The sequence below is a fragment of the Mytilus trossulus genome, chromosome 2 (assembly GCF_036588685.1).
Source record: "Mytilus trossulus isolate FHL-02 chromosome 2, PNRI_Mtr1.1.1.hap1, whole genome shotgun sequence".
Lineage (NCBI taxonomy): Eukaryota > Metazoa > Mollusca > Bivalvia > Mytilida > Mytilidae > Mytilus > Mytilus trossulus.
This window is the reverse complement of record NC_086374.1, coordinates 58,591,006-58,700,476: the sequence shown is the minus strand read 5'-3', so window position 1 is coordinate 58,700,476 and position 109,471 is coordinate 58,591,006. Positions and strand designations below refer to the sequence as shown.

General features: G+C 32.4%; 5 protein-coding genes across 5 annotated transcripts; 3 read left to right on the top strand and 2 right to left on the bottom strand.

Annotated features, from left to right (window-relative positions):
• Positions 1 to 1,679: 1,679 nt before the first annotated feature.
• On the bottom strand, positions 1,680 to 11,315 carry LOC134705897 (uncharacterized). Its single transcript, XM_063564612.1, has 7 exons — positions 11,252 to 11,315; positions 6,434 to 6,626; positions 5,795 to 5,898; positions 4,230 to 4,352; positions 3,281 to 3,484; positions 2,175 to 2,296; positions 1,680 to 1,829 (listed from the first exon to the last, which is right to left on the bottom strand). The coding sequence occupies exons 1-7, from the start codon at positions 11,298 to 11,300 to the stop codon at positions 1,680 to 1,682; spliced, it is 945 nt and encodes a 314-aa protein (XP_063420682.1). The 5' UTR covers positions 11,301 to 11,315.
• Positions 11,316 to 12,147: 832 nt separating this feature from the next.
• LOC134707642 (CCN family member 1-like) lies at positions 12,148 to 39,218 on the bottom strand. The gene is made up of 5 exons (XM_063567592.1): positions 38,741 to 39,218; positions 24,253 to 24,460; positions 20,519 to 20,824; positions 18,760 to 18,959; positions 12,148 to 13,184 (listed from the first exon to the last, which is right to left on the bottom strand). The coding sequence occupies exons 1-5, from the start codon at positions 38,876 to 38,878 to the stop codon at positions 12,942 to 12,944; spliced, it is 1,095 nt and encodes a 364-aa protein (XP_063423662.1). The 5' UTR covers positions 38,879 to 39,218; the 3' UTR covers positions 12,148 to 12,941.
• A 12,752-nt stretch (positions 39,219 to 51,970) lies between these two features.
• On the top strand, positions 51,971 to 74,649 carry LOC134707641 (sodium/glucose cotransporter 4-like). Its single transcript, XM_063567591.1, has 15 exons — positions 51,971 to 52,604; positions 53,634 to 53,705; positions 55,929 to 56,033; positions 56,776 to 56,835; positions 57,315 to 57,419; positions 58,158 to 58,263; positions 59,205 to 59,285; positions 59,842 to 60,047; positions 60,555 to 60,690; positions 61,549 to 61,656; positions 63,302 to 63,452; positions 67,145 to 67,313; positions 68,523 to 68,738; positions 72,012 to 72,141; positions 74,228 to 74,649. Exons 1-15 carry the CDS (start codon positions 52,521 to 52,523, stop codon positions 74,461 to 74,463), a joined length of 1,965 nt encoding a protein of 654 aa, XP_063423661.1. The 5' UTR covers positions 51,971 to 52,520; the 3' UTR covers positions 74,464 to 74,649.
• Positions 74,650 to 86,937: 12,288 nt separating this feature from the next.
• On the top strand, positions 86,938 to 93,450 carry LOC134707640 (peroxiredoxin-6-like). The gene is made up of 6 exons (XM_063567589.1): positions 86,938 to 87,108; positions 88,641 to 88,797; positions 90,516 to 90,656; positions 90,806 to 90,879; positions 91,144 to 91,216; positions 92,832 to 93,450. The coding sequence occupies exons 1-6, from the start codon at positions 87,020 to 87,022 to the stop codon at positions 92,955 to 92,957; spliced, it is 660 nt and encodes a 219-aa protein (XP_063423659.1). The 5' UTR covers positions 86,938 to 87,019; the 3' UTR covers positions 92,958 to 93,450.
• Positions 93,451 to 95,164: 1,714 nt separating this feature from the next.
• On the top strand, positions 95,165 to 96,310 carry LOC134705896 (uncharacterized). Its single transcript, XM_063564611.1, has one exon. The coding sequence runs from the start codon at positions 95,165 to 95,167 to the stop codon at positions 96,308 to 96,310; it is 1,146 nt and encodes a 381-aa protein (XP_063420681.1).
• Positions 96,311 to 109,471: the final 13,161 nt, after the last annotated feature.

Genomic DNA, 109,471 nt, shown 5'->3' with positions numbered 1-109,471 from the left:
ACTAAAGGTGTTGTTTTCAATTTTTGAAACAAGTTAATATTAAAATTCAAAAAAAAAAATGTATTTGTAAAACAATATACAGTGTCCATTTAAAGTAAGTAACTATTAACAATCAGATATATATAACATATGATAATGAAATGCAATTCATTTTTTTTACAGAAATATTTAAGTAAATCTTATACTTACGACAAGTTGCTATAAAAGAATTAAATCAAATGTACTAGATGTAATATTGCATATTTTTTCTATTGTATGAAAAATAGACAATTGAGTGTTTGTCCTTAATATTTTATTAACCGTGCATTTGCATTAAGATATCACAGATCAAATTTATTCGTTCATAGTGTGTTAATTTACGTTTTTTGATTGAGTTAAGCCTGCCTATTGATATTTTATCGTGTGTTTTTCTATGTTGTGATGTTATGCTATTGTTTCAAAAAAATGGAGAAGGTTTGGTACCATTAAAACGTTTAATCCCGCTCCAAATGTTTGCACCTGTCCTAAGTCAGGAATCTGATGTACAGTAGTTGTCGTTTGTTAATGTAATTTATACGTTTTCCTGGTTTCTCGTTTTTTTATATATATTAGACCGTTGGTTTTCCCGTTTGAATGGTTTTAAACTAGTAATTTTGGGGCCCTTTATAGCTTGTCGTTCGGTGTGAGCCAAGGCTCCGTGTTGAAGGCCGTACATTGACATATAATGGTTTACTTTTATAAATTGTTATTTGGATGGAGAGTTGTCTCATTGGCACTCACACCACATCTTCCTATATCTAATTAAAATTCTCAAATATTACTTTCTTGTTAATTTGACCCGTCGTTATATTTGTAATGCATTTTTTGTTACGTATTCAGGGTGATATCACATCTATATTCCAGATTTTTTGAGTGTTTGGTTTTAATATAATTTTTCACATATTCAATTGGTATATTATTGTGTCTTTCTGTGTTCTGATGGTACTATATTGTTTCAAATAAGGTGAAGGTTGGTACCTATTAAAACGTTTAAACCCGCTGCATTTGTTTTTGTTTATAGATATAGGAAGATAGTTTTAGTTTAATGCATTTGTTTGAACCTGTTCTAAGTCAGGAATCTGATGTTCAGTAGTTGTCGTTTGTTGATGTTTCTCATTTTTTATATAGATTAGACCGTTAGTTTTCAAGTTTGAATGGTTTTGCACGAGTCATTTGGGGGGCCTTTTTAAAGCTTGCTGTTCGATGTGAGCCAAGGCTTCGTGTTGAAGACAGTACTTTTTACTTCTACAAATTGCGACTTGGATGGGTAGTTGTCTCATTGACACTCATACCACATCTTCTTATATCCAATTGAAATGTTCAAAGCAAATATAGCACATTTATAATCTGCTATGCACCACACCAATTAACATGTTATGTTGAGCTGATAATATGTTTACCGACAAGGTAACAGTGCGGTGGATGACCCTATCTACATATACTTCTCTCAGAGCCGACCATTTAGACCTTTTAAACGTCTCATAAGTGTAGATATGCACATAATGTATGTATTTTAAAACCAATTATTGAACAATAATATGGATGAACCAAAACTAGACATATATATATGTTATTGTCTTCTTTAAACATGCAAGAAAGGATATCCTTCAAGGTAGATGAATTATATACGGGTTTAAAATATATACATTTCTGTATCCAACTCATGTAAAATCGTATATATAACTGCACTTACTTTTGGCAGTCATAACATATAATTCACCATCAGTTGGCCTTGTCATGGAACTTTGATCTTTTTCACATCGCCCAGGACTAGCTGTTAATCTCCTTTCTGTGCCAATAATACTCACAGCCTGGCCAAATATAATTGAAATACTCGATTTGGTTTTTTTCTGTGTTGTTTTCTATTTTTTCTTGCAGTTACTTAATTATTATTTTTTCCCTTCTATTTAAATATTTCACACTTTTTTGTATTTGCGAGTTTCAGAATAGTATTTTTGTATTATATCGGTTATTTTGACCGTTGATGCATTATGTGTACTTTCCAGGTTGATATCTGTACTTGACGATTCAATTATTGTTGCTTTTGTAGTTGAAATGTCTTATTTGTAAGCTTTAACAGATATATCATACGCATTAAGTTTGCTAAGCAGTGAAGATAATTGAAATGTTATACAAAATTAAAAAACACTACTTACGATGCATACAAAACGAAATGTTGTCAATTCATTTACAGAGCCTGGATTGTATAAGCCGGAATAATAAGTTCCATCAGTGGATTCTGGTGTAATTGCTGATACACAGAACAAATTACCTTCAGCTATAAAACAAATAGGAGGATTTGAATAGCAGGAATTAAGTAATACAATGTTTTTTTTTGGAGGAATAAGTGTGTACAAATAGTTCAGTTGTATAAGTGAAAAAGGTGAAAGATACAAAAGAACATTCAAACTTATAAGTCGAAAATTTAGGGACAAAGGAATGACAAAATAAAATGAAAAAGACAAAACAGTATACAAAACAGAACATAGAAATGTTAAGGTTTGAGAAAAGGCCAAATCCTACAAAAACCGGGAATATTACACTTGTATACTATATTAAGACATTCATACAGATTGTGCTTGATATTTATATGATGATGACATAATCGTTCAGTCAATTTAATTGAGGGCTGGAGCTGGCATGTCAGTAACTGCTAGTGGTCCTTTGTAAATTTATGTTTTGTTTAGTTTCTTTTGTTGCCTATTCTGATAAGGGACTCTGACTTCTTTTAAACTGAGTTTAACGTTGCGTATTGATGTGTGATTGGTTTTTTTCTACATTGGTTAGTAGTATAGTGGGAGGTTTGAGATGTCAAAAATCATGTTAAACCCAGCTGGATTTTTGCGCATGTCCCAAGTCATGAGTCTCGGACTTTTCTTCTATGATTTTTAATTTTATTTCATCTTTATATTTCTAAGTTTAGTATGACGTCTATTATCACTGAATTAGTACACATTTTTGTTTAAGAGCCAGCTAGAGACCGCCATCGGAAGCGGGATTTCCCCGCTGCATTGAAGACTTATTAGTGGCTTTCGGCTGTTTTCTGGTCTATGGTCGGGTTGTTGTCTCTTTGACATTCCCTATTTCCATCCTCAATTTTATTACTGTAACAATGTATGTTTATTGTACTTGCATATTCAGGACAAAAAATAGCAATGTATTCAATGTTAACAGATAGTTTTCTTACATATAATATGTGATTGATTGTTTAGTCTATTTAATAATGAATGTAAAAAAGTAGAACAACTTTAAATAGTCTTACCAGTAAACATGACCGACGATGTTGATGAAGTACATTGCTGATGTAGATTTAGATCAAATGTTAAGTTTTGTCTGTTTTCACAGACAGTCAAAAGACTATTTCCATCCCCGTTACAAACATCCGTAAATGTTGCCGACGTCAAGGAATAGTAAAAGTTGCCAAGGAGTGGATCCATACAGTAGGTCTTTGACGATGTTGAATAGCCTAGAATTATATCAAGAAATAAATGCAATCTTATTATTTAAATAACAGTTGTGTATCATTTCTGCATGCCTCCTTATGTAAGTTATTGTGTTAAATAAATGATCAGTTGATGTAAATATAAAATGAAAAAAAAGAAAACATTATTCGAATAAAGTTGTTAGATTTTGATGCTGACAATAATGGCAAAATGTAGGTGTGTTGGTTTTTTTGTTGCTTTTTTTTTTTTTTTTTTTACAGAAAACGATTAAGAAGGATTAACAATTCAAATATGTATTTGATATTTTGTCAAAACTAAAGCAACTTCTTTTCGCTGAATTGATATTAGAAGGAAATTCTTATTTTCTTTCTATATGTTCATACAAATGGGATATATATATATATATAGTTAATCAGCATGCAATTTGCAGATGCAATGTTTGCTTTTGAATGGTCCATATTGAGATTAATCAAAGAATTGCACATCGCTACAAACATCTTTTCAACATTATAAAACAATTTTGGAAAAATTCATTTTAATTGAATGATTATCAAAACAATTATCTCAGTTTTGATGGAAAAGAGGTATGTGCAGATTTTTGTTGTTGAATTTTCTTGAATATTCTATGGTTTGTTTGTTCTTAGATGCGTTTTAACACTGTGGTTTATAAATTTTTTGTTCTTCAAATTTGTTTGTTCTGTAGCATGAACACGTTTCTTTATCAAACATCTTCTTATACATTCATAATGCTATCTAGACTATATTTACCAACTTTGACCATACTGTTGAACTCTGCTGTTGTTGGGGTTACAGTACACTCAGTGGAAAAGTCTGGACTCACACCTGTTTCCCAAAAACTAACACGCTCATTAGCAAATCTGTTGTTTTCCGCTGAGAAAAAAGAAATTAAAGAAACAAAAATAAGTAGATGTTGTAATCATAATGATTTCATAAATTCAGTAACATCAGATTGTAATAAACTGTATGTTGTATCTCTATGTTTTCGTTTGATTGAAGATTTAATTAAATTTGACATTTCCTTAAAATCTAGTTCATATGTAATATCCTATCAATTTTGTAATTGACATTGTTTTTTTTCAATATTGAACCTTCATAAACAAAATGTAATTCTTTGCTTAGGGTTTCGTAGGACTTCAATAGATGATGAAATTATAGTGATCTAGTGACTTGGTGTAGCACTTCTTGAACAATATCAGTTTATAAATTTTGCTTTTACATATTATTACAAGGTTCATATATCCTCTTGAAAAGTTAATGACCTTAAACAGATTATATATAATTTGCTTTTAAATATTATTACAAGGTTCATATATCCTCTTGAAAAGTTAATGACCTTAAACAGATTATATATAAAAAAAGATGATGTTGTATTATTGCCAATGAGACAATTTTTCAAAACAGACCAAATGAGACAGAAATAAACAACTGTATGTCACCGTATGGCCTTCAATAATGATCAAAGCCGGAACCACACTATCACCTATAAAAGGCCCCGAAATGACAAATATAAAACAAACGTAAAACAATTCAAACGAGAAAACTAACATCTAATTTTTGTATAAAATGATAAGCGACAAACAATGATGTAACATATCAACAAACGGCGACCACTGAATTACAGGCTCCTTACTTGGGACAGGCACATTTACATACATACCAAAATGTGTCTGTCAAAGTAAGATTCGGTCTCAGTACTTAAAACATTTCCATTTTATTGGGTGCATTTAACATAGATAAAATAAATAGTATAATAAAAAAGCAATGGATGAGGTTGTGAAAATGGTATGACTTTTTGTACTACATTTGTTTGTTTTATAGTGACTAAGATGATTAAACTATGTTGACTGATGTACCCCTACTTTTGGCAGTTTTACCTATTGTGTTTGTTTGTTTTGTTCACACAATGTTGTCAATATAATGGAATGTTATGCGACTGTCATACAAGTGCGAGATTTTATAAACATGATTAAACCAGGTCCAATCCACAATTTTCTACAAAATAAGAAAAAAACCTGTACCAAGTCAGGAAAATGACAGTGATTATCCATTCGTTTGATGTGTTTCAGCTTTTGATTTTGCCATTTGATTAGGGACTTTTTTTGTGATTTTATTTTTTCTTACGAAGGTTAGTTCCGGGATGGTATTTGAACGCAACAAACACACTTATGTAGTTCTGTTTTAACATGCATGTTCACCCTTAACACTGTACATTCTTTAGAAAAACTAGTATAACTTTAATACTTTTTATTCGATATATCACATTTACAATTTGAAACTTATTATTATACAAAACAATACCAGTTTTTACTTACATGACCGCATATAAAAATAGTAAGAATTCTCATTAACTCTGGTGAATGATAAACATATATACAGATATCCCGTTATCCCAAGATCAGCGAACGGGTGATGGTTTCTAAATAAAAAGATATTTGTGATATAAGATAATGGCATGATTAACGCTGATTTTCTCTTGTTAACATTCTTCTGAAATCTAGAAAAAGGCTTCAGAAGCACGAATTTGATCAATTGTAGATTTTTATTTTACTAGAAGTGGGTCGATAAAGCTGCCGGTTAACTCTTAGTCATTTCCTTTTACACATTTATAGTGAACACAGCAAAATCTTATAGGATTTAAAATTGAAAGCGGGAGGTTCGGCTAGCTATATAACCAATTTCAACCCATATTGTTCTCTTAAAATGTCCTATATCAAGTCAGGAATTTCAATTGTTATCAAATAGTCCATTTCTATCTCTGTTGGTGTTTGTTTTTGTAGCAGTTTAGTGTTTCTGTTATTCAATTTTTTCCTCTAATATTTGATGTGTTTCCCTCGATTTTGGTTAGTGACCCTGGTCCCTTAATCGATTCGTGACAATTGAACAGCGGCATACTATTGTTGCCCTTATTTGCAAAAGACTACGTGCTATATAAAACCAACATTTCAGTCTACCTGATTAGATAATATTCTGGTGATGACTGACCAAGGAAGCAATCAAACGTAGTTGAGCTTGTGGAACCATCAATTCTGAACGAATGTTTCTCCAATGTTAGTGTACTGCTATTGATGAGAATTGTTCCATATTCACTACTATCCCAGTTTGCTTGTAATGCTTCAGGGAACGTACAGTGACATCGAGTGTGATCTAAAGCGGAAAGCGAATGCATCTTAGTGAAAGTTGGCAGTATTTTTTTTCATATCAACGAATAATCACTAACGATATTTGAAAATATTCATAATGATATCATCACTGGTGTATGTTTCCTATGAGAGGTTTTCGACATAAAAATCAATTATTCTAAAAGATTTTACTTGTTGGTGTATGTACCGTTCATGTGATCAATTTTAGAAAATATGTGAAAATATATACGTTTAGGTGTTATACCACCAAATCATGGTACGTCACATCCGGTTGCATACGAAAGTAGGTCTAAAAAATTATTCCCTTGAATTTGACCGTTGTAGGTAATTAATCCTACATTTTATTGCAGTAAAACTATTTCTGTGTCATAAACATATGTCTTGGGTATTTCAAAACACCATTATTTTTTATTTGTGTTTTCTATAGAAAATTTTGTAATATTGAGGTTACATGGTGACTAAACCTTGTACACAGATAGAATAAGGGGAGACATTTGATTGGTTAACTTCCAATGATGGTTATTTTCTTATATGCAATGAAATGTCATGTGAAACTTTTTCTATAGAACTGGACAGGATAAAACTTTACTCATGCCAAGTATTTCTTTATTTGAAACAAAGATAAATTCTGCACAATTTTTTGAAAAGTGCAATTTAACAAAGACTAATAGGGGAAAATCAATGGTGGTATTACACCTAATATATTATGGGAAGCTGTACATGCACCTATGGCCTTATGATTAATCTCATGTGTTAAATTTTTTTTCTATTCAAGTGAAATAATACCAAAAATGAAATATTCTGAGTGGATTGAGTCTCCAAAACACATTTTATGAGAAAATTGTCTTGAAATAGGACTGTACCATGAATATTCAGTTGACAGAACAAGCCATACTAAGTGCATATATTTATTTTTTTTAGAGGGGGAGGGCTTTTTCTCCTTATTTCTTATATTTTGCTATGATATAACATTTTCCTAGGTAATACTTAAATAAATATATAGTTATAAGTAGATGAAAATAATTTTAATGTTGTAACGACAAGTTATTCACTAAAAGAGAAGCCTTTTATGTCCCTCTTTGGAACGCAGCGTAAATTAAATTTTTACGTAAGGACTTATTGAAACCTCCTTGGAGACAGTAAACTTTTATATGGATTGGTCATTCTGCTAAAATGCTTCAATTACTCATTTCTTATAACATTTCTACCATAAATGAGTGAAAGTTACCTCAATATTTTTATTTATTTGCCCGAAAAATTGAAATTTTGAGGAAATGAGAGGTATAAATTGACCCAAAGAGACCTTATAAAGAAGACAAAGAGCTTTATAAGTGGTATTTTATCTTCCTAAAATCATCCTGTGTATCATTTGCAACTGTTTGTAGGCAGATAAGATAGATATTTGATCATTTATTGGTCCACACTCTATTCTATCTTGGTGCGGCTTGGTTTGGATTTGTCGAAGAAATTTTGCTCGAATCGCTGTAGATGTCGTCTTTCATTATACTAGAATTTTCCCAAACTATTGAACTGATTATGACAAAACTTGACAGAAATGCTTGAAATAACCAGTATTACAAAGGGAAAAAGTCACATTAAGTTTAGTGAACAAAAAGGTCTTCTTTAGGTGTAATACCACCAAATCATGGTACGTCACATCCGGTTGCATACGAAAGTAGGTCTAAAAAAATATTCCCTTGAATTTGACCGTTGTAGGTAATTAATCCTACATTTTATTGCAGTAAAACTATTTCTGTGTCATAAACATATGTCTTGGGTATTTCAAAACACCATTATTTTTTATTTGTGATTTCTATAGAAAATTTTGTAATCTTGAGGTTACATGGTGACTAAACCTTGTACACAGATAGAATAAGGGGAGAAATTTGATTGGTTAACTTCCAAAGATGGTTATTTTCTTATATGCAATGAAATGTTATGTGAAACTTTTTCTATAGAACTGGACAGGATAAAACTTTACTCATGCCAAGTATTTCTTTATTTGAAACAAAGATAAATTCTGCACAATTTTTTGAAAAGTGCAAATTTAACAAAGACTAATAGGGGAAAATCAATGGTGGTATTACACCTAATATATTATGGGAGGCTGTACATGCACCTATGGCCTTATGATTAATCTCATGTGTTAAAATTTCTTTCTATTCAAGTGAAATAATACCAAAAATGAAATATTCTGAGTGGATTGAGTCTCCAAAACACATTTTATGAGAAAATTGTCTTGAAATAGGACTGTACCATGAATATTCAGTTGACAGAACAAGCCATACTAAGTGCATATATTTATTTTTTTTAGAGGGGGAGGGCTTTTTCTCCTTATTTCTTATATTTTGCTATGATATAACATTTTCCTAGGTAATACTTAAATAAATATATAGTTATAAGTAGATGAAAATAATTTTAATGTTGTAACGACAAGTTATTCACTAAAAGAGAAGCCTTTTATGTCCCTCTTTGGAACGCAGCGTAAATTAAATTTTTACGTAAGGACTTATTGAAACCTCCTTGGAGACAGTAAACTTTTATATGGATTGGTCATTCTGCTAAAATGCTTCAATTACTCATTTCTTATAACATTTCTACCATAAATGAGTGAAAGTTACCTCAATATTTTTATTTATTTGCCCGAAAAATTGAAATTTTGAGGAAATGAGAGGTATAAATTGACCCAAAGAGACCTTATAAAGAAGACAAAGAGCTTTATAAGTGGTATTTTATCTTCCTAAAATCATCCTGTGTATCATTTGCAACTGTTTGTAGGCAGATAAGATAGATATTTGATCATTTATTGGTCCACACTCTATTCTATCTTGATGCGGCTTGGTTTGGATTTGTCGAAGAAATTTTGCTCGAATCGCTGTAGATGTCGTCTTTCATTATACTGTGGATTCATTAATATTCGTTGGATACCAATTTTCGTGGGTTTCGTTGATACAAGAGAACCACGAATTCAAATGTTCAACGAAAAACAAATTTTCTAAAAGAATGAGTGTAGACTTTGCCAAAACCACGAAATTAAATATCCACGAATATGTCAATGTTCCTCAAACCACGAAAATTGGTACCCACGAAAATAAATAAATCCACAGTACTAGAATTTTCTCAAACTATTGAACTGATTATGACAAAACTTGACAGAAATGCTTGAAATAACCAGTATTACAAAGGGAAAAAGTCACATTAAGTTTAGTGAACAAAAAGGTCTTCTTTAGGTGTAATACCACCAAATCATGGTACGTCACATCCGGTTGCATACGAAAGTAGGTCTAAAAAAATATTCCCTTGAATTTGACCGTTGTAGGTAATTAATCCTACATTTTATTGCAGTAAAACTATTTCTGTGTCATAAACATATGTCTTGGGTATTTCAAAACACCATTATTTTTTATTTGTGATTTCTATAGAAAATTTTGTAATCTTGAGGTTACATGGTGACTGAACCTTGTACACAGATAGAATAAGGGGAGAAATTTGATTGGTTAACTTCCAAAGATGGTTATTTTCTTATATGCAATGAAATGTTATGTGAAACTTTTTCTATAGAACTGGACAGGATAAAACTTTACTCATGCCAAGTATTTCTTTATTTGAAACAAAGATAAATTCTGCACAATTTTTTGAAAAGTGCAAATTTAACAAAGACTAATAGGGGAAAATCAATGGTGGTATTACACCTTTAGAACTACGTGGTAAAGAATTGATAAACAAATGCATAGCATGGAAAGCTTATCTAATCTGACACCATTTGAATTCATAGACCCCAGATATCTTTATCTCTAATTGCTCTGTTTATACTGGATTGTTATTTGTTAACAACTCCGCCTACCGTTGCTCAATTGTGAAAGCACCAGGTGATACTTCTCACTGCCACTAGTGGAATATAATCGGCTTATCGTTTCTTGGCGCTCACGATCATCCACATTTTTAACAGGGTTCTTATGAATCAAGAATGAAACACTGTCGCCTTTATCGTACCTCCATTAATCATCCAGAGTATCGGAACACGGGTATAAGATATTTAAAAAACGTATTAAAACAAATAACAAACTCAAAGGTTTGTTCAAAAAGAGGGAAGTCGATCCATAAATCTTGACAAAATAAGACGTAGGACTATATCAAACAACGGGTTGAATTGAAAACAACTGTGCATATTCCTCACTTTGTAAATGCATTTTTCGAAGAAAATGTTGGATAAAATGTCCAACAGTCCCGACAAGGTTCACACGTTTAAACTTATAACTGCAATGCTGCTAATTACAGAATGACTGCACATTTAATCAGCAGCATTGCAGTTACTGGAACGGACAAGGTATAAAAGAGTGTGAGTAGCATAGATTCCGCTTTGTATTGCACCAATTACACTGTTCCTGATTTTTTAGTCTTTAATTCAAGTTAAAGTCTCCATGAAGACATATATTATGATAAACTGACTATAACCCGATCAGTGTTTTCTCTGTCTACCAAGTGCAACCTGCTTGGCAGAGAAGCAGCAACTACCAATGTTTATGTTTTTAGTTTTGACTTCCACGCTCTCGAGCTTGCTCCTGCGAGGTCAACGAAGCAGTGTACATGATTAAAGATAGATAATAACCAAAGCTAAAACATACATACCTATATATTGAAGGGAACACAGCAATAGTAAAATTACTTCCGTTTTCATTAGTAAGGAATAGCAAAACAATCATTTTTTTGTCAGATACATGCTTATTTTTGCATACCGGTATTACTATAATAATAGAATGACTTAATTAATTCAATCATGCATTGATGAGTATATAATTGTTTTCTTTTGAAAATTGTTTAACAACTTTTTAATAGTTAAACATGAGAGCGTAAATTTGGTTTTGTTTCTATTAATTGGACCAGTAATTGTAATTATTGAACCGATCAGATTTAAATGTCTATAATTGCAATTAATTCATTAACAGGTGTGTGTGTTTCGTTGTCTTCAATAGAAAATCGTATAACCTTACATACTTTTATGTCTTTAACAATCTGTTCTGCACAATTTAACAAGGGTGGACAATACTAAATAGTCAAAATCTACGTACGAAACTTAATTGGAATATGCGTTAAAGGGCTATTCGCCTCGATTTGAAAAAAACACAATTAAAAAATAATGAAATGAAATATAGAAATAAAAATTGCTAAAAGCAGCCACTTTGGTACTTTAACTTTGTGCAGATAAGCTCTTAAAAAATTACTGATTTACTATTATCCTACAAGACCATAGTTCTTGCAAGTAAATAGTTCGAAATGCCTTAAATAAAAACATTGAAATTATTTCCATGACATATATTATCAGAATAATCAGCACCAATTTCAAATAACAAAATGACAAACATCAGATTGGTGTATTTTGTTTTTGATATTTTCAAGAATTCTTGCATTTACTTTACTCATGAACAAAATGCCGACAAAGGGGAATAACTGCAATAAAACGGGAGACAGTCAAACCATTCGTACAATGTAGCATTTACTTTTGTAAAGTGTACACAAAATACACAGAAAAATAATATCTTTTTATAATTAAATCAATAACAACACTGAATGGTATTTGCAATTATGAATATACACGTTGCATGTCAGATCATGTTTAAGTATTTTTTCGTTTCGTTTATTCAGATAAAACAAACAACACAAACATGCAACACATACCACAACCAATGTTGCCGAAGCATATAATACACAAATTTACAATACAACTTGATATGTTTATCATCAAGAGTTATAACTATAATAGTATAAAATATAATATATGTACATGATATGCAAGCTAATGACACATATATAAAAACAACATTTTTTTTAGTCTCGACGAATCTATATGTACATATCAATATTTCCTTTATCTTTTCTTATATAATACACGTTAAAAGATGAATAACAGTAAATTTGCAACTGCTTATCATTTGAAAGTCTATATAGCCTGATAATCTATAAGAATTTCAAATTGAAAATAGAATAAGGCTTGTAGTGTCCAGTTGAATGTAATTTCGAATTTCATGATCAAAATGTAAAAATAATAAAAGAAAATCGAACTAATTTACATTTTTATTTTCGACCGAAAAAGAATCCTTCAGTAATAATTTTCCATACTATAGAGAAAATCCTGTTACTTTGCTATATTTTTAAACCATCATTGTACATGTATATTGCACAAAAAAGGTGTTGTGATAATAATACATATTTTACTTTGAACACCACACTTCTTCTATGATCACATATATCAAACAACCAGGTAATACATAAAACTACTTAAATATCCATTTCAATACATTTCAGACGTCGAACGTGTTAGTTAAATTTTACATCTCTTACTACATTTACATCTTTTGATCCACGCATACTTAAAGTATTCATAACGTCCATCGTTACAGAGAAACTCAATTTCTCTGGTCTTTGTTCTTTTCGGATAACAACATTGTTTTTCTTTACAATTAGTACAAAACTTCAATCTGTACGCCCGTACACTGTGACAGTCTTTGTAAGAAATTCGTTCTTTCTTTGTTATCCGTGTTGTCGGAGTACACTTTTTCTTTCGCTGAAAAAGAAATGTTACTATATAATAGGCAGCGATCAATTTTACAAAAATAATCGTATAAATGAATCTTTTAGTATATTTTTATTTTTTTTATCGTGGTAAGATTTTTTTGTGAAATGTGCCACATATATGCAAAAACCAATTTTGATAAAATTCCATCAAAAACTGCCGTTAAAAACCCTTCATAGGGCTATCAGTACAGGAGTAAGTGACCACAATCAAAGCATATTCTGCACTTTTGTAAAATTCATTTTATTGCTATAGCAATAATAGTTATCAAAGGTACCAGGATTGTAATTTAATACGCCAGAAAGTTGTGCCAAATACGGCTTAGGTAATATATTCCTGGAATTAGAAAATCTTCGATAAGAACGATCTACTTTACACGCTATCAAAAACATTTTTTTTTAAATAGCACAGATTCTGCCGTGGTAGTGATCGCTGGTAATAAGGGAAAATTTTGCGTAAAACATTGCAAACAAATATGTTATGCCACTTTCACATTAAATTTTACATCTATATCGTATACTTCAAAAGTTGGATAATGTTTTTACAATAAGCAGCATACGTCAAAGTTGTAACCTTCCTGCACGAAGAATCGATTTAGTTTTTCGTCTTTCATTTTTTTCGCATGCAATTGCCCGTCATTATACCAATAAACTAAATACTCTACGTCGACATTAGATGCTTTTAGACGCAAATAACCAATTTCCGGTTCCGTTCAGATAAACCAAAGGAAGTAATCATAAACAACAGTTTTATCTAATACCTAATTTAAAGATTTTACAGAATAAATATTCAATCACTGATAAAGTTCATTCTGAAGCAATCATGACCATGAAAAGAAATGTCAAGTAAGGAATGAAAGCCACGAAAACTAATTACATTCATCAATGGGTTTAGTTTCAAACACAATTTATCAAATGAAATAAATATCAAGATAATATGCCTCCGCTTCTCGAATGTTCTTTAAGTTTTATTAGTTATACAAGCTAACTCAATCTTATAACCGTCTTAAAACCTTAATGTCAGTGACACAACCAGATGTTTAAGCAATGTATGTACATTGATCAATTCTTAGTCATCAGAGTTAACTGATATATAGAACTAATTGTCAAAGTCAATGATACTAATCCGAGATTGAGAAAAGACAAACAAAATACGGAATAGTATATGTATATTAACGTAGATTATAGGGCTACATCTATTTAAAAAGTAACCTAACTGGTTATTAAAACATCCCATCAATAAAAGAAGTTGATGTTCCATGCACATATTGGATATTGTTGACAACTTCAATGACATAATTCTTCTATCATAGATGAACGCAAAATAACTTGTGTTCATCATTTGATATAGGTGTATTCGCGCAGACCATTACTTTACTTTCATAGCCTATATAAAGTGATGTAACAGTATATACAAATGTACAAGGAACAATGGTGTTGACTGCGATACGCTATATTTAATTTTTTAATGCTGGTATGATGAGTTAATTTACAACCACTGGGTCGATGCCACTGTTGGTTGATGTTTTATTCCCCGCGGGGATCACCAGCCAAGTAGTCAGCACTTCTGTGTTGACATTATTTCTCATTGATATGGTCAAAATTAAAAATTAGCTGTAACAAATCTGAAGTATTGAAATACGAAGGCTTTTCTACCTCAGGAATGAATTACCTTAGCTGTATTTGGCAAAACATTTAGGAAATGTTGGTCCTCAATGCTCTTTTACCTCGTACTTTATTTGGACTTTAACAATGTTTTTATTCGAGCATCACCGATGAGTATTTTGTAGACGAAACGCGGGTCTGGCGGAAATATAAAATTTTAATCCTGTTATCTATGGAGAGTTTATTGAAAGAATGACTGTAATATTTTTTCTGTCTCTGAAGAAATAACATAAAAAATTTGGTGCACACTGAATAACGCGCGTAGCGGGTTATTTAACATTGTGCACCACATTTTTTATGTTATTTCGAATAGACAGAAAAAATATTAGAGTCATTTCTTATAATTTAATCCATGAAAAAACGTTGATGACGTCACGGTCACATGACTAAATTATGTAACAAAATAACGTCAGCCAATCAGAAGACGCGTTACATCCAAATTTAAATTATTATATGTTGTGCAAACAATATGTGCTGAGCAAACAGTATATGCTTTGAAAAAATATATTATGATGAATAAAAGAAGCATTCGGAAACTTTTTAGCAGATGGTATCCGACGTGGGTCTGTATTTATACATCGAATTACTTTGCAAGTCCGGTTGGATATTATGTTATGTTTTATATTTTGTGGTATGAATTTTGTATGTTTGGTACATTTTACATGTGTCTTATTTGTCAGCATAGTCGAATAACTCGTGGTCTACAGTGTTTGTGAGTTTAATTATGTTGTTTGTTTTCAAGACTTAGTGTGTTTACTGTTCGGTCTTACATTATCTTGCTTTTAATATATTTTATATATATGTAAGTAAAAGTTCAGATAATAAATCAGCTGTTTCGTTTTTATGATTTTAAGCACATACCCGGTATATATGCACCGGATTTAGTTGTTTATGCACAGTTTTGATTAAAGAGAAATTCAAAACCCGACATATAAAAAAAAAGATGTGGTATGATTGCCAATGAGACAACTGTCCACAAGAGACCAAAATAACACAGACATTAACAACTATAGGTCACCATACGGCCTTCAACAATGATCAAAGTCCATACCGCATAGTTAGCTATAAAAAGCCCCGATAAGACAATGTAAAACAATTCAAACGAGAAAACTAACGGCCTCATTTATATAAAAAAAAATGAACGATCGAAAAGCAAATATGTAACACATAAACAAACGACAACCACTGAATTACAGGCTCCAGATTTGGGACAGGCACATACATAAATAATGTGGCGGGGTTATACATTTTAGCGGGATCCCAACCCTTCCCTAACCTGGGACAGTGTGTAAACAGTACAACATAAGGCATGGTTAAATAAACAAATGGTAACATAATTACAAACACAGTTCAGTTTTTAAACTCGATTCAGTTTTTATATTCTTGTATTGGTCAGAAAATACCTAAAACAACACCATTAAAAACTAAATCCAATCTTGATATTCTTGTAAGTGTATATTGTGATTAAATTTTTTTTTTTTAAATTGACCAGTGGTGATATAAAAGTCGCAGAAAATACGTCATTTTTTGTAGCGTTGGTACGTTTGTGTGACGCTCAGTTTATACTTCATTCATGATGTACTGGTGAACTGTCGTTATTTCAAGGAAGGTGTTCATTTTTATTCTGTAGTTTACATGTTGTAATGTACTTTTATATTATTCATTTATGTGCTTCTCTGTTCTGATTGCTCTTGCTTTTTTCTATTGTGTCCATGTCACACAGTGTTGTCATTTTAGCGGTATTTTGCCACATAAGCGGAAGGTTTCATTAGCCATAAAACAAGGTTCAACCCATTACTTTTTTTCTTAAGTTGTCCTGTACCAAGTAAGGAATATAGCAGTTGTTATCAAATAGTCCGTTTTATTATGAATTATGTTGGTGTTTTTTTTGCAATTTAGTGTTAATATTTTATCATTGTTTTACGCATATAGTTGATGTGTTTCTCTCAGTTTTAATTCGATATATCGATTTATGATTATCGAACATCGATATACTACTGTTGCCTTTATTAATAATTGATCTGCACCACTAACTAATACTTCACAGAAAGCAGCCGTGATTCTTTACTAAACACCCTTTCAAAGGAAACTTGATGTCTCCGTAAGTCGATGGTTTGATTTCGAGATATTTCTGTATATTACCTATTTGAATGAAAATATGTTTTGGCAAAATTCAGGAGTTTCGTCAGCTATGGAAATTTTGATAATTGTTATGTCAAAACTGTTGCAAGGAAATCCAAATAAATTTAGGAATACACAAGAAACTTTAGATAACCAGGTGGGCAAGTTAGATGCAAATATGTCTACAGTACAGATAGATTAAAATACTGTCAGTAATGTTGCATAAGATTTCATTGTCAACGCTTGTACATGTTAGATATATATATGCATATGCATATATATTGGTTGGACCGCAGTCAAAAACATAGATGGTATAATGTAGCTTTACTCCATATAATTGGAATCGAAAAAGTAAAGGTCTTTTTGCTGAGTGAACAATAGAACGAAGCTAAACTAGGTTTAAAATCATCTAAATAAATTTAAAAAAGAAATCTAGTTAAAAATATCATGCATTGGTATTTGCCCTCACCAAATAATATAATTAAAAAGTTTGTAAACCAAGGACTTTTTCAATTTATTTTATCGTACAACTCTTTAATTTAGACGGATCCTTGAAAATACATTAAACCTCGCCAAGAAGTGCGACATTTACTACTTTTAATCTCATTTCTGCCTGGTAATTGGAATTTTTAACGTAATTTAACAAGACATCCAGAATAAATATTGTGATAGAATAAGAAAAAATAGACCTTAATTTAACCTACGACAAATTCAATTATTGAATGTGAATGTTCATTCGTAATTGAATATTAAGATACAATACGCATTGTAATAAATGAAATAGAATCCTAGGTTATACTTCATTGATTGAGTACAAACAATATCATGTAGGTCTCTATACTATTTCTATTTATCTTAACAACTAGTTCTTTTCGAGATCAGAAACGATTTCTGTAGAAATCCATATCAACTTATTCATATCGTGAAGACGGGACAAGCAAGAGCTCAGTGCATATTAATAACACGTTCCAATACAAATCAAATATATAAATAAACTTGAGTCAATAAATTGTAGTAAGTTAAAATTTGCAAATGAATAATTTGAATGTACAGTGTCTACGTGACGTCGTACATGTTAAAGCATCACATAAACTTCGTGTATGTTATCCAAACGATAGTCAGCAGTTTAAAATTTTCTTTCATTGTAAAAAAAAAAAGAATAAAACCTTATCTGATATCTAACTTTCGGATGCCTGAATTTAATTTAAAACCATAACTTGATACGTTTTAAAACTACTGTTCCATCGTCTTTAGTGGGAGAAACCTTTTTTTTCAAAGTGCACTCTTTTTAATTTGACGTTGATTATTATTATTTCTAAAAATGTATTTCTTATTTCTATTTTCAGATATTTTTTAAGAGAAATATAAAGGCAATCGCAGTATACCACTGTTAAATAGTAAAAATTCATGGTGCGGGAGTTTCTCGCTGCATTGAAGACCCATTGGTGACCTTCGGCTGGTGTCTGCTCTATGGTCGAGTTGTTGTCTCTTGGCACATTCCCCATTTCCATTTTAAATTTTATAAATCGATTTAACTAAAAAAAATCCGGGTGACAAATCAAAACTGAGAAAAACACGATAAGAGGAAACAAAATGAAACATCAGAAACTCTGAACTGTCACAAAAACAAACGCCAACATACAGAGAAACGACTACATGATAACAACTGCCATATTCCTGAAATGATTCAAGACATTTAGTGAAAAAATTGTGGGTTAAACCTGGTTGTATGGCTAGCAAAACCTCCCTCTTATATAGATATACATGCAATATAAACTTACATCATTACTATATAATACTGTCCCACATGGACGTAAATAACACAACCTCGTATCTTCCTTCCGCCTGCAGTGCTTTGGTGCCATACGAACAGATATTCCTACACCACATGTGACTGAACATTGGCTCCATTTTGTTTCGTTTAATGAACAGTCGGTGACACTAGTCTGTATAACTTCATTTAATTGTTTAGATTCTTCAACTAAAAATAAAAGCGAGAAATAAAAATATAAATATTAACCCATACATACATATTTGTAAATCTTTGTAATTACTCCAGGCAACTGAAAGAAATCTCCCGTATTTCAGTTAGTCATAACTTTTGAAATTTGTATGTTATTGGTCTGATTGAATTTGACCTTGGGCGTTCCTGGTGGAGGTAAATCCAGAAAAGCGCTCCAGACGCACACAATTTAATAAAGTTGACCTAAAAAAAAGTTTAAATTTTTAGATTGACCGGTATGCATGAAAGACTGAACAAACCAGATCCAGATATATAAATGTGCAGAAACTACTCAGACAAACCCATAATATACATATCATAACATGCACCGCAGCTGTGGAAACATATCTAATTCAATTTAAAGACTTTCAAGCCAGAGATAGATACTTTCAGACATGTGTGTGCTTATAAAAACAAGATAGTGACAATCTTTAAATTGACAAGTTTGAAAAGTGAATGGATCTTGAGATTAATATTGATTGAACTATGTCTGGCGCTGACGCCACTTCAAGCACTATTGGCTATAAATATCATGGCAGCTAGTTTTTATTGGTTAAAAAACCGGAGCTCCGGTTACTGGATTGACGATGATAATGAGCTGCAACCCACAACCGGTCTGAGAATACTCGCTTTAACTCCACTTAGAATTGGACTCAAGTCCTTTGCAGTAGAAACAGCTTAATGATTTCAGGATGGAATAAATGTAATTTTACAAACTGGGGGATGCTGTCAGTTCGAATGCCAGACTCTCACTGAAGTAAGAACTCCAGAAAACATATTTTAAATACAAATTTATAATGTTACAATTTCATAATAGAAACGAGATTACCAAATGGCAATGACATAAAACAATTCGCACCGAAAGGATAAAAAAAACACTTATAACAATCTGTCACTTGAGTTTTAGGCTGAATAGCGCTAATTGAAATGACTGAAGGATTAATTATTCTTTACGTAAGAAAACTTAAGAAGCATGTAAAGCTGTGACTTTATCTATTCTATCTTGAAACAAATTCCGGACTTTGTGAAAATAAACTGACTATCATAATTAATTGTTTCCTTGTAACACAAAAAAGCTTCATAAAAAAATTATAATTTATACTTTGGCTTACAATTAATGCAAATAAAATGATTTCAACAAAATAACAATTAGATTAACAAGATAACTTAAAGGACAATTTATGACTGAGCAGTTTGTCACTAAGATTCCTAAGATTTAAGAAAAACTAACTTTTAGAATAGATTCTATCGAAGATGCATAATTTACAATTCTATCGAAGATGCATAATTTACAAAACATTCGCTATCACAGCGCCTGGAGAGAACCACCAAACTCCCTGTTAATAATTAATGGAACAAGAGAAAAAATAGCCAGTATGCATTTTTAAGAATCCGTCATCATATGTGAAAATGCAGCATCTCATATTGGAGATAGTCTTTTATATGATATACAGTATTTGTACTCTTATTGTGGATATTGAGACAATTATTTCTACGTTAAAGTAAAATTTTAAATCTCATTTTAACAAGTTTCTTACCCCAAGTGGGATTATTTTGCGGACGTAGTTTGTAATTGTTTGCAATATGTCTTGGTATTTTGTTAGACTCTGTTTTATTTGGTTTCAAACAGCTCCATTCCTTACAACATTGTCCTCTCACAGCCATCAACTCAGCATTGGGGCAAAATATCATAGACGGCTTCCGGTATTCTTGTGGACATAAGTCAACGCAACCGTAATGTCCATTTTGACAAGTGCAACGATTTCTACAGTTATCGTTCAGATAAAACGTGTCACCATCATTGTATGTTTTACCATTGATCACACAACCCTTTGGAGTATTAGCTGAAAAAAATAACATGCTTATTTTAATTTGTACCATATGTATAACAACGTTGTTTTCGAGATCATACCGCTGAGTTGACGTCTTTAAAACACAGGACAGTATACCACTATCAACAAACAGATAACGATATACAATGCAATTAACGTTCTTCTAATTAAAATTCACAGGGGAGATCTCTCTTGAAACTGTCTATAATTTGATTTATTGCAATTTTCTAGATGGCAAAAATACCAAGGCATATGTTTGTAAAATTTATTTTCTATGAATGAAATTAAAAATAAAAATGCGTTTGCAATACCGATTGTTAATAATTTTCACACAGTATTGTATAAACATGATCGAAAACGTTTAGATTTGTAGTTGCATTGTCAATATAAAACAGACGTTACAATGTATATAAAATTATGTTATCACAACAACTACTAATGGTTTGAGCGCCGCAATAAACGCTCTTCAAATTCTATTAAATAACACAATAGTTGTATAGAATTAATAGAACTACCATTTCGTTTCACAGACAAACCATTACAAGAACTAAAGAAAACCTGCAAGACAAGTAAATTATATATACTTAATCTGTGTTGATACACTTACTTCATATTCTCTTGTGATCTGCAGATAGATCAATACTTATCTTAGAATTATGAGACAAACAAGACGAATCGATTGTTAATTCATTGATAATTGTTCCGTATTTACAGCCACAAAGGTAATATAGTGCCATATGAAGATACTATCTTTTGTAACATGGCCGTAAAATTCATGTCAGATAAATATGTATATTATTTGAAATTGATTAATAATTTTGCATCATATACAAATCATTGTATTACTCTGAGGGGAGAGGACTGAAATATTTGTGGTTAATTTTGCGTCTTCAATACACTGTGCATCTTGTCACTGACTGTAATTTTGAGTGAAGATAAAGATATGTTTCAACAAGTTTTGTTTTAGCTACAGCCGTTTATACCTTCCACAAAACAATTTTCTTCTATACATGTACATGTATTAATATTGAAAATGATTAGTGTTCGGTGTGAGCCAAGGCTATGTGTTGATGACCGTACCTTGACTTATAAAAGTTTACTTTTATAAATTGTTACTTAGATGGAGAGTTGTCTCATTGACACTCGTACCACATCATCCTATAACTATGTATTTAGACGTATAATTATAATTGATTGCTATTAGATCTGATATATATGTGTTTAATATACAATATAAAATTCGCTCATTTGAATATTACTGTAAGTATTTCTACACGTTGTCTGGTTAGTATCTTAATTTCTTCCATGTTAAATGAAATATTTGTCACTGGACATGTGGCAACCAGCAATTAATCACCCATATTAGTTTAACTAGTTATTCATATGTGTATGATTCTCGTTAGTATCTGCTATCTAAATATAAGTGTTAAAACAATTTAAGGTCATATAAGCTACTAGTAGGGAACTTGTCATGGAATTACGCTTTCAGTAAAAATACAATTCACTTTTGATTTTATTATATATGTTTCTTCATGATACCACTGTTTCCTCTTTATGTGCGTGACTTTTGTTGCTCACAAACTAATAAACTATTTTTTATCAGATCAACGTTTCATAATGGTCTAGACGGTATTTGATGTTGTTTAATGCAAAGACGAGCTTTGCGTGCAATTGTTTGCACTCGCCTGTATTTTTTCGCGTGTCTTTTACTTGAAATATGATTCCTTTTATTTTTTCAAACTCGATCTAAAATTCAATAACAGAGAGGGAACAATACTTATTATATTCTCCATCTGGTCATGAAAAGTCGCCCGATTCATAATCCAGGAACACAAAACAATTGCAATTTAAACTAATCAATGTATCCGGTTTTATATCTTTTTTATTGAACTGTTATACCATAAAAAGTCTGCTTAACTAAATTGACTTCGTATCATCAGAGGTCATTTCTGCCATAAACCTGGTAAAGCTACAACAATGGGATATTTATATGGATCATTTATTGGAAATAAAAGCTTTGATTTTCCCTTTTTATTTCATCAATGCATTTATGGTAGGAAGTCTTCCTGAATACAATTGTACTAGTTCGCAACAAGGCTGTTTACATACTTTGTGTTTTTCGACAAATCCATACGAGTATTTAATGGCAGTATGGTATGAGAAAGTATACTAGTCTAGTGTACCACAAACATATAATGTTTACAAAAGGAGTAGGTTCGGTAAGACACCTTTTTGGCCCCAAAATATAGCAATTTTACAAAATTGTTAAAATATAAACTTTTAGCTATTTATTGGAAAGTAGAATACTTCTGCTACATAAATATGTATTTTTTTACATTTCAATGCACATACATCAGGAAGTCATGCTAAATTGCTAAAGTCATGCTAAATTACTAATATCTTCATTAATTTATGTTAGCATTTGAGTTAATTGTAAACCTTTTCCATCTTAAATGGAAGTGGCCACATTTGTGTTCATTCTTAATATTTAAATGTAAGTTGTATTTGATAAAAAAACCTAAAAAATATATATATTCAAGAATGAGAGTGAACACAGCCACTTTCATTTTTGACAAAAAACATCCGAAAAGTAACATATTATGGCATATTTGATAGATTTTTCATGTATATATATATATATACACATGACTAAATCAGTTCAAATGTTCCACATAAAATAATTGAATCAACTGAAGTAGACACTTAGGTGTTTAAAAAGTGTCCAAAACCTATTATCGGATGAACCTGAGATATGAGGCCAAAATCGGCCCTCACCTGACCTATATTCCATGTGGAATGATCGAGTGTGTGGTTTTAAGGCACCGACTTCAATGCGTGTGATTTTAGATCGAAAAAAAACCCAGTTGTCCAGCTTGGCATAAATTCATAATGTCCAGTATCATTGATAAGAAAATGTGTCACGTATGTTTTTTACAGTCTATTTACATCGATCAGCATTGGTTGTCAAAAGGTAAAATGTACACTAAAAGTATATACAGCCATTCGAACTATACTGTATAGTATATTCAAATGAACTAGTTTATTTTATGTTGTTGTTAAACATTCATTTCAGTTGTTATCAATTTTGTTGGATTTTGACTAAAATGTTTCAGAGCTTGTCCGATTTGACATATTTAACTTTAGATGTATTTTATTATTATTAATCATTACTAAATTATCAGCTGAAAATCTTATTGTAGGGCTTCTGAGACACAATCGTGTTTTCTATTACAAAAATCTGTATATGAATTATGATTCTTTAACATGGGATAAATATGATTACCATTTTTAAAATAAGCTATTATATAACTAAGTACCGAGTTTCATTTTTGCTACAGTTTTTTCATCATTCCGTGACAATACGTATCCACAACCGGTCCGTGACGATTTGTTGTTATATGATCGAGTTTTTGAGCAGATTATGGTTCATTATTTCTAACCTTTACAAATGCCATGCTGCGCATTAGGTAATAGATCGCAGTATAATCCTTTATCTGTGTCACACCTGTCTACAGCACTACACGTGTCACCGTACTGTCGTGCACACATGTGACAACAGCCACATCCATCTATCACACGTGGTACACCATATTCACAATTTAGCTGTTTCTGTGGGCAATCACAAACTCTTGGACACTCGCTAGCTATCTGTAAAATAAAAAAATATTTATATTTAAATTTCGGTTTACCATTATTCTGAACAAGCAGCAAAAAAGGACAGCAAATATTGATGGAATGGAAAGAAAAGAAGAGAAGTAGAAAAAGTCTAGTGTGATTATTTTCAGTTTTAAATATAAAAAGATAGAGAGAGCTAAGAACAGGCACCTTTCGAAAGAGATAGAGATATTTGATATGTGACTAAATACTAGGCTAAGCACAACCTTTGGCTACAATAAGTTTGCAATTTTACCTATCGATGTGCATGCAGTGATAAAACATTTCTGTTTTATGCTTGCATTTATAAAAGTTGCATAGCGTATCCGGATAACTTCTCCTACAGTGAACCATAGACCTATGTGCTCACATGGTCATCTTTGTGTATTTTTAAATAACACTTTGAATCTGCGGGGTCATCATGTTTGTCTCCATGACACAATAATATATCAAAGAAAGTCCTACGTTGACTTTGTTATAATATATGCAGGTATTTCAGATTGGAGTGCGGGGGTATCACTTAGTCTAGTTTTCTCCTTTTTTCATATTTTTTATATTGTACACTTGTTTATAAGATGTTTCATGAAGGAAAATTGGTTATGTTATATTTGAAATGATTAGACAATTACGGATGATTTATAGTTCCCATAAGTAAAATTTATTTCCATAAATACAAATAATAATTACTATCTTATACGTCATTTTCTGCAACACTGGGTATTCCTAATCCGTCTTAAATTATTTAACATGCACTGGATTTTACGAATTGTCATTTTTGTAAGATTAATTGACATTTTGTTGTCAAGTTTAATGCCATGGAAGGAAACTGAATTCTTGCTTAAATAATAACATTAAAGATACAACGTTAGAATAGAAGGCGCAGCGTTGTTAGTTATATATATATACCAGTTGAAGGCGAAATTTCTAAACGCAATGCAAATTTTTGCAGCTTTTGAAAACGTAAATTGATTCAGAGATATATACATGTATAGGATACATTGTATATAACAACATTTAGACAGCAACCCAACAACTTCAACACCCCAAAGGACCAAAGTCAATTTGAAAAACCCCCATCGCATTCACATTTACTATCAAACAGATGGTATCTATGGAATTTAAAATTGCAGAAAAAAACAGTGTATCAAATGCGACTAACTTTATCTTATATAAATGACAGCGACTCAAAACCGTGGATTGCAAATATTTTTATGAAGTTTAATTTCAAAGACCAAAATTTCATCCTAATATGCCCCTGATATTAATTCAATACAAATTAAGCCTCTAGTATCATGATCAACATCAAAGATGTATCAAGTCATTATTGTTAAGTTACATACAAATGTCTAACCCTGAAATATTTACAAAGATTTAAATTTCAACTCGAACAATGAATATTTTCACTATATTGTTATCGTCTAAAAACTTTAAACTTTTTAAGCTAAACGGCACGATACAAGCGTTTAAACAAAATTAAAACAGACAAATATGCATTGAAGACTTAAAAGGAAAATTGATGTCGTTATATTTGGTAATTTAATATTAACTCATGAAACTTAAGTTTTTTAAATCCCAAGCGTTGATTTTTTTTCATGAAATCTGAGACTACTCTATAATATTCGCAATCGATTAGATTTATGAATATACGCATATTTTGAAACTTTTCAAAAGAACAATAACATTTTAAATTGTTATTGTACTTTAAATCATGGTTCCCAGGGTAAAATATCGAGTAGTACACCTCCAACGGATTACATATAAAGACGTCATAAGATAAACGGTCTTAGAAAAACGTGACTTTCTGCAATGTAAAATATAAGAATGGAAAAGATTTTTTGTTTTGAATTGATGATAGTCACATTTATATATATTAATCTAAAAGATTAGAGAGATAACAAATTATTTAAAAGAAAAACTATCAAAACGAGAAGCAATTATCGGGAAACGAGAACCTTTTATCGGGAAACAAGAATCTATTATCGGGAAACTAGAGGCTATTATCGGGAAATTAGAAGCTGTCATCGGGAAACTATAAGCTATTATCGGGAAACGTGATAATTAAGATCAAATAAATGATTGGAGGTATTGGAAATGAATAATATTGGCAATTTGTTTTATTGGCTATGGCTTGGCGTTCAGGGTCGATGGTTCATACTTTCTTAGTTTGCTTCTTTCCCTCTTAAAAAAGTCAAAATATGTAAGAAAAGATTCAAGACAAAGTAACTTTACACATCAATGAATATTGTATGTATTTTCGATATAGCTATAGATGTCTTGGATATTTTCATTTCCTTAACACTGGACGTTAAGCAACCAACAATCAATCATTTCCTTGATTTGTACAGGTACACATGTACCTACTTTTCACCCTTTTTTAAATTATGCAACTCATCCTACAATTTCATCTAGTTCATGTTAGTAGATTATTCAATTTTTTTTAACTTATCCTTTTACTTCATATCAAGTAAACTTTTAAATTTGCCGTAGATGGTTTCTGACGTGATTTTATTCAATTTCATAAAACGGTCGAGTTATCACGTGATTTTGATAAATCTGTCCAATCAATTCAATGATTACCGTTAATGGGTTCGGAAGTTCTATGGGAGCTTTCAGCAGTCAAACATGAAATTTTCTATATCTATACACATAAATCATATAAAATGGAAATTGTAGCTTTTAATCTTATATAGGTGCCCTTAATTGTTACAAGACAGCAGAATGTCATTAAATGAAAGTGTGCATATTTTCAGTTAGCACATGATGTTTCGCTTCAACGGGCAGCAAACGCTCAACATTTGAGGTTTGAAAACTTTGAATGTAGGTAACAATCAAGAGAACGCTCGAGAACTGATATCGACCAAGGATTGATAATATATTTGATATCAATAATGCCATGTTTAATATGATCTTTTTATCATATGCTTCAACAATAGAGCTAAATCCAAAGTAGGTGGTAACAGTCTATGGAAGAAGCGTATCGATAAAAACTTTTCATATATCACATAGCGATATTGTCTAATATCAATTGTAAATATGCAGACATTCCATGCGGAAAATGTTGTTATTGGCAACGAAAAGTTACAAAAAAATACTAACTTTAAAACTTATTGTTCAAATATAAACAACAATTGAGTCTAAATATACATTCAGAAGTTAGTTAGAAGCGTAATTTTATGTCCGTGTAAAATTTGAAGTGCTGTGTTTATCTTATATACATAAGTAAACAAATGCTATAATTTCTTATATCAATGCGATACTTTTAAAATATCATAGCGGTGTTTTTTTTATATCAATATTAGTACTTATTATTCTTGACATGCATTGTGACGTGTCATCGAACGTATTCATTTTATATAAGAAAACTATAGCAGTTATATTAGAAAAGTATCGCATTCATAATTTTTTGATATCCAAAATCATCGCTATGATATAAGACAATTTGAAATATCGCATTGATATAATACAATATAGCAGTATCTTTGACTTATAGGTGATTTTGGCTTAGCAAACAATTGAATTCATTTCAATTGCATTCCACTGAATTTGCTACATGATATAAGTTATAGAATGTGTACATCTACAAATGATAAATCGTGCATTTATGTTTCATTTATTCAACAATTCATTTTTTTCATTTAAACACACCTTGTTTGTTAATACATAAAATAATTCATGGAAGTTATACACAAGACGCAAATCGTGTTAAATGTCACCCTGGTTTAAGAAAAGTCATTACTGTATGTCGAGAAACATTCGTCTGAAATTTCCCACAATGCAACTCGTTGATATAAGACAATATCGCTCGTTGATATAAGAAAAGTTTTTATCGAATCGCTTCTTCCATAGACTGGGTAAATTTAAGTAAATATATTTTACAGCTGATTCTTGTGTTTAGTTTAAACATATTTTATTTGCTGAATTAAAGCAAAATGGATTAGACACAAGTAAATCATACTTATGAAGTCTTTTCCATAATACAATATAAAGTTACAATAACAGTATAATATAATGGACATGCATATAAAACAAACAGTTTATACAATATAATACTAGCTTTCATATGTGAACAAAGAGGAGACAAAGTAGAAAAGGAAAAAGAAAGTTTGAAAAATCGTATACCTCTGTGACGATGACTTGTGGATTGATGACAACGATGACGTCCTGTGACAGCAATAATAATAACGCTCTATCAAGGCATAAGAAATCTGTTTGACCTTTTTATGTAATTCTGAACTTGTTTGAAAATTTGAATATTTTGTTCGTTCGAGAGTTCCAAGTGTCCGCAAATTAATAGTTTTGTATCTAAAACAAAGTTTTCAGATAGCCAGTTAAGGTTATCGAATAAGTTTTTCCTACATAATGTGTATTTTGGGCAAACGAAGAAGTAATGGTAGACATCCTCAATATCGGACCCACAATGACAAGAAGGATCATTTATAATGTTAGCTCTAAATAGGTCATTGTTCAATGGTGAAGCGGAACATCGCAATTGCGTTAAGATAATATTTAATTTCCTTGGGCCGTACAAATAAAACGTTTCAATTTTACATTCTAGACTATCGTTTTTTAATTCTTTCTTAAATTTAGAAATAGAGTCGACACTGCGAATTTTTGGATCAAGTTTATTCCATTCACGTATAGTAGAGGGAATAAACGATTCAGTAGTAAGGGAAAGTCTACAAAATGGAACAATAATATCATGACCATTTCGCAACGGGTAGTTGGTTGTACTTTGTACACAAGGAGGTACTAGATTACAAAGATATTCTGGTGCATGCTTTTGGTTCATGTTATAAAACATCTGTAATTTTCTTCTCCTTCTTCTTTCAAAAAGAGATTCCCAGCCAACCTCAGAATATAAAGTTTCAGTTTTTGTAAATATTGGTAGACCTGTTACTATTCTTGCGGCCTCTAATTGTAAATTTTCTAATTTATTTGAGTAGCCTATTCCACAATTATCCCACACTTCCGTGGCATATTCGAAAATGGGTCTTATAAAAACTAAGTATAGTTTTTCTAAATTATTTCGAGATAATCGATATTTAAGTTTACGTAATACATTTAAGTGTTTCTTTACACTTGTAATTATACTTTCAATATGATTGTTCCATTTTGCGTCACTACTGAAATTAACTCCCAGGTGCTTATGAGATGTACTTAAAGGTATATTTTTACCATTTAAGGAAAAGCTGAGGTCTGGAGTCTCAATATTTGAAAAAATCATAATTTCGGTTTTATCTGGGTTAAATGACATAAGCCATTTAGAAGACCAAACATCCAGCTCTTTCAAGTCGCGATCAATAACAGATCTAATCTGTTCTCCATCGTTACCAGAATAGTTGAATGATGTGTCGTCAGCAAATAGCCGACACAGTGAAGTAAGCTTATCAGCAATATCATTAATATATAAGACAAAGAGAAGAGGGCCCAGAACTGATCCCTGGGGGACACCAGCTGAGACATTACAGAAGGAAGAAGACGAGTTATTTAATACAACTCTCTGTTTTCTGTCGTGTAGATAATCCTGAAACCAATTCCATACGTTTCCGTCAACACCATAAGCTTTCATTTTATATATAAGACCCCTATGCCAAACTTTGTCGAAAGCTTTAGAGAAGTCACAGAATACAAAACAATTTATATCTTTTTTTTCCAAGGAGTTTAATATGCAATTATATATTTCTAAGAGTTGATGAACAGTTGAATTTTTAGGGAGGAATCCTGATTGATACTCATAAATTAATTTATTAGCTTTTAAATGATTGTATAAGTGCTTAAACACAACTCTTTCCATAACTTTTCCTACACAACTTATTAAGGATATCGGTCTATAATTTGATGGCAAAGATGAATCTCCCTTTTTGAAAATGGGTATCAGATTTTCTATCTTCCAGCTAGTTGGGTATATTCCCTCTCTTAAGGATTTATTAAATATAATATGGAGTGGAACTGCTACCTTTTCTGGACACAGCTTTAGCATCTTATGACTGATCACATCAGGACCAGATGCTTTGTTTGAATCTAATATCTGAATAATATCTATTATTTCTTTTATATTTACTTGAATATCTGAAAACTTACTATAAGTTTTTGTATCAAATTCGGGCAAATCAACATGATTCTTGTGTAGTGCTCTTGCATCACTGTACCAGGAATGATGATTGGTGTTATGAACTAAATTAACTACAGTACTCATGTTAGTCTTGTACGGTCAGTTATCCCATGGTTAATTGAGAGCTCACAAACATGTTTACTTCGTATTCCTTGTTTTGCTGTCCGCAGTCAAGGACCTGTGATTCGGTGGTTGTCGTTTATTGCTGTCTGACGCATTTATTTTTCGTTAATTTTTTAAGGCTTACATCGGGCTGTTGGTTTTTTCGTTTGAATTGTCTAATATTTGACAATGATCTAGTGTAACTTAATTCACTGTATACACTGTATAAGGTTTTCGTTATTGTTACGTTAGGTGGCCTATTATATTATTATGCTTACATCCACGTCCTTTGCAATTGATCGCTAGTAAAAATGTGTCTCACTGGTAATCATATCATACCGTATAGCGGGTTATTTTCGCGGGTGTAAAATTTCGCGATTTTCATTGAACAAGGTATACGAAATATTTTAGCGGTTATTATTTTGGCGGATGAAAACTTTTATTAATACTTTTGCATGTACACCTTTAATTTGGCGGAATTTATTTTGGCGATTTTCTTCTATCCGCGAAAATAAGCGAAAATTTACACCCCGCGAAAATAACCCGCTATACGGTATTTCCTTATATCAGAAAAAGCAATACAGTATACAGATACAGCATAGCGATATCTGTAGGGCTGTATCTGTATAGTAGAACACACAATTGCAGGATAAAAAGTTATAAGTCAACTAAAGGTTGTCGAGACAAATAAAAATCTTGTGATAAGACTAATCGAAAGGTAGACTAGAAGGGGAACACGGAGTAATATTGGCATTGAATTCATATTGAAGACTGCCGGAATTTTATAAAGACTTCTTAGTATCCATATAATTGAAAATCCTCTAGATAAAATTGAGAATGAAATTATGTTGAAACAGATGACTTTTTGATAATCTTGTTTGTTACGTTGATATATATATAATTAATTTGTCTTTATTCTTTGTCTATTTTTAAAAGGTAATCCGATTCCGGAAATATAATTCTCAATATAATGAATTGGATACAAAATCCGAAAATCCTTTGACAGATAAATATAAACACACTTGCTTCAGATTTCTTAATAACTGATTACAGCAGAAACATATTATGTGTCTCTGAAAGAGTGTAAATTTGTAGTTTGAGTGGTTCCTTTATATACTAGTATTATAACAATTGATGACAAACTTATAAGTAAAATGTTGTTTAAATACTAAAAACAGACTGTCTCTAAAAGGTGTAATTGCAGAATTATCTGGGTTGTCTTTTGATAAAATTTAGAATGAAAATGGGGAACGTTTCAAACTTCACCACAAGATCTTCAACACAGCAAGAAAATCCCGCACCCAGAGGCGAACTTTCGAAATGTTACCCCCTATACCCCGGGCAAATGTAGAATAACGAAACACACAGTAAAATTTGAAAAGAAAAACTCAGTGTATGCATGCATAACACTACAACAGGTTCAAAATGCCAGTTTTTTTTATTTATTTTTTAAAAACTTAGGTTTCAACTCCTTTAGGCAAAGTTGACCTTCTATGTACTTTTTTATTAGGGGGGAGGGGATATTTGTTGGTCGTAAATAGCTCTTCAACTGTTATATACAGCCCTGACATTTTAAAATATTGAGCATTGAACTGGTGACGAAGATTGATCAAGAAAAGGGCTTCGGATGCATGAAATTTTTAACATGTTGTTTTCTTTTTAAAAGTACTAAAAATTATAAATATAGTACCACATCTATTACTTTATTGTTGTATTCATAATAAGTATCGGAGAGATTCCTCGTTATTTAATTTAATATCTTAATTTAAAATTATAGACATTGTTGCAAACAACTGTATATGTTTAGTATTCAAATAAAATCTATATTAAATAATTTACAAGTTTGTTTGGGATTTTAAACGCACTTAATAGTCTTTTCTGGTTGAAAACCCTTGCTACCACCCTTTTCTGTTTACAAAGATTTAGAACTTAATTAAACATTTGCACCATAATAAATTATTGTATAATAATTGAGTCATTTCTAAACCGGATAATACTTATTACTTCTAACATTTCAATAGATCACATGAAAAGAGATTCATAAGATTGCATCTATGACTTTTTATATTAAAAATCTTTTCTATAAAAATGATTAAAGTTTTTATTATTTGGTGAGAATTTCTCACCTTTTTTTAATAGGACTTAAATATGTAAATAGCGCCGAACAAAAAGTTGACTTTTTTATCGAGTACAAAGCCATACATATGTATATTCTATCTGTTATAAAATGTTATTTGAAAATTTTATTTATTTTTTTGATATAATGGTTAACTAAATAAATCAACTTTTTACTCTGATGCAGAATTTAAAAAGATTGCAATGCAATTTTACATTTGTGTTTGTGAACTTCAAAACATTAACACTTCTAAATCAAATAGTTCATGCTGCTTTTCCAATAAAACTTACATGTAAGAGGGTGCTAAATGTTACATAAACCAAACTTAGTTTGCGTGAATATTATGAATAAATCAAAATGTGGGTTATACACATCATGAGATGTATACAATATACATGTACGGCGAGACTGCAGCTCAACGACAAAAACAGACATATAAAATTCATCAATGGACCGATGTCAAAATGTTAAAAGCTGTTACAGTAGACCCTTTTAATCCCATTCAATTTGTGAATAAAGCAACAACAACAAAATCTGTTATTAACACCAAATTCTCTAAAATACCCCAAAAATGTGACGTAAGAAAAGCACTTCATGATACCAGGTTCTTCCTGTGTTGCGATATTCGCAGGAATGAGGCCCCTCATGGGGGGTCCTAGTAATCACATAATCACCATTTTTTTGCCAATATAATCACATAATCATTAAATATTTGCTTATCTTTAGTAATCAAATAATCATAAACTAAAAATACAGTCCTAGGTAATCAAATAATCATGAAATATTTGGCTTAATAATCAAATAATCATTAAAAAAACGGCCAAGTAATCACATAATCAAAAACCCCATGAGGGCCCTCATGGATATGTGGTGTTTTGAAAGTATCGAAGGTTTTTCATGGTAATTCATCGAATAAATTTAGAATAAAGCGTGGTCTGATTCCATGTAATTATCAACTATCTACCAGTACCAAGGCAAGAATTTCAGATTTTCCGAAAGTCCATTCTTGAAACCATATGGTCAAAAGTACGACCGTCGATTTTTTTCTAAAAATCAATATATTTATTAGGGTGAAATTCACTTCCAGGAATACGTTTCTTTCAGGTGTACAGAGCTCGATTATACAGTTACATTTCTATTGCTAAGGGTCGAAACTGAGTCTCATGGAAATTTTAAAAATCACCTTTAATAAATACCTCGGCGTTACCATAATTTGCACTATTCATTTCGATAAATGTACAATATTAGGTCAATGTCATAAAAATATAAACTTTTTTGTATGAAGCTGAGAAACTGGGGAAGGGCGAGGTTCTACCGAGCCCTACCCCAATTTGGCGCCGAGTACAAAAAAAAGTTTATATTTTTATGACATTGACCTAATACTGTTGTTATACTGCAACTTATTAAATTAATTAAATGATAGCTTTTTTAATTGTAACACAAATATCAAACTTATTTTCATCCCTTAATGAACATCTGATTGTGGAGAAAGGGTTCTATGATGGAATTGACATTTATACAAAATATATATATATATAGCTATGTTACTATATTTAGGAAATAAACACAACTAGTTGCAGTATAAAGAATTTTCAGTATACTAGTGTAAAAAATATTGTGCAAAAAACGCGAGGTTTCAAATCTCTTGCGACCGCGTGCTCATCTATATGTATTTTTATGGACTTCTAAACAAAAGTTTGATGTTCTTAATTATTCTGTCGTCCTGGGTTATATCCCCAATATAGAAAAAAACTAATTAAACTTGCCTTTCCACTCAATAAGTTTAGTATTATTCTTCAATAAAATTATTCGAATTTTAGAAGCACACGAGAAAAACAAATGGCGTTTATTAGTTCCAAACCTATTTTGCGGCGCACATTTAAAGTGTAAGACTTTGTATCCAAACCTAATTTCGGTTTGAGCAATGGATGGCTGGACTTAGGGGATTTAATGTAAAGTTAAACAGGAGGCAAATCTCGATTCCGTCAAATATCATCAGGCCGGTAAATCTTAACAAATAAGAATAATAATTGTAATTAATTTGTTGATAAAATTAAAGCTGTGTGCTGAAATTAAAATGTCGTCGAATAATTCTGTCGTTAGGTTACTGTCTCGTTTACGATTATCCCAGGTCTCTTTCGTCCATAAACAAGCAACAAAAATACAACGCTAGTACCCTTTAAATAAAATAAATTCAACAACACCAAAAACAACAATAAATCTTGTTCTTTAGTTACAATAAAAAAGCTTAAATTTAATAATAAATAATGTTAATAAGATTAATATGATCAGTTTTAGAAAATTGACAATAAGGTTTTCGGTTTTGTAGAAAAAAAAGAAATTAAAAAAAAATCGTTATAAGTATGTCATATTGCTTCAATGTTTATTTAAATGCTTGCAAAAACAATATCTTGTTTTTGTGTCAATGTAACAGTGTTTTTTTTTAACAGAAAGTTCCGGGACTGCCTTTTAGAGCCCCTAAACTAAGTCGTCAATTTTCAAGCTGCAGTTCATGTAGTTTTTGGCTTCTGCATTGCACTGTCGTTTTCAATCTAATTTCAAGATTGGAAATGAAACACAATTCCCTAGAGATTTCAATTTCTTCGCCGGCAATTAAATTAACAAGACTTTATGACTCCTTACGCCAAATATAAGTCGCAGTTTGTTGATTTCTCTCAGACACGCAACCAGGAAGACTGTATGGATCCGTCTTAATGCCTAACGGAAACTAACAATTCGCAGTAGAATGCAAACAGCAGTATAATTTAACTGTAATTCATCATAAAGTTTGTTCTCTATAAGGAAAATTAATTTTCAAGTGACGAGTTGATTGAAACATTTTTTTTTCTTTTCAGCAGAAAGTCTTAAAATATATGTATGACTCTTAGACATGCAACCAATTACGGAATGTAGTTTTGATTCTCTAGGGGGGAATACAAAAACCCAGACATGTAAATCTATCAGTTAAAATTACCGATACTAAACGATTTTGGAATCTCAAGATGTTTGTAGTGGTTTTTGAAGTTATCTTTTGTATGTAAATGCAGAAAAGCCAACTTTAGCATGGTTGGTATTTAAGGATAGGTCTACTTTTCTTAAACTAAGATTTATGACCGAATCATTAAAATGCGTTGTCAGAAATATTTAACTTCTTTATTTTTCATCTGTCCTTCATTTCTTTTTTTATTATACGTTAAAAGTTTCCAGAGTACAGTTCGTGCCCACAGTCAGATAAGTTGAACGTTAAACTATTTAAATATCCTACACTGGTGATTTATACAACTTTCAAGTCCTATACCATGTATACTATGCCAAAACATTATGATCATATAATGATGAATATTTGAAATGACTAACAACAGCACACATAGAAAAGTTAAGACTGAGCTACATGAACCTACACCAAAAACCGGGATTGATCTTAACCTTCACCTAAAAATCAAATGTCATATAACCAAATCGACCGTCCTTATTCCACTCTAGTTCGATCACTTCAACCGTACCTTGGTCAATTTTGAGTAACGTCAATAAAAAAAAATAACCTAAGTACATCGGATTCCCCTAATGAAAAGTATTGAATGCAATGTAATTACTCCCAATTGTTCATTTTTGCATACTAACATTAAACATATTACGTACTTTCAATGGTATATTTTTACTTTTAGTAAGGGGTACTCATCTCATTTGCAATGAGACGTTAACCAAAATCGAAACAAACTGTGCAATCAACATCATCGAAAGCACGTTAACTTGCGAGACTTGGCACATAAAATTTGAGTGGCATTTTTAGTTATAAGATTACATTTACGAATGCCAAAACTGAAGACATATGAAATTAATGATTTTGTAACAATAATGGAAAACAACTTGCAGCAATCATAAAAAGAAGTGGTTTTAAGATAACACAGAAATTTCCAATCTGATATATGTTGTCTATATAATTGATGAGTAGAACGTCGTGATGAAATATTAACATGTCGCCGGTGTGTCATCATGATCATTTTTTCTTTCCTTTTCTACTAAAAAGTTAATTCCGCTAAAGATGTTCCTTTCAACGTTGATTGTCAATCAAATAAATAGAATTAGGTTTCATCTGCTAGAAGACGCTTAATTTAGCTGAACTTCCTCGTAATTTAATCTATAGATAAGTTCTTATAGATGGCTTTTGATTTTCAGGACAATTTCCATCACAACCATTTATAAATTACTCAATCAACAACATTAATTATTAAGAAATGTCTGAAGACACAGACGTATTAAACAATGGCGGAAACGGAAAGGTTGACAACGACAGGCGATGATTAAAGGAAAGATTTCATATTGTGAAAACATTAATATCATCTGATTACTATACTTAAAACATATTTGCTATCTTCCGTGTCAAAGCTTGTTTTCATGATGAATGTAAATAACTCTTAGCTGAAAAGGTTGTCACTGTTGGTACCCGATCGCATTCCTTTTAGAAAGCACATACCGATGGTGTAATACTTAGAATTAATTTCGTTTGTTTAAAAATATGTCATCTACATATAATATATTGATTAGTTTATATAACGACTAAAAATATAACAATCTGATAGTAATTAGCTTTCCCAGAGGAATTAAAATTAAAATCTCTTCTTTAGAAAGCTTGTAAACGGTATATGTAATCCAAAATTCAAGTTAAAAATGTTAACAGGGCGTTTTTTGATTTTAGAATGACTAACTCTTGCGTCTTGCTGGTTTCTGATAATTTCAGATTAGATCTCAAACATCATATATCAAGCAAAATGCTAAAAACTTCCCTCATATAACCCGTCTCATATGAATTTTGATTATAATCCGATATTCGTACCATGTTAATCAAGTTTTATTACTTATCAATATATTATGATATTTGATTGCTCCAGTACGGCGACATTAATTAAAGGTTACAAGATGCCAGACATCGTTCGACAGAAGCACGTGGCACAGACTTAAACTGGTCCGCAATTCCATCTAAATATCCGCACAGAAAGTAAGTGTAGCGATAAATGAACACAGCAAGGGTCCAGTTTAACACAGACTAGAACAATAGAACTATGCCAGAGGCACATTAAAAAGCAGTTATATGTTAAAATAATATGGCTTTAGAAAAAATACTGACAATTCCAGATAAATTAATCTATTTAGACCATTTTTTTCTTGTCTCAAAAAAACTTTAGAATTGGGCTATGAGAATAAGTCATAAAGCATTTAAAAGACAAACGATCAAACATCTTTCTTTAAGTTGCAAATAGACGCATTTGGGGTTTACGAACATATAAGCTTAAATTATTATTCTGTTGGCATAAAAAAAATTTAAAGGTTAAATCACCAATCAAGTTCTTTTGAAAGGTGAAATTTGTTTTCGTATTTGTTTTAATCTATTTTTGCTATTACAAAATTAAAGACACCGATGTCGCTAATACCTTTTAACGTTAAAATCCAAGTGAATTTCTAATCTGCTGATATAATTTCATTATTATAGGTTACATGATCGATACTTTATCATATGTACATAGACGTTTTGATACATAATTAAACACATTTTATAAAATGTACATGCATTTTACAGTAACTTTAAAACTTATTGTTTTTGGTGTTGCTTCTAAATTTTTAAATTCCCTGTAAATTTTTTCACAACTTTTATAGACCTAGACGACATAGCTTGACCCTACAAGTACAACATTTAATGTATGTTACCTGACCTCTGGGTGTCTTTTGGTGTTTTTTGTGTGCTTCTTTCTCATTGATGTAATCAAAAACATTAAATTCATATTTTAAAAAAAAATCTTTTAGTTCAACGAATTTCATATATAAATTAAATTAAGCATCATAAGAAAAAAAATCCAGAAAAAAATATATTAACAGGTTTGTTTTCTACAGAAATAAACATAGGGGAAAAAAATAATGTTAACAAACGATACACGTAAAACATAGTTACCGCTCTGCGTGATTTCTGTTCCTTATCTCTAACATTAAAAAGCTGGCACCCATAGCACGGTTCTTCTGCGGTTGCAGTATTCACTAAGTTAGTTAAAAATCCATAAACTAAAATTGTCACAAAACATAAATTTTCCATTGCAAATATATATCTTCTTTAACGAGTTTTTCAATTATATAATCAACATTCAATTACGTATAATCCCGCTACATTTTCTCAATATTATGTATATCAATATCCGAGCTGAAAATGTCAATTGTATCAATACCGAGTCCTTTTAACTGACGTCTTACAGTTAAAAGATTAGAGATTACGTTAAACAAATTACTGTGCCGTGAGAAATCTATCTTGTATTTGAAAACACGCGAATTGCTCGGCAATTGTCAACGCGTCTCTATAAAGACATATACAGCATTGTTGCTAAAATCGATCTAGTCCATTTACAACAGGGTATAAAACATATATACGGATTAGTATTTCTAAACATTGAGATATATATTACAGCTTTATTTTAAAGATTTTCCTAGCATTTAATGGATATATGCATTTGACGGTTAGCAGTATGGGATTCTGTAATTAACTAAACGGAAGTACTTCTTGTAACTAATCACGTAGCAATCAATTAATCACTTGATCTGGATATCGATTACCCGATGTTTAAAGTAACTAAATTAATTGATAGGGTAAATTAAAAACAAAAGTTCTTAGATATTCAATGTTTGTGAAGTTTTTAGTATCACATTTTAATGCCAGTTTTTTGGTATAATAGAGATACTTGTAATATTTAGAAGTATCATTATAATGATTGACAAAAACTGTTTTTAGGCTATTCATGTGATATTTTCTCATTGTAATATTGAAGTGATTTTTTTATTATTACAATCAATGATTTATTAAAAAATTAATACAAATCCTTGCTGCACTACCTATTCACTTTTCAATGCTTCCATGCAGATCATATGTCTAATGTAATCTCACGAATCATCTTCGTTTCTTTCCAGTTTTTATAAGCTCACCTGGCCCAAAGGGCCATGTGAGATTTTCTCATCACTTGGCATCCGTCGTCCGTCGTCGTCGTCGTCGTCCGTCGTCGTCAACTTTTACAAAAATCTTCTCCTCTGAAACTACTGGACCAAATTTAACCAAACTTGACCACAATAATCACTGGAGTATGCAGTTTTTAATATGTGTCCGGCGACCCAAGCAACCTACCAAGATGACCGCCATGGCTAAAAATAGAACATTGGGTTAAATTGAAGATTTTGGCTAATATATATCTGAAACCAAAGCATTTAGAGCAAATATGACATGGGGTACCGTAAAGTTGTTTGTCTGGTTAAGATCTAACTGCCCTGAAATATTTAGATGAATCGGACAAACTTTGGGTTGATGACGCTGAATTGGTAATTTTAAGGAAATTTTGCCGTTTTTTGGTTATTATCTTCAATCATAATATCATAAAGTGGATGATAGAAATAAAAGACGTCTTGACTATTTGATAGATGTTTTAGAAAAAGCATAGTAACACGTCAATGTGACGTAACGTAACATAAAGCGCGGCAACCTTTTTAGCTTTGCGACATGTGTTTAAGTTGCACAGTATGTATTGTCATCATCGCTATTCAAACTAACTTCAAGTGGGTACAGTTTTGTGATCGGACGCGATTTTAGTCCATTTTTGGTCCGTATGACGGCAGATTTTGCTAGTCCGTCTCCTCCTACATGGTAAACGTCCAGTGTGCGGTATTTACGATAATTATTATAGATATATTTAAACTGTATCCAGCAATAATGTTCAGCAAAGTAGGAACTACAAAGAGGTTTACATAATCAATATGATCAGTTGACCCCTTAAGGATTAATGCCCTTTATAGTCAATTTTTAACAATTTTTCGTAGATTTTTGTAATCTTTTACAAAAATCTTTTCCTCTGAAACTACCAAGGCAAATGTAACCAAACTTGTCCACAATAATCATTAGAGTACGTAGTTTAAAAAATGTGTCCGATGAACCAGCCCGCGAACCAAGATGTCCGACATGGCTAAAGATAGCACATATTAAGATAAAATGCAGTTTTTGGTTCATATATCTGAAACCAGAACATTGAGAGCTAATCTGACGAGGATACAATTGTTCAATAGAGCAAGATCTATCTGCTCTGAAATTTTCAGGTAACCCGTGTTTGGGTTGCTGTCCCTGAATTTGTAATTTTAAGAAAATTTTGCAGTTTTTGGTTATTATCTTGAATATTTTTACAGATAAAGATTGTTACTTTATCATATGGTATAAAAATAATTCCAAAAAATCAATTCGTGTTGGTCCTAGGTGACTTTTAAAATGTAGAAATCATTGAAAAAGCTCCAAATTATCTCCTTAGATGCAAAAATGCCATTTTTTGGCATTAAAATTGAAATATCTTTTTTAAGTCATCTGTGACCTATATTTTTTTATTGTTGTTTTCGATTAAGCTGTACATAAACTAAATAATTCTAAAATTTAAGCGATTCTGTAATTTAGTACTTTTTTTATTTCGATATTACCGCTATTTCTCCTATTAGTTCAACAAAAACAATATTTGTGCCAATTTTCATGGAAACGTAAATAGTGCATTTTTTTTTAATTTGATATTTACATTTATACAGCAAAAACTTATGTTTTTTTTTCTACATTTCATGAATATTTGATGCATACGAGCTATTTCTGAATAAAAAATGTATAAATTTTTAGGATACTAATAAAATACAGAAGTTATAAATTATTTAACAAAAAAAACTATTTGTATTTATCTTTTAAAACAAAAAAGTTATGGCTTTCTTTCGAAAGAGGAAATACGGACACAAATCATTTTTGCGCAAATATACAAAATTTCGATTAAATCAGGTAAAAAATAGTCTATATGGAATTTTTTTTTTATCAAAATGTAAATATGGGATTAAAACTGTATCGTATGCCCTTAATACCGCAGTCGTAATACGATCTGTAATGCCCGCGTCACACTGTCCCGATTTTTACGCCGATGTCATCACGATTAGGGAAATTTCCAAAATCGGGACTGATCGTATCCAGATCGGGTTATTCGTAATGCAATCTTTAACCATCGTAGAACAATCGGCCACTTTTTCTAGACTTCGGGGACAACTTCGGGAAGGGTTCTAAATTTATTAACATGTTAAAAAATCACCGAAGGTGCGTCCGATGTTGAGGGTTCGTATTGAGTTCGTATCACCATCCTCACCATCGTAATGTCACCGGGAATGCATCTTTGCACATCGTATTGCATTCGTGTTTCCATCGTTTCCATCGGGCAGTTTTGACATTACGATGTCTACACGAATGAAACACGAAGCTACCAGAAGGTCTTACGATGGAAACACGACTTCGTAAAGACCTCGTAATCCCGTCGTGTTGCCATCGAATTAAAGTACGAAGGCGACAAGATGGAACTACGACGGCAATACATTCAGCTAAATGTAATTTAATTTTCGCGCTAAAATAATTTAAAGTGCCAGTCGCGATATGCACTGGTCAGTCTAATACGACAGTTAAGAAAGACGTTCACAAAACATGGAGCTCATATCATATGATTCTATTAGAACAAGAAAGGCGACAGCGTTGTTTCTAATAATTCAAATAGAACAAGAAGAGCAGCTATTACAGGCTCAGGATTTACTTTTACAATCAAAATATTCTTTTTTGTCAATTTTTCATATTAAGTAACATAATGAAAATCATAAACGCGCCTCATACACTAACACTGCATATTCACGTATATAGGGAAACCAACTTTTTCTTCATTATTCTGATTTTTTATGTATCGTCTGAGTTGTTGTCACACGAACGTTTACTCCATAACCATTTTGTTTTCTATATGTCATATTTTGCCGCATTTGTTGCTTTCCAAACTTCTTTCCTTTTGTATATATTGTTATGATATTCTCCAGGCAAGAACTCTTTTTAAATAAAAGGGATCAACGAACCCATTACCTTACATTTAAGATAGATCAGTAAACATGGGCATAATTATGGGTGATTATTCAGACTAGTGCACTCATTTAACAGTCCAAACAAGGCAATGCCGAGCGGTGGCATCCCCTCGTATGTAACATATTGAGGACAAATATGAACACTATATTTGTATATGACACATGCAGAAAATGGTAAATTGAATATGCATCTTTGATACATAAACTATTCTTTTAGAAATCAAACGAAAGATTCAGTAACTGGAAATACCTTTAATATTGTCTTCAGAATAAGCAGGTAAAAAATTGAGCAACCAATTTCCTGTGTATTATGCTATTTTAAGGAGAAAAAACAAGTCCATCTGCATGACCTTGACCTTTGACCTTGAACGTAAAAAATGTCAGATCATTACAAGGAGGAACTATATACCAAATGTGGTTAAAATCTTTTGAAGCATATTGGTTTGAGAGTGTCAACAAGGGTGGTATTGCCTTGTATTACGACTGCCACTGTGACCTTACCCTTTCAACTTTAACGAGTAATACCATACCAATTTTTAAACATTTTGGTTCTAGAGTGTCCATAACAATTTTATCTACACGCAACTTACATGTAGTAGGCGAGGGTATGTTAATCTAAGTTTTATAAGAATAAGACAAAAAGATCGATTTCCCGCCATGCATGGCAGACTTGTACAGAAACGATATGTTGTCGAAATTCTGTTCGTATCATAAAAAAGTTCAAAACAGGTAGAGCGCAGTTTGAGATCGTTTGTATACTTATCGTAAGCTGTACACGACGTCTTGTATACATCGTATGGCCATCGCGCCATCATCGTAATCAATCGTGTAGCCTTCGTAATCCATCGTGTAGCCTTCGTGATCCATCGTGTAGGCTTCGGTTGAGTTATGAAGCTTAAATAACCGTCTTCGGTTAACCTTCGTATGTCCATCTTTTGCTATCATATATGATTTCGGCACCATCATATAGACTTCGTTATTCATCGTACTTGCTTCGGTCACTTTTTGGTATATCAACGAGATCGGGACCAACTTCGTACGAACTTACAATTTTCGCATTCGGGTGTCCATCGTATATAAAAATCGGGACAGTGTGACACGGGCATAAAAAAAAACGAATTTTGATGATCGTAGTACGATCGTCTAGAATGCAGTAAGGTCGTATCACAGTCGTGGTGAGGTCATCATGATCGTGATGAGCGTGGCCAACTTTGAAAATGTTCAAAACAATCGTGGAGCGGTCGTGGCGAAATCAGGTCGTAATAGAAGCGTAGTGAGAGCGCACTTAGATCGTAGTAAGATCGCAAAGGTCCCTGTACCCGATCGTAGCGAAAGTGTGATTCTATTCGGAGAGACTGCGCTACGATCTCTAAGCGACGTTATTACGACCTAATTACGACCATCACGTTCTCAGCGGGACCCAACTACGCTTCCACTACGACTATACCACGCTGTTCATGACCATTAAACGATTCTAGCACGCCCTTGCCGTCCTCATCACACCCTTCTTACGACTTAACTACGTTCATACAATGACCATCATTCTCATTTTCATTTTCACATAAAATATATTAAATCTCTCCATGTTTTGTTTGTTTGTATGTAATTAGGACTTCTTGTCAATTTTCTCTAACGGCTCTGTCATGCTTCTCGTTTTTATATAGATTAGACCATTGGTTTTTCTGTTTGGTTAGTTTTACACTAGTAATTTTGGAGACCCTTTATACATTTTTTAGCTTGCTGTTCGGAATGAGTCAAGGCTCCGTGTTGAGGGCAGTTCCTTGGCCTATAATGATTTACTTTAGAAAATAGTAACTTGTCGATGGAGAGTTGTCTCATTGGCACTCATACCACATCTTCCTATATATATTGACCCATCTGTGCCATCTCTGCTATCGTTCACTGAAATGTCGTCATTTAAGCTTTATTGACCAGGAATAGGTTGTAATTTCGGTTGGATTGGTCAGTCCGACATCTTTGCTTGACCAAGATTCGTTACTATCAGAGCTTCCTCTGCCTCTACATCAACCCCTATCACCACGCCCACGTTTTCTAGTAGATTTCAGTGGCATGACTGTATTGGTTTCGAGAAATCTGCGTTTTAATCAGAAATAGAAGGAATGAAACTGTTTTGATATGGAACACGATATTGACGTTATTGCTGAGAACATAGTATAATTGTGTTAAGAATGTGCTATAATCGCAGTAGAAGCGTGGTAAGATCGTGTTGCAATCGGATAACTCGTGGTATGGTCGTAGAGAGAACGCGATGAGCGTAGAAAGATCTTGATAATACAACAGTTAGTCCTCCTATGCCACGATCGTACTACGATCTGTGAAAAAAATGCGAATTTTGATGATCGTACTAACGTTGCGCACGATGTTCCTACAACACGACGTTACACCACCACGACGGCAAAGAGAGTTTTCTGAAACTTTTGACGTACATTTATACAATTTTCAAGTTTCAGTTGCTTTTTTTTATGTAGTTGGTTGAATCTAAATCTGTCTCTATTAACTTTGTGCTGTCTGTTTACCATGAATTTATTAACCTCAAGTTGTGGAAATCGATTAAATATTTTTTACCCTTAATTCACCTTAAACTGTTGTATTGTCGTAAGTAATGAACTAGAAGGAAGGAAAAATGGAACAGAAGTATAAGAATTTCAATAAATGAATTATAACAAAACTTTAATCGCAGGCTGCTAAAATTGCATGGTGCATTCCATCTGTCATTGTGTATTTTTTCATATCCTGATTCAACCCTAATACAAATATACCCAACACTCTGCAAGCATAGATGCAAGTAAATAAAAACATCTTTACCCTTGATTAATTTGAATTGAATTGTATCAAAAATTTGCTTGACACATAACATGTCGAAATACAACCATTAAATAAAATTATTATTATAAACCGATCTTGAAAATGATTTTCCCAGTCATTTGAAGTTGCTTGCTTTTAAAATGTACCAATCTTCTCCTGGATCGTCCGTATACAATACGGGGTTGCATTAATTCAATGAAACTATTTTTGTTACTGTTTCCGATAAGTCTTTCAGTTGCCTCCGTTTCATGCACAACATGCACCGTGTTTTTTTATTCAACAAACAGTATTTTTTTAAAATTTTACCACGCGATTCGTTCTAAGTATCAAGAATATATTACAATGGAACAAATTTTCCACATGTAACGTGGCAAAAAAAAAGCGTTTGTTTGGATTTTCCGACGTTTTTCGACGTTTGGACAAAATGGCTACCGTTTTTTAATGTTTCGTAGCATTTTATTCCTGTAAGACCCAAACATGCAGGTAATAAAAAAAGAATCGAGAATTTATGTTCTTTTCGTGTGTCTAACCTTTGTTTTGGTAAATTATGAATTACGTATTGAAATATCAGGTAAAAAACCCGCATTAATTGCTTGGACAAATGAAATATCAACATGGACAAAATGGATACCGCTAGAAAAACGACTGTGTAGAGATAGTTTTATACAATGAGGCAAAAGTGTGTACTTTCGGTAGATGTTATAACTATCTCACACTTTTAGACATTTTTAGCTATGTCTACTTATAAAACTACCTTTCAGCCGTTAAGTCAACGAAAAACGTTGTTGAAAAATGTAACGTTGGACATCCGTTCTTTCACATAGCTTTGTTGTTTTCATCCTCAAATATACTAGATATTACTAAGCATATGACCAAGAGCTATAAGAATATAAAGGAAAACATATACTGAATTAGTTTTTATAGTGGTTAGTGTTTGTTAACATTTTATTTTGTTTTGCGGAGAAAATTTCAAAGATTCGGTTTTAAATCATAAGGGTTGTAGGAACAGTGTGCGTGACGTTACTACGATCGTGTAGATCGCAGGAAGGTCGTATCAGGTCTTCATGATCGTGATGAACGCCAATTTTGAACATGTTAAAAAGAATCGTATTGCGGTCGTGGCGAAATCAGGTCGTAGTAGAAGCGTTGTGAGATTGCACTAAGATCGTAGTAAATTCGCAAAGGTCGCTGTACCACCGAAGCGAGAGCGTAGCGTGATTCTATTCGGAGAAACTGCGCTACGATCTCATTGTGACGTTGTTACGACCTCACTACGACCATCACGTTCTCACTGCGACCCAACTACGCTTCCACTGCGACTTTACCACGCTGTTCACGACCATAGTACGATTCTAACACGGCCCTGCCGTCCTCATCAAGCTCTTCTAACGGCCTGACTACGTTCATACTACGACCATCATTCTCATTATCATTTTCATATCAAGTATATTAAATATCTCCATGTTTTGTTTGTTTGTATGTAATTAGGGCTTCTTGTCAATTTTCTCTAACGGGTCAACCGTGCTTCTCGTTTTCATATAGATTAGACCATTGGTTTTCCTGTTTGGTTAGTTTTACACTAGTAATTTTGGAAACCCTTTATAGCTTGCTGTTCAGTGTGAGCCAAGGCTCCGTGTTGAAGGAGATGAAGGGCATATAAGTCAGACTTAACGCCTTAATTCATGTAACAATATTTATAAAACACATCTGACTTAAATTCAATAAAATCAAGGGTTAATCCCCTAAACTGATAGATAAAGTCTTGGAATAGTCATCTTAGAAACATTTCAGTAGTAACATTGGGTAGTCTCTTGATTTAAAAAAAAATCTTGCGTCAAAATCAGACCGAACACGACTGTATTAACTGATATAATAATGAACATTTTTATTTTTTATCTAGTCGTTGATTGTTATTGAATATATGCTGCTGAATATAAATAGTTCGATCACGATTCGTTGTATGCAACCTCTGATAACACTGATTTTTAATTAAAAGAAAACAAACGATTTTCTACTATTCCTGTATATAAAGTTGTTAGATCGAAGCAAAATAGAAAACATGCAACAGTAATGACGACTTCAGTATATGCACTAAAGATATTTATCCTGTTGAACTAACTTTAAATAAAGCTAAAATAAATACTAACACTGAACACTACCCTTTCCTGGATCTTGATATCTGTAGCATGAACAGGAAGGTTAATACCAATATCACAAACAAGTCAAAACATTTACTAAATGTTATCATCAGTACAAGGACATAGTTCGCAAATATAATGCAACATGCAGACATCTTATGCGTCTGAAGGTATTTCACATCCAATTTTTGTTGACTGTTTGTCTCTACTTTATTTGATAACCATAACACTGACTGTCGTTGTTGGACTTATGGCTTTTATTTGCCTCTTCGATATAATGTTTTGCCATATATATTTCTTTTGGTCATTTAAGTCGTTATCATTAATCTCTGTCTCTGTCTCACATCAAAAACCATGTTGAGGTATAATATCTTTGCCGCCAGTTTATTGTTTTCTGTTTAATATTAAATTGATATTAACATCCATTTTGTTACATCTTGCAAGGACGTATAACTAACTCTAATATACGTCCTTGCATTTGTGATCAAATTTATATGGCAATCGCAAAGGTTTACATGTAAGAATAACAGTTGTTCGACCTGTTAAGTCAAATGCGTTACGCTGTCAAAAAAAAATTAGCACCTCATATTGTGGTTTACCATCGTTGCCGCAAATTATGTTTTCTGTTTAATATTAAATTAATATTAAATCCATTTTGTTACATCTTGTGATCAATTTATTTGGCAATCGCCAATAGCAGTCAGCAGGGATTAAGAACATCAGTTGTTCGACCTGTTAGTCAAATGCGTTTTGTCAAAATATACTTTTTCACATTTTTTGTCTTTTGGAAAACGTTGTGTGTGCTGTATTTAGACCCTTTTTCAACGAAATTTGTTTTACATGCACATGTATAAAAAAAAATTGCTGTATTAGCCAACGCAATCATATGGTTGAACGTTGTTTTCAGTTTAGACTTGTTCATATTTATTTTGTTTGGGCTTGTATTATATTTTCCCTCCGGTTTATATAATCCGTTCATCCTATTTTGACTCTTTTAAATTCTACAGTCTATCCTAAATTGAGGTAAATTAAATGACCTTCCAATTACTTTTCGATCCCTTACATCATTGAAGAGACATTATTTGTCGAAATCCGGATATGGTGTAAACAAATTAAGCACCTCATATTGTGGTTTACCATCGTTGCCGCAGGTTAATTGTTTTCTACTTAATATTAAATTAATATAGAGATCCATATTGTTGCACCTTGTGATCCATTTATTTGGCAATCGTCAATGGCATGACGTCAGCAGGGTTTAAGAACATCAGTTGTTCGACCTGTTAGTCAAATGAGTTTTGTAAAAATATATTTTTTCACTCTTTTGGTCTTTTGTGAAATATTGTTTGTGCTGTATTTAGACCTCTCTTCAACGAAATTTGTTACATGCACACGTATAACAATTTCAGTTTTTATCCAGCGCAATCATAGGTTTGAACGTTGTTTTCAATTTAGACTTGTATAATTATATAAGTCTTTTTAACGTGTGCTTGCTAAACTTTGGCAGGGGTCATAATACAGCACAAACAACATTTTCCATAAGACAAAAAAAAAAGTGAAAAGGTGCATTTTAACAAAAACGCATTTGACTTGCAGGTCAAACAACGGATGTTTTTAACAACCATTAGGTTGAACCTCGGGTGCTCCGGAGAGGTTATAGCAGATCCTGCTCCAAATGCAACAGAATAATTGGACAAGCTATTATATCTATTGGGTAAGCAGTACACAGTAGGGGATTATTAATTGACTCTTTCCTAACCCTAAGACACCATCAAATAAGTTACCCATTGGTCATTTAAATGTCTTGCCCTGAAACTTGATTCAGTGTAAAATTTGAAATTAAACTTATTGTGAAATATTATAGATATCATGAACTAAAATTATGGAGGTTCTGGAATATTTCAAAAACTCTATAAATACTATATGTTTTGCTGTACCGGTGCCTCATAAATACCAGTGTGAGTTCGAATTTTGCTTTTTTTGAACTAGATCGATTTGCGAATTTGGAATTCATACGTGTTATTTAATACAAAAGGTACCCTAGAAATGACAGACATGGTCTGCATATACCCTAGGAAAAAATAGGAAATAAGAACATTTGATACAACTGCCAATGAGATATCTCTCCATCAGAGAACAAAAGACATTGACGTTCACAACAATAGAATACCGTACATCTTTAAACAATGAGCAAAACCCTTATCGCACAGTTTGATATTAAAGGCCTCTAGATGACAATTGCAAAACAATTCTAACGAAAAACTAACGACTTTATTTATTTACAAAACAGGGGACAAAAACAATATAAAGCAACAAACGACAACCATTGATAAACAGGTCTCTGACTTGGGACGGGATGCAGAATGTGTTGGGGTTAAACTAGTTTGTTGCTATTAATCCCTGCTCTTACCTGTGACAGTGGTATAACACGGTACAACATATGAACAAACTATAAACAACAGATGCAGGTTTGTAATCCATGCCATGTAAGACCCTTCCTTTGCCATTTGATAAGGGACTTTAATTTGTTTTGAATTTTCGTCGGAGTTAGCATTTTTGTGATTTTACTTTTTCCTTAAAAAAAATATTCAATGACCTGTGAAAACACCACATGGAACAAAAAATATAAACTGATAATGGAACCCTGGGATTTTAAAATTATCACCTGTATTCTTGCTTTAAATATAAAACAAAAGGATGATGTTTTGAACTAATTTAAAATTGCACCATCTACAAGTTATAATCTTAAAATTCACACTAGCAGTGCATATTTTCTAAATCAGTTTCATGTATTTATGCATGCTGTTTATTTGTTATTTGTAATCCTACTTTCTGATTCTTATCAATTTTAATCATCTTATCTGCAAATGAAAAGAGATATAGTTACATTGATTACAGTGTATCTTGTATCTCGTACATGCACACACATTCAGAGAAATATTTGTACATTATCATTTGAATACTTGAAAATAGGATTGCCTTCCTACAACAGTATTGAAGATGCCCTAGATATGTGTTTGTAATAATGTTGCGGCTAAGGCTCTTAAATTGTGAATTTTCTGATCCAAGCTGACTATTTTATTAGATTTCCTTTCAAATAGTTAACATAATTAAATGAATGATAAAATAGCCAAGTCAGGAGCCTCTGGCAGATGTTAGTCTAATTAAGCTTGTATGATATTAAGTTTTAGTTTATTGTGTATATTTCAGAATGTAGTATATGAAGTCCATTATCACTGAAGTAGATCTAGACTAACTTAAAGTAAAAATTTTGATTAGGGGCCAGCTATAATACGCCTCCGTGTTCAGGATTTTCTCGCTGCATTGAAGACCCATTGGTGGCCTTTGGCTGTTGTTTGCTCTTTGGTCGGGTTGATGTTTCTTTGACACATTCGCATTTCCATTCTCAATTTTTAATATAACAAGCCAATTGACGCTCCAAAACACTAAACATCTCTTCCGCTTTTGTTCAGTCGGAAAATCTAAATTCACGATGTGAGGAAATGTCCCGTGTGCTGAGTGCAATTATATTTACATCTTCATAGATGTATTCCAAAAGCTTCTAACAAGGAAAAAGTAATGTCCCCCAGTCGCTGACTGACACATTTTTCATTCATTCGCATACCATATCTTTCTTTCTTCGTATATGTCGTACAAAAACTGGTGTATAATGGTTACCAAACATTTCTTTGTACAACTAGATGTATCGGCTTACCAAACATTAATTTTCTTCGTATACTTTGATGTAGTGGTTTACCAAACCATGTTTTCAGCGTTCAAATTGATTAGGGGTTTCCCAAAAGTTTCTTAGTATACATTGATGTATTGGCTACAAAACATTTCTTCGTTCACGTTGGCATATTGGCCTTTCAAACATTTTCTTCGTACACATTGGCATATTGGCCTTTCAAACATTTCTTCGTACAAATCGATGTACTGCCTTAGCAAATATTTCGTCGGAATAAATTGAAAGAGTTAAACTTTCTAATTTTATATATTAACCTAGTTAGAACGAAATTATTCATAAAAAGTATGTTGAACTTCATGAATGTTAATATTAAAGTATAAAAGGTAATGTTTACCTGTATTAAGCTGTCATCTTATGGCTTTATAGTTTATACGTACGGATATCATAACAACCAAGATATGTAAATATATACTATACTTGACAATGCATAAAATTGGTTTATAAATAAATATTAAAAGTACACTGAGATCTTGAAGATATCCGACTTCATACATGTATAATGCTCTTAGTTTTTATCAGGAATTTGTATATGTATTCGATTAGAGATATAACATGTATAATACTACAGCTAGAAAAGTTTTATCACTGAATTTCAAGATAAGGAACATCTTAGCATATTTTTAGAAGTGCAGAAGTTTGATTGAAGGTGTTTACTGGTATAGATAAACAAATGAAAGCGATTAACTTTTACATTCTGACCTAAAGATAAACATTAGGATGTACAAATGTATGTAGTTAACGTTCTACGAAAATGGTTTGAGTCGGTCAATTATCCTCAATATGAAGAAATGTTGTTTACAATTTATACGATGCGCTTTGTTTGATTTTTTAAGAAAGGGCGTACAGTAATATTACCTGTTCAAACCCTTTGGGATTTCTGAATAAAAGAAAGATTTGCGAGGGAAAACAGTAGATTATCTGCCATGTGTAGAGTAAAATAAGTGTTTCTCGTATTTAATCTAAATTGCTGAGGATCCTGGACAGTTGTTTGTTTTCGTAAGTGATAACGTGTTACAATTATTTAAGATACATTCTTACATCAAGCTACTTGGTCTTGTGGATTACACGCGTAAAAACACTTGCTGACCATGGCGACTAAAGGTCTTGACCATTGGGGCGATATAACAGTTGTCGTGGTTTATTTCGTATTGGTCCTATTTGTTGGATTATGGGTAAGTTATTTTCTTATAGAGAAATTTTGACTTTACTTTTCATTGTCTATTTATCCATAGATCATATCTTTTTCAGTACTGTTAAGGTGGCTGGGGCGTCTTAATTAAAACTGACAGAATTTTTTGATAACTTTTGAAAATAAAGCTTTTATCATGCTTTTTTCAAAACTGTATTAAAAAGTATGGGTCACCGGACTTTTTTTCACGCTACAGGTTGCGCAAAATTGTCAGATTTTGTATAGATTATTCATGGAAAATTAAATTTTGTGTGATATAACTAAAACGTACTATAAGAACTTTAAGATAAAATGTGAGAATATTGCTCTTATAACATGCTTTCAAATAAGCAAAAGAAAAAATGGGGTCACCGAACTTGTTTTCTTGCTACATATCGAAATAGGTAAATTCATAACACTTTCTATTGTAAAATTTACTTTATCGGAGTTATCTCCCCTTATTTGGCAAAGTTTGAAAAAATCTAATCAAACACAAACAAGGCGTTTTTACAAAATTACAACTGAAATTATGTTAAAACACACAATTTTCTATATTTATATCAAAAGTCTTTTACATAATTTACATACAACTCTCAAAATTTGCACATTTCATCAAATATATAGACCAAAGATATCTGCTTTTTTAAAATCCAAGATGGAGGAAGACACCCGAGCCACCTTAAGGATGAATCGAATAGGAATATATACGAATATTAAACTGCTTGAACATTTAATTTATACAAATGTTATAAATGAAATAACAAAATTTAATATTTAATAATTTTTGCAGAAGGTTTTTTTAAAACATTTTTAAAGAGAAGATTTTTTAGCAAACCTTTTGATTTATAAGCCTGACAATAAAGACCCAAATGGGTTATAAAATATCAAGGAATATTCGGACACATGGAAAAGAATAGATCGATCCTTTACTTTTGGTAAGATCATCAAACGTACAAAAACCGACAAGACTTTGAGCAAAGAAAACGATAGTAGCAAACATTTTACGTAAGTTTCTGATTTGCTTTTGTTGTAGTCTGTTTTCCGTGGCAACAGAGGAAATGTAAACAGCTACTTCTTGGCAGGACGAAGTATGACATGGTTTCCGGTAAGTTAAATTCCGTAAACTTGTCAAGATTAAACTGGTTCCCTTTCCTTTATCCGGCTCTGACAACAACAGTGTATGAAATACCCGTATGTTGCAAGCGAGAGGACCAGCCTCAATTGTAACTAATCGGCTATTGCTATTCTCGCTATGCAGTAGTCTTCGTGCAACCAAAAAGGCCGAGTAGTTTCGATGGGACCAGCCTATTTCAAAATGTATCTTTACACATTTATTTGCGGTCATATGTATTTTCATTGTTATTTCGAATGCTAAATAAAAGCATTATCTGATTGAAAATGTTATTTTGCACGTGGCTGTGTTTTTTTTTTATTAATTAAGCCAGCCATATGACATATCATAATGGTTTCTTTTATGATAACATATTGTGTAGATGTATATATGTATATAACACTGAATCAGGTTCGAATATGTTTTGAGGAGATATTGGGTTTAACATTAATTGACCAAAAGTAGAAAACAATTAGCAAAATACTATCAAATTCATAAATCGAATCAAGACAGACAATGCAAGCAACAAAGTCGCTGAAAGAAGAAAACACATATACAAACAGACAAACAGACACACAAATACCACTCTCTAAATATAACATATCTAACTTTAGACAAATCAACACGAATCCCACAACGATTAGGGGTTGACCTTGGGAGTTCTGGAAAAGGAGAGCAAATCATGCTCAAAATATCATGCAGCTCATTGCATTTAAAATCCGTTTGATGTCGCATTCTCGGATTTTGATTAGAAACATATTTGTAGTAAGTTGTATTCTAACACATAGAATTCAACTATTTATTATGTTATTATGCAAAACTTAGATACCATTTGGAGTAGCTGCTTTGTTAGCATCTCCTGGGGTGGTGGTGAAAAGCAAACAAAAATAAATCAAAAGTAAGCAGCATATAGCTACCAAGGAAAAGAAAAGGAAAATCACTGGAATATCTATCAACTGAATAGATATAGGAAGATGAGTGACAATGAGACAAATCTCCATCCAAATAAAAAAAAGTAAACCATTATTGGTCAATGTACGGCCTTCAACCAGGAGCCTTGGCTCACACCGAACAACAAGCTATTAAGGGCACCCAAATTACTAGTGTAAAACCATTCAAACGGGAAAACCAACGGTGAAAGTTATATATAGATTCTTACATTGATACCAGTGGATTATCGGATTTATCCAATCGAGATAGTTAAATTATCAATTTTAAAGTCCGAGTCGCCTCGACGAGGACTTTAAAATTTATGATTTAACTATCGAGATTGGATAAATCCGATAATCCACGAGTAACTAATATTATGTAAGAATCTGTTTCTCTAATGATTAAAAAGACATTTTACTTTTTGTGTTAACCGAAAATCCCCTTCGAGTGCCTTTCACATTGCACGAAGTTGTCAATTTCATTAACACCTGTCATCAAATTTTGATTCATCCTGTTAGCTAAAAAGGTCATGACCCTTAAAATCATACAATGATCTTTTGAGATCACCAGCAACCACACGTTGATTAAAAAATTTAATACAATGGGTTCGGAAAGGGATAAATTATCATAGAATTAGAGAAATATATATATCCGTCAAATGTCTCGTCTATGCAATATGTTCTCTAGCTGAAGGTCGAGTGGATTCATTGGCAATATCACCACATCTTCTTATTTTTATGTTTATTTTTTTAATGACACTGGTATCTGCCTGTTACATCCTATACTAGTTGTCTGTGTTGATTTGAAGATTACTAACTACATAATTAAAAAGAGGTCAAAGTGATAGTTATATGTTTCTCTTCAGCAACACTTTAATCATGATAATACATTCGAATGGAGATGTATAGTTAACTTTTTCTGATGAACACACCATAAAACTTTAAAGCAGTTTGTTTTGATAGTGTTTGTGTCTCTCAGTCGTCAGCTTACTTATTTTTCTATTAAACTATTGTCAGTTTTCTTCATTTTTGTTTTGCCTTATGTATTGTCTTCATCTTTGAATTGAGTGTTAAGTTTTTATAATGCACATAAAACATGATAATATCGAAACAATACACTCTTTAGAGCGAACAAAAAAGAAAAAACATTGGTTTTAAGAAGTACATTATAACTATGCAAATTCATGAACAAAATCTTTATTTGTAACTTTTTTATATGAGATATTGATCTGATTTATTAAAAGTATAGCTTAATTTATAGTGTATTATTCCTGTTTATATGTCTCAGGTTGGAGCATCACTGTTTTCTAGTAACATTGGAAGTGAACATTTCGTTGGTTTGGCGGGAACTGGTGCGGCAGCTGGTATAGCTATGATATCTTATGAATGGGCGGTAAATAGTTAGTTTATGAAATGTCATTCAAATGATCAAGCCACATACGACACTTCGCATGCTTTGACACAAGGCAGTAATCATACGATTTGATAGCTGTAATTCGAAAAGATATGACATCGAACATGATATAAAAGAAGATAAATCAATAGTTAAAATAAATACCCCTTCTAGTCGTCTCAAATACAACTGACTGTGACAAATCACTGTTGTGTACCTACATAATTTCAAGACAAAAATACCAAGAGGTTATACACAATATGCGATTGCTTTGAAATGAAGTATATTCTGGTGTCAATGATTGATAAACAATATTTCTGATCATTTGTAGTATGATACATTATATTCGACGTATACTTCTTCTTTTAGAAAATGTTGGACTAAACATTTAATAATAAAGAATATCTACGCAATGGTATTTGTCATATTTTCACAAACACAAAAAATAGAATGCTCATTGAAAAAAATATATCAGTATTGCATTCAAATTATCAGCTGCAGATAAGATGTGAGAATATAATTTTCTAAGATACTTTTATCTGACAGCTTTACTTTTGGACAAATTGGCATTTCATTTGACGATCGTAAGCTACAGACAATCTTGACCCAAACAGAAAGTTACAATTTGTTTGCAATTTGAAGGGGTTGGTTATGAAATTAAATGAAACAAAACAACATAAGAAAAACAGACAACACCTTATCATAAGACACAATTAGAATTTATGTTGTTTTACTTTTGCAGTCGATGCCACTGGTATTGTTACTCGGCTGGTTCTTTCTGCCAGTATATGTGTCAGCTGGGGTAAGTTTGGGCATGTAATAATACATGTATGCCTTTTTATTATCATAGACGAACTTTGTTAATTCAGAAGAAAAAAAATCAAACAAACTTTAAATATCCAGAAAATTACATTACTCTGATTACATTAAATAAAAAGCTAAACTGTTCATCATAATATATTCTCATGGGTGAATTTATGATTCTTTATGTCAAACATCATATCTACATTCTTAAAATATGTGGTGTGTGTTCAGACCGAGTATTAAATGTATAGTGTTTGTTCTTCTTGTCTGAATTATTTGTTGGTTTTAATTTGGTAAATAATTAGTATACAAATTGTACATATCAGACAGATTCATGAACGATGACTTGTCTGTATCAATGCATACTTTCCAAACTTCAAATGTTTAAGATTTTCGTCACATACTGTTAACATTGCTTTTACATCCTTATATTTCTACAAAATCGCTTGAGCAGTTACTGTTTACATTTTTTTGCAGGTTTATACGTTGCCAGAATATATAGAGAAGAGATTTGGCGGGAAAAGACTTCGAATTTATCTGAGTGTTCTTGCTCTTGTCTTATACATCATAACAAAGTTAGCTGTAAGTGTTGGAATAAGAAACAAACTAAACACAAATACTAAACTTATCATTATATTAAGTTAAAACAGCTTTGCACCAACAATATTGCCAGCGGACATATATTAGTTCTTCAATCCCTTGACAAAGTGACTGTTTAATATAAAATGTTTGAAGAGACACAACATTAATTTACATACATAATGAATTTTTCATGAAAGACATGATTCAGATTATATTCTTTTGAACAGGCAATAGGCACTGTGCATGTCCAATTAGTACATGTTAAGAATTCAATAATTAACAGTTTTGTAATATACTGAATAGACACCATTTACTTAATGGACTGTAGTGAATCAAAGTAAACTCGTGAAAAGTTCATTCAAGTAAATCTGTTAAAATGTAATAGCTCTTAAATTGGAAGTCCACTCAACTATTACTTGCTCGAATTGAATGCAAAATTCAAATACAAACTATATGTAGTTTTATGCGATGTATGTTTTGTTGTATTCTGCTCCATCGTTGCGTGTAAACATTTGCCCTTATTTATGAACAGTATATATATGTCTTGGGGAGATTACATTTAATGGATATTTTTAATAAGAATAACCAAAACGAATAGACATTACAATAGGCCACACCAAATACTTATTCTTACAATTAAAATGGAATTACACACAAAGAAAAACAGAACTGTCAACACATGATTCGCAGTTGGTGAAACAAAGTTCGGAGTGTACGATGTTTGTTTTAATTTTGTAGGTTAGCATTTATGCTGGTGCATTATTTATCAAGTTAGCTCTCGGCTGGGATATGTATTTATCAATAGTCGGACTTCTCATCATTACAGGAGTATATACCATTCTAGGTAAAATACAAATGCATGCATAGACCAAAATGATACCTGGGTAGTTGATTCAGAAGTTGGGATAAAACAGTTGAATCAAATTGCGTTATGTTACAAGAACGTGTTAACGCTGTTATTAACCGAAATGTCTTTCCTATAATTCCTTTTAAAACTTGAAACATAAATTGTCAAATGCTTTCGAGAAGGAATAGTATAGTATAGATACAACTCACACAAAAAAAAATTTGCTTTACAGAATTTTTCTAGAAATGTACCGTCCACAATTTAAGTCTTATGTTAATTTATTTATTGGCAACCCGAAAAAGGCTCTTTGTAAAATATGAGGTTTATCCTTTTAAACTCTAAATACAATGTATGATCCTTTATTTATTTCTGTTATTTTATTGGTTGGTTTTCTCAATGGCATATGGCTAATATTCAATGGATAGCCAGAAAGAGAACAAATTAACAATAAATACAAAAAAAAAATACAAAGTGGGCACAGAAATGAAGGACGGGCAATCTAGACTCCCACTGGAACATAGGGTATATAATGGACAAGGATAGTTTTGATCATATCATAACCGAACATATCAAAGAGAAATGTTGTAACGTATAGGAACTCGAAAATCTTTTATATAAGGCTTGAATGGAACGTCCACATTCCGATTAAACGTGGCTGCGTATTTATACATCCAGAACTTACAGCAAAACTTACCTCCCTCTTTAGCATCGGCTTTACCGCGGGCAGTAAATTTTTAGGGGACCATATTCTATACCAAGTCAACCCTTTATAAATCTTGTAGTCAAAAGTTTTGACACAACATATTAAGATTATTTTAAAACGCAGTAGAAATGGGATATTTATTTTTCAGGTTGAATATTTGACTGTGTTGATAGTGCATTTATTTAGAACTTTGTGATCATTCTAATGTTCAGATGATGTTAATTTATTGATTTAGGTGGTTTACGAGCAGTGATATATACAGATACATTTCAAACTGTTGTTATGACAATAGGGGCCTTCTCGTTAGTTGGAATTGGTAAGCAATTTTGACAGGAGGTCAATGTTTTTTTTCTATATGTTTAAGTTCATAGTTATCTAGTTTTCCTGAAACTGTTTCTGATTATACACACATGCGATACTTATACAAAATCTACACATACTGAGATTGATTGATTGTTTTTCGTTTAACATTGTATGACAATCCACATAAGAGAGATGAGGTATGAAGAGGGCAATTTTAATCATAAAACCAATAACCAAAATTCATTAAAAAAAAATCACGAAAAGACAATTTACAATGATAAAATATTGAGCAAAAGTATCACCGCTAAAACACAGAGAGTGAAAGCAGGTGTCATACTTTCCTGCTTCACTTGTTGCACTCGACGTGTGTCTCGTAAATTAGTTCTTATTATATCGCAAGGAACAGTGATGACCCTCCATATGAAGCTATAGCTACGAAGAAATGTATCCATCAAAGTTTAGTTTTTTATATCTCAAATAAATAAATATTCAAGAGAAACTACATTTCATTGATTGAAGTTCGAAGTGATTTCCAACCATTTTAGATAACATAACATACATTTAACTAGGTTTCAACAAGATTGGAGGCTATTCCAAATTAGAGGTACTGTATATGCAAGCTATACCTGATATTAGAAGTCCAAACAGTACCTGTGGATTCCCGCGCCAAGATGCCTTTCATATTTTCCGTGATGCTGTAACTGGAGACAATCCTTGGCCTGGTCTGATTTTGCAATCTTCTATTGGATGCTTATGGTATTGGTGTTGTGATCAGGTATGAGCTAAATTTTCAGACACTTTCACGTTATACATAGTAATAAGTATAGTGGAGGATCAACATGAAATGATTCCTAGAGTTATTGAACATTTCGGAGCCTTTTATAGCTTACTAGTGGTATGAGCAAAGACTTCGTGTTGTAGACCGTAGTACATTGACTTGGATGGAGAGTTGTCTCGTTGGCACTCATATAACATTTTCTGATATCTATGGCTTTTGTATTCATATTGTGTTCATATTCGGTTCTCACATATAATGATCGTCTCTAAATATTTAATTGTAAAACATACACTTGGCAACTATGACATGACTATGTTCCTACATGTACTACATGAAAGGATAACAGGAACCTAAATATATCTCAAAAGACAACAGACCAAATCAACAACCAACACCAGAATGACTACGAATAATACAAGCATATAAACAACAGTGTTTAGCCCATAGTCTAGATGTTCTTTTATGGCAATGAATAGCTAACCTGATGTTTTATGATGATTACAGGTTATTGTGCAGCGAGCACTCGCAGCTAAATCACTAGAACATGCAAAAGGTGGCTCCATTTTAGCTGGATATCTGAAGATCATACCTATATTTATAATGATTTTCCCAGGAATGATAAGCAGAGCATTATATCCAAGTAAGTTACCTACCTGGTAAATAAAATTGTTGAAATGGATAAAAATGTTTGAATAATTAACATACATATGCATGCATTTCGAAATAGCTTATTTGTTTGTTTTTTTGAGTGATTTAGGGTTGCTATCTTATTGACGTGATTCCTGCATCCTCTTGCATTAATTCATATCTGAACCCTGCTGTTCATTAGTGTTTGAATATTAAAACATAATTTACATTAACATTAAATTATTTTACCGAACTGTAACGCCATGTCACTGCTTGGACATTTGTTCATCGAACTGTAATGCTATGTCATTGCTTGGATATTTTTCACCAATCTGTAGTCCTTTGACATTGCCTGGACTTTTTTTACAGATCTGTTATGCCATGTCATTGCTTGGATAATTTTCACCGATCTGTAATGCCATGTCATTGTTTGAACTTTTTTTCACCAAACTATAATCCAATGTCATTGCGTGGACATTTTTCACAGAACTGTAATCCCATGTCATTGTTTGGACATTTTTCACAGAACTGTAATCCCATTTCATTGCTTGGACATTTTTACTGTGACTGCAAATTACATCGATAATACAACTATATCACGCACTGATACATCAATCGCACACATGATTTTATAATTTATATAATAAAACCTTTACGAATTGTTTGTCCTCAATGCTCTTTAACTTTGTACTTTATTTTGGCCTTTTAAACTCTTTTTTATTTGAGTGTCACTGATGCCTGTTTTGTGGACGATACGCGCGTCTGACGCAAATACAAAATTTCAATCCTAATATTATCTATGATGAGTTTAATTGTTTAGCATTTGATTTATATGTCAATGACGTTTTTATCAAATTGAATTTCATTGAAGACGAAGTTGGTTGTGTTGATCCAAAAGAATGCCAAGAGATATGTGAGAATGCAGTGGGCTGCTCTAATATAGCATATCCAAAGTTGGTGTTGGAGCTGATGCCATATGGTAACTACATTTAGACATAATTACATTACGTCTATGTTTCTACATTTCTACATTCTGATATTTTGACGATTCTGGAAGAAATACATAACAATTAATAGTGTTTTAAACATGAAACCAAGTTATTCTACTTTGAAGAGAAAAGGGAACATTATTTTGTTAAATTATTGCTTTGATATTAATCATTTTTAAAGACAATCCGGTACATGTTTAAATGTTTTAATGAAAACCTCTTGTTTCACCATCGCTGTGACAGGGTTACTTTGTTGTTATTGTTTACTGTTATACCATTGATTAGAGCTCGAGACATCAGTTGTGAATCATTCCAAAATTAAATTGTATTTCCCTATGTTATGCAATATTAATGAGAGCACGTGCTTACAATGACAACGTCACATAAACAATTCCAGGGAACTCGTTATTTCTTGGTTGTAGAATTAAAATATAATTGTAAGAATTAGATATTTTATTTTGTAATTTACAGGTTGTGAAAGCGTTGATCGTGCTCACATTCGTCAAATGAAGAACCTTTGTGGCTTCATACAATATTGCTTAGTTCGACGCTTTTACACCCAAATCAAATTAAAAAATACGAAACATTTAATACTTTATCAGTCTAAAGACCTTTTTGATTACATCATTCACAATACAATTTCAGTCTAAACATTAAGCTCTGAATAACACTAATAATGCCTCGAACAGAACAGATGTGGTTTGTTTGCTTATAACTCTGTACATTTAATAATTTGTCTTTTAATCAAGGCGCAAATGGTTATCTGGTTGAATCAATTTCAAATGTAAAAACAAAATACTTGTGAACAGGAAGAAGAAAGACAATTGTAGTTGACTTACATTGTAGCAGTATCTTTAAAATAAAATTCAAAGTCAAAAGAAATGACTAACATTCTAGCAATATCTTGAAAATCAAAACAAGGTCAAAAAGATTTTACTAACATTCCAATAGGATCTTGAAATCCAAAATCAAAATTAGAGGAATTTTATGAACATCATTTAAGCAGTATCTTGAAAATCAAAATCAAATGCAAACGGAACAAACACAGTATACTATTAAATATTGTTGCTTTGAACATTGTCGAACTAATTTTTAAGGACTACGAGGTTTGGTGATGGCGGCAATGGTGTCTGCTATCACGCGTTTACTCATTGTATTATTGTCTATGTTTAGGACTACGAGGTTTGATGATGGCGGTAATGTTATCTGCCATCACGCGTTTACTAATTGTATTATTGTCTATGTTTAGGACTACGAGGTTTGATGATGGCGGTATTGTTATCTGCCATCACGCGTTTACTCATTGTATTATTGTCTATGTTTAGGACTACGAGTTTTGATGATGGCGGTAATGTTATCTGCTATCACGCGTTTACTCATTGTATTATTGTCTATGTTTAGGACTACGAGTTTTGATGATGGCGGTAATGTTATCTGCTATCACGCGTTTACTCATTGTACATGTATTATTGTCTATGTTTAGGACTAAGAGGTTTGATGATGGCGGTATTGTTATCTGCCACCCCGCGTTTACTCATTGTATTATTGTCTATGTTTAGGACTACGAGGTTTGATGATGGCGGTAATGTTATCTGCCATCACGCGTTTACTCATTGTATTATTGTCTATGTTTAGGACTGAGAGGTTTGATGATGGCGGTAATGTTATCTGCCATCATGAGTTCACTTACCTCCATCTTTAACAGCTCTAGCACTGTGTTTACTATGGATCTGTGGAGACGTATACGACCTCACGCACACGAAAGGGAACTTCTCATAGTTGGTCGGTATGTATAGACTTATGAATTTAAATGTACGTCCTTATGTAGAGCCGTTCTGTGACCTACAGATAAAGGCAACAGTCGTATACCGGTGTTCAAAAGTCATAAATCGATTAAGAGATAACTGGTTTACAAAGCAAAACGAAGGGAAACACATTAACGATAAAGGAGGAAAACAAAAGAACATCAGGAACACCAAAGTGCAACAAAAACAAACGCCAACTATATAAAAACGAAATACTAGTATTTGATATCAACTGCCATATTCTTGACTTGGTACATGACATTTTAAGAAAAGTAATTGTTTACATTTTACAAATTGTGACTTGGATGTAGAGTTGTCTCATTGGCACTCAAATCACATCTTATTTCTATGTACCAGATAAGTCGACTGGTCTGTGAGTTGTCAGTTTGTGTTGATACTCAATTGTGTCATTTTGATAGAGAGTGGATTCGCACAAAGCAGACGACAATTTAAAAAGTAAAATCACAAAAATGATGAAGTCCGAGGAAAATTCATAACAGAAAGTCCCTTATCAAAAGCTCATTGGATAACAACTGTCGTATTCCAGATTAGTACAGGATTTTTCTTATTTAGAAAATGGTGGAGTTTGTTGGTTTAAACATATTTATTTATAGTGAATTGGGAAACAAGTTTTGCAACTTATATTAATCCTTTTCCACTTTTAAACGGGTGTGAGAGTTGCCTTGTAGCGGCATTAGCCTGCTCTTTTTCGAAATCTTCAAGGTTGTCTTTTACGTGCCAGAGATATGGCTCTTTCTTAACACGGCTCAGCCATGTGTTGTCCCCTTCCAACGGACTATCATCGTTTCGTCATGACCATACTCGCAAATGGTGTCAAGGGAGAGCCGAAAATTCCGTTCCTGAAATTTCCATCCCCCAACGGGAATTGAACCAGGAACTTTTGTGTTAGTAGTCCGATGCACTAACCACTACACCATGGTATGGTGGAGTGAACCTGTTTTTAAAGCTATCTAACTTTCAAATGGAGTTCGTGCGATTTCGTCATTTTTGTGACCTAAATTCATGTTTTATTAATCGATTCATGAGATTTGAACATCAATAAACAACTGTTCTCATAATTTTGCATTATATGTCAAGGACAGACATGATGATTTCAAATACTTTTAGTATCCAATTGTCAACTTACTGTTTCTCAGCAGTAAACAAGCACTCTGTTACATTTTTTGACGTTTCCTTATCTCAGTTGATACTCAACGCTCGTGCATTTTCCCACTAAACGGACAGCATCAACGGGAATGTGCGCGTTACGAATGGCCAACGAAGATTCAAGTATCTCGTCCTAGGAAGGGATAAATCCTACTTTGTTTCATAAAAAAGAATGACCAACGAAGATACTAGTTTCTTGTCTTAGGAAGGGATAAATCCTACTTTGTTTCATAAAAAAACAATGACAAACGTAGATTTTTTATCGTTTTTTTCAAAGATTTTCAGAAACGTGTGTACTTTATATGCGATGTCATCAGGCATTGTCAGGCATTGTCGCCTTTTTTCATTAGGAAAATTCAGAAGAAAACAAAACATTTAGACGTCATAATCAAATTTCGACTAATCATTTGGCGAGAACAGATTTTTCACTAGTGAGGAGAAATATTTTTCTCACACCGCTCAGGAAATGTATAAATATTACAAAAATTAGAGAAACAAGTATCTTGTCTTAGGAAGGGATAAATCCTACTTTGTAAAAGATCACTCTGATTGAAACAAAACTTTCTCTGAAACTGACGTTATCAAGATGCTTGATTTTTTGATTGACAACATATTTGTTATGTTCGGAGGACGTGTTTTTCAACAGACTATCGGCATTCCTATGGAACGAATGTGCCCCTCTTCTTTCCGACTTGTTTCTTGATTTTAATGAGGTTGTCTTCATACAGGAACTTCTTAGGAAGAAATATAAGAAGTTAGCAATATTCTTTTACTCTACTTTCCACTATATAGATAATGTTCTTTCACTAAATAATTCAAAATTTGGTGAATACATCGAACGCATCTATCCCATTGATCTTGAGATAAAGGATACAACAGATGCAGTTAAGTCGGCCTAATATCTTGACTTACATCTAGCAATTGACAATGAGGGTCGATTGAAAACAAAACTTTACGATAAAAGAGATGATTTCAGCTTTCAAATTGTGAAATTTCTATTTCTAAGTAGCAACATTCGAGCAGCACCTGCATACGGTGTATATATCTCCCAATTGATACGATATTCCTGTGCTTGCATTAATTTTTCTATCATGATTTTTTTGATAGAGGGTTGTTGCTCACAAGGAAGCTTTTAAATCAAGAGTTCCAAATGATAATTTTACGGACGCCATCATGAGTTGGTTGACCGTTATGGAATAACCGTTTCACAAATGATATCGGATATGTTCCTTGCGTCGTAACTACCAACCCCTTCCCTCTCATAAATGTGACCTACCGAATTAGACTATTTACCGGATTTTTTATCTCAGCAACAAGACGGATGCCACATGTGGAGCAGGATCTGCCTATCCTTCCAGAGCACCTGAGATCACCCCTAGTTTTTGTTGGGGATTTTTAGCCATGGTGTTGTCAGTTTATTTTCGATTTATGAGTTTGACTGTCTCTCTGGTATCTTTCGTCTCTTTTTTACACAGAAACAGCACCAACTAACAGAGTTCTGACGTCTCAAACGACTGAAATAAAAACTTCTGATTTGTATGATTATGCGTTACACAGCTGCCATGACAAATTTGTTGACCGATAAAATGGTTCAGTCTTTTAACTCACTAGCGAAATCTTTTCTGAGATCTTAAGATACCAGTATAGAGGTCTGATCATTTATTTTACCTAAACGTCCTACTCCCGCTTGTGTCATTTTAACTGAGTGGGAATTCGCATGGTTGGTTATGTTTGTATATCAGTATATGCTTAATATATGTATCGATGCGCCTGGTCTCGTGCCTTTCAGAGCTAATTCTTTTTTAATCGTTTTACTACAAAGAGTAAAACAACTAAAATACTGATCTTCATGGACAGTTCAAACGGAAAGTCTTATTTAAAATAGAAAAATCAAAAGTTCAAACACATCAAACAAATGGACTGGTAATGGGCATTTCCTTATATAGAAAATAGGGGATTAGTTGTAATAGCTAAACCTTTCACTTATATGATCAACACAAACAGATAAAATAGGTCAAAAGTTACGGAAGGTATTTTGTCCTATACTTTCACAAGAGTAAATTCTTGGAATAGATTACGACAACAATGACGACAACAGCTGACGACAACGACCAACGACGGCCGTTAAGTGATGGCATAAAATCACATGGTTGCAGAGTGTAATAGTTGCAGTTGGTCTACATTATAAAGAAAGCTGTTTTATGTTTGTTCGTTTTGTCACGAAGTGAATTGATACTTTAATATCGATTAACCAATTTATATTAAAGAAAGCTCTATCTACAAAGTTAAAAAGTTTTTTCTGAGCTGAGTTAACTTTTAATAAGTAAAAGAGGGTGTTTGATACTATTTATAACAGGGCGTAAGAGGGTGTTTGATACTATTTATAACAGAGCGTTTGGTACTATTTATAACAAGTGAATCTGAAAATCTATTCAAAGTTGTATTACATGTATTATGTTCATTCTTTATGAGGATGCCAGTTTTTATTTGAACTTTTTTTTAACAGACTGTTTATCATAGTACTATGCGGAGTCAGTATCGCATGGATACCTCTAGTACGTTCATCTCAAGGGGGACAACTCTTTAACTACATACAAGCGGTTCAAGGATATCTTGGAACACCAATCGGCGCATTGTTCGTCCTTGGTGTGTTTTGGAAGCGAACAAATGAATATGTAAGTCTCTCAACTTGAAATTAAATTATTTTGACTGAGTATATGTAAAAACGAATCCATGCACCAGATGGTATTGACTTAAACACTTAAAATCAGTAGTACAAGTTGAAAAAAAAAATAGAAAAAAAGAAGCTTGAAATATTTTTACAATGATAAAATGTGAAGAAATATTTCCAATGTGTATACATTAGACAGTTGTGTATTTTGTACACTTACTTTCCAATACAAGAATGGACACGAAGAAACTAATGATATTTTATTAGTATACTAAACAAAATATATAAATATAAAGTATATTTTGCTAATCAAATCCCCTGGTAATATTAGCAATTAACAACACAGGGAGGAACCTTGGCGTCATTGTTGTAGCGCTAATGGACATTGTTCACAACCAGGAATGACATAAAATATTTAAAGTTGGAAAAAAAAAGAAAACAAAAGTATACTTAATAATATTATAGCAAAATATATAAATGAACGTCAAGACAATAATATGTATTATCGCTATTTTGGGCATTTTTCCTTTGATCTTTTTTTTTGATAATTTTCATATCATGCTTCTCGCTTGAGATGAAAAGTTATCGCTAGAAACTAAGGAGGCCACTCGGCGTTGCTAACGAAATTGACATTGAAATTGACAACGTCGTCATAGGCAAAAAGGGATAAACAGATTATCATTGGTCATCTCAACTCGATTGCTTTTTTCACTTTCGCTGTTCCAGCTCAAGCGAGAAAATCAATCTCGTTGAGCTAATCAACAATAATCTATAAATAACGCAACTACAGCTTAACATTTGTAACAACTACAAGTATGATTTTGATGGATGGTTGATTGATTGATGCTGCTTACGGAATGTCATGTACAATCAGAACAAAATATCTATAGCATGTATATATATAACAGAATTCAAGCAAGTGATATGCAAACTAAACTCAAAGTGACATTAAATTTCACAAAATCAAATGTTAGTTGGAAGTTTAACTGTTCTCGTTGGGCTTTTGTGGTTTTGATCATCACAAACCTTCTTTTATATATAAAGAGTTGTCTTTTTTTATTCCTGACAAGCGATTAGAGAAAGGCATTCCATTAAATTTGGATTCTGTTTCCAACGTTTATATTATGACATTATATTATAACTACATCATTCGTCATTTGACAAAAATGGTACATTTAATTTGTTAAATATACGGATCGTCCTTCAATTGTAGGGTGCATTTTATGGTATAGCTATTGGACATACCATTGGTATAATCCGAATGGCAATAGATTTGGCGTATCCTGCACCCGACTGTGGGGATCCAGAAACGAGGCCTTCAATACTTCTTGACGTCCATTACACTTATTTTGGGAGTCTAAATGTCATTATTACGTCCATTGTAATGGTTGTGATAAGTTTGTTAACGTCACCCCAGTCTGAAGAGGAGGTAAGCTTTCATTAGTTGAATATTTGATGTGAAATACAACATTTGCATATGATAAATATCTATAGGAGTAACTGCTTTAAGAAAAACACTAAATCTGTGGATCTCAAATGTTGACCTAATGTTGATGTTGGTGCAGAAAAATTGGTACCGTTAATGTTAATACACCTAGGAATTAACAGCGTGAAAGATTGTGAATGCAGCTTCACTGTGAAAGAGATGGCCGTAATTGAACGTAGTGACCTATCCTTTTTTTTTTTTATAAAGCAACAGTATTGCAGTACCTGTGTTCAGATGTAATATGTTCAGATGCTGCTATTAAAGAATTAACACCTGCTAACAATAAAGTTTTTTATACCGGTCTCTGATGATTACTTTTCTCCAGCGCGTTTAATATATCATTTTTTAATATATATAATATATCATTTTGAAAACTCAATATACATCACTGGTATTAAAGAGATAATGGTAACTGCAATTACGATTATCCCAATATGGCGACGGTAGATATAGGTAAAATCTTTACACTCATTTTTCTTACATGTAGCATGCTTTTGTCAATAGTTACTCAACTGCAAGGTTTATCTATACCATTACATCATATTTGAATCGTAACGGTGCACTGGAATTGTCTGAGCGCTGTGAAAATAGCCGTTGAAAAATTCGGGATGATAATCGTAACTCTATGGTATTTTTCTTCTTTGATAATCGTAATTTTCTTAATCGGATAATAGTAACCGAAACATAATAAATGTGTTTTTCAGCATTTCAATGGTATTTTGTGTGTTAAAAATTTAAATGCCAAGTTGAACGATGATATTAACGCATATAAAAATAAATGAAGAAACTTACAGGTTAATATCTAGGATAAATTTATCTATATATCTGATGAGAAAAAGGATGGATAAGCTATATCCCATATTCCAAAAGTGCAATCCTTTCAATTCATTGCTCAAAATGAAAGTCACGTATACCACATTTTCATATGTCATATGTTGTTTGCCTCTTATATCACGTTTATACTAAAATTCTGTGCGAAATGAACAAAAGTTTCCGTCAATAACTTTAAAAACTGCATTATCGGATTTAGTGTTCATATCTGACCCCCCATATCTCCCTTTTCCTTATAATTCAATAAATACAACCGTCCATATTTTCCCCTTGAATTCACTTTTTTCTATTTTATACTGATATATAATATACGATTTTAAAAATTAAGTTCAAATGTTTTGATCAAATTATACCCATGTATTTTAGTACGTTTCGTTAAACAGTGCAACGGTAAAGGATCTAGAATAGTTGTACCAGTTTATTGTTACTATTGTTTATTGTCACTTTTTTTTTTTTTTACTTTTGTTTATTGTTACTTTTGTTTTTTTGTTTTTATTAGTCTTACCTATAGTCTTACGAAGCATTTGACAGACGAAAAAAAACCCCACAAATATGTATATTGATAAATTACACCAAAGGTGTAGATCATCACAGTCGGAACTGGTTTAATTACAATTTCATTTTATAGATTTTGAAACAAATATTTTGTGCTTCAGAAAAATGCATGAAAATTAGGTAAGGCTAATTTTTGTTTTCATTCAATAGAAAAGTACTAATTATATGGCAAGCATGCAAATACAAAAATGTTCCTTGTTTAGTACCTTCAATATTTTTCAATTTTTTTTAATAAGTTTGTTTCTTATTTTGAGGAATATGCGTTATTTAATTCTCAACTTTGCAGTCATTCTTTGAATAAGTATTTCTTGTAAGAAAATTTAAAGCCACATCAATTTTATTTCTTGATTTTCGGGCTTTTGGCCAAACTATAAAAGAACACAAATCCATGTTTGTCAATGAACTCCACGTTACTTAATTTTATAATACACAAAGAATCCCATGTAGGGCCTATCTTTCTCTAGTCTTATATAGCATTAAATGTTTAAAGGATGTCATATTATCATAATTCAAAATTAAATTTGTGTTTTTTATTGTTTATATCTGAGATACTGAAATTTCAGTGACAGTCATGAAGTAGCCAATATAAATACGAAGATGTGGTATGTTTGCCAATGGGACAACTTTCCACAAGAGACCGACAGGACTCATCATTAACAAATATAGGTCACCGTACGGTCTTCAACAATGAACAAAGCCCATACCGCATAGTCAGCTATAAAAGACTCCGAAATGACACTGTAAAACATTTTTCAAAGTTATCCCTTGTTCATCATAACTTTTAAGTTGTGATATCATCCACGAAAAATGACCGAAGTGACATGAAAACTGTAGCAACTAATTTCTCGTCAAACGGTTTTTGACGAATACTAAATGTCTTTCCTACTTCGTTATGGCATAATAGGGTATGTTCTAGAATTAAATCATCAGTGGCTTACCGGGGGCAGAAACAGCACATATAACCACCTGCAATAAATGAATTTAAACAATATCAACTATATTTACTTTTTACTTCAGGATAAATTAATTTTTGTTTACTGTCTTTACTTTGTCAGAAATCTGATATAAGGTGACACATGCGTGTCGCCTGACAATTATTGTCATGTATCATTATTTCCATCGCTCATTCACAGATTTTGTGGCATACCTAGTGTTTGGAAATTTCTGTAAATCAACAAAGTTCGTGTTTTCCCATTTCCAAATTTCTTCAAGCTTGTTCACCCTTCCAATTTTATGATATACTAGTATGTAGCTGTTTTCATAAGAACTATTTATTATATATGCATAAAAAGAAATGTCATAAGATGTTGGTACGTTTCGTAAATAATTCATCGCCATAATTTCATAATATGCTATCAGATTTACGTTTTTAGTGTCAATATCAATAAAACAGTTTCCAGTTACGATTATCTTTTTTATTTTTAAATACATAATTACGATTATCTTTTTTCCGAGTTACGATTATCATCCCGAATATTCAACGGCTATTTTCACAGCGCTTAGAAAATTCCAGTGCACCGTTACGATTCAAATACGATGAAATGGTATAGATAAACCTTGCAGCTGAGTAACTATTGACAAATACATGCTATATTTAAGATAACGGAGTGTAAAGATTTTACCTATATCTACCGTCGCCATATTGGGATAACCGTAATTGCATTTACTATTATCTCTTTAATACCAGTGATACATGTTTTAAATTGAATCCACAAAGTTAATAAATACATATGGAACAGATGATTTACTATCTTAAAATTAAACTGTTATTCGTGCATAATTGTACATTTACATATTTGTTTTAATTATCAAATGATATATATTTTTAAGTTGAAGGGCGTTACATGGTGGACGAGAATAAAGCCTCATCCAGTTGATCATGTTGACAAACAAGCAGTTCCGGAAACAATTGAAACAGATACATCCGAAACGAAAAACGAAACGGCATTGTCGCAGAATGGTAATATGATATGATAACGAAACATTCTGGTTAAAACTGATTCATTTGCTCTAATATTCTATCATTTTCCTTATTACATGTACATTGCAGAACTAGGCAGCTTATGGTATAAAACGCAATATAAGAGAATCTCTCCATTGACGTTTAAGTGATTTGTGATCATAATTATCTTGCAGACTTTTTCGTTCAATGTGTATGGTCCCGCAACGAAGTTGTCGGTGCTATGTAATTTTTACCCTTGTCCGAAATTCCGATATTTTGAAACTCCGATATTCCGTAATTCCAAAATTTCGTAATTCCGTCATCTCGGTTTTTTTCTTAACGCCTTCAAATATTGGGCTGATTTTTGGTAATTGGGTTTACCGTGATGAGTTATAGATCAAGTTTAAGTTTTGTTGCGCTCCACTTATTTTTAACGAAATTACGGGCTTTGGACTTTAATATACTGTTGAAAATCAGTTATACGCAATTTTTTGTAAACGCCTACTGATATTGGGCTGATTTGTGGTATGTGCGTTAACCATGATGAGTCGTAGATCAAGTTTAAGATTTGTTCTGCTTGGCTAAATTATGTCAAATTTAGGGGGCTATGGACTAGTTCCGTCATTCCGCAACAAACCGTTATACGGAATTTTTTTTCTAAACGCCTTCAGATATTGGGCTGATTTTTGGTATGTGAGTTTACCATGAAAGTTTAAGTTTTGTTCTACTCCCCTATTTTTTTACGAAATTACGGGCTTTGGACTTTAATAAATTGTCGAAAATCACAGTTATACGGAATTTTTGTCTAAACGCCTACAAATATTGGGCTGATTTTTGGTATGTGAGTTTACAATGATGAGATACAGATCAAGTTTAAGTTTTGTTCTACTTGGCTACATTATGTCAAAATTGGAGCCATGGACTTTGATAAATTGTTGAAAATCAGTTATTCAGACTTTTTTCATAACCCATTCAAATATAGGACTGATTTATAGAATGTGAGTTATCCATGATGAGTTACAGATCAAGTTTAAGTTCCCTTCCGCTCTGTAATTTTTTGCTGTAATTTCGGGCTTTGGACTATGATACATTTTTGAAAATCAGTTGTACAGACCTTTTTCTAAATGCTTTCAGATATTGGGCTGATTTCTAGTATGTGAGCAAATTATGACTAGTTACGCTCTGCTAATTTTGGCAAAAATTTTGGGTTTACAACTTTGAAAATTGTTGAAAATCACAGCTGTACTGACTCTTTTTCTATATGTTTCCAGATTTTTACCTGATTCTTGATATGTGAGACTACCATCATGTTTGTGTCCACATCTGCTATTGAAATTGCAGATCTTTCAACTTATTGATGCTCTGCTAATTTTGGCCAAAATTATGGGTTTACAACTTTGAAAATTGTTGAAAATCACAGTTCTACAGACTTTTGTTCTACACGCCTCCAGATTTTGAGCTGATTCTTGATATGAGAGACTACCATTATGTTTGTGTCCACATGTGTTATTGAAATTGCACCTTTTTCAACCTTTTGAGGCGGGGCCATTCGTGTCGTTTTGACATATCTAGTTTGTAGCCTGTATCGAGATATTAAAGGTCTTTTCAAAGTGAAGGTTTTCAAAGAAATGAAATTTTTCTTTGAATATCCCTGTCATTTTGCCCAAGAGACTAAAGTAAATAGAATATTTAATAAATTGTACATCAATCCCTTATCCCTCCTTATAAAAAAATCACAAAGTTTTGGGGACTATTGTTTTTTTGTCTGCGGAAATTGCTCGCTCATACGTCTTAATCATATATATGTTTCATTGAAATTAAATTCTTTTTTTTTTAGTTCACTGTAGAAATTAATTGAGATGGGGCATTGCAGTTTTAACTATTTTATTTTTCATATGCGGAAATTGCTCGCTCTAACGTCTTTATCATAGTATATGTTTAATTGCTAGTAAACTATTTTTTTAGTTCACGGTAGAAATTAATTGAGATGCATTAAAGAATTTAAAATATATCTTGATTGAAAATAATAATGTATGATTTCAAAAATCCGTTATAAGAAATAAGAGTTTAAGATTATAATAAGTTTTATATTTTTTGCTAACAGGTCTGATGATTCAGGAACCAACTGAAGATACCAATGAAACAAACCAACAATGTCATAAAACTCTCGTGAATATGGTTTGTGGAATGTCAGATGGGGATAGTGCAGAAAATCTTCAACTTGATGAGGCAAAGACGAGGGAATATTTAACAGAACATCCAACGTGGAAAACTATTCTAAACGTAAATGCTGGAATAGGATTAGTAGTTGTTGCATTTTTATACGGCTTTTATAGATAAAAAGACTAAACAACTCATAATAAAGTTGTAGACAGAATTATGTGTACATATCATAGGCAGCACATTTAAGAAAAATGTATTTTTATTAAGTTCTTTGTTTTAGTTAACTTGTAATGTATTACTGAATATAACGTAGCACACCATTAAACATATTAGGCTATTAAATTTAATGCATCTCCTTCTCAATTTCATTGAGTTCTTCCTCTCCATATTTACATTTGAAATTGATATTGAGGATAAATTTTTGTTTAAGAGTCAGCCGAAACACACATCCGAGTGATGGATTTTCTCGCTGTGTTGAAGACCCATCGGTTAGCTTTGGCTGCTTTCTGCCCTTTGGTCGGGTGGTTGTTTCTTTGACAAAATCCCCAATTCAACTTTCAATTTTCTTCATAATGCCGTTTGACAATTCAAATAAAATATACTAGCGACTGCCCTTTATCAAGTTGGCAGTAGTTTTATCAAAATGTTTCCCCATATTAGCAGCTTCCATCAGTTATATCAACGGAATCTTTCTATAGTATTGTATTTGGACTTAATCTTTGTAGAACGCATTATAACAGCATGACTAAATCAGGACGTATTATGGTATATGTGTCGTTAAAGTTAACTGTCATCGACATTCTTATCTTTTATATATAATTACTTATTAGATAAATAGTATATCAGAATACAATGATTTGTTGCTGCCATCTGCGTGCACGTACAATTTACCTGAAACAAGTATACCGATTGTGTTCCTATTGCATTATGTGCCGTTATCGGGGAAACAGCATAATGCATATACATGTAAGGTATCAAGAACGGTCCTCCATTTCATTCTCTCTTTTCCGATTTTCTTCATCTGATTCCAGGTAAAACCAGGTCCTTTTATCTATGTTGTTATATCACTTCTTTATGTGCCTTTATGTCTTGCGTGCTTTCTTGACCCTTGTGGTGTCAGCCCTTGTTCACATGCCGCTTGTTATACTAAAAATATATTTTCACTTTATTCTAATGATCTCATTTACTATTTTCATCACATCTGTTCTTTCTGTTAGTTCACTGTTTGAAATTACGTTTGACCATCTGCTGTTAACAATTCGTTTCAAACAACGTGTTTCAAATACTTGAACTCGATCGACTTTCTAAGTCTTTAGTTGTTTGCCATGTTTATTAGTCGTATAGCATAGCTGATCCAACATTGCTCATATGCAATCTAATCTATGTTAGTCGTTCTAGAAATTCTGTTGTTATTTTTCATTTTTTTGTTTAGGGTTTTGAATGCAGCAGTTGCTTTACCAATAGGGATGTAGATTTGTTCCTCGATATTTCCTTCTGCACTGATTCTACTACCAAGATAGATAAATGTTTTACTTTTGAATTATAGTTTTTCATATGTGACGTCATTTTTGAACTGTTTCAGAAATTTCATAAATTCAAATGTGACGTAATTTTTGTGCCTTTTCGCCATCGTATGTGACGTCATTTTTATGATGTATTGCGTTGAGGCCTGGACTGAGTCGGGTGTGTCTATTCTGTGTAGGTCTTAGCATTATGTATTCGGGTTTAGTTTTCTATAATTAGTTAATGACTTCAGTTTCATTATGTATATTTTCTTATATTCATTTGATAAAATTTACTGTTTGCAATAATATTTATTGTTCTAAATAATAAGGATGTTCTTATCCCAAGCATAAAAACATAGCCGTATTTGACACTTCCTTTTTCAACTTTTGATCTTCAGTGCTGTACAACTTTGTACTTTTTTTCACTTTCGATCTTTTATAGCTGGACGTTACTGGTGAGTCTTGTGTGGACAAGGCGCGTTTTTGGCGTATTGAATTTTAAACCTGTCTAATATGTTTTCCTATTTATTTGTATTGTAGTCCTGTAATATTATGTTGTCATTTCAATGTTATATTTAACATGGCCATTAAAGTGCGAGGTTTGGCATGCCACAAAACCAGGTTCAACTCACCATTTTTCCCCTTTAAAAATGTCCTGTACCAAGCCAGGAAGATGGCCATTGTTATATTATTGTTCGTTTCTTTGTGTGTTTCATTTTGACGTTGCGTCGTTTGTTTTCTCTTATTTTTTAGTGTAAATTCACATTGCGATAAGACGTGTCACGCTACTTTTTTTATCCCAAATTCATGTATTTGGTTTTGATGTTATATTTGTTATTCTCGTGGGATTTGTCTAATGCTTGGTCCGTTTCTCTGTGTGTTACATTTCAGTGTTGTGTCGTTGTTCTCCTCTTATATATAATGCGTTTCCCTCGGTTTTAGTTTGTTACCCCGATTTTGTTTGTTGCCCATGGATTTATGAGTTTTGAACAGCGGTATACTACTGTTGCCTTTATTTAACTTTGTCCAGTTCTATTCCATTGAACTTCCCTTCTTTGTATCTACTTTCATCACTTCCGTTTTTCTTTGCATTCATTTACGTATTGTCATGCTTTTGCTGCATGTGTTCGAGTGTATAATTTAGAGGTTGATTTCATTAGCAGTCCCATGTCCCTCAAAAAGTTGTTAGTCCCCACAGTATGCCATGGTTATCAGTTGTTGCCTTTTTCATTACACAATACAAAAAAGTATATATTATGCAACCCTGTTTTACTCCAGACGTTATTTCAAACCAGTCTGAAAGTTTTCCATCAAATAAAAAAGAAGATGAGGTATGATTGCCAATAAGACAACTATCCACAAAAGACCAAAACATTAACAATTATAGGTAACCGTACGGCCTTCAACAATGAGCAAAGCCCATACCGCATAGTCAGCTATAAAAGGCCCCGATAAGACAATGTAAAACAATTCAAACGAGAAAACTGATGTATGATTGCACGTCTAAAAACATCATACATATCCATTATGATATTAATAATTTTCTGTGGAATTTCATATATACTCTTGATTTACCAAAGTGATTATCAATGAACGCTATCAAAGGCTTTCTCAATGTCCATATAATGTATTTATATAGATGATATATCTCCATTCTAGTACCTGTTCTATAATATTTTTGAGTATGAGGATGTTATCAATGCATTCGTGGTCTTTTCTAAATCCGTTTTGTATCTGGTCAGGCACTGATATTAAAGTTATGCCACCCCAGTTGTAAAAATCTTTATGGTTTCCTTTTTTTGTTTAAGTCTTATGATGATACCATATACCCACTGACTAGGTACTGTTTATTTTTCCATTTTTTTATTCAATAAATCGAGGAGGATGTTCACATTGAGATTTATGTCACCTTTGAGTATTTCTGCTAGTATGCCATCTGCCCAAGAAGTCTTGTTGTTTTAAGTTTCTTGATCTCTCTATTGGTGGCGGAGCTGTCTCTGACCTGTCAACTGAGATTTTTGGTTCTGGACTATTTCATACCTGTTTAAAACGCTCTTTCCATCTTACAAATTGTTTATCATAATCTCGAAGATCCTGGATTTCTACCAAGTATCCAATGATCCAGAAGTAAATTTTGTAAAAAGTAAAGTCCATTTTTCCGTATTTTACTTTATTAGTTAAATGGACTTAAGTTTTTCTACCAGGAAACAACTCATTCACTCTGGTTAAAGTTTTTAAAATTTTAATATCTTTCTTTTCTTTAACTATCCTGCATTTGTACCAAACGTGGACAGAAGCTTGCGTATGATCATATTAAGATAGTATCCAGAAGTAAATTTTGTAAAAAAAAACACGCATTTTTTCTGTATTTTACTTATAAATGGACTTCGTTTTTCTGGCAGGAAACATTACATTCACTTTCTGGTTAAAGTTTCTGAAATTTGATAACTTTCTTAAACTTTCCTGGATGTATACCAAACTTTCACAGAAGCATGTTTCTAATCATAAGATAGTATCAAGAAGTAAATTTTGTAAAATGTAAAACGTTTTTCTCCCAGTTAATATTACATACAGTCTGAAGTTAAAGTTTTAAAAAAAAAATACGATTCTTAAACTATCATGGATTTTTACCAAACTTGGACAGAAACGTCTGACAATCAAAAGATATAGTATCGAGAGGAATATATTTGTATTGATTTTTTTCATCATTTTTGTTGAGTGTGTGATTAACAGCAAAAGAAGGCGAGACACTGGGTTTCGCGGAAAACTAACATTTTTGTGATCTTTTCCTTTTCAATAAAGCCAATTAAGAAACAGAGACTGAGAATATCATTAGAACTTAGTATAAAGAACAGATATAATTAAGGTAGCTATGAAAGATTTGAGATTTTTGCAATTTTTTTTTGTAGCGTTATATATTGATCAGGGGGTGTCAATTGTTGGTTCGTTTTATACTTATCTCTGCTTATTGTTCTGATTTGATTGTGTTATCATCGGTATCTTGTTCTTAATTTAACCGTAGCATCTAAACTAAATCCGAAATCAAATGTTTAAAACTAGCTGTCATGATTGTTCCGTTTTTAAAATCTAGGTGTTAAAACTACCAATGTCAAAATATGATAAGCGGGATGTGTTTTCCTTTCCTTTGTTATTTTATAAATCAAATGTTTAAAACTAGCTGTCATGTTTGTTCCGTTTTTAAAATCTAGGTGTTAAAACTACCAATGCCAAAATATGATAAGCGGGATGTGTTTTCCTTTCCTTTGTTATTTTCTTTGCACTTAAAGATCATGCGACAGTGACGGCTTCATATTAAGTTGTTAATAAATGGCTGTAGATTCGATAAGCAAATTTGTGTACTGACAACTCGGGTTTTCAACGAAAAGATGAGCTGTGGGGTATAGGTCAAATAGGGACAGAAATTGAACCACACAAATATTTCTATGGACATTTAGATGGCAAAACCTTTCCTCGACACTGGACATGTGTCTGTATAATATGTCAAGCCATAAACCTTCACATGACTAAAAATATTGCGAACAAGTCAAACTGAAATTAAGTGTACGAGTGACTTCTCCTTACGGATCTAGTAAACAGTTCTCAATTGCTTCTTAATGCGTATGAAATATGTTTATACTCAGCACAAGTGTTAGTTGTAAAATCTAAACATTGTCATTATTTTGTAACAAAAATGTATTTATCATAACGTATTGAGAGAGTAAGGTATATAATTGATATACATATCTATAATGCAGATATTCTGCAAGATTCTGTTCCGTTCGTACGCAAGTTATCATGTTTAGAAATGCTAGTCTATCGTTGAACATCAAAATTTAGCTTAATTATGGATATTTTTTTCTGATAGTCATTGTTAACGGGTGCCACATGTGGAGCAAAATCTGCTTACCCTTCCGGATCACCTGAGATCATCCCCAGTTTTAGGTGGGGTTCGTGTTGCTCAGTCTTTCTAGGTAGTTTCTTGTGTGCTATTATTTTAGTCCAGTCAAACTAAGATTTAACCTCAAACTAATTAACAGAAAATGTTTCAGTTCTAATCTATAGCATTATGCCCTTTATATACACAGAAAAAAGTCCCATAAAATCTAACTTGAGGAAAACTCAAAGTCAGCCTTTTTAATTTCCTATGGAAATTAACATTGGAAGGGGAGATACCTCTTGCAAAAATTAGTCTTTTTTGGTCAGTTTTTTGTTGTTTTTCTTGAACATTATGTTAAGTATGATACTTTGATGGGGTTATAAGTTTGTACTTGACTAAATTATATAATCTTTAATTGCTCATGGAATGTAGAAAACGGAAGTGTTATTGGTAGTTTTATTTTTTTCGTGCATTTTTCATTAAAGAAATTGCAAATTTAAAGCTTTGTAACCATTTAAAAAAAATGTGAAAATTTGGTATTGTTTATATCTGTATATTATATTTTTCAGCAACTTACTTATCCAAAGAAACTTTGAACCACAAAAAGAAGAATACATGCTTAATTATTTTTATTAAATTTGAGATTCTTTACCTTGACAAGATGAAAAATTCAATAAATGGTCAACTAATGAATTACGAAATCTAGATTATAGCTTGATAAAATATATGAAAACAACTTAAGAAATGTTTGTTATACTCTAAAGACCGCCAAAAAATCATGAATCAATACATTCTGATGAATAGAATCGGTAAAGTTATAATTTTATATCAATTTTTATTGATATTTCTGCCTTTTTTGCAAGAGTTATCTCCCTTTTCAATGCAAATCTCCATAGGAATTTTAAATGGTGATTTTTTTTAGTCTTCCTCAAGTTAGATTTTTGGGACTTTTTTCTGTGTATATTTGGGATATAATGCTAAAGATTAAAACTTTAAAATCTTCTGTTGCAATTACTTTCAGGTTAGGGTCAAATTTATGCTAGATTGGCTGGACTATTTGTCTTTTTGTCTTTTTCTTATTAGCAATGGCATTGTTAGTTTATTCTAAATCTATGAGTTTGACTTTGCCTTCTGGTATATTTCGCCCCTCTTTTAAAGTATGTTGCCTCCTTCATATTTATTCGGAATTTTTTGTATCATGTATCAAACTGCGTGAATCGACATATGGTACTCACCAAATGGTAATTTATCAAAAAGAGCACATTTCTTAAATAAATATAATTCATATGACTTAGAGTTCCGGAAGACCTTGTGTTGTTCACGTAGGTACAGGATTTATTGATCGATTAATTGATGTCAGCTTCGTCATTACACTCAACTTTTCCTCAGCGATTGCAAAGCACTTTTTCTATATCAATTTAGTTTTGAATTATGGCTTAATAAGACAAAGAGAAATAGACAATAACAGTACACAAAACACAACACAGAAAGCTTTCAACTTAACAAAACAAACACCACCAACAAAATGGGTGTGATATATCATATATGTGATCCGGAGAGATATGCAGATTATGCTCTACACGTGGACCCCGTCGCGTTGCTCACGTTAGAACAAACCCGGTATTTAAGTCTTATAGATAGTTTACTATTGAAGAATAGGGAACTGAATTGTTTTTACGACAATTGAAAAATATCCGCTATCATCTGAGAAAAGCGATATTCCATGACGGTCAATTAAAAACTTGTAATGGCGTTTGTAAAATTCACATAGGGATGATTACAGCTTCCCTTCTTGTAATTCGTGGATTATTAGCTTCCTTGTGAGCAGCATTACTCTTTCAAGACAATCATGATAGAAAGTACAAGCTCTATCGTATCAACTTGGAGATACATATATATATATACACTACTGGAATGTTGCTTCATAGAAATGGAAAGTTCACAACAGGGAAGCTGATATCATCTATTTTGTCGGTTTGTTTTGTTTTCGACTGATCGTAAATGTTAATTTATAGATGCAATATATGAGGTAGACTAAGCTGTTTCTGTCATATCGTTTGTCTCAAGTTCGATGGGATATATAAATGCGGTCAACATATAGTCACAAAATTTGAATTGTTTAGTGAGAGGAAATCATTTTTACAGCGGGAAGTAAACTTAAAAAAGAAACTGCGAACTCTTTTCTGTCTTTCTTAGAAGTTCCTGTATGAAGTCATCAGCAGTCTGCACATATGAATAAAAGAACCAATCGACGAGAAAAGGAATACAGTTGGTATCCATGGAAATTCCAATTGTTTGTAGAAAAACACGTCCTCCAAAAGTATGATTTATCCCTCCCAAAGTCCAGATTCGTTTTTATGAAGCAAAGCAGGACCAGGTCTGAGTTTCTTCTCTTCATTTACATGCACCATGAGTTTTAAAGGAATTTCAAACTTTGGTTACATTTATAAAATGAAAAATGTGTTATTCATTAAAAAGATGATGTGCTGTGATTGCCAATGAGATAACTCTTTACAAGAGAGCATATGACACAGAAGTTAACAACTATATAGGTCACCAACAATGCAGTATTTCGTCATAACGAATATTGTTCACGTGATAAGGTCTCGAATACAGTCAAAACTGTAAAAAGTGTAATTTTACCATAAAAAGGAACTATATATTATTTAAATATTATGATTCCATTCATTTATACCATGGTATACATATACTGTACGCAAACTTTAATTAAAGGTCGAAATTTTTTTTAACTGAGAGCTAACGAATTTTTATTTGACAATCCACTCGAAAGTTTCGAAAATTGGCGAATTTATATTTATAGCATCGATAGTAAAGTTGTTCAATCGGTGATACTTTTCTGTACAAAAAGACATTGTTGAGGTTGAAACTTCTATACAAATGAATGAAATGTGCTTACAAAATTTACTTGAACTGATCAGTCATAGAACATTTTCCACTGGTCATTCATAATAGACAAAACAAATGACTACCAATAATGTACTGCTTATGTAAGCGATACTATTTGTACACAACGTTGTAATTGCATATATACTAGTCAACAAAAGAAACGATACAAGACTTTTTTTCAAATTAAAGATACAGTTTTCCGTTCATGGGACCAATATTGAAGGTAGTAATACTTAATCATTATGGAAATATAAATCCGTTTAAAAAAAATTTTTTTTTTGCTTTTGTGACTTTTTTTGCGATTTTTTTTTTTTACAAACTTTACATAAAACGACAATTTTAAAAACAGAAGTTCAAATTCATGATGCCAACCTCTCATTTGAAGGTAAAGACAGTGTTTGCCATCAATTTGTTTTTAAAAAACATGCAGTTTCTTCGTTTATTTTTTAAGCAAACTTTTAAGTTCGCCCTCACGAGAAATCGTTAAAATGTATACATTATCAACTGTTTTACCATAGACAGTATGTGTAAAGTGATATTCAAAAAGCGGTAACAATCTTAAAAATAATCCGAAAGGTTCCAAATTTACTGTGTGTTGTTTTCACATCTAACCGATTGATTTAAGACGAAAATAAAATTATTTTTTTTTGCATTTTTTGAGATGTCAAAAAACACTTATTTTCCAAAAAAAATGAAAAAACAATCTTTCAACCCTTACAACATGAACGTAACTTGATTAGCATATTGAATATTTTTTAACAAATTTGATTTTTTTTCAATACTTACAAAATTATGTGTCGATTTTTTATTCAACTTTCCGCAAAACTAATTTGCACCCTATGATCGTTAAGACGGAATTTAGATACTTTCCGACAAGTTTTGATTTTCATTATCACATGTGCATACATTGAAAATGAAAGCTTTTTAAAATAGTGTATCTCATTTTGTTTTATATTTAATACTTTTTGATAAATAGTCGTGTATCGTTTCTTTTGTTGACTAGTGTATATTCATAAAACAACAACCTTTTTTTTCTGTCTATAGTTATTTTCATTCATGTTCTTTGGTGCATCTTTAAAAACACAACATATCGGTTGTCTTTTGAACAACACAAGCAAAAAGGCGACATGAACATATAACCAGTTTTATTTGCTAATTGAAAATTAAGCGGAATAAAATAATTTAAGACAGCAGAGAAGATAATTCTGTTTAATTGGTTATTACTAACCGACTTAAATAAAAGAGTGAGCTTTTATTACTGTAAATGTATAATGTCTCTAGTCTGGTCAAAGGGTCAGAATGTCCTACTTAATTAAACGATAAATTGTTGAAATTAGATAACTTGTTTTCACGTGCAGAGAAATTTCTTTTATGACCAATGCATGATTGGATATCATCTTTCTTATTGGTCAATGGCCTTTCGGGTCAGCACGAGTTCACGTGTAAGTGCATTGTGGTCACTTCCTTTTATCATCAGCATTTGATGTGTTAACTGGTGATTCTTATCAAACAAAGCTGCGTATCTTCTTGTTACTTATTCGACAAAACTTTCCAAAATATGTTTAGTTTAACTTTACAAAATGTTCGATACTTTATCATTCTATATGTTGTTTGGGTAAATATCCAACTATTTTCACCAAATAATCTACCTACACACCTTGATAAATTGTATTATCCGTCTTAGTCACTTGATGTACAAGGCCAAGGTGCAAATGAGAATAGAAGTATATGGTCTCTTCAATGGTCTTCTTACGACTAGCAATAAACCCTTGCCAAAGTTGGACGTCCGTTTAACTTATTAGGATGAACGGGATGTATAATTTTCAACAAATGTTAGAGTAGTCACGTAAAATCCGATCATCTCGCTTCGTCTAGATTAAGTGACACGCTCTTTGCAGGTTAGGAACCATATCGAAAGAACTCGTTGACTGGGGCCATCAGTGGCCTTATTGTCAGAGCCTTGTTGTAAGGCAAATCCTGTCCCTATTCAATATACTCTGATTGGCAAGTGTCAGTCCTAGTTTCATTGACCTTTTTTTTTTTTTTTATCCCGGATGGCATTTATTACGCTGAGAACCTTTACGTGAAATTTCAATTGTTAAATTGTCCTGAATATGCATGAAATAAATTTCACTGAACATTGAATTATAATTTTTTAAGCACTTCCCTTACCGAAAAATAAGCCCTGCGGCAAACATTTGCCGCAAGTTTGCAGCAAACATTGCCGCAACCATTTTACCATGCAAATGAAGTTTGCTGCAAGCTTGTGGCAAACATAATTATGCAAATTATATTTGCCGCAAGCTTGCAGCAATTGTTTGCTACAAGCTTGTGGCAATTGTTTGCTGCAAGCTTGCGGCAATTGTTTGATGCAAACTTGCGGCAAACTTGCAGGAACTACACATATATATCAATGTCGTGTGTGTAAAGCACATTCAATTTATCTCTTTCAAATTACACAGCAACATTTTTAAAAAGTCAATTCCTGTCTTTTTACAAACAGTCATTGAAAGAATTCTTGCAAACGTGAGATTGAAGGGAATACATACATGTACATGCATATGGATTTGGAAAAGTGGCAGGAGTCATTCTCAAATGACATTAATATACCTGTATTAAAAAATGAAAAAGGTAAAATCTTAAACGTGTATTGAGTATAAAGCTAGGTAATAATTGCATTTATTTACAGAATTTAACTTAATCTTAATAAACATGAACATGATAGTGCAGTACATCAGTTACAAATTCAAACTTATAATCGCTTAAAAGTTTTTCAATGACACATACATGTATATATAGTTGCTAACTTAATTATGTATGATGATAACATTAATTATTTTATTAAAACATGCAGTTCTATGAATCATTTGTACTTACACAATTGCATACTGATTATCCCATATATTACTAAACCAAAATGCCTCCTGAATCTCTCATATGTGAAATGCATTTCCAAACAAAACCAACATTACCTAGCCACAATTTCAAATTGTTAGCATCCAGGAAGTGCCAACTAGGCATGCTCAGTCAATATTGTGTTATTCCTGCAATGTTCTGGCAAACGTATAGCATGGTCAAAGTTTTCTGCAATCTTGCGGCAAATACATTGAATGGTCAAAGTTTTCTGCAATCTTGCGGCAAACATTCTTTATTTTAAACTTTGTGGCAATCTTATGGCAAACATTGATGTTTCTGCAAGCTTGCCGCAAGCTTGCAGCAATGTTTGCCAGAAGTTTGCAGCTAGCGGCAAACATCTGCAAACACTGTTTTATGTGTTCCTGCAAACTCAGTTTCACAAGGGTTTATAAATTTGTTATGATAATTATTTTAGGCGCTCTCACGCAGAGCATTATTTTTTCCTTAATGGATTATCCTCTTGAAATGAAGATTATTTATATAAAATGTTGTGATGTCACGGACTAATCATGATCAATCATTGGTGTCGGACCATAGTCAGTGGGGTGTCGGACTAATGGGGTGTCGGACCAATGGGAGAGTGTCAGACAAATTGAGGAGGGGTCGGAATAATGGGGCTGTCACTGCTCAAGACAATATATTGCTCTAAAGCACAAGTGTACCCCGTGCTAAAAAAAAAGGAGGTTTTCCCCTCCACCCCCCCCCCCCCCCTTAAACCTCCGACTCTTAGAACTACAAGACTTTTAGTGTTATTTATAAGTTATTGTACAATTTGGGTACATGTTCCATTTTTGGTATACTGTTTCGACTGGAATCGACTAATTCTGAATTAACATTTTGATACAAAGGCAAATTAAGTTTCAGAACAGTATCATTTTTCAGTCATCTATAGACAATATACAATATTTTAGACAATATTTTATTAGCACACTGAAACACGTTTACATTAAATGGTTATGGCATACCAAATTAAGACAATAAACTGACAATAGTTAAATTGCTTATAACTATATTAGAGTGACAGTGGTATGCACAGCGAAGAAGAAAAAGACTATAAATATCAACAGTTAACACAATTATTAATATTCATGAACAATTAAAAAAAGGAACACAACTGACAAAAATCAGGTTGCATATTAAAAGAAATACAAGTTATACAGATGTTCTCAATAAAAAAACAATCATTAATATACTTTATGGTGATTTTTATAATGACTGGTAGACTGCTATTTAAAAGTACAGTCAAAATTGAATGCTTCAGTGTTGATATAGTGGATCTATATATAAGATATTAACCGGCTGACTCTAAACTCTTTTTTTTTTTACATCTCCTCTCCCTAAGCATCATTTATGTCATTGGTCCACATTGCTCCTTTGTTTCACTAAAATAAGGGTCAAGCTTCTCAAGTGTTGCAAATTATATATTGAACTTTTACCTTTAAACTGATAACACCTTTGTTTATTGGTCCGTGGTCACGGGTAGGTACGACGCTACTTCCGGTATTTTGGCAAATCTAGAAAAGCAAGCATGGGCATCAACTTGGGAGACGAATTTCCAAATTTCAAGGCTGAGACAAGTCAAGGTGATATTCAATTTCACGATTGGATTGGCGATAGGTGAGAACTTAAGCTAACATGGTTTTCTTATTTAGATAAAAATACAGAAAATGTTGACCGGTACACGTTACATAAAATGGTACGCCCATTGACCGAAAATGCTTCGTGTGAAAGAAAAATTTAGTAGAGGCGTACCACTGAATTTTGTCAAACATAAGAATGCATTATAATTTTTTTGTGTATACGAATAAGGGAAAGTTAAATATAGGAGTTAAAAAAATGATTTGATTAAGACACATACGACACAAAAAGGGGAGGGGTACCATACCTTTATCAGATGGATGTTGCACTTTTGCAACATACTTTATTTATTTACATGCATTATTATGTGCACGCTTAGCAACTTCTATTATAATATTGCATTCATGAGAACTTGTTTGCTTGAGTTTAATGAAAAATTCCAATGCAGATATACTTTAAAATTTACACAATAAAATTTCATTATATTGCATGTTTTATTTGGTAGTATTTGCATGATGCTGCATGATTTTTATTGTGATAGTCGGTTAAAGAGCTCACCAGAGCTCATGTTTTCTCTGTTATAATGTATATATATGCCGACTCTAAATAAAATTTACTTACTTACTTACTTACTTACTTACTTCTTTCCAAAGGTCAAAATATAGGACTGTAGTGTATATAGTTGTATAATATGATTCGAACCCATGCTACTGAGATATTGTGACACCAAATCGCCTGCACTGTAGCTGTCCTGCTAGACCACATATATATGAATGCAATTACTTGAAATGTTTATGAACCCTTTCCACAGTTGTTTGGGGGTGAACCAGAACTACAAATAATTGCATCTATGAATGTCTTAGTCCTATAACATATAACCTCAGGGGCATTTATATTTACATTTTCTATTTACTGTTCTGATAAAAAAAAAAATTCTATCAATGTGCAAAAAAATAAAAAATGAAAATATCGGTATAAAAACAGTAAAAATTGAATAAAAATGCGAAGCCATACGTTATAGGACTATGAATGTCTATCATGTCATTTTTTTGTCATTCTTGTTTTTGTCAAACATGATTTGGAAGCTGTCTTTAAAATACTGATTTGAATATCTAAAAAAAATCATACCAAAGTAGGAATGTATGCGGTCTCTGTGCACAGGAGGATTTAGTGGGGTCCTGTAGTTCCCTACTCCTCTTGTGGGAAAAACTAAAAAAATAATTGATAGATTATATTGAGATCACTGAAGCATGACTGGATTGGGCCCTCTTAAGGAGTCAGTTGCCCCCCATGTAGAAAATTTCAGTATCCACCATTGCTGTTGATGCTTGTTCATATAGCATTTATTGCAGAAACTGTTCCAGATTATACATGTTACAATGTATATCAAAATGGTCTCAATACTGTCACTAATCTTGTTAATATTCCATAAGCTTTAAACTATTGAAAGCACATAATTATATAAATATATGCACACATTATAGCTAAAAAAAGCTCTTTCTAATGTCATTAGCACTTGATACTTCTAGTTAAGATGTTTTTTTAAATTTTTTATGTATGTTTTGTTTCAGTTGGACAATTCTGTTTTCCCACCCTGCAGATTATACCCCTGTTTGTACAACTGAACTTGGAGCAGTGATTAAACTTGTCCCTGAGTTCCAAAAGAGAAATGTCAAACTGATTGCTCTATCATGTGACTCAGTGGAAGATCATCTTGGATGGTCCAAGGTATTATTAATTTTTTTAACATTTTATTCAAAAAGATGAAATACACTCATTTATCATGTACATTGTATATCTTAAAATTGAAAATGGAAATGGGGAATGTGTCAGAGACAACAACCCGACCAAATAAAAAAAAAAAAAAAAAAAAAGCAGAAGCAGAAGGTCATGTTGATTCACTTTTTTGGTTTTCAAAAAAATCAAACAAGCTAAAATTACTGATTATAACTTTTCATACATGTACAATGACAATGTGCAGATTTGTACCCTTTGAGCTAGCTGACAATAACCAATTGAATTCAGAATGTTAACCTTTACACAAGGGTATTTATATTTATAAGTCAACAACACATTATGATCCTGAATATTCATGCATAATCTGAGGCTGAATGTTAATCCCCTATTAATTAATGTGTAATAATTATGGTAATGTGTGGTGGATTTGTTTCCTTTTTAGTAAAATTAAAGTACCATGGATTCATTAATATTTGTTAGATACCAATTTCTATGGATTTTATGGGAACAGGGGAACCATGAATTTAAATGTTTCCAAATGAATGTATACAGACTTTGCCAAAACATCAAATTAAATATCCACGAATATGCAAGTTTTCCACAATCCACGAACATTGATACCCACGAAAATAAATGAATCCACAGTACTGTATAATGCGACTATACAGTTGATTTTTAAGTTGGTCGCATAAATTTATCATTTAAATTCTGTCTGGAGTAAGTTTATATATAACTTTATTTACAAATAAATTAATATTTAATGATTTATTTGACTGATAGTATGTAAAGTGTGAAATAATAGGGCAGAAACTCATTAAAAATGCAGTAAAATAACAGCCAGATAGATTATATATATATATATATACCACATTTAATAGAGATATACATGACCCCTTTTACTTTTTCTCTTTTTTTTTCTAAAGATTTAATGTCAAATTATTAATAAGATTTAAATTTATGCTCAACTGAACTATAAATATAAAAAAAAACTCAAACATTTATAATATTTGTCGTTCATAGAATGACAATTTTAACAATTAAATGGTTAAATTCCCAAATGTAATGATGCATGAAGAGATATGTAATATGAGAAGAAGGCATTGTAAGGTTTTATTGTATATTATGTACAATGTATATACATATAGAGATATTTCACCTTTAAAAAAGAGGAGGCCAATCATAAGATGAACTCAAGCATTGTGAAAATGTGATTGTTAATTACTAGAACTGTCATATGGAAAATTAAACATTTTTATGACTTAAAATTAAAAACACTATTGTTCATGGTGTTGAAATTGAATAGAGGGAATGTTGTCTTAGGTTGCTTATAAATATAAAAATAATCATTATACATACGTTATATGGAAACATAGTTTAACCAATTTATTAAACATGCTTTATTACTATTAAATTGATTAAGAATGATAAGAAACAGCACCACTGTTGATTTTTGTTTAAATGGTGAAAGTATATTAAAGTCCAGGTTGGCTATGAATCTCCTGTTTTAAAATGACTTATTTTCAGAGGTGTATTTAGAAGGTTTTCAGGGGACCTGCCCCCCCCTTATTTGTGGACAAAATTTGGTTGTCTATATAGAGAATCACTGAAGCATGATTGGAGCAGGCCCCCTCTAAGGCAGTCAGTGGGCCCCCTCTTATGATTTTTTTATCTGCCACTGTTTTTCACTGTTGTTGTTTTTAATTTTACAGGATATCCAGAGCTATCAGAAGTGTGGTGGAGAGTTTCCCTATCCTATCATTGCTGACAAGGAGAGAAAGTTAGCAGTACAGCTTGGTATGTTAGATCCAGTAGAGAAAGACAAGGCTGGATTACCACTCACATGTAGAGCTGTAAGTTGTCTTAGTGCAGCAGGGGTGTATCAAGCACTTTTAAAAGGGGGAATAACATTTTTTTTTTTTTTTTTTTTTTATGAGTTACTGCTCTTGTACATGTTGTATCAACCCTCGATAAGTAATTTTTCATTCATTTTTAATTTTAGTATTTCATCATTGGACCTGACAAGAAATTGAAGCTGTCTGCTCTTTACCCAGCTACTACTGGTCGTAACTTTGAGTAAGTCATAATTCAACAGTTTACCTATAAAAGAATTGAACATGCATACAATAATTAACATTTGCCACTGGACATTAAGCATCCAACAATCCATCAATCAAACTCACTAATTATTTAATTATTTTCAAGTGTGCTGTATCATTTTGGATTAAGAAGTTTTCATTAATTTAAATGTGACAGCTCATTTATTTCAATTTTATACATTTTGAGACTAGTCAATTTTATTATTATTATTTACAATGTGTTAAATTTTATATTCTATAGTGAGATACTGAGAGTTATTGATTCCCTACAGTTAACAGCTACCAAAAAAGTGGCAACACCAGCTAATTGGAAGGTATGGTGCTCTATATAGGATATCGTTTCTTTGTTATTGCAATTGTCGAAAACATTGAAACTTGTCTTGTTTCAGCTGAGACGAGACTTGTACATGATTTTTTGTGATTGCTCACTTAAAGGCTAACTAAAAGTGTTAAGTCAATTATGTTTTTGTAGCCAGTTGTATGATCATTGGCAGTATCTCATTCATGAAGATTATTTGGCTCTACCTCCTCAGTCACGACCCATCATTTGTATCACTCAAAAAAATAAGACTACAATGACCATTTACTTAGCAAATTCGTCCAAAACTGCATCAATATTCTTTAAACGGAGGGTAAAAATCCTCATTGTATATTTGTTTTACCAAAAAGACTGAAATTAGTATCTTAATATAATTGTGATAATTAATAAAATTGAGAATTGAAATGAGGAATATGTCAAAGAGACAACAACCGACCAAAGAGCAGACAACACCTGAAGACCACCAATCGGTCTTCTAGGCAGTGAGAAAATCCTGCACCGGGAGGTGGTCCTTTGTTGGGCCCTAAATAAAATTGTGTACTAGTTCAGTGAAAATGGACATCAAACTTGCTTAACTCCAAAACATATAAACAAACTAAAATTAAAAAACATACAAGACTAACAAAGGCCAGAGGCTCCTGACCTCAATTAAGCTGATTGAAAGATTGTCTTTATCGTATGAAAATCAAGTATGATCCCTCATACTTTAATGATGAGTTATAGTGCTTTAGTTTTTTTAACCGGATTTTTGTGACAAAAATGTCGGTTATTGATTTGGGAATGCTCAGTGGGCGTTCGGGCGGCAATCAAATGTTGTCCATGCATTAACTCATGAACCTTTCGACCAAAGCTTTTAAAATTTTAATATGTTGTTACTGACAACTAAATGAAGGTCAAGCACAATAATGGCGATTTTGACTTTTACCGTTCAGGAGTTATGGTTCTTGAAAGATTGAAAAATGGCGTTTCCAGTTGTGTCCGTGCATTTACGCATGAACTGTTCTACCAAAGCTTCTCAAATTTTAATATGTTGTTACTGGTGACAAAATGGAGGTCAAGTTCAATAATGACAATTTTGATTTTTTACCGTTCAGGAGTTATGGTTCTTGAAAGATCGTAAAATGGTGTTTCCATTCATGTTGTTGCAATTACTCACGAACCATTCAATCTAAGCTTTTCAAATTTTAATATGTTGATACTGATGACAAAATAGAGGTCAAATTTGATATTGACGATTTTCACTTTCACCAATCATCAGTAATGGTTCTTGTGATATTGCCAGGACACAAATAAATGTTAATAAATCCGGTTTGCTGTCGTTGTGACAGCCTCTTGTTGTTATTGACTTTGTCAGGTCTGTAGATCTTCATAGACAAAAATGACTCACTAGATTTTTAATGAAATTTGTGAAACTGTGTTAGTCATTGGTCAGGTCAGGTACACTGCAGTTGTGGTACAAGTCAGAACTAATTAGTATTAATAAATATTAGGTGTATACTTGATCAGAGATATTCAGTTTAAAATGTTCACTGCATTTACTTAACCAGAGTTTTATCATTTTATAAAGAAACTAAACATATTTGTTTATTAAATTTCCTTTTTTTTTGCAGCAAGGAGGAGAATGCATGGTTGTCCCAAGTGTTACACCAGAAGAGGCAGCCAAACTTTTTCCAAAACACAGAGTTCAGGATGTGCCCTCTGGGAAAAGCTACCTTAGATTTACACCTCAGCCGTAATGAGTGTGTATAAAAATCACATATAATATGCAAATGACAATATTTTACATCAAATTTATTGTTTATTTTATTTAATTACTAGAGGATCTTTAATGTGGTTACTAAAATAGCCTACTAGTTTTGTGAGGGTTGTATTTTATTTTATTTTTAATAAAAGTAAAGAATTTTTTTCTTTCTATTTGATATTTTCTTTTTCAATATGTTTAATAAAAAAAAGTTAAATACTTAAAATTTTGTTTCAAATTTGGGCAATATTTATATTTTTATGTACATGTGTTTGATTACATTAGTTTTTGTCAGCCCAGGATTATTTATTCTTTTAATATTGGCAGCATTAAAATAAGTGTGTTGAACGTTAATTGTTATTGTTGATAAGCAATTGAAATTTTTTATATTTATTTTTTTAAACATTACTATTAGTGCTATAATGGTGCCATTCTAAATCATGTTTATAATAACAATCATCTTTATTAATAAAAAGTAGTAAATTTTATATGGGCTTCTCCATTCTGATGTCAGTTTATTCATCTGTATGTCGTGCAATATTTCAGGAAAATGCAGTTCATAAAAGCAGTAATTAATTTTAAACCAACTACTGTTGGAGCGGATACACTTTGTAAATGAAGGGGGACTTTGTTATATAAAAATATGATCACCTGAGTCTTATTCTGATGGCAAGTAATTATCTGCATAAAATGGGACATCTGTTTGACAGTTCAGGATCATGAATAGATTTCCAGCCATGTCTGGTAAGAATGGGCATGTCAAATCTGAAGCCTTGCTTACAGAAAGTGCTATTCTTTTCCATTGAAAAAACCTTTGTATCAACTTTTTGACAAATGTTGAAAGGCAAATTGACTGTCCCTATACATGTACCAATGGCAATGTATTTTCCACCAATAGATATAGGAAGATGTGGTGTGAGTGCCAATGAGACAACTCTCCATCCAAATAACAATTTAAAAAGTAAACCATTATAGGCTAAAGTACGGCCTTCAACAAGGAGCCTTGGCTCACACCGAACAACAAGCTATAAAGGGCCCCAAAATTACTAGTGTAAAACCATTCAAACGGGAAAACCAACGGTCTAATCTACATAAACAAAACGAGACACGAAAAACACGTATATATTACATAAACAAACGACAACTACTGAACATCAGATTCCTGACTTGAGACAGGTGCAAACATTTGCAGGGGGATTAAACGTTTTAATGGATCCAAACCTTCTCCCTTTTTCTGAAACAATAGCATAACATTACAACATAGAAAAACACATGATAAAATATCAATTGGCAGACTTAACTCAATCAAAAAACGTATGATTACACAATGAACGAATAAATTTGATCTGCCTTATCTGAATACAAATGCACAGTTAATTAAATATTAGAGACAAACATTCATGACCAAAAAGCTAACAAACAAATTCAAACAAAGCCATGGCAGGACATCACTGAGAAATATTTAACCAATCAATATTCACTTTAGAAAAAAAACGGTTTTAAAAAAATAACTATAATCTTGAAGTTTATGCAAATGTAGTAAAAATAAGTGAAAAATTGAAGATATTACAAATAATCAAAGCTAGTGTACAGACAAGATCCATATAAATAAAAAATAACAAAAAAGTATAATAAACAGTATCAACAGATCGAATTAACAAGAAAATACGATTTGAGAGTACTCACAGTTACTGACAGCTAGTTAAAAGACAAAACCAATTAATAATAAAAAATCATGCATCAGAGACTAAAATCAACTAAAACACATCCCAGGGATTTAGTATTTTAACGTCATTAATAGTCAAAGAAGACATGACTTGTAGTTCACTTCAATATTTCCACTTACCTGCCTCATTAACTAATTGCAATTTCCCTCTACTTCCCCATACGTTCGTCGAGTTTTTTTAATATAAATACGGTAACACCTCCAGTTATCTCCCTTACGTAACTCTTCAGTTTCTCTTGGCGGCAGCCATTAAAAGCACATGCGTTGCTTTCCCTGTACGTTTATTAGGATTATTAGAGTTGTATCGTAAGATGGAGAAACAGGAAGATAAGTTTAAGAAGTGTGTAAAGTGTCCGGACAGGATGAATACTTAGGATGAGCACGATGAATGTTACAAACATCGTATTTGTAACGAGTCATTCCCATGCAAAATTTGTAAAAATTGGTCTAAGGAGCATCGGAGTGTGATCATGAAAATGATTGAAAAAAGTGTTCAGAAGACAATTAAATTGAACAAACTGTCTCAACCCGTCTGTGTAGATGGGTTGACAGATTTCAAAGACATAAGTCCACCTGTGGAGGCGGCAGTCGGAGCTTCAAATGACGACACTGTCACGGAAAACACACCTGACAACAGCACTTGTATGGTCGATATTTCGGCCATTGTACAAGAACAGGTACAATTACTAATACAAAACTTATTCGAAAAGAGATTGATTGATATCAATGCTAATGTTCTTGAAGTTCAACCTCCCGGAAAGCCTAGTTCTGTAATTTTGCAAAACCAAAGGCCACATTTTGACAAGTTCAAAAGCTATGACGATCAGATGTCTTTAATGACAAATGTTGATCAAGATCAAGTTTCTTATCTTGATCCAAGAGGAAAGATTGATGGGTCTGCATCGACACGATCTATTCAAATGTTTACATGCACACCAGTGGAGGTGCCAGAAGGGGCACCTGGGGATTCTGATCCAATTGAGTGGATTTCTTTTATTAATAAAATGGCAACGGTTCTAAATATAGAACCCGAATCTTCTGATACTCAGCAGGAACGTCCTTCTTTTGTTTCGGCAAGACTAAATCCTGACAAGAATGATAAAAAATCAGCAATTAAATTACCTTTGGAAGGAACAATTACTGACATGGTAAAATCTGTAGAAAAGAAAGCTATCTCTGGTCATTTGAAAAACAGAGCTGTTCGTGGCAGGGATGATAAGGCTTTCATGGTTAAGAAAGATGCGTTTAATGCTTTCTGTAGTCCTCCTAAGTTAGATGACAATATTGAGGAAGGGCTACCTATTGGTCATAAAGGCAATTCTTTTAAATCTGGAGTTAATATTCCACCTTTTCACAGAGAATTAGATAATGATTTTCGTCGTATGGACAATTCTGCCAGGGCACTTTTTAGAGCAGTTTCATATGGTACTATGATTTCTGCCTTTTTGGATGAGGCAACTTGTGAAGATGACAGAATTGAAGGACGTAAAGAATTAATTAATTGTTTTAGAAGTATGGCTGATTTATCAGGCAAAATCATGGCAAATTCAGTATTAAGTAGACGAACACTTTTTCTGAAAAATGTTAACTTCATTAGTAAGTCGACAGAAAAGAAGTTGTAAAAGTTGCCCGTTTTTGGCAGTCAACTTTTTAATGGAAAATACTTTGACACACTGCATACATCAGCAGAAAATTTACGGGATGCTAGAGAAACCCAAAATGTTTATAATAATGCTGGTAGTTATAGCAAGAACTTTAACAAGTCTAGAGATGATCGCACTCAGGTAAATGACTTTAAAAGAAAGAGGAAAGGTGACTATTCTGAAAATTCTGAGAGTGGAGCTAAAGTTGCCAGAACTAACACTTACTTCAACAAAGATAATTTTCGTCCAGGAAATTTTTCAAGGAAAGGATTTTTTTTTCGGAAAGCAGCTGGGAACCTAAAGGGTTTTCCAGTTCCAAGGAAATAAGTTCAAAGAACCTTGTACAAACTGTAAATTTATACAAGTCCCCAGGTAGGGGCACGTTTGCTAATGTTTCACAGGAAGTGGACAAAGATCACAGGAGATCAATGGGTTTAAGAAACTTTACTGGAAGGACTAAAACTGGAGTTTATGAGTCATCCATGTTTAAACATAAAAGAAACAAGTGTTCCAAGATATGGTATTCACGAGTCGGTAATTTTATCAGAAATAAGTGTTTTATTAGAAAAAGATGTTATAGAACATGTTCCTGTTGGGCAAGAAAACTTGGGTTATTACAGCCCAGTTTTCGTAGTTCCAAAACGACAAGGAGATCTGCGACCGATTCTCAATCTAAAACTTCTAAACCAAATAGTAGTGCCTCATTTCAAGATGGAAACACTCCGTTCAATTATGAAGGCTTTAAAAAAGGAGACTATGCAGTAACATTGGATTTAGCAGATGTATATTTTCATATCCCAATTCAAACAGAATTACAAACAATTCCTGAGATTCCGATTTCTAAGTCACAGCTTCCAATTTCGAGCAATGCCATTCGGGCTCAAATCTGCCCCAAGAGTGTTCACAAAGATCATGGCTGTATTAGCAGCATACCTACGAAAGTTAATGATTCAGATATTCATGTATCTAGACGATTGTCTGATCAGCAATTCAGACAAAACAGCTCTTATAAAGCAATGCATTTTGTACTCCGTCTAGTTCACAATTTGGGACTTATAGTAAATCAGAAAAAGTCAAACTTAATACCAACCCAACATATAGAATACTTGGGAGCCCTTTTCAATCTAGAGAAAGGGATAGTAACACCAACAGAGACAAGATTTCAAAGTATTTTGGAAATAATACATGTATTACTAAAGATTCAAAAGATTCAAGCACTGCCAGTAGTAATTTTAAAATTACTAGGTCTGATGGCTTCATGCATTTACCTAATACCCATGGGAAGATTACATATGAGGCCAATTCAACTTTATTTGTTAGCACTATGGCGGCCAAATATCCAACCTTTGAATCAGTTCATTCCTGTACGAATGAGCTTGACAGTACATTTAAGATGGTGGACAAATCGGACAAATATTTTCAAAGGAATGCCTTTACAGGAGCTGGCAATTCAGTTGACATTGATCACAGATGCCTCAGAACTAGGATGGGGAGCTCATCTAGGAATTTGGCAGACATCAGGAATATGGCCAAAGTTTTATCAACTAAAACATATAAATTGGTTGGAATTGAAGGCTGTACAGCTACCTCTTCAATAAGCTGTACAGATCGTGAAAGACAAGAATATTTTGATAAGGTCGGACAATACAACAGTGATAAGTTATATCAACAAGCAGGGCGGAACCCATTCGCCAGAACTGTGTTACCTAACTTGGGACCTTTATCAATGGTGTATTCAATACAAAGTAACTATCCGTGCAGTTCACATTCCGGGAAAGATAAATCTACTAGCAGATGCTCTTTCGAGGGGGAAAAATCTTTTCAAGATGACAGAATGGACACTCAACAATATGATAGTAAATATGATATTTCAGAGACTGGGAACTCCGAGTATAGATCTGTTTGCAACAGCTCAGAACAAAAAGTTAGCAGTTTATTGCTCTCCGGTTCCAGACATAGCAGCATTTCAAGTAATTGCTCTAACTGTAAATTGAAGCGGCATGTATGCATATGCATTTCCTTCTCCAATCCTTGTTCCTCGGAAAATACAAAAGATTCGAGAAGAAAAGACAGTTGTTCTTCTAATAGCACCAATGTGGCCAAGACAATCTTGGTATCCTCAGATGTTGGATCTTATGATAGATATTCCAATAAAACTACCACTTCTGCCAGATCTGCTTTCACAAATTCACAATCGAATACAAATATTTCATCAGAATCCAGAAACATTGAATCTTGTGGCATGGAAATTATCAAATTGCGCCATAAGTCAAAAGAATTTTCTGAAAAAACTGCAGAAATTATGGCAAATGCCAGAAAAACATCTACTCAAACAGTGTATGATGCAAGACTTAGAATATATGACAGTTGATGTCAAGAACAAAATATCAATTCCGCTTCTTCAAATATACCAGAAGTAGCAGAATTTTTCTTATATCTTTCTACTGTAAGAAAATGCAAACCACAGAATATTACAGGTTACTAGTCAGCCATAGCTTTGATTCATAATAATGGATTAGATATTTCAAAAAGTTCTGAGTTATCATCATTGATTAAAGGATTATTTGATATGAATCCACAAATTCGTCAATTGACCCCAAATTGGAATTTACCTTTGGTTTTATTGATGCTGACAAAACATCCCTTTGAACCTTTTAGATTCAATTGAATTAAAGTTTTTAACATTCAAAACAGCTTTTCTAGTAGCTATTGCATCAGCCAGTAGAGTTAGTGAAATTCATAGCTTATCATTAGATGATGGACATTTTAGATTTGAAAAAAATGGAATTAACCTATCACCAAATATGCAGTTTCTGGCAAAAACACAGACTTTGAATAGGCCTTGGAAGCCATTATTCATTCCTTCATTTAATTCTTATGCAACTGATTCTGAGGATTTGAAACTATACCCTTGCCGTGCATTAAGGATTTACATAAATAGAACAAAATCTATAAGGATATCAAACAGACTGTTTGTTACTTATAAAAAAAAACCATCATAAAGAAGCTTCAAAGGATTCTATTGCAAGATGGATTGTTAATACAGTGCGATATGCATATGAAAATGCAGATAAAGACACTTTAAAAACAGCAAGAGCACACGATACAAGAAGACTCTCTACTTCATGGGCTTTATTTTGTGGTGTATCAGCTGAAGAAATTTTAAAAGCAGCTCACTGGACATCTGAAACTACTTTCACTTCATTCTATTTGAAGGATGTTCCAGACCACCAGTCAATTTTCGCCAAGTCAGCAATTTTGGATTCTTTCAAGAGAGGAAGACAGAAATAGGTGAATATAATTTTTCAATACCTTATTTAATTCCTTTCTCAACTCCGTTAGTAGGGCTGCAAATTCTTTTGCAATTACATTAGGTAAGTGGAAATATTGAAGTGAACTAGGATTTTTGTGGGTAAAATCCTTGTTCATGAAATATTTACACTTACCTGCCTCACCCGCCCTCCTCCCCTCCCGAGGAATTACTTAATATTGGTCCGAGAAACTGAAGAGTTACGCTAGGGAGACAACTGGAGATGTAACCGTATTTAAATTAAAAAATTCGACGAACGTATGGGGAAGTAGAGGGAAACTGCAATTAGTTAATGAGGCAGGTAAGTGTAAATATTTCATGAACAAGGATTTTACCCACAACAATCCTAATTTCCCAGTTACTTGAATGACTGAATTACACAATCAGTATCTGAATAACACCAGGAATGACTAAATGACACCCAGTCTATGGAAGAAGCGAATCAATACAAACGCTTCTTATATCAACGAGTTGCATTGTGGGAAATTTCAGACGAATGTTAACATTTGTACGAAGAAAGGCAGATTTCTTGGCATAAAGTAATGACTTTTTTCTTAAAACAGAGTGACATTTAACGCGACAAATGTCTGCTGTATAATTTACAGGAATTATTTTATATAATAACAAGCTAGGTGTATTTAAACTGGAAAATTGGGTTGTTGAATAAATGAAACATAAATGCACGATTTATCATTAGTAGATGTACACATTCAATAAATATCATGTAGCAAATCCAATGGAATGCAATTGAGATGAATTCAATTTTTTGCTTAGCTAAAATCACCTATAAGTCATAGCTATATAGATACTGCTATATTTTTGTCGAGATTGCAACTTTTGTTGCAGAAAGCTCGACATAGGGATAGTGATCCCGCTACGGCAGCGGCGGCGGTGTTAGCTAACTTCTTAAAAGATTTATATTTTAGAAAGTGGAAGACCTGGATGTTTCATTCTTTGTATAAAGATGCCTCATGTTACGAAGTTTCCGTCAGTCACATGTCCAATGTCCATGACCTCATTTTCGTGGTTCAGTGACCACTTGAAAAAAAGTTCAGATTTTTTGTAATGTTGAATTCTCTCTTATTATAAGTAATAGGATAACTATATTTGATATGTGCGTACCTTGCTAGGTCCTCATGACGGTCATACAGTTTTCACTTGACCTCGACCTCATTTTATTGATCAGTGAACAAGGTTAAGTTTTGGTGGTCAAGTCCATATCTCGGATACTATAAGCAATAGGGCTAGTATATTCGGTGTATGGCAGGACTAAGGTGTACATGCCCAACTGGCAGGTGTCATCTGACCTTGACCTCATTTTCATGGTTCAGTGGTTATAGTTAAGTTTTTGTGTTTTGGTCTGTTTATTTCATACTTTAAGCAATAGGTCTACTATATTTGTTGTATGAAATGATTGTAAGGTGTACATGTCTAGCGGGCAGATGTCTTCTGACCTTAACCTCATTTTCATGGTTCAGTGGTCAAAGTTATTTTTTTTTAGTTTTGGGCTTTTTATCTTATACTATATGCAATAGGTCAACTATATTTGATGTATGGAAATATTTTAAGATCTATATGTCAGTCGCGCAGGTTTTATTTGACGGTGACCTCAAATTTGACGTTTCATTGCACAGTACTAAGTTTTTGTGTTTCGGTCTATTTTTCCTAAACTATAAGTAATAGGTCAACTATATTTGTTGTATGAAGGCATTATTAGCTGTCAATGTCTGCCTGGCATTGTTCATCTGACCTTGACCTCATTTTCATGGTTCATTGCATTGGTCTTTGTTTAGTTATCTTGGTTAATGTTTAGTTCATATGACAGTTGTAATAAAGCTTTATACTTAGGACTGTCAACGTAATATCAATGATTAGTAAAGAAGGCGAGACATTTCAGTGTGTGCACTCTTGTAGTTTATTAATGCGATGTTTGTCTTATATAATAGCAATGTGTTTTTAATATAAAAAAAATATGAATGCCATACTTTTCTAATATAACTGCTTTAGTTTTCTAGTATAAAATGATTACGATAACACTTCACAATGCGTGTCAAGAAAACCGCACACATAATTCACATATTACTTCATGACCGGTTTAATTTGTAGGGATCGTTATCACTAAAATTTCGTACCTGTAACAAAATTTACGCTACCATGAACTTATCATTTCGGAAATGTTGCATGACCCTATTGATAGTTGACAGTGTTAACAAAGTTCAGTTTATTGTTTTCAATCACATGGTTTAACCGACTTATTCTGTTTGAAGTGATGATGCAATGGCGGAATTTAAATGCGGCTGTAAATAGTCTACCGACCAATTTGATTCTAATATATAGCCTATTGACATGGGTAATATCGAAATAGACAAAAGTATTATTACTTAAAAGAAAAAAAATCAATCAAACAATTCAATCCAATACAGTTCCCAATAACATTTGACAATGCATATTCAAATGGTAAAATGAATATTCAGGACCAAACAAATTAAAATATCTAAATGCTGATGTCCCGAAATGCTTCCGGTTTTTAGTGGAGTTAATTCGTGTTGTTTCTTAATTATTATTTATAACTGTTAATGTAAATGTCCTTTGGTTTTGTGAGTCTTTGTTTACTCCTTGGTTTTGATCGTTATTGTCTTTTCCCCACTGGGTTGGTATGTCTGCTGGTGGACAATTTGTCCCCGATGATACTGATCGCCCAGTAGTCTGTTACCAAACATGCAATCTAAACAAAAAGGATTTCTACAGTGGCTCTCAGGTTACCCACTATAAAAATTTCAGGACCTGGTGTTGCTCCGGACACAGTAACGTCTGATCAGTTAGGTGTCCAAACCAATGTTACTACCTCTACAGAGACACATACGAAATATTTAGATCTTGATATGTCGAACATAAACTACAGTCAATTCAATATAAAAGAGTAAAAAGCAAAATTCCTTCATATTTTAAGGATCAATCTTCTCCTATATATGGTATCGTATTCCTACACCAACCCTGTTGCACCTAAAAATTTTAATCACAAAAAAGTGTTGGAGAATCTAAATATTGATGACCTCAAAGCTAAACCACCTGATAGTGCCTGTTCACAGTCCCATTTCGTGTATAATCCTGCTGGCGATGTAATTTCTGGAGACCTAAACATAGTCAATAACTACATGTTGAGACAACTTTTGTCCAAGGGTCCGGAATACAGAGAGACACAGACTATCAATTGGAAGCAGAACTTCAAACTACTAATGGATTCTGTTGAGGGTTATGCAAGAGACTGGGCAAACAGAGAAAAGGTTGAGGTTGACACCCTTTCGGAGTGGGTAAAATCAGTGAGGTCATTGATTAAGATAAGAGTAAGTAAGCTTAAAGGGTCAATGAGCACCAGTGGCTTGCATCCATGACAAATATGTTGTCGTTTCAGCTGACAAAGCCTCAAACAATATAATTGTTTTTGTTTGCAATAAACACTACATTGACTGCCTGATTAAGGAACTGGGGATAAATACCACTCTTGGAAATCCTACATATACACTTAGTACGCTTACGAAGCACGATATCCTGGAAAACCACAAATCGGTTCTAATCTCCTTTGGTGTTAATCCAAAGGGTGAAGACCAGGATCTTCCATCCTTATATTGGATTCCTAAGCTTCACAAGAATCCTTATAAGGAAAGGTATATTGCAGGTTTTTCCAAGTGTTCCACTTTCTAAAGTTCTTACTGTCATACTCACTGCAGTCCGAAACGGCATATTCAAGAAGTGGTGTTATTCAGAAGTGAATACCGAAAAATTCAAAAGAATTATTTGTGAATTTACAATCTCAATCATAAAAACATTGTACCAACTTTACAACCTTTGATTTTTCAACTCTTTATACCACTATTCCACATACTTAACTTAAAGAAAGCTCGACTGAAAGAACTCGTCAGCTTATGTTTCTTTAACAAAAAGGGCATTAGACGTTTAAAATATCTAGTTTTGGCCTGGAATTCAGCTTACTTTGTGAAAAATCATACAGAGTCAAGGAAAAAAATATACCGACGAGGAATTCACTGACATGCTGGACTTTTTTATTGACAATATATTTGTTGAATTTGGAGGATTGGTCTTCCAACAGACTATTGGAATCCCAATGGGTACCAATTGCGCTCCTCTACTTTCAGAATTGTTTTTATATTCCAATGAGGCAGAATTTATCTTAAGGCTTGTACAGAAAGGAGAAAAGAAATTAGCCCAGTCTTTTAATTTCACCTTTCGGTATATTGATGATGTACTATCTCTTAATAATAATAGATTCAGTGATCACTTACATTTAATAAATCCAAGTGAACTTGAAATGAAAGATTCTACCGACATAGATAAATCTGCTTCATATTAAGACCTTTTTCTCAAAATGACTACTGGTGGTAGGTTGAATACCAAAATTTATGACAAACGCGATGATTTTAATTTTCCTATAGTCAACTTTCCATTCCTGTGTAGCAACATCCCAGCGGCACAAGCATATGTATTATATATGTGTCTCAATTGATACGTTACTCCACAGCTAGCTCAAAGTACGTTGCTTTTGTTGAACGAGGAATACTGCTTTCTCAAAAGTTGCTAAGAGAGGGCTATGAACCAATCAAATAAAGGTCATCACTGAAGAAATATTTCGGTCGCCATCATGAGCTGACTGGCCATTATGACAAAAGTGTGTCAGAAATCATATCTGATATTCTTCCTCAGTCATAAGAACCTTCCATTATTACCGAACTGAACAAAGAAATAACACGACGGGTGCCGTATACGGTGCAGGAAATGTTTACCCTTCCGGAGCACCTGATTTCACTCCCGGTTTTTATTGGAGTTCGTGTTGTTTCTTAATTATTATGAATAACTGTTGATGTAAATGTCCTTTGGTTTTGTGAGTCTTTGTTAACTCCTTGGTTTTGATTGTTATTGTATTTAGAGATACCAATTGAGTAGTATCAGACTTAAATTGAACAACTTTAGATACCACGAAAATCAAAAATATTGTCAAACAGAAAATGTATTTATTATAAACATGGAAAACAAATATTGAGAAGAAAAACAATTCTTTTGGATGATTTTTCCCGTTGGTAATTCGATATCTCTATGAACATAATCAGCTCGCCGCTTGGACGCTGTTACATCGCGATGACCGTTAGGGCAATCCATTATGTATTGTTGCCACAGAGATTTGACTTTCGTTTTTGACTGGTAACCGATCGTATAAATACGCGGACATATCTCTTTACAAAATATCAATCCGTATCGTTTGTTATTGCTATTTCTTCAAAGAATACAAAAAAAAATAATCTTCGAACACAAATAAATAAGATGTAAATTTCTTTTGATGTTAGAAATATACATATATAAATAATTTTTTTTATTAATATCTATGCACACGTACAGAAAAAAAAAAGTTAACACACACAGAAGAAAATGGGAAAATATGAATGCCTACTAAAATTGAATATATTAGATAAATCGAATTATTACAGAAAAGGGATGAAAAGTGTCCACTATATGTTCGCACTGCTCTATTATTAAAATAGAATTAATAGAATGATATACAAATGGATTCAAATTATATATTCATGTTACTGGTATATAGAGATATTAATATCAATTAATATATAACAATAAACCAGAGTATACTGATTTGTATCACTACAATATAATAGTTATTACGATAAGGTTGAATTGCCTGTCATTAGTTCACCATTTACGCTTGAACTTGTCTCAGAAAAAATATATGTCGGTACATTAACCTCACTTTCAGGTAATATATGGTTATATTCTAAGAAAAGTGCTTGTGACCATCCACAAGAACTTGCGGCCATCCGCTGTTCAGTAATCTATTATTATTTTTCCATCCTCAATTTTATTCAATTTTAAGAGGCCTTGCAAATAATCTTCTTCCTTTGGCCCGAGAACAAAGTTATTTCGTAGTGCATTTTTTTAAACAATAAATTCAAATTTAAAAAAACCGCACATGCTCTATCTCAAAAAGATTTTTACAGTGTAGTATAATACTGGTAGAACAAATAGTATCAAAAATATAGAAACTTCTACTAGCTCTAACTCAAAATATTGACAATTCTGTGTTAAGGGGTTGTAAAATTCAGTTTGACAGCTTCAGACGTAATAAAATGTGAACGCACCCAAATGACGTTGGAGGACTGGAAAGCAGTTATTTTTAGGAAGAAATTTTAAAGATTTTTAGATATAAGAATATGGTGGATGAGTTCGAATGAGCCAACTCTCCATCAAAATTTTTTTTTTTTTAAAAGTCAACCATTATTGATCAAAGTACGACCTTGAACACAGAGCATTGGCTCACAGCAAACACCACGCTATATAGGACCCTAAAGTTACTAGTGTTAAACCATTCAAACAGGAAAACCAACGGTCTAAATTGTATAAAATACGAGATTAAAAAGTACAGGTCAGATTTTGTCGAATCAATCTGAACGAGGACACTATGATTAATCTTTGGCACACGTTAGTTTCTTTGTTACAAATAAAGAAAGTCTTCCATGCATGCTTTGGGAGAATATCGGATATATATTATTTCGATGCGTTCATTATGAAATTTGCTAGATGTTGTATATGTGAATAATAATTTTGATACTTAGCTATTTAAGTGCCAGTCTTTGTAAGAATCAGGCAACTTTGAAAAAAATCAAAACATGGCTGTAAAAAACCCACCTACCTAGCCATCCTATTTTGAAGTAACACTCATCCTGAGTTAGAAATGGTAGGTCTTTAGCGTCTGCATGTCTGGTAACTTGAGAAATCTTTAGATAAACTTTGGTTAGAATGATAGAAACTCCAGAGTTAGCTCCCCTTAATTGTTAATTTCTGGTGCATTGTAACCAAATTTTATCTCCAATTACCAGAACAGAACAATGAAACGAATGGTATATTTTTGCATCATACATTTTGAACATAAATTAATGTCAACCTGAGTGGGGTTTTGTTTGTCATGTTTTCACCACTGCCGGATTCTTAGGTAGACTTACACTTAATTATGACATTGTTTATAAAATCCCTATTTGATTAGTTTTGCTTCCAAAACCAATTAAAAAATTTGAAAGACGTTACCAAAAACAATTTGAATATAAGCAATGGTCTTAAAACTGGTAATTTACATGCAATATTACTAAGACGTAAACTCATAAAAATACTGAACACCGAGGAAAATACAAAACAGAAAGTCCCTTATCAAATGACAAAATCAAATGATAAAACAAAACAAACGAATGGACAACCACTATTATATTTATGACTTGATACTGTCATTTTCGAATTTTGAAAATTGTGGATTGAACCTGGTTTTATATCGCTAAACCTCTACCGTGTATGACAGTCTCATCAAATTATGTTATATTTACAACGATGAGTGAACAAAACAGACATAATAGGTAAAATTGTCAAAATATGGGTACAGCGGTATAATATTAATACTAATAAGTACAAATATTGATATAACAAAAACACTGCTATGATATTTTAAAAGTATCGCATTGATTTTAAAATTAATAGCATTTGTTTATTTATGTATATATAAAAAGAACACAGCACTTCAAATTTTACACGTACATACAATTTTGCTTTTAACAAACTTCTGAATGTATATTTAGACTCAATGGTGGTTTATATTTGAACAATAAGTTTTAAAGTTAGTATTTTCTTAATTTTTTGTTACCAAAAACAACATTTTCCGCATGAAATGTCTGCATATTTACAATTGATATTAGGCAATTATACTGCTATGAGATATAAGAAAAGTTTTTATCGATTCGCTTCTTCAATAGACTGACACCTCAAATTTAAGTTTCAGCACATATAAGTGACTTTTAAACATTGATTTACAAATGATATTACATGATATACTTGGTATAACATAAAAATGACTGATAGATTAAGTTAAGTTTGTAGAGATGTCATTTTAAACTTAGTAGATGCATCCAACATACATACAAAAAAATATGGTGACATACAATTGTTTACATGTGTGTCATGTCTTGAACAATTGTTTGTTATTAGTCCCCTACCGACGAAGTCGAATGGGACTTTAAGGTTTAAACTCTGTCCATCTGTCCCTCCGTCAGTCCGATAAATTAGATTTCGAGACTTTTTTATTCATACTTGGAAGATATTAATTTGATATTTGGCGTTTCATGACAAGTTACAGGTCAAGTGAAATTTTCATGATTTTAGCTTTTTTTTATAGTTTGAAATATGGTTTTTTAATTTCCTAAACTTCCTTTGCATATTCCTAGCTTTGTATTATGACTTATGTAAGGTGTCAATACTTGAAAGATGTTCGGATATAGTTTGTCACACAGCAAAAAGAACCTCAGTCGGGAAAGGTAAATTTCCTGAAAGTCATTAGTCCTCATGTGAACATGTTATACTGAGAAATGTAGTTCTCACCCTTGCAACTCCCTGTTAACAGGATGCCTAAGTATTGTAACATTAAATTTCATATATTCTTTTTGTAAAAAACGCTCTGCAGTTAAGGATAAGGAAAGAGTACAAGAGTTGTGCATACATGTACCTAGTTACTATTCACAATACACTCATTACAAGTGAATGAAATTGCAGCATGATTAATGTATACAAAAACAAAGATATCTGTCAATAAATGTATTTAAAAATCTTATAATGAGCATACGATTGGAAATTTATTTATGAGAAATTATACTAAAAAGTTGTCGTATTCTGATTATTCCCTCAGCACACAGCGTACAGAAGAACAAACATAGACTGTTCAGTCTGAAGGTACCAGCTTATGTAGGGGTCATGTCTTATAGCAGATTTTCTCCTTGTGGTGAACTAGCATGTTAAAAAAGTAGTTCAGTGCATTATTGGTCTAGTTCTGTACAAAATAAGTAAATTACATTGTGTTTATACCGTATCTGAGTATCATGTCCTCTTGCTGCACTTAACTTGCCACTGGATCACATAACATCCATCCATCCATCCATCTTCTCAAAAGTAATATACCGAGTTCCAATGTTCAATTCTTTTTCAATATGTTCTGATTTGACTCAAGCAAGATTCAAATACATGTAATATGGTATTGTCAAATAAAAGTATTGATACGATCTTACTAAAAACATAAACCTTATAAAATGACCACACAAGATGCAATTTTGACAATAAATATGACACAAAGCCAGAATATTAAAAAAAAGAAGAGCAAAAATAACTGTCGACGAGCTGGAACTAAAGCAAAACCACTTCAGAACAAAAAAACATCAGAGAAATAAAAAAAACTTAACGAAAACATTAGCATGTCACGATATAGAAAATGAATGGAAATGGGGTTAGTGTCAAAGACAACAATTAACCCCAAATATACAAAACAACCTAAGACCTTTTAAATATGCATCACTATACAGATACAGTTCTGATTTAATAAGAGTTATAATAGAGCTTTCTTACAAATTGACGAAAGGTACGAACGAACGTAAAGGGGGCACGTATTTCATTTCTACAATAACAGTTAAAAGAGTCTTTGTTTTATCCAGTAAAACTACATTCTTTTTTCTCAAGTTTATTTTAAAAAAAAAATAATATCGCAAATAATACACGATTTTAATATAATTAAACAGAGAAAAATAGTTTCAAATACACTTACGTCAGATACGTTACTTACGTAAACCACGAGTACACACATTTCCGCGGGAATTTTTAAAACACGAGTTTCACGATTAACATTTTAGTGACATTATTGAAGTACGTTAGTCTAAATTTATCGACAAGATTCACATTTATTTTTATTTGTTACAGTTTACACTTTCAGCAAATTGTCAAAGTGG

Excerpts from the sequence above, each read along its gene's own strand:
- LOC134705897 (XM_063564612.1), bottom strand. The coding sequence starts at position 11,300 with ATGAAAACGGAAGTAATTTTACTATTGCTGTGTTCCCTTCAATATATA. Across the intron at positions 5,899-6,433 it reads CCAGAATATTATCTAATCAG|AAACCATCACCCGTTCGCTG; the intron begins GTAGACTGAAAT and ends CTTTTTATTTAG. Across the intron at positions 4,353-5,794 it reads CTATTTTTATATGCGGTCAT|CGGAAAACAACAGATTTGCT; the intron begins GTAAGTAAAAAC and ends CTTTTTTCTCAG.
- LOC134707642 (XM_063567592.1), bottom strand. The coding sequence starts at position 38,878 with ATGGAAAATTTATGTTTTGTGACAATTTTAGTTTATGGATTTTTAACT. Across the intron at positions 18,960-20,518 it reads GCAAAATAATCCCACTTGGG|TTGAAGAATCTAAACAATTA; the intron begins GTAAGAAACTTG and ends TTTTATTTTTAG. Across the intron at positions 13,185-18,759 it reads CAGTATTATATAGTAATGAT|CGAAAGAAAAAGTGTACTCC; the intron begins GTAAGTTTATAT and ends TTTCTTTTTCAG.
- LOC134707641 (XM_063567591.1), top strand. The coding sequence starts at position 52,521 with ATGGCGACTAAAGGTCTTGACCATTGGGGCGATATAACAGTTGTCGTG. Across the intron at positions 60,048-60,554 it reads GGTATTGGTGTTGTGATCAG|GTTATTGTGCAGCGAGCACT; the intron begins GTATGAGCTAAA and ends TGATGATTACAG. Across the intron at positions 67,314-68,522 it reads GGAAGCGAACAAATGAATAT|GGTGCATTTTATGGTATAGC; the intron begins GTAAGTCTCTCA and ends CTTCAATTGTAG.
- LOC134707640 (XM_063567589.1), top strand. The coding sequence starts at position 87,020 with ATGGGCATCAACTTGGGAGACGAATTTCCAAATTTCAAGGCTGAGACA. Across the intron at positions 90,880-91,143 it reads ACTACTGGTCGTAACTTTGA|TGAGATACTGAGAGTTATTG; the intron begins GTAAGTCATAAT and ends TATATTCTATAG. Across the intron at positions 91,217-92,831 it reads CAACACCAGCTAATTGGAAG|CAAGGAGGAGAATGCATGGT; the intron begins GTATGGTGCTCT and ends TTTTTTTTGCAG.
- LOC134705896 (XM_063564611.1), top strand. The coding sequence starts at position 95,165 with ATGATTGAAAAAAGTGTTCAGAAGACAATTAAATTGAACAAACTGTCT.